Consider the following 121,585-nt stretch of genomic DNA (forward strand, 5'->3'; position numbering starts at 1 on the left):
AGAAACCAACTCCCGAGAGAGATTTAAATGACATGTTGTTACCATTTGGAAACCATCCTGCACCAAGATGCAATGCTATGAGTCTTACCTATTTAAGGTAATTTCGTTAACCGTCTTGAGACCAATGTTGTCAAGACCCTTTTGTGCGTAGATTGATGCTGAAGGCACCGCAAGTACTTTGCATTTCAATCATTTTACACACCTGTGTTAATACATTCGCCTGCGGGGTTTACAATTCCTGGAACCCGTCAATAGACCGCCCACAAGCAGCGCGTTGACGGTTGTGTTAAAGCGATCGAATGTAAAAAAAAAATTCAAACGAATAGAAAGGTCTGGATTCCCCTGTGTCTGTTTTAAAACAAATACAACTTTCTAGACTGCGTCACCTTGCCGCCTCATGGCTTCGTATATGGGCTTAAACTACTTTTAGGTACCATGTCTTTTTATCATTATCTTTAGTGACGACCAGATTGATTTGTTCCTTGGTGTTTCGTCAGAGAATATTCCGTGAAGTAACACAACTCAGACCCTTATCTTTAAGAAAATATAAGCAGGGTGTTGTTTACTATTATACACACTCAGTGTATTCCTTTTCCTATATAAGTGAATCATGTCAAATGCAATGGCCCTTTGGCCCTGGGTCCATTCCAAGTGACGCACGAGCATAATGACGTTTTATTGATCTCATCAATATTCATGAGGCACTTATTGCCTTTCTGGCAGCAGCTGCGCAGTAGTAGCAACCTCCTGAAGACGTATGATACAGTGAAGCACTTATGCATGGAGACTTTTGTTTGTGTAATTTTCAAATATGACCTCACTTGGTGTATCCCAGCATAACGCATAAAGTAACAAATCTGTGGAAATTTTGACTCAATTGGTCATCGAAGTTGCAAGAAAATAATGAAAGGAAAAACACCCTTGTTGTGTGTGCTTCAGATGCTTAAAAAGGGGCTTCAGACCCGACTATTAATTGAGTGAGAAAGTACCTCTTTCTCAAAAAAGTACGTTACTTCAGAGGGAGTCGTTTCTCATAGTATTTCATACGATTAACAGCTATTGATTGATAATTACTAAGTATAGTTTATGCTAACAATAATTTAAAGGAATATTACAGAATTGGTTTTGCTAGCAAAAAGTTGCTGGCAGTGTAACCACTATACGTAATCCACAATATACATAAACTGACAAACCTGTAGAAGTTTGAGATCGATCGGCCATTTGGGTCACGAGAGAATAGTGAAAAACCGATTACAAATTTTGCATTGCATCTATGCCAAACAAAAAATGAATAAAACGCTCACTGAGCGATAAACTCCAAACGCGAAATTAGATTATATTTTATTTGTCATCACATATGAAATTTCAGACAGAAATATTTCAAGGGATGTTTTCTACTCTCATCATCATTAGACCGTGTAAGTTTCATGTAAATCTATGATCTTCACGATTTTTTTTTCTTACCAATTCTGTAACGTTCCTTTAAAGTAATAAGTGTCCAGTGCCTTTAAGGTTGGACTTCGTCAGCGCTCGCAAGCGGGAAATACCGCTCGAGATAAGGGCGAGTTCAAGGTGATTTTCTCGGAATCGCAAATCGTCTTATTAAATTATCCAAGCTTCTTTTGGTGGCCAGTGGAATGTCATCAATCTTCACTTCAGCTCAAGGGAGAAATTGTTGGGACGTCATGAAGCTGGAGTGGGTTTGCATGAACAGCCAGGAATATAGGATTTTTATTTGAATTGAATTATCATCTGGAGTTTTTTTTCTCGGCGATAACGTTTTGGTTGTGAGATTATAAATCGGCCTGCATAAGCAATGCTTTCCTGGAGTTGTTGTCCAAAGGGTCAGATCAAATTCCTTCGTGTATAGCCTAGTTTATGAAGTTTTAAAAATGTTCAACATTCGCACGTAGGCATATACGACTTTTAAAGGTGTGTGTGTGTTTATTTTGGCACAAAGGTGTAGGTCTATATAGGACTAGTGGCAATGATGAAAAACATGTTGTTTAATTTGAGTCTGGAAAGTGATCTGATTATGGCAGTAATACTGAATCTTATTTGTTTGTAAAATACTTCCCTCTGAAAATGTATCTGACCCCCCCCCCCCCCCCGTGCAAGAAAAGGTGATTTCGGTTGTTCAACCAAAAGTAATGGGGTATTTTTGGAAGAACATAATATAATTTGCCTCTTCCAGGAAACGCCTACAAATAATATTTGGTTCATCCCAGTAGGAATGGGCTCCGAGCCTAATTTTAGAAAACCTGTAAGCACAGGAAAGTCTTGCTTAGCACAGGAAAGTCTTGCTTAGCAAAAACAAACATGTTAAAATTGTACAACAAGTTTGCATTGTTGTCATTGGTACGCCACGCAATTTTCGCCTTTAGTATCGCAAATAAGTTTTTCAAGCAGATTTTCTTTACTAAATACTGTTATGAAAGTGATTTGCCCCTGTTCTGATATGTATCCGGGAAGGGGGGGTGGTATCTTGAGTCATGTCTAAATTATAAAATAGCCATAATATTATGAGTAGGGTACATGGGCTTAGCTTTCGATCCAAACCGGACCTTCTATACTTGTTTTATGCCTCTGAGGCATAAAACAAGTATACAAACAAATACATATCCATTTATAGAGAAAGAGAGGGGAAAGGGATTAAGGGAAGGATCCAGAAAGAAGCGGGAAAACTATAGCCAATCAAAGTTTCCATTTCAAAAATATGAAATATTAATAGCCGTAATATTATATTGCAGAGACAATCCTTAAAACATACAACACAGTCACACAATAGTTTTGTTTCGTCTTCGGTTATATATCTATAACCATCAAAATTAATTGACCACTTTTATTTTTGTCTTTTGGAACATATTTTTATATTGCACTTGTGAATTAAACATTTCATAGAAATTCTGTTAAGCTTCGGTAACGCCTGCAAAATCTGTATATAATAATAACATCATACCCTTCTTACGTGTATAAATATAATAACTGTACAGACTATTTACACGTGTTGACATTTAAAAATTTAAAAGACAGCATTACAACTTGCAGACATTTTTGTTTTGTTTTGGGGTGTTGTTGGTTTTGTAGACAATTATAATTAAGAAAAAATACAAAGTTTTGGAATATCCCAAATTCCTTCAGTTTAAGATAAGCAACCGTAAGTTTGGATGAGTTGAAGTTTTTGGGTAAGGCAATAATTTTTTTCTTCTTCAGAGAACTACAAGTATTCGTATAATAATCAACAAGTCGGACTTTTACCAACCGCCAAGTTCACAAAAATAATAAAATATTAGTCCTATATTTTCATACCACACAATTGCTCTCATACGAAAGGCATCAATTGCAAAGATGTATACTGTATACGTTTTTTACAGAAATAGTTTGATTTTAACATTATAAAAGAAATTTGAACAGGCCTACTTGTTATACTTTTTTTAATATATCACTACAAAAGTAGTGACAGCAGCCTATCTTAAAAGAAGTTCCAGTGTTGATACAAAAACAACCATTAAATGAATTTAAAACTTTGCATACATATTAGGAGTGAAATTGAGTTACTCATGAAACACAAAAGTGAAGGAACCATATTTAGCAACGATCATACGTGTGCGCTGTTAAATTCCTCCATCTATAGACCCCAACACTGTATGCTGGTTTCGACTGAAATACACACAATAGCCATTATAGTCTGATAAATTATGACAATAATTTACCACACACCAATTTGAATAGAGATTCTGTTCAACCGTGTATTACGTGCACAAGGTTGCATTATAATGATAGGGCACCAACTTTCGATTGATAATCTTTTTTTGAAGGAAATGTTTGCACACGTTATTGGCAAACTATTGTGTAATTAAATGTTGGCCATCATCATTTCCTGGAAATCGTTTTCCATCGTAGCCCGTCGCCATGGCAATAACGCGCGTGCGTTGTATCGAATCCGGATTGGCGAAGTTATTGTCTGCCTGTCACAGTGCCAAAGGACTGCACACATTAACCAGAGCGGTTTTAGGACCAACCAAATATGAAGAACATACTTAAGGAATATTTATTTTTAAAAATACTGAGGTTTTGATTTTTCAATTCAAATAGGCAGGGCGAACACACTAGAGTCTGTCATACATGGTCAGACTACGCAATTACTGATACCAGTGTAATAGAATTTGACAATGGCCCTGTGCAATTATCTTCTTTTTTTCTTTTTTTAATGTCAAGCAATCTCTGAATCGTCACCTGGTTGTAACAGTAATTGTGGACCGACAGGTGAAGTAGACATTGAAAAGAAAAACAATATCTGTGCTGTGGTTGAGATGGCTTGACAAGTTGTAAACGATACTGCACTAGTGTAGTAATATTTAGGATAAAACTACCATTAGTTTTGAGGGTGTACTTGACGCATTGTATATTAATGAGAACATATTTTCCACTAATTTGAAGTGTACTGATCAAATATTCAATATGTGATCATGATTGGTGCAGTTAACAAAGTCAAGCACCATCCTGGATGGGACTAAAAAGCTTCAAATGTTGACCGAATACATAATCATGTTAAAACTATACCAACAGAGCAACTGGTATTTTGTATACCAAAAAATCTGTTCATAAAACATATGCTAATTGTGTAGGATATTAATGTAAGAAATGGATCATGACAATTGGTTTTGGATTCAATTTCCCATAAAACAATACAATGAGCTTCACAAAAAGTGTGGTAGTTAAAGCTGGAAATGGCGTAAGCCGGCTTGTCATAATAACCCTTTCCAAAAATGCGTGGGATCAACTCTTGTTGATTAAGGTAACACAACAAGGAAACAGGATTTTGGTTTTCTTTTGTATAGATAGACCTTCATTGAACTTGTCTCAACGAAAAATGCAAACCCATATGTTAACAATGGCTTTTATTTTGTAGTGTAAATCCCCGCGTAGTTGCAACTACAACCAGAAATGAGTTTCAGTTTGCCCCTCTGTTACTAATAATAACTTCAGGTTTTTTTTCCCACAAAGTTCGTTGTCTTCAAAGTAGTTTTCACAAATACATTTAGCTCAATGAAGCTTATTCCATTGTGTTTTTCAACAACCTTTTTTTAGCATCCGCGTCATCCTGCTGATGAAGACCGAAGTGTCCGTCGAAAATTTCAGGTATTAAATTATTTTCAGTGTTGTGATCAAGAGTTAAACCAAATTGTAACTGTTTAAGCATGTGCGATTAGATAGTTTTCATGTGAATCTTAAGACAATTAAAGCAGTGATCTGAAACTTTTTTTGTTCAGAACTACAATTCAAGTTTAGTACTTGGAAAGAGTTCTACTGTATGATCAACACTTCGGGCCATTTAACTATATCTTAAGCATACACCGTAGGCCCATTTGGTTGGTAAAATAGTTTGCAGTGGCTGTTGATAATTTCCCACTAAATGTTACCTGCCATAATTCAAATAGATATTTCATGAGTACAGTTACTGCACACTTAACCACCAGACTGCAATGTGAATAAAAACTCATACCAGTAAACCCTTTCAGAGTTAAAGAATATTGCTGAAATTAACATGTATACAATGTATCTTCTCACTGTGATCAGTGACACCTTAAATCAGTCTTCTTCCATGCTAAAATGGACTACACGAAATGCATTATAATTTGTTTTATCAAAATCAAACAGAACCATAGTTTGAAGGGTAATTCGTGTGATTTAAAAGGTCATACAATGTAAATGCATTTTGTGTGTAAAATAGCACCGGGCAGTGCAGACACATTTTGGGGATCATTTTCCTGTTGCGCAATACCAAGCCCACCGGTCAACAAAGAGCAATACAATATATAGACTGGCCCGCAAACCACACACACTTAAAACACAAAAAACACCTGGCCGGTATTTATCTTCGATAATTCGCAAAATTCCTTCAAAACTACGACAGGAAATAGAGACTCATTGTTCGTTCAAACCATTAAAACCACAGCCTTAATATTGAACCCTTGCTTTAAAGGAAAAAACAAAGTTGAAACCAACCAAGATGGCGGGGTTTTTTGTCTCCTTTTTTTCTACGGAGCAACAAGTCCCACACCCTGAATGGTACCACTATGGTATTGTTGGACTGAACAAATGATCCGCAAATTTCCACAGCAAGCCCGTGCCGAGTACTACTTGAATACCCCCGTCGTAAGAGGGTTACATAACACAACGATAAATCCCTACCGCCGGTTATTATGCGTTTCCCAGTAAGCGATTGTAAAATTCATCCTTGATTATTGTTGTTTGCACGAACAAAGAAGCGTGCATCTGCCCACAAGGTTTTCCAATTGTTATAGCTATTAGTCACCAGACAAATTTCACTGAAATTCACTTAGAGTTTTTCGCCATGTTTTGCAGCAACCAAAATGGCAACGTCTTATTCAAATAATGGCATCAGAAATTGGCAGCTGTTTTTTCTTTAAGATCGCTAGAAAATGTATTTTGTGTGAGTGGATAGAAATAGCCGACAGCGTATGCCACACATTACATTATACTAAGTACATTATTGCATTGCAAAATAGTAATCTTCAAATCCACAAGATTCGTGGAATTGAAAACTCAATCCTTATTCAAACTCCCGGGTTTTCTGATGGACTCGAGATTAAAGTTGACATAAATTTTGATAGAATGTTCCATTTTAATCAGGAGGTTTTTTTTGTTCAACTTCATCATGTGCGATTGAAAAGCACGGACACATGACTTGAGAAACATTCTCTTTATGAAAACTAATTGTAATTTTAGAAGTTCTAAAACATTTGTGACTGACATACATTTGTTTTCCAGTGAATCTTTAAAAGTGATTGTAACTTTAGAAGAAATAAACTATTTGTGATTGACATTTGTTTTCCAATTTCTAGTTTAAAACGGCGACTTGTTAGGATACCTTTGTTTCGAAAATACCAACCACTACCGTTACAATTCAAGTGGCTGAATCCTTATGGGTTTTTCTTATGTTTGATCAAGAAAAGGTACACACAGTTTTGTTTGTATCAAAAAATATCAACAGTAGGTTTCTTTTGAGTTATTTTTCCATTGTGATGTATTTAACCATAGCGAGTACGACTGCTCAGTTAAAACAGATTTGAGTGTTTTTCCAAAAGGATTTGGACCGATTCTTCTACTTTTAAATTTCAATGAATTTTTCTCTTATATCTTTTAAATTCCATCCAAAACAAAAAGCCATCTGGCTTCTTTGTTCAAGATATACATTTGGCTGCAAAATGGTATCAGTTTGTCGAGATCATAATATAAACAAAAACGAATCTGAGTTTTCTCGTTTTAACTTGAAAAAGGAGAGAAAACTTCTGGAATGTTGATTTCAATTCACGAAGAAACTCAACAACTCTTAAACACACATAAAAACAAGAAGGATCATTATTTTCTGTGATGCTTCAAAACTGTGCTTTGTCTTTTTTTGACCATGATTGAACCATTGGATTTGAAGTGGAAGTGTTAAAGACAGTGGACACTACATGTATTGGTCATTGTCAAAGACCAGTCTTCTCACTTGGTGTATCTCAACATAATTATACATAAAATAGCCTTACTTGTTACCAAGTGAGGTTTTATGCTAATAATTATCTTGAGTAATTACCAATAGTGTCCACTGCATTGATGACTGATATTTAAGTCATTTCCTCAAATGTGGTTCCATAAATACATTTTGGGGGTTAAACTGTGGTTTAGACAAAGATTGCAACCAAAGCTGGTAAAATTTTCCACTTAACATTCCGGGAAAAAGGGAACAGTCTGGCGGCCACAATCTTTGTCTATTACAATAAGTTTTTAACAATTTTTTTTTTTTAAATAAAATATAACTATAAGGCACTTGGCTATTTTAAACCCCTTTGTTAAATCATGTGGTTGGTGAACAGTGGACACAAACCCGTATAGCAAACAGGATGCGGTTAACTTTGGCATTAATAATAACACAAGAAAAGGTGACCCGTGAGTACACGATCCAGAAATAATATACCGCGGGTGTCCAGGGCGGCAACACTTGTCACGAAAGAGGGTTTAACCATGGAGGGCTACCTCCATGGTTTGACGGGGTTACATCAGGGTCAGGAAGGTGGTGGTCTCTATTTAGGGTCAGGCGACGGTCCTCTTGAAGTGGGTATCGGAATCCATGTTGCTTGCTGACCACCGGCCACCACCATGGGGGTTGTATACTGCAAATTAAAGTGGCAGTCCGGTCACACCACAAACAGGTCTGCCGCTGAAGGGAACGGGGTTGTGTACTGCAAGTTAAAGCGGCCGTCTAGTCACCCCCATCAGGTCTGCCACTGAAGGGAACTGTTCTGCTTGTTTTTCTCTCCTTGCGGTATCAATAAATATCACAAAATCGTATAATACAGTGTCGATGTCTTTGTATCATTGGTCGAACGGGTACTGTCTTAAATATGACTTGAGTTTACCGGGCAGGAATTCCGTCTGCTGCCTCGTTTCCACGGAACTGTTCAAGGCGACCCTACATAGATGCTGTAAACTCGGGGGTTCCGACCGGAGTGGTTTGATAATTTTCACCATGAGTTCTCTGCGTCCGGACGGCTCCAGCCACACTAACTGTCCGGGGTTTTTACTAGTAGTAGTCCGGCCATTCTCAATCCTCTTTGATTTGTCTCTCTTGTTCTTGTCGTCATTTTCGCTGTCATCGAGCCGCGACATTTGGATGTAATAGTACAAGAGTTTGACCACGCAGTCGAATTTGGGCGCGAGTCGTCGTAGCGCCTCCTCCGAGTCCAGTGTAAATTTCCCAAACTCGTATTCAATCCGCACACTGGTCGTTCCTTTAGGAGTTTTCACACTCAGTGTGAAGAGGTAGTTTGGGTCCGAGGAATCTCGCACCAGGAATGTTCCGATGTCCGAACTACGGAGTTTCCGCTTTGCCTCGGTGAACGTCATCGCTCCGTGGTACCACCCCGATATGTTTAACATTTCCAGGGCGCAGGTAAGACGCTCAAAGTCGTCGTCAGTGGTCCTTTGTTTTCTGGTCGTCTCGTCCGACACCAGAGCTCCATAGTGGGTCATCTTGCAGCCAGGCGGCATCGGGGCCCACACGGCGGACTCACGGTCGGTACACGGCACGTCCTTTCCTACGATCCCCGGTGCTGTCAGCAACTCCACACACATTCAACCCCAGTACGACGGTTACAAAAAAAAACAAAGAATAGACGGCAACAATTACTTATTCGGCATCAGCTGCTCTTCGCAAAACGTCCGTCTGCTTTGTCAGTAACAGTGAGTCTGCCTTCGTAGCGACCTTAGCTCATTCCCCTGTTCCAGAGCCCGTGTGCAGAAAACCTATTACTAGCAACGAGACCGCAGGCTGAGATTTCCCGGAATTGAAGGTCTAAGAATTCCTATCAGATAATGAGCTTGCGGTTGACGGGATCGGTCCACACACATACAAACCCTCAATGCAGTCACGGCTGTGTTTCGTACACCACACACACAGTATCGCCAATAATAATGCTTCGATTTTTCACCACACGAAAGCACTTGTCCGTGTAGATACTTTGACTAAAATCATTTTCATAATTTCGGGTGGTTATATACTCCATACCATGTTCCAGCTGATGTAGTCTTCCTCGAATTCAGGATGAGGCATAATTCACTTCCCTTTTTCGTTTACTCATGGAGGACTTCGCCATTCGACCTTGCAGTAAATAAACTCACCGGGTTTCAAAATGCTACGCTAAGCTATGTACGTATAATTATTGCGCACTCTTCACACACATCAATACGGCGCACACATGGTCCATTCACATTTTTCCATAGTCGCGGTCCTGACCCAAAAACTGATTATCATAATAAAGCAGCGCTTCACTACGCGCAGGTAATTAGCATAATAACGCCCACTCGGACTTATTCACTTTTTACTATAGGGATGTTGATCCAACTGCAAACACTATTAGTTGCTTATAAAGTAATAAATTTAAAGTGCTATTATTTTTGTTAAATATCAATATCATGCCTATTACCACTATATTCAATCTCTTTTCAAGTCACTAGTAGAACTTTATAAAAGTCCACGAATTCAAATAAAGTAACCCCCTATTTGTAAATAGAACGGTCCAGTTAGTCACCGCTGGAACCTCAAAAATGAAATTGCGGTTATAATGTCTAAAGTCTCAATCCTGCATTCACCGAAATGTGTGGGCTGGGTGAAGCAGTGAATCATGACTAGAAACAAACCATGGATCGGAAAAACCAAAATGTTGTTTCAGATTGTTAAATTGATTTCCAAATAAAATTTTTTAATAACTCAGAATGTGAGTTCAAGCTGACAGTTATGACTAAAGACTTGGCGGGTGGATTTTGAGAGCCCACGATTTTCAATCACAAAAACGTCAACCACGGGGCTATTCAGAATAATCGATGTTAAAAAATAAATATCATTGACTATCTAACCAAGCCAAATTATGATTTTTAAAATATAGAATAGCTTCATAATGTAATCAATACACAGTAAAGAACAAAGTCTATCTATCTAGCCTATGTCGCTCCACTGCAGAAGGAAGGCCTCTTCATCGTCATTCCACCTGAGATCTTTCCTGTTCTTGACGCATCCGTGTGACGGTTCCGAATTCTGTGAACAGAGAACAAAGTAATACCTCTAATTACCCAGATATCTTAGGCCAAAAATGTCTTCGACACCAGCTGTGTTCAATGGTTTTTTTCCCGACTTAAAGGCAGTGGACACTAATGGTCATTACTTAAAATAATTGTTAGCGTAAAACCTTTCTTGGTGACGAGTAATGGAGAGAGGTTGATGGTATAAAACATTGTGAGAAATGGCTCCCTCTGAAGTGCCATAGTTTTCGAGAAAGAAGTAATTTTTCACGAGTTTGATTTCGAGACCTCAAGTTTAGAACTTGAGGTCTCAAAATCGACTATCTAAACGCACACATCTTCGTGTGACAAGGGTGTTTTAAGTTCGATGACCGATTGAGTTCAAATTTTCACAGGTTTGTTATTTTATGCATATGTTGAGATACACCAACTGTGAAGGCTAGTCTTTGACAATTACCAATAGTGTCCACTGTCTTTAAAGCGGTGGACACAAGAATAAAAGCTTACTTGGTAACTAGAAATTGTCCAAGGGTACCCAGTTTTCTAATATTGTCGCCACCCATGTTAGAACCCACTTTCAAATTTTGATAGATATCGCGAAAATGCTGCCCCCAATACCTCACTCGCATTGTAAAAGCAGCCTATTAAACTTAGTTTTTCATTGTTCGTTATTTTGCCTGGTTCATCATGCACTTGCCTTCTTTTGTTGTTGCGATTTATTATTGTTTCTTTACATAAATAGTTTAGGTGCTTTACTTGGCCTTGTGCCCTTTTGTTCACCTTTGCTTTTAAATATTGTATAATTAGAAATTAATTCGGTCTCTGGCCGTAACTTTTTAATATATTGTTTTACAATCGACCAATCAGATGATGCCAAGCTAAGCTCCTGCCAAGCTTCGCTGCTTTGCGTTGGTATTTTTGTAGGCCCTGGATGTCTTACAAACCCTGAATCTTTGATCAGGAAGTATTATGTCTTAACATGTTATGATTGTTCAATACTAATGCAATGCAATGCAATGCAATGTATGTGTTTTTGTGTAGGCAATTAGCTGTTTTCAAAGCAGGTTTGAATTCGAGCTTATTGCAGGCCATTCGACAGTTATTGGAAATGTGACTTGCGACAGCGTTGTTAATTATTGAAAGGAAAAGTAACGTATTGTTTTACTCATTTATGAAAACTACATGTGTCCAGGGCCCACTGTGAGCTGCTAAACACAAACATTTGCTTAGCATGAAATGTTTTCCTTGATAAAAACAAGATTGCCAATCAAATGACCACGTGATTTCCAGAAGCAACATCTGAATGCCACTTTTATCAGTAACAAACAATATGGAATTAGGTTGGTTATCCTGTTTTTATCAAGAAAGAAATTACATACTAACCAAATTGTTGTGTATATAGCAGATCTCTGAAATTTTGCCCAGACTGTGTAGTGATAACTCGTCTGTATTGGCTCAACATACACCACTTGAGTTATAAAAATAAATAAACTTTGTGAAAGTTAAGAAAATTTAAGAACAAAATTGCAAGTCAGCTTTGAGCTATATTCGGCTGCATGCATCATTTTTAGAATCAGTTTGCCAAATTCATGAAACCTTGACAAAATTGTGTTTCCAAAAGCTATCGAGCGGAATGACATGACTTCGGGAAACATAATTTTGTAAGTCCAACTGATACCGTTTCCTATACTTGCGCCTGCTTGCCCGGTAGGGCTAGCTGTCGCCGTTGGATGACGTTACTTTCTCAGCAATCCAACCGAGGCGCTGCTTAAAGGCACAGGACACTTTTGGTTACTCAAATTAATTGTTAGCATAAAAAAAACCTTGGTAACAAGCAATGGAGAGCTATTGATAGTATGAAACATTGTGAGAAACGGCTCCCCTCTACGTAGAAGAAAGAAGTAACTTCTCAATATTTGAAGACCTTGATTTAGAGACCTCAAGCGTGCGGTCTCAAAAGCAAGCATCTGAGAGCACTATTGATTGGTAATTGTCAAAGACCAGTCTCCCCCCTTGGTGTATTTCAACATTTGTATGCATAAAATAACAAACCTGTGAACATTTGAGCTCAATTAGTCGTCGAAGTTGCGAGAAAATAATGATGAAGAAAAGACAACCTTGTCACACGAAGTTGTGTGCTTTCAGATGCTTGATTTCGAGACCTCAAAATTCTAAATCTTAGGTCTCGAAATCGAATTTGTGAAAAATAACTTCTTTCTCGAAAATTACGTTCTTTCAGAGGGAGCCGTTTCTCGCAATGTTTTATACTATCAACAGCTCTCCATTGCTCGTTACCAAGTACGGTTTTCTGCTGATATTTGGCGTAATTACCAACCACTGCCTTGAAGCAGTATCTTCAGTAATGAAGCCATTGCACTATAACTTCTTTACGAGGAAACAATGGGTGTTTTTTACAGTTCCGTTTCATCAAATTTTACTTTCAACTCATTACTATGATTACTCATTTGAAAAGTTGTGTAATTTACTAGCATTAGTAAAACACAATGCCCTTTACCGGGAAGCGGGTTTTTTTTTGGGTCGCACCCACCCTGGGCGATGCCCGCTTTTTGCGGTAGGTCTATTCCCGGAACGCGGTGGTTAGAAGTCCCTGATTAACAATGGTTCCATTATCAGTCATCATACGTGGCGTGTTTGCCGTTACAGAGTGAACTTTGACTTTACGTCCCGGATTCGAAACAAACATAGCCGATACATATTTCACAGGGGGATTGCCGCCATTATGCAAACCAAAAACTTATTTTTTGTGTTCGTACACAATAACTTATCATGTACGTACGATAAATACAAACCTATGGTGTACGTACACAATAAATAGAAAACTTTAAAGGCAGTGGACACTATTGGTCATTACTCAAAATAATTTTTAGCATAAAACCTTACTTGGTGAAGAGTAACTGGGAGAGGTTGACAGTATAAACAGTGTGAGAAACAGCTCCCTCTGAAGTGACATCTGTCGAGAAAGAAGTAATTTTCCACCAACATTTAATTTCGAGACCTCAGATTTAGAATTTGAGGTCTCGAAATCTACCATCTGACAACGGCACACAACTTCCTGTGACAAGGGTGTTTTTTTTCTATCATTATTATCTCGCAACTTCGACGACCAATTGAGCTTAGGTTTTCACAGGTTTGTTATTTTCTGCATATGTTGAGATGCAACAAAAGAGAAGACTGGTCTTTGACAATTACCAATAGTGTCCACTGTCTTTTATACTACTGAAGCGGAATTGCCGCCACATGAAAACAAAATTGTTTTATTTATTTTATCGTGTTCGTACAAGATAGCTTATCATGTTCGTACGATCAATACAAACCTATGGTGTACGTACACGATAAATAGAAAGCTTTAAAAATTATTCGTTTATTCATGTGTTTCTAAACCAGGGCCTGATTTAATTGAGCTGCTGAACTGAAGCACAACATGCTTACAAGAATAAATTTACCACTCAGCCGCGCCAAAAAATATCACACCACGTGTACTTTTTATGGCTTGTATCCTGCTTATTTTTGCTAAGCAGATATTGTTTTTTTAGCAGTAATTTCTGCTCATGCAGATCTACTTGGGCCATGGTTACCAGCCTGCCGTGCAGTTTGCTAATGAGATGCCTGAGGGAAATTCATGTTTTACAACGTTGTGCGCGGTTGGTACTTCTTGGCGGGATAGAGGGCTAAATTTTGCTCATTGGTGATTGTGTTTAGACCTTGCAGAATCGATGTAGGATCTCATGAACAACAATCACATTGGATTATATTATATCGTGAATGGGTTTAGTTTTATTGGGGGGGATTTGTAACGAGTATACTCATTTTTATTTTTTCTGACATCTTCAGGAAAAGGGTGCGCTGGCTTCCGTTTGCAACTATCAGCAACTCAGCTCTGCATTCACGTTCACCGCGAAGTCAGCTGATAGATTCTCACAATCAAGGATATTGGTCTTCAGCTTATTTTCTCCATGAAATCCAACCACAAATGAAGGTTAGTTTCAACAAGTAGTCCCACACGTTATAATGACCATGTTTTTCACTTCCATTTCCTAGAAGATAAGCTAAGTGGCCACGGTCTTATTCTCGCCCACACGGACCACAACGGACCAAAGAGCCTCGTAACCTCTAGTCTTGAATCAAGTCCCGTTCTCGTGCGGGATGCCCTTAAAGCCATTATACACTTTCTGTACAGAAAAAGAAAGTTCACAGATTTACAAATAATTTACAGGGAATACAGAAGGTGATGGTGAAAGACTTCTCTTGAAATATTGTTCCATGAAACGCTTTACTTTTTGAGAAAACATTAAAACAATATAAATTCTCGATAGCGAGAATTACGGATTTATTTTAAACACATGTCATAACACGGCGAAACGCGCGGAAACAAGAGTGGGTTTTCCCGTTATTTTCTATCCGATGACCGATTGAGCCTAAATTTTCACAGGTTTGTTATTTTATATATAAGTTGTGATACACGAAGTGTGTGACTTGGACACTACTGATTACCGAAAGTGTATAATAGCTTTAAGAACACCGGTGAACGTGACCGCGCGGTTACCGTAATGTTAGTGGTAAGCTCAACTCCAAGGTTTTTAATAATAATAATAATAGTAATAATAGTAATAATATCGAAGTCTTATATAGCGCACGTATCTACCAAACAAGGTACTCAAGGCGCTGAGTATATACAAACTTTCAGAAGGATAGGTTATTTCAGTGATAAATTCTGAGACCCAATTATTTAGCACCTTATAAGGGTTTACAAGGTGCTACGGCGCATTAAGCAGCCACAACCAGGGATACCGGGGCGAACCCCTTCTCTTTTCGATAAGTGCACTGGGTTCTTTTACATGCGTTACACAACACATGGGACCAACGGCTTTACGTCCCATCCGAAGGACGAAGCAATGGTTAAGTGTCTTGCTCAAGGACACAGTGTCACAGCTGGGGATTCGAACCCACACTCTGCTGATCAGAAACACCAGAGTTTGAATTCGGTGCTCTTAACCGCTCGGCCCTGACACTTCCAATCTCTTTGTGCAGAGATTGCTCCAAATTGGTTTTTATTTTTAGGAGTATGTTAAAACCACAACGATACCCCATGCTCTGTGGATACACACGGTGTGATCGGCAAAGAGCTGAGCCTAATTTCTAAGCACAAAAAGTGCTAAGCACAAGCAAATTATGCTCATCAGAATAAGGTTACTAACCAAAATCATATCTCACATGTGTAATTTGAGACTGGTATCCTGCTCATTTCTGTTAGATAAATGTTAATACATTAATTTTTGTTTCATTAAAAAATATATATAAATTCTATCCTCGGCCAGCTACTCAGATCGTTCTGACAATCCTTTTGTTTCATACTTTGTCGAGATGGTCTGGGGGTCGTCCGTGAGTGACGGGGTTATCTTGTTTCTTTGTTTACGTGTGAATATCCCTTATACTGTATATTTGATATTATTTTCATAATCTTTTTATCTTCTTCATTTTTTGAGGTTTTGAGGAAAACAAATTACAATTTTATTATAAGCAGCTCAATGAAGTTGAGCCCTGTGATGAGAAATTGTTGTCTGCCGAGTATATTTTTTTTGTGAACAGTCTGAGAAACTGACGTCAGACAGGCCACTTTCAAGTGCGCTCAATTTCATAGAGCTGCTAAGCGCAAACATTTGCTTAGCATGAATTATTATTCTCCTCGATAAAAACAGGATTACCAACCGAATGTCCATTTGTTGCATATTGCTTGTTACTGATATTCAGCTGTTTGCTTATCCTGACAATCACGTGGAAATTTGGTTGGTAATCCTGTTTTTATCATGGCAAAAATTTCATGGCTAGCTTGAAATGTTTTTGTGCTTGCTCTGTATTTCATTAAACGCATAGATATTGTTAAACTTTGTGCAACAACACACCTCAACCTTGGATTTAAAAAAAACCCAGTGAATCTCACTTTAAGGTATCAATGTCATCCCCATTAGTTTCGCAATCGGGCCTATACTACGTAATATCACAAGATGGCGCCCTTGCATAACAACGGCCGCGTTGCTTTGCCGCGGTATGAGATGCGGAAATCACTATCGATTGGCAAATGGAAAGTAAATAAATTAAGTGACTGATCGCATTGAGGCCATAATGCCACTTGGAGATTTCGAGGGCGAATCATACAGTGAGGTCAATAGGGGGAGCTAGAGCGTGCAAAGCTAAATAAATTGTTTTCGGGAAAATTTTAACAACAAAACAGTCATGAAACTCTGTAATCACTGAAACTTTAAAGAAAATGGTCAAGCACAAACATTTCTTGAAGTATATTATTAGAAAAGACCTCTGGCATTTCTAGCTTAAAATATTTAAAGGGAAATTTTCACAATAAAACAGTCATTGAACTCTGTAGGCCTAAGCACCAAAACTTAAAGGAAAGTAGCCAAGCACACAAACTCCAGTGTGAAGTTGGAAGAACTACATTTCAGACTAAACATATTTCAACAGAAATGTTTTACACCAAAACAGTCCTGAAACTCTGTAATCACTAAAACGTAAAGGAAAGTAACTATACACCAGACACACACAAAACTCTCGTGTACATACAACAAATATAGGTTTTATCGGTCTAATTCGCAAATCAGCAGTCAATTTCATTATCGTGCGTTCGAATTAAAGCTGTTTTGCCTCTCCAGTTGTTATAGTCTTGGTTCAGGACTCTCCTGGATTTGTAACAAGAAAGCGCGCTATCACCTCCAACGCGCTATCAACCACGAACCGCTATCACGGGAGAGTCTTGGAACATTCGTTAAATCTCCACCCCCCCCCAAAAAATTCGGGGGGGGGAAACATAATGCGCGTGCGTAGGTTTCCCGCAGAGCCCGCCCCTTTTTTTTTTTGGGGGGGGGAGAGATTTAACGAATGTGCCAAGACTCTCCTGTGATAGCGGTTCTCGGGTGATAGCGGTTCGTGGTTGATTGCGCGTTGGGGCTGATAGCGCGCCCTGTTGTGACAAATCCAGGAGAGTCTTGAACCAAGACTACAGTTGGTACTGCGTTTAAGATTCAGAATTCGGCAATTCAATTTCGTTTTGAGTTGAGTCAAATTCCTTTAGCACTCTGTTCAATTTAGCGTAGCGTCATTCTTTTTCGTGACACATACGCCTCAAGAAGCGTCTGCGAATTTGAATGAATTGAATTGTTAAATTGCATGACTATTTTGTTAAGTCGAATGACGCAACATTGCATTTGAACAACCATAAAACGAAATCGAATGACCCTTTTCAGTTGCATTCGATTTCGCGCGAAATAGACTAACTTGGAGGTTAAATTGGCTGCTCATTTTCCGAAATTGACTGAGAAAACCTATATAAAAATTATAATTTCAAATTATAATAAAAGCAAAATAATGTTTCATGGGAAATTTTCAAAGTAAAACAGTCACGAAACTCTGTTTTCACTAAAACTCAAAGGAAAGTGGTCAAGCACACAAAACTCTTAGTACAGACATATTGAGATGTGTTTGTTCTGTAGAGATCTGTTGGTTAACGAATCCTACTTCAACAAACTATAGCATTTCTATAGTACTTAAAGTGAAAATTTCACCTCAGTAAAGTTATGTGCAAATCATGAACTGGGCCCAATTTCATGGCTCGGCTTACCACCGAATTCTGCGCTTACGGTCACGATTCTCCGCTTATGTGCAAGCGCCGAATTACTGCGCTAGCCTTGTAAGCGTAGATTGACTATATAGTAACGTGGAGTACGCAAGCGCAGACGCCAAAATTCGCCGCTAACCCGTGAAATAGGCTTGCCGTAAGCACAGAATTCCCTGCCTAATAATAATAATAATAATAATAATAATAATAATAATAATAATAATAATAATAATAATAATAATAATAATAATAATAATAATAATAATAATAATAATAATAATAATAATAATAATAATAATAATAATAATAATAATAATAATAATAATAATAATAATAATAATAATAATAATAATAATAATAATAATAATAATAATAATAATAATAATAATAATGAAAACTTATAAAGCGCACAAATCCACAGAAGTGCTCATGGCGCTAAAATACAAACAATAGCATTAATTATTATACAATAACAACAACACAAATTAAAATGTAAACCTAAGTTGAGAGAATTCTAGAACATGTGGTATAGAATACAATAATACAAATGCAATATTTAAGAAAAAACATCCTAAAAGGTAACAAAAATAACAATAATTAAACCATTGAATCAAATGCCTGTTTGAAGAGATGTGTTTTCAGTTGTTTTTTAAATTGGGTCAAAGAAACGGATGATTTTACTAGTGCAAGCAGTTTGTTCCATAGACGAGGGGCAGCATGTGAAAAAGATCGGTCTCCCTATGAATGATTGGAAATGGGCTCAATAAGGAGGCTAGAATTATAAGACCGGAGTTTTCGAGGAGGATTGTATGAGCTGAGAAGATCATCAATATATGCAGGGGCATTACTGGTGAGCGATTTATACACGAAAAGCAAAAGTTTATACTTAATCCTACTGCTTACTGCTTCCGTAAGCGCCGATTCTGTGCTTACGGTAAGCGATTAAGAAGAAATCATCTGACTGTAAAAGTTACAAGTAGGATGGTGTAGGCCTATACCACTGTTGAAAGAAAACCATGTGGGAAGGAATTGTTAAAGACACTGGACATCTTTGGTAATTGTCAAAGTCCAGTATTCTCACTTGGTGTATCCCAACTATTATGCATACAATTACAAAAACTGTGAAACTTTTGGACTCATTTTGTCTTCCAAGTTTTACCCCTCAAAATAGCGGTTAGCACTTCATAATAGGTGAATAAGAAGACTTGGGTGCTCCATGCAAGGACATTTGTGTTCAAAGTATATGGGGAAAATGTTAAAGGAACACGTTGCCTTGGATCGGACGAGTTGGTCTATAAAAAGCGTTTGTTATAAACTGCATATGGTTAGAAAGGTGTGAAATAATGTAGAATACAATGATCTACACAAATATCCCTCGAAATTTCTTGTCTTCCCTTTTACATCGTCGACTAACACGGTCGGCCATGTAGCTCCCATATATGGCCGATCGTGTTTCTTCGCGACATAAAGAGGAAAACCGTGAAATTCTGAGGCATGTTTGTGTGGATCATTATATTCTACTTTTAAATGATCTATCTAACCATATGCATTTCATAACAAACGGTTTCAAACGCTTTTCAAAGACCAAATCGATCGATCCAAGGCAACGTGTTCCTTTAAGTGCGGGGACACTATTAAATAGGAAAGGAAAAGAATGCTAAACAAGTAGATGCATCTTTTTTTTAAAGAATGTGGGTGCATGTGATGTATAGGCACATACATACATAGAGTCTGGCGATGTTGCATTGTGTTAGCTGGTGGGGAATTTTAAATTATTAATAACAATAGTTGTATCAATGTTTAATGAACCCCTTTGAAGTACATCTAATGATACCGACACAACTATCCACGTTAGGGGATCTCTTTATAGGCGGAACGTCAAAAAGTGTTCCATAGAATGAGAGAGATCAAAAATAGAGTGCCCCTGAAATATATATATATGTCTATAAATGACAACCCCCACCCCCCTCCCCCCCAAAAAGGGGGTACTCAAAAACATCTAACGCAATAAAAGCGATGGACGCCTTTTGGTTATTTCATATCCTTATCTTGGTGTATCCCAACATATGCATAAAGTAACAAATCTGTGAAAATTTTGGCTCAGTTGGTCATCGAAAATGAAAGAAAAAACACCCTTGTTGCTCAAATATGTGTGCTTTCAGATGCCTAATTAAAGACTTCAGCTGAAACATTTTATTAGTTGATTGTGAAATTACCTCTTTCTGTAGGCCTGAAGTCTTTAAAAAAAACTGGGTGAGAAATTATCTCTTCCTAAAAAAAAAAACTAAGTTACTTTAGATGGAGCCGTTTACCACTTTGTTTTTATCAACAGCTCCCCATTGCTCGTTACCAAGTATGTTTTAATTCTAACAATTATTTTGAGTAATAACCAATTGAGTACAGACCTTTAATACACAATATACTAAGCATGTCGAAAGAGTGTCCCAATAGCACTCATTTACCGAGTGTCGGATCGCACATTACAGGTTAGTCAATTAAAGACACTGGACACCTTTGGTAATTGTCAAAGACCCGTCCTCTCACTTGGTGTATCTCAACATATGCACAAAATAACAAACCTGTGAACATTTGAACTCAATTGGTCGTCGAAGCGAAGTTGCGAGATAATAATTGAAGAAAAAACACCCTTGTCACACGAAGTTGTGTGCTTTCAGATGCTTGATTTTGGGACCTCAAATTCTAAATAGGAGGTCTCAAAATCAAATTAAAATACTTTAGTGGAAATTTACTTCGTTCTCGAAAACTACGTTACTTCAGAAGAAGCCGTTTCTCACAATATTTTATACTATCAACAACTCTCCATTACTCGTAAAGCAAGTAAGGTTTTGTGCTGACAATTACTTTGAGTAATTACCAATTGTGTTCAGTGCCTTTAAGTTAACGCTGTGCTGTATGTGAATCATGTTATGGGTTATGTGTCCTAACATTTGTTTGCAGCTAGAATTGGAGTGCTGTAGTATAGCAGCTATTCTATTTGGCATTTACAACTAGCCTACATTCATCATGAAGAGGCGTGAAGTTAATTAACCAAGTTGATTTGAAATGGCGGGTACGCCAGTTCTTATTGATCTCCAGTTGTCTGGAGGTTTGCAGACAATGTTGTGACGTCATGTACCAAGTGCCTTCTTGCTTGTTACTATAACTTTTATTAGTTTGTTTATTAAAACGACGTATTGTACAAAATATTGTGAGAACCAGCTCCCTCGGAAGTAACGTAGTTTTTTTTGTAGAAAGAGGTAATTTCCCACTCAAATAATAATATAACATACTTCAGTTGAAGCCTTTTATTATACATCTGAATGTTCACTTGCAAATCCAATGACCATTTTAGTCCAAATGATTACAGGTTTGTTAATGTATGCATATGTTGAGATACACCATGGATACACCAAGTGAGATTACTGGTCTTTGACAATAACCAAACGTTTCCAATGCCTTTACAAAATAGTTGCAGATTTTAACATGTTCGAGTTGGCCCTGAATTAAGCTTAACATGAATCACCAATTTTTTGGGGATGATTAGTTTGTATTGCAGAAGCAGCCCTTGTTAGCCAATCAAAATAACGTATGCAAATGCGTGCATGTAAACAAAACTCGCAGCGCGCGCACATAGATTTGGCTTAGTAATATTATGCAAAGCCTGACCGTTAAATCATGTTGTTGTAACAGCATCGTCTTACTTAGTGAAGGCACTGGACACTATTAGTAACTACTCAAAATAATTGTTAGCATAAAAAATACTCGGTTACGGGCAATGGAGAGCTGTTGATAGTATAAAACATTGTAACAAACGGCTACCTCTGAGGTAACGTAGATTTTGAGAAAGAGGTGATTTCTCACTCAAATAATAAATAACTTTATCCTGGAACCCTATGTCGGAATTTGAAAGCACATAAGTACAATGGTGTTTTTTCTTTCATTATTATCTTGCAACTTCAATTACCAATACGCCTCTCTTAATATTTATGCATGACGTCATCATTCTCACCCAAAATGAGGCTATGGGCGCACGTTCCCCATCACTTACAGTGCCTGCGCCCATCGCCTCGTTTTGAGTTCGCACTGTGACGTACCTCATGCAATATTAAGAGAGGCGTATTGAGTCCAATTCACAGATTTGTTATTTTATACAGTGTGTTGGTATAAACCAAGTGAGAATACTTGTCTTTGACAATAATTACCAAAGGTGGCCAGTGCCTTCAAAGAAAGACCAGGCAGTACCATGAGAAAGGATAAAATAACAATCTGTATGCATTGGATGTATATAAAACCGCACGGGAGCACAACAATTTGGACAAAAGCCGAGACAATGCCGGGTACCAATAAAAAACAGTTTCGCATTCTTCAATCAATATCTGTAAAACCACGTTGTTGATTTGAGCTTTCAACAACTGAGGCTAATATTGTTCCTTTTGATAGCTACGTAATGTATGAGCTCGATATTTTATGAATTATTATTAATACCAGGGTCTCATTCGAACAATATTGCTTAACCTTTTTTCTGCTAAGCAGACATGATCTGGTTATCCAGTCACATATTGTAGTATGTGACATGGTACAGTTTTAACGGTAACCTTATTCTGTGTAAGAGATTTGAGGAATTGCATGGTGAGGTATTAATTCGGTTTGCGGTAACACCATGTGGGTGTCTACTTTCCCGGTAAGCATGCTTTTTGTGCTTAGTTAGTTTTTGTACGTAAGCAGCACGACGGAATGAGGCCCTTATGGTATCCATGGCGACTAATTGTGCCACTTCATTACCACCGCGGCGTCAAGACTATAGTGGTCTAGCGAGAAGTCATTTGCTTCACTTTACTTTGATGGTTTGACCGACATACATGGATGCTCTGTCGACGAAGAGGCAATGCAGAGACCCACTATGAGAGCCTTAGTTTGTGTTTATTTCACGGGGATCTTGACGGCATTTTCACACTGCGTCTCGGCAGTTGTCGGCGGACCCCAAATCACGGACGCCGAATATGCCGCTTGGGCCCGCGGTAAAAATGGCGTTTTGACCGGGCACGTTTACCGCCAGATACCGACCGGCAGACGGATGCAGTGTGCGGTACTCTGCAGTCGAGACGCCCTGGCTTGCCGCTCGTTCAACTATTTCAGAGATGATAAGATATGTGAGTTGAACAATGCTACAGCCGCGAGCTACCCACACAAAATGACCACTGCAGATGGGTGTTTGTATTACGAGAAAATCAGTGGTAAGTTTGTTTTCAAGATAATTTTTCACATTTCAAACTGTAACCGTACATTGTGCCTTATTATTGAATCAGGCACGGTAGTCTTGCTATACTTCATTAGACCGTTTTCTGATTTGTTGCAGATTTGTATTAAAGGAACTAGGCCTATTTTATTAAAGGAATATTTTTTATATTTTTTTGGGGCTGACATAACAATTGCTTGATAAACTGGCAAACCTGTAGAAGTTTTGAGATCGATCGACCGTTAGAGCAGGAGCCCATGGGTCGATTTCACAAAGAGTTAGGACTAGTCCTAACTTAGGACTAGTCCTAGAGGACACAATGTTTGCGTAGTCCTAAGTTAGGATGAGTAGCTCGTCCTAACTCAAGATAAGACTAGTCCTAACTCTTTGTGAAATCGACCCCAGAACATTTATTCAAGTGAAAAGGGCCGAAGCTGTCGTCCCCATTGGATGAAAGGGTCTTACCAGGACATCACAAAAAATGCATTGCTGCCGAGTTTTGGGCGTGGCCTAAGGTCCCAAATGACGTAATTAGTGCCACCATTACCGAAAAAGGCGTTTTTACGATATCTCGTAAACTACACATGGTAATATATATATAAAAATGTCTCTACACACATGTTTTTATGGTCAATCTATACAATGAACACATTTGTAGTGCCAGAAAATGTATGTTTTGACAAAAATCATCTTACTTTGAGACAACATTACCGAAAAACCTATGAGAAAATACGTGAAAACGAATACACATTTTGCATAAAATCGATTGAACATAAAACGCTTACTGCATTTTGGTTTTGGCAAATCACTCGGGTAGGATCCGAACCCACGACCTTTTTGTTGATATAGCGGAGTAAACAGTAGGCGGAGTCTGGCCAGAGCCATGATCCCTACAAAGTAGACCCATTATGCTCTCTCTCTCTCTCTAACACAAAGCTAAAAAGGGCAGACCCAAGCTAAAAGCAATCGCACAACATCGGTAAACAGTATTGTCCAAAGGCCCACACACTTCGTGTATCACAACTTATATATAAAATAGCAAACCTGTGAAAATTTAGGCTCAATCGGTCATCGGAGTCGGGAGAAAATAACGGGACAACCCATCCTTGTTACCGCACGTTTCGCCGTGTCATGACATGTGTTTAAAATAAATCCGTTAACTATCGATATCGAGAATTGATAATTGTTTTAATGTTTTCTCAAAAAGTAAAGCATTTCGTGGAATAATATTTGACGACAAGTTTTCGGCTGTTGGCTAAACACCTAAACCCAAACAGGTTTTCGGCTGTTGGCCGAACACCTTAAAAACAACAGGTTTTCGGCTGTTGGCCGAACACCTAAAAACAACAGGTTTTCGGCTGTTGGCCGAAAAAACAAAAGGTTTTTGGCTGTTGGCCGAACAACTTTTAACAAAAGATTTTCGGCTGTTGGCCGAACAACTTAAAACAAAAGGTTTTTGGCTGTTGGCCGAACAACTTAAAACAAAAGATTTTCGGCTGTTAGCCGAACACCTAAAAACGATAGGTTTTTGGCTGATGGATGAACATCTGTAAGAATTTATAAAAATCGGCTGTTGGGTCGAACAACTAAAAAAACAGCAGTAATCAACAACGATATAGGTTGTTTTTGCACGAACACCTAAGAACATTTCGTTCATAGAGCAAGGACCTTTTAACACACGACCGCTAATTGAACGAAAAATCCACAGCATGCTGGTGATAAACCCTACGTTTTGCCCCAATGTATGTTTGTAATAAACACTTCTTAATTACTGACCGATGCAAGAAGATGTCACAATGCAAGTTTCTATAGCAATATAGGAAATCTTACGCAACTTTCTATTAAGATTAATTCTTGGACCTTTCATAAATCGATACATTCTAGACGTTTTTAAAAAGGTAGCGTCTTTGGTAAATACTCTCTTAATTAATGACCATAATCAAAAACCTCCTTCGTCAAGAGTCAATGCATCACGTTGATAATTTATATTGAAAAATTATTCCCTTCGAAATAACATAGCTTTACTAGGAAGAAACTTATAAATAGTAAACTTGTGGGTACAACTATGTGTAAGTCTCTTTGGTGTGAGTGTTGAAACTGAAAAGAGCCGATGTGGTCTCGACGTTTCGAGCAGTTTACTCTGCTCGTCTTCAGTAGAAGACAAAGTTTGTGTAAATTTTCCCCCAAATTTATTTGTATTTGAGGAACGATTCATGCAAGAGTGGTTTCTCAGTATTCTGAGAATTGGTGTCCGTCCCGAAGGCTACTGTGACTGTTGTTGTTGTTGCTGCTGCTGCTGCTGTTTTTTGTTTGTCTGTTTGTCTGTTTGTCTGTTTGTCTGTTTGTCTGTTTGTCTGGTTGTCTGTTTGTCTGTTTGTCTGTTTGTCTGTTTGTTTGTTTGCTTGCCGCTGCCGTTGTTGTTGCTGTTGCTGTTGCTGCTGTTGCTGCTGCTGTTTGTTGTTTGTTGGTTGTTGGTTGTTGTTTGTTGCTTGTTGTTTGTTGGTTGTTGGTTGTTGGTTGTTGGTTTTTTTGCTGTTCTTTGATACTTTTCTTATGGCACAATTACGAACAAACACTGCAATAATATTTCACAGTAAATTGCGATACGATGAAATGCAGTTTTATCTACACACACCTTCTTCATAGCAAGGAGAGAAAGGGGAGAAAACAATCTGACAAACCAGCTACGCAGTTATAGAGTTCATGTCCACAGAGCTGCTTCTAAAGTCCTCCGTACTTTGTTTATGTTGCGTGCTATCATAATAATATTGTTTGATCCAAGGTTGCCTTGGTGAAGCTATCCAAATTTTCTAAGGGGCAATTTATTCTTCCCTTGGAATATTGATATTGGAGACACCAATTAATTATTCCTGTCGTTGATCTGAGAATATTCAATTGCCCGATACATATTGAGCCCGTTTCACTGTATATTCGGGCAAAGAAAAATATAATATTAAAATATTATACTAACTCACTAAAAAATATGATCACGGAATATTTTTTTTTGCTAGGTAGGTTTTAAAGGCATTGGACACTATTGGTATTGGATGTTTTTTCTTTCACTGTTTTCTCACAACTTCGACGACCAACTGAGCTCAAACATTCACATTTTATTTTACATTTTGTTCATGTGTTGAGATACACCAAGTGGGAAGACTGGTCTTTGACAATTACCAATAGTGTCCAGTGTCGTTAAAGGCACTGGGCACTTTTGGTAACACTATCTGTCCTAGCATTTATTTTTAATACAAACATTTTTTTCCACCCCTGTTTTCTCTTGTTTTTCCGTTCTGATATTTCTTATGAACCTATTCTTATTTCCGACGACCAATTGAGCTCAAATTTTCACAGGTTTGTTATTTTATGCATATGTTGAGATACACCAGGTGAGAAGACTGGTCTTTGACAATTACCAATAGTGTCCAGTGTATTTAACAACTGCTATCTCTTTGTGTATAAACAGAACAAGTAAAATAGTGCAATAGAATCACACAGCAATAAGAAAATCAACGAATAAATAAGTGAAAAAGATGTGAGTCAAATATATCAATCACGTTAATTTTGATTTTTTTTCTCTTCAAGTTTATAACTTAAAATAATTATTGTCAGTTTTAAGTCAGAATTGTTTTTACAATTCACTTTCTTAACCAAAAGTTGAAAATTATCTAGATTTTACGAATCAAACATGTTTTTATGCTCACATATTTAAAATGGATAAATTCCACTTATTTGTTAGCAAAATTGCACCTTTTTTTTTTATTTGTGAGTTTTCCAAGAGATAAACAAATATAACACCTCCTCTTTTTCGCTTCACCTCCTCTTTCTCTTGATTTGAGCAGCAAATGAAAAAAAAACTTTTCCTCTCACTTTTCAGCCTTGTTTGAGCAACAAGGGATGCAAATTAATTATGTCCCCGCCTTATTTTGGGCTGGGTTTGTGCAGCTATATCTGACTTTGTTTTTCAAAAAAATATTTTATGTGCAAAGAAAAGTTCATATATTACAAGGTGAAAGTGAAACTTGTAGTTAAAATGCACATGCATACTTTAATCAAAGATAGAATAAACAGAAGCCAGTCTCTCTATGATTCAGGTTAACTAAGGCACACATTAAAATTGGCCTCTCAAATTTAAAAATCATCAAATTGCAGTAAACGACAAAGGACGAATAACTGGGGCGAGCTAAAACGATTGGACAAAGTTAGTAGTATGAACAATTGCAAAAAGAAAAGAAAAGAAAAAACGAACACATTGCTGTTCATCAAACCAATTAGAAATTTAATAAATTAGGTGGTCTATATTTTGTGAATAATGCTTAAAAGCACTATACACTATTGGTATTACTCAAAATAATTGTTAGCATAAAAACTAACTTGCTAACAAGCAACTGAGAGCTGTTGATAGTAAAAAACATTGTGAGAAACGGCTCCCTCTAAAGTGACGTAGTTTTGGAGATAGAGGTGCTTCCTCGTTCAAATAATTAACAGACTTCAGCTAAAGCCTACCTGTAAGGCCAACCTGTCAGCACAGTAATGCAACAAGGAAGTTCTTTTCTTTCATTATTCTCTTGCAAATAAGATGACCAATTGAGCTCAAACTTTCACAGGTTTGTTATTTTAAGCATATGTTGAGATACACCAAGTGAGAAGATTGGTCAATAATAAATGGTTGTGGTCTCTTTTCCCGTTCATTCCACACTTCTTTCCGAACTTAGCTTATTTCTCCTGACAATAGGGCTCCAGTCTGTAAAAAGAAAACCACAAAAACCAAACAGCTTTCATCATAAAATCACTTTAGGTATTTTCGATCATGACAATTATGCTTTATACTTTTAACCTTAAGTAACAGTTACTTGGCAAGGATACATTTATATGAGAAAGGACCACTGGTTGTTCATGCTATTATTGCGATACCTTGATAGTCTCATAGGGGGTCCTTGAAGTAGATTCATATATATTTTGTATGTCTAAAGATTTAATTAAATATATTACGGAACTTTTAAAGGCAGTGGACACTGTTGGTAATTACTTAAAATAACTATAATCATTAAATCTTACTTGGTATAGCGAGTAATGGGGAGAGGTTGATGGTATAAACATTGTGAGAAACGGCTACCTCTGAAGTGACATAGTTTTCGAGAAAGAAGTTATTTTCCATGAATGTGATTTCGGATTTAAATTCTCGAAATCAAGCATTTTGGAAGCACACAACTTCGTGTGACAAGGGTGTTTTTTCTTATTATTATCTCTCAACTTCGACGACCAGTTGAGCTCAAATTTTCACATGTTTGTTATTTTTACACCAAGTGCAAAGATTGGTCTGTGAAAATAATCAATAGTTTCCAGAGTCTTTAAAGGGACACAGGTGAACAAATAATCTTCGATCAAACGAAAGTAATCTCCGTTCGAAGGAAACAAACAAATGTATTTGTTCGACCCTGACCCAATTTTATAGAGCTGATTAGGATTTGAAACTTTGCATGGTGGATATGTGAGATGGAAAGGTTTGCGGTAACACCATGTAATGACTATCTCTAAATGAGTTGGTGTGGTTCTGAAAAGAACCGTTAGTTTCAACTCGATGTTTTGACCAGTACGCTCTGATTGTCTTCTGGAGAGAACATAGAGAGCTGCTTTAACGGCTGATTTTGTGCTTACTGTTAAAGATGCTATGTGTCAGATTTTTTGCCGATTTGACCCAAAAATTTTGATTTAAAATTCAATAGGTATTTTGGTGGGGGTCGAGAAAGTTACAAGCTTTCATTTGAGCCATTGCTCGAAAAAGTCCGCCAATTATTAGTTGCAGTGAAATAAAGTGTGCGAAATTAGTTTTTGTCGGGATCCCGACAATATATCACGTGACCAATTCTTATGTGAGAAACGTTTTAAATTTTTGTCATGGTTCCTGACCATTAAAGGCAGTGGACACTATTGGTAATTGTCAAATTTGAGCTCAATCGGTCATCAAAGTTGCGAGATAATAATGAAAGAAGAAAACACCCTTGTCACACGAAGTTGTGTGCGTTTAGATGGTTGATTTCGAGACCTTAAGTTCTAAACTTGAGGTCTCGAAATCAAATTCGTGGAAAATTACTTCTTTCTCCAAAACTATGGCACTTCAGAGGGAGCTGTTTCTCACAATGTTTTTTACCACCAACCTCTCCCAATTACTTGTCACCAAGAAAGGTTTTATGCTAATAGTTATTTTGAGTAATTACCAATAGTGTCCACTGCCTTTAAAAGTAAAAGTTAAAATTTGTCGTTAGAGCGGGTGATACTCTTTGAAATACCATTCACTAAAAACAATCTATTTTCTAATGTTTGGGGCCAAAAATCTGACATAGCATCTTTAATTGCCATTTTATAGCGCTCCTAAAACCCTAAGCATACGAAAAGGCATGCTATCCTTCCGGTGCGTACTGTTTGGAAAAATGAATGACGTCACTATGCACAGTCGTAGTGAAGGCTCAAGATGGCGTCAAAATTTGTTTGTTCACCTGTGAACCATGCTTACACATTTGTTTCTGCTACAAATATAACGGAAATGCTTGAGCCCACGTCGTCCAAACTGGCGTTTGTTCTTAGCACATGTTGGTACGCGTTGTTATAGTGTGTGTGTTTTGTCCACTTCTTTTTATAATATTCGCTCGAACGGAAAACAAATCTGAGTGTACAAAGGGTTTTCTCGATTGTTTTCCTCCACATTGATTAAGCTTTTAAAGCTTCCGTAGATATTGGCCTGATGCCTCCTTTAATGTGAAGTTACCACCACATCATTCTCGGCGTTCGTTAAATAGGCAATAATTCCCGTCACGGCCAGTGCTGTTAATATAATATAATATTATAATATATAATATAATATCGAAGTCTTATATAGCGCACGTATCTACCAAACAAGGTACTCAAGGCGCTGAGTATATACAGACTTTCAGAAAGATATGTTATTGCAGTGATTAATTCTGAGACCCAATTAGCACGATCCATTTATCAGTGCTCGCTCTTTGAACAAAAACCCTCATTACGGCCGGCACTGCCTCTCGCCAAGCAATATCGTAGAACCTCTATTAATAATACTTAGACCTGTATCTCAAGGCCTTTGAGACCTTTCCATGGTTGATAAACGAACAGCACTGGGTCACCCTTTTTTTAAGGGGGGGGGGGGTTATTTGGTGGTTGCGGGGTTGGAAGCTTTTAGGTTTTAACTATAATTATTTGTATTCATGGTTTATTAACAACATTCACGTTCGTTGCCACGGGCAAAATTACATTGAGATTACAAAGATTTACAGTTAAAACATGAACATTACAGACAGAGTAAAATTGGGTTTAACATAAATAAAGGAACATTAAACTCACACAAGCAGACAATGGAAAAATGTATAGAAAAGTATTACTAGAAAACATTTTTAAAATAGATTGCAGACCATCTACACACATTGATTGACCATAACAACAACAAGAAAACTGGAGTTAAAACAAAACAGTACAATAAGTTATTTAAAATTTACAGAATAGTCATAAAGAAACAGTTTCAAATTACTTGTCGAGTGTGCCACTTGGGGGCTGCCCTAGGTACATGACGTCACGGCGTAAAAATCCGCCATTTTGTTTGTAGTTCAGCGGGGATGTTTACATGGCTCATGTCAGGGGCTCAATTGGATGTGTTTATTAATTTATATGAGATTTCTATGTTGTCAACGTGGGCTGTGCTCAATGCTTGGGGTCGAACCGGGGAACATAATCAAACGCACCCAATATATTTTGTTTCTTTTCGTATTTTGAATTGAAACCAACGGTTCTTTTCTGAACCAATTCACATAGTCATTACATGGTGTTACCGCAAACCTTTCCATATCGTATTTCCACCATGCAAAGTTTCAAATTCTACTGTTCTTTTTTTCGTTCGAACGGGAAAAAAACCTTCGCTCGAACAAAGATTTTCCTGATTGACCATTCATGGTCGCTGCTCAAACTTGCTGCTCAAACTTGCCATTTCGGGCGTCGTACAATTGTTGGGCGAAGTTGGCCATTATTCTCAATTTGATGACTTTTGAAGTATATGGCTCTCATAAAAACCTCTGGTAATCAGTGAATTTAGACACCACAACTCGTTTGTAAGCACTCTCGAAACAAACCTCTCATGGTAATCAGTGAATTTAGACACCCTAACTGTAAGATGGCTCAACATGATGGCTTGCATAACGTTATACTATATTTTATCCCATTATTAGGGACGGACCATAAAGCATCCCAACATGAGGACCCTAAAACGATACTTCAGGCTTTATTCTCTTTTTGTTTAATTTCTTTTCAAGCAATTTGGGCCTATTGTTCTTGCAGCTCGTCACACATAATGACTCGATCTTTATGGCCTGTGATTAAAGGAATGGGTTTTCATTTGTTTAATTATTCAAGTTGACAATAATATTTTTAAGATGCAAGTCGAGGTCATCAAAACCAGTTCACCTGTCGTATTTCTAGAAAATATTGGTGGTGCTTGTTTGTGGAGTCTGGTTTACCGTGTGTTAACGGCGCTAGCGCGTTTGGTAATTGCATAAATTTTGACTAAATTGGTCACCAAAGTTGAAGGAGAATAATGAAAGAAAAAAGCACCCTTGTTGCACAATAAATTTTAGTGCCTTTAGGCATATCAAAAGGCTTGCCTCGTGCTTGAAGTCTGAAATTACCTCTTTCTCAAAAAAATTTCCTCAGAGGAAGCCGTTTCTTACAATGTTTTATACTACTAACAAATCCATTGCTCGTTACCAAGTAAGTTTTATGCTAACATTTGTTTTGAGTAATTACTCAAAAAGTGTACATACCTTTAAGCGCGTCGATTGATGACTTGTCAGTGGTCTGGTCGATGCGGTAGGATATTCTGTGCCCAAAGAGTATATGACCACACTAAAAATGCCAAACAAATTTATGTGCCCTTATTTATTTTTTAATTAATAACGTTTTGGAGTCAATGCAACTAATAGATTGTGTAATTATAAGAGTTGCTCACAACTCGGGGTTCTTTTTTGTCAATCTTTCAGGAGATTTGATTAAATTTAGGCTTTAAATTTGGTCATGTGTTTGCGTCGGAATTGGGGGGGTGCCTCAAGAAAACAGGGCGCAAGTCGATTTCGGAAAATGGGGTGTTTTTTCTAGGTAGTCTTATTAGCAAAAACTCCACACGTCTAACCCTGCCAAAAATTGAAAGGAAATCTGAAGTTAACATGTCTGAACTATTATTTTATAGATTTTCAAGAGGCTGAAAGACTTAGTATTTAGAATATTTAGAATTTACCATTTGTTGCAATGGGAGTTGTGGTGCGCCCCAACTTCTTATGATAGCGCCCTCTTTTGAATCCTCCTCCTCCAGCCTATGTTAATTTCACATAATATGGACGCCATGCCATGATTTGTATAGTAAGGTTTTGGGGTAGAGGTGTGTATGACCCGGAAAGTGCTTGCATAGGGTGCGTTCGTTTAGCTTCCCTGGGTCTACCCCGCGGTGCTCACTCGGGTGAGCCCCTGACAAGAGCTAAACGAACGACCACTCACCGCTCTCGTAGTGACGTCCTTTACCTGGGGCCAGCCCCCAAGTGACCCACTCCACAAGCAGGGCACTTGGTGCTGACCTATGTGAGCCCCTGGAATGAAGTCAAAAGCTATTCGAACGCACAGGGGCAGACCGGGGATGACCCATGGAAGCTATTAACGAACGCACCCATTATGGGATTAAAGTTTGGATTCTGAGTCCGTGTGACCCTCTCTGGGTCATTTTGACACGGGTTCCGGTGTGGCGGTTTCAACTTTCCGCTGTGTTCAGTTTTCCGGGTGACCAAATACGGTAGCATTACGCCATGCGATGCCTGCGCACAGCAAGCGAAATTAGTCCATTTTTAGTGCCCTATTGAGTCATCCGTTTCCCTCCGGTAGCTGTCATGGCGGCGTCCACAAGTCGAGTACAACTAGCGGCAAACGCGTGATCGTATGAGTTGTTTTTTTATGCGAGCAGAGTGTGACCTGCCTAAAGTTGTACCCATGAGTACATGTAAAGATGGGGCAAGAGATTATGTGACTACACAGAAAAGAATCGGTATATAAACAATTTGGGGTCACTGCTGAGAGAACTACAGTACTCGCCAGGGTACTCTCGCGGCGGTATCTGACAGGTCACCCGGAAAACTGAACACGCCGGAAAGCTAAAACCGTTCGAACAACGTGCTGATATGTCCGACTACGTCACCCGGAAAACTGAACACGGCGGAAGACTGAAACCGCCACACCGGGTCAGCCTGGTCTGGCCCACCAGAAATGGGTTAGGCCCCACAATGAACCGGGTCATTTCTGACCTGGGCCCAATAGAGCTGCTAAGCACAAAAATTTGCTTAGCATGAAATTTATTTCTTGATAAAAACAGGATTACCGACCGAATTTCCACGTGATTTTTAGGAAAAAGCAAACAACAGCTGAATACCAGTACCAAGCAATATGCAACGAATTGAAATTCAGTTGGTAATCCTGTTTTTATCAAGAAAGATATTCCATACTAAGCATTTTCATGCTAAGCAATTTGTCTGCTTAGCAGCTCTATGAAATTGGGCCTTGTGATTTTTAGAGTGCAGACCTTGTTTTGCCAGACAAGGCTTCTGTCTCTGCTGATTCCTGTAAACGCCACTATTCAACTAAACATTCATCAATGATTTATTTACAGAACATTCAACATTCAGCACCGTGCCTGAAACCAGCACTACTGTATTGACAACCACCGCTTCGGCAACCACCATACCCGAAACAAGTAGGCCTACGGAACCGTCAACTAGCGGAGCACTTATAACCAGCATCACATCCACAGCAAACACCGCTCCGGCAACCACTGCACACGAATCAAGTATGGTTACGTCAACCAGCGGAGCTCCACAAACTAGCACCACATCCGCAGCAAGCACAGCTCCGGCAACCACCGTACCCGGAACAAGTACGGTTTCGTCAGCTAGCCAAGCACTTATAACCAGCAAAGCATACACAACAGAGACAACTCCGGCAACAACCATACCCAAAACAAGTACAGTGCCATCAACTAGTGGAGCACCATCGACTAGCGGAGCACCATCAACTAGCGGAGCACCATCAACTAGTGGAGCACCATCGACTAGCGGAGCACCATCAACTAGCGAAGCACCGTCAACTAGCGGAGCACCGTCAACTAGCGGAGCACCGTCAACTAGCGGAGCACCATCAACTAGCGGAGCACAATCGACTAGCGGAGCACCTTCAACTAGCGGAGCACTGTCAACTAGCGGAGCACCGTCAACTAGCGGAGCACCGTCAACTAGCGGAGCACCATCAACTAGCGGAGCACCATCAACTAGCAAAGCACAATCGACTAACGGAGCACCGTCAACTAGCGGAGCACTGTCAACTAGCGGAGCACCGTCAACTAGCGGAGCACCGACTACTGAAACCCATTCAACTACGGAGGAACCCTCAACCATCGCAGCACCTACGGTCCAGGCAGTTACATCTATGAGCCAAACGGGCGAAGCATGCGATGCTGGCGTTTACTATTTTGATAACAATGAGTGTGACGTGTTCTACGAGTGTGCTTTTGGACTAAAAGTTAGAAAAAGCTGTGATGACCTATACTTCAACCCTAGTTTCAACGGCTGTGATTTTACATCCAATGTCCCCTGCCCCCGAGCGTCCGTTACCGAAGCACCATCGGCTAGCGGAGGGCCGTCAACCATCGCAGCACCTACGATCCAGGCAGTAACATCTATGAGCCAAACGGGCGAAGCATGCGATGCTGGCGTTTACTATTTTGATAACAATGAATGTGACGTGTTCTACGAGTGTGCTTTTGGACTAAAAGTTAGAAAAAGCTGTGATGACCTATACTTCAACCCTAGTTTCAACGGCTGTGATTTTACATCCAATGTCCCCTGCCCCCGAGCGTCCGTTACCGAAGCACCATCGGCTAGCGGAGGGCCGTCAACCATCGCAGCACCTACGATCCAGGCAGTAACATCTATGAGCCAAACGGGCGAAGCATGCGATGCTGGCGTTTACTATTTTGATAACAATGAATGTGACGTGTTCTACGAGTGTGCTTTTGGACTAAAAGTTAGAAAAAGCTGTGCTGACCTATACTTCAACCCGAATTTCAACGGCTGTGACCATACATACAATGTCCCCTGCCCTCGAGCGTGAATTGTTTCATGACCCTTATATCAAACATTATAATCAAGAGACATCTATCTTTATCTGGAAGGTGCAGAATCTCCTCCATAAAAGCAGTTCGGAAAATTATTTCCCTGTCATCAGAAAGATTTGAAGGCAGTGGATCGGACACTATTGGTAGTTACTCAAAATAATTATAAGCATAAAACCTTACTTTGTAATGAGTAATGGGGAGCTGATTATATTATAAAACATTGTGAGAAACAGCGCCCTCTGAAGTGACGTAATTTTCGAGAAAAAAAGAAATTTTCCACGAATATGATTTCGAGACTTCAGAATTAGATTTTGAAGTCTCGAAATCAAGCACATGAAAGCACACACATTTTGTGTGACAAATTGTGTTGTTTTCTTTCATAGTTATCTCGCAACTTCGACGACCAATTGAGCTCAAATTTTCACAGGTTTGTTATTTTATTCATATGTTGAGATACACCAAGTGAGAAGGCTGGTCTTTGACAATTACCAATAGTGTACACTGTCTTTAACTTTCGTTTTACATCTGTACCATAATGACCTTTGGGTTGGTATAGCAGTTTGCAACAACTAATTATATTTTCTCAAGTTAAATTTAAACCAAGTTTAGGGTTTACAGAGAGTTATCTTTTGAGCAGGATTAAAGGCAGTGGACACTATTGGTAATTACTAAAAATAATTATTAGCACAAAACCTTACTTGGTAACGAGTAATGGGGAGAGGTTGGTAGCATAAAGCCTTGTGAGAAACGGCTCCCTCTGAAGTGGAGTAGTTTTCGAGAAAAAAAGTCATTTTCCACGAATTTGATTTCGAGACCTCAGAGTTAGAACTTGAGGTCTCGAAATCAACCATCTAAACGCACACAACTTCGTGTGACAAGGGTGTATTTTTCTTTCATTATTATCTCGCAAGTTCGATGACCGATTGATCTCAACTTTTCACAGGTTTGTAATTTTGTGCATACGTTGAGATATACCAACTGTGAAGGCTATAGTCTCAGACACTTACCAATAGTGTCCACTGCCTTTAACGGTAGCATAACATGTTTTCATAAACCAAGAGTTATAGGCTTTGTGTTCTCTACCCGCTTTTCAGAATTGGCGAAAGTCACTCTTTACTTTTATGCTTCTGTACAGATATCGATGCTTTCTTAATAACGTAGTTTGTGCTTTCAATATATGCCTATATTATTAACAGTTTCAAATAACCTTTTTATGTAAGTGCTATGCATTTTCAATTGAATTGTTAAGTACATTCACAACCGTCCGGGGCCCAATTTCATAAAGCCTGTAAGCACTAAAATTTGCTTGGCATGAAATTTCTTCCTTGATAAAAACAGGATTACCAACCAATTTGCCACGTGATTTTGAGGATAAGCAAGCAACAGCTGAATACCAGTATCAAGCAATATGCAATATTGGTTGGTAATCCTGTTTTTATCAAGGAAGAAATTTCATGCTAAGCAATTTTTTGTGCTTACAGGCTTTATGAAATTGGGCCCTGCTACCATCAACCACCAGCTCAGATACAGAAAGACGTTTTGCCAACCATGCAAGGTACAATTTCATAGAACTGCTTCTAAGCACCAACATTTACTAAGCACCAAACAATTCTGCTGACGGGAAAAGAGTTTTCAGCCAATATACCATGATTGGTGCACAGTTTGTGACTGGTTCCCTGTATACTTCTGCTATAAGCAGACATTTTTAAAGCTATGTTTTCTGCCTAAGAAGGTTACATGTTGTTTCATACTTGCATGCGTTTTACATAGTGTATGTAAAAGGTTTAACCAGTTTTTCAAATTTGTAAAACCCACAAGTGTTTTTTAACACGGCTCCGTGTGACTTCATAACCCATTGAACGTTACGTTTGCTGTTTCTTTTGTTTATTTATTTATTTATTTTTATATAAAAAAAATTGGGGGGGGGGGGGGTGCGATGGATGACAATTCTAAAGCTGTCTTTGTTTTGTTCATTGACATTATTATGAGCACTGGGTATACTTTTTGTAATGATCACAAGAGGGCGCCCTTGCGATAAGCCGCTTGCATTGTTCTCCTTTTCATTCAAGAGAACTAAAAGTATACTTTTTGTAATTATTAAAATAAATAAAAAGTGGCACTAAACATTTTGGTTTGAAGCTTACAACAGCTTTCGACAGAATAAAGCATTTTAAGAAACATTTCACGGCAAAGTTATATTTGGTAAAATGTGTAATTAATAAGTTTTATGCCCCAACTCGTCTCAGTGTAGTCCTAAAACGGATTTATTATCCTGCGTTGACAAAATTCGCTCTGGAATTTCGGCGATATTTCAAAAACGCATACACCTTTTGAGTTTTATATAATTGTACATAATATAGGACTAAATCGAGCAGTTCGACAGATTAAATGTATTCTTTAAACCTAATTTGGCGTAACGTGAAACTTGGAAAGGAATTAAGTATTTCCAGCTAGGCAGGTGATTTTATTTATCTCTTAAGAATTGTAATGTGACATTCGTTGTATCTTTCTTCTGATAATTTTGCCAATAAATCAGCATTACTTTGCCAAAAATCAAACCTTCAAACTTTGCCAAACTTCAAGACTTGACCATCGTTAAGTTCCTTTTTTTTCAAATCTGTTTTTGCAGAATGGTTCTGATAAGGGTGTAACTTCTACCCATCTTAACTACTAACAAAATCTCCATGCCGTTGCGTGTGTCGGATCGCAACAATGGTTTGAGCGATTATTGTTTAACATGGGCTTGATGAGGGGCAGAATCTCGTACCAGACCGGTACAAGACCTACGTCTTAATTATTTGGTGCAGTGAAAGGTCACAAAGTGACCTGTGGTCGATTTCACAAAGAGTTAGGATTAATCTTAAGGTCTGCATGCTACAGTGCAGGGTTGGGACTCGTCCTAAGTACTAAGGCCGTGTCCGAAACGACGACTTCGGCTACAGCTACGTCTAGATCAGCGCGTCTACCAGTGTTGAAGAATAGGCAGACGCGGGCGATCTAGCTGTAGCCGAAGTCGCCGTTTCGGACACGGCCTAAGATTAGTCTTAAGTTAGGAAGAGTTTTGTGAATTCGACGGCTGTTATATATAAGTGCGACTTTCGTTTCCTTCACTAGCCTAGTACGCACGCACACATGAGAAGCCAGGGTTTTCCAAAATGTTTGCAATAGGAATACACTAAACCTACACGTGGTATATCAATGATAGACCGAGCTCACAAAGCGATTATCACTATCGTTATCACCTATATAAATGCGCAGGGACGCCGAGGTATCGCGCACGTTTCCACGCACAGAGAATGTATTTGTCTTATTTGACCAATCCCCAAGAGAGGGCGCTTTTTGGCCTACGTGATGGACTTTATCCACAGACAAAGGGCCTTTTCGAAACCACGGCTTCGGCTCCAGATTCGGCTCAGGCTAGCTTGGCCCCGCAGTTGTTTTTAACAACTGCGCGTTCTTTTGCGTAACATCCTCGGCCAGGGCTTCAGACGAGAGAACGAAGCCTGAAGCCGAATCCAAAGCCGAAGCCATGAAAGTTTCAGGAGGAAAATCTATCAAGAACCAAGTACCATTTTTGAGCGCGGCGTCAAAATGCAAGGGTATTAAGATTGACACATAATCTTTAGAATCAGTTAATAACTCTTTGTGAAATCAGCCCCACGTTTTTACCTCGCGTCATCATTTCATTAGGATATGTTTGTATAGCCTGCCAGATATTATAATATTTCGACAGGTCCGTACTGTGAGTGGCAGGGTGTGTTTTCTTCGTGATGCCCATTGCTAAAACCTACAGGGAATAATCAATACCAAACATAATGCGTGTATGACTGGTGCTTAAAGGCACTGGTCACTGTGGGTAATAAACAAAATTTGAAAAATTGTTAGCATACTAAACTTACGAGTAATGGAGAGCTGTTGATGATATAAAACATTGTGAGAAACGGCCCCTCTGAAAAAAACAGATAGTTCTTGAAAAATATGTAATTTCTCACTCGAAGCCTTTTATTGGGCATCTGAAAGTAATGGTGTTTTTCCATTAATTATTCTCTTGCAAATTTGTTGACCAATTATTGAGCCAAACTTTTCACCGGTTTGTTATTTTATGCATATTTATGTTTGGATACACCGAGCGGGAATACTGGTCTTTGACTATTACCAAAGGTGTCCAGTGTCTTTAACCGGCTTTTGAATTCTGAATAGCTTGGCCATGGACACCCAACGCCAACGCACACGAACCCCAGAGTTTTACATTGTGACACATACTGTCAAATCAAAAACAGAGTCAGTGTTTAAAGACACTGGACACTATTGGTAATTGTCAACGACTAGCCTTCACAGTTGGTGTATTTCAACATATGCATACAATAACAAACCTGTGAAAAATTGAGCTCAATCGGTCGTCGAAATCGCGAGATAAAAATGAAAGAAAAAAAACACCATTGCCACACGGAGTTGTGTGCTTTCATATGCTTGATTTCGAGACCTCAAATTTTAAACTGAGGTCTCGAAATCAAATTCGTGGAAAATTACTTCTTTCTCGAAAACTACGTCACTTCAGAGGGAGCCGTTTCTCACAATGTTTTATACTATCAACCTCTCCCCATTACTCGTTACCAAGTGAGGTTTTATGATGATAATTATTTTGAGTAATTACCAATAGTGTCCCCTGCCTTAAAATAAGACCGTTATCATGCTTCCTCCATCTTGGTCACGTTCCTCGTATCAAATAACAATAATGCATGTAATCATTTTGCAATTAGAAATCAGTCAGACTATTTTGTTCTTCCAGCCTCGGTTTGGTAACATTGATATCAATAGGAGAAATTTAAGGTGGCTGCACCAATAAAAAATATTATTACTTCTGTTGTCTTTTATTATTAAGTATAAGATTTGAAATTTTGCATGGTTTTAATAAAGAGGGGTTTAAGGTGTCACCTTGTGATTTGTATTTTTGTTTTTAGTAGTGTTGTTGGTTCTGAAGAGAATGTACGGGCACATGCGTGAAAATATATAGTCCTATATTTTGGAGGGGGGGGGGGGAACACGCGTCAAACTCGACCGTAACCGCTCAATGAAATTTGGCCAGGCACTGTTTATAGCACTGTTGACAATTTTAGTGTTCAATTTTATCTTTTAATTTCGAAGGGGCTTAGTTAAAACAAAACAAACAAAACATTGGTGGAAATAATACGTATGTTAAAGGGTGGCCGTAGTTTTTTTTTTTATTCATTTAAACGATTATACATGACTTTTTAAACCTGAAATATTGTTTTCTATTTTTTATTAAATGCGCAAGTATTTTAAAAATGGTTTTCAAGAGATTAGGGGAACCCACCCCGCCCCTAAAAGGGAGCCTTCATTTGCAAGTAAGATATGTCGGGAATAAACAAAACACATTTTATTGATGTTCAATACATATATCAGAAATAAATGACAGCAAAATTAACTGCAGCATCCCTTTATGAAAATTAGCTAATTTGTTTTGTTTTATTATTTGAAATAACGTGTTGCTGACGTTCTGAAGTTCTCAATGATAGCGTTCCAAGGCATGGCGTATTCGTTTCGTGAATAAACTGGTGATTAGCATTTCGCACGTCGCCTAACGACCTCCGCTGCGAGCACGAACAACTTCTTGTAGCACATTTTCTTGTCATCTTGACATAGCATGACCGCCTTTGCTGATTATTTTATTCCTCTGGAAAAAAACTTCAATTGTAAGTCTGTCAATGCACTGGAACATGTAAAGGTCTCTGACGTGTGTCCTCTATTGTGAATAATATTGGCGATTGACATTTTCGCAGGTCACCACTGCAAGGAGAACTTCTCGAGGCATTTTCTGGTCGACCTGATGACTTTATGCGCACTGTGGTGTTTGGTGGCCAAAGCATAGCATGGCCGTCTTCGCTTGTTTCTTAGTCCTCTGGATCCTGTCACCATTTTATCTAAATTGTAAGACTGTCAATGCACTGGAACAGGTAAAAGACTCTGACTTTTTCAACAGGGGCTACAAAAACGTGGTTTTCACCGGGCATGTCTACCGTCGAATACCGACCGGCAGACGGATGCAGTGTGCGGCACTCTGCAGCCGAGACACCCTGGCTTGCCGCTCGTTCAACTACTGCAGCGCTGAGAAGATGTGTGAGCTGAATGCTGCGGTCTTAAGTGATTTAAAGAACTTGAAAAGTGCAGAGGGATGCTCGTATTACGAGAAATGTTCAGGTAAGATCAAATGTTATTTCTAAGACGTGATAACTATGAAATAGGGACAGTATACTCTCTGAATGCAAGTGAACAAGCACTCTTTGAAGAGCCATGTGAGGGACAACTCTTGTTCGAGTGGTCTTCCACTCTTTTAGATTGAAGCTTACATCTTTTTTTGAGTGATTTTTCACTCTGTTCTGGAGTGAAGCCCTTCTAAAAGAGTAAAATAACCACCAGTCTTTTTAAAGAGCCATTTAAGGGACAACTCGAAATTTAAAGAGTGGTGTTTTTTTCATTTATTTTTTACATTTGGAGAGTAATAAATGTGGCATGGCAAACATGAGTCAGAATGCAATTGACATAATAATGTCAAAAGTAATTAATCAAACCACTGTTTGTAATTGCCATGAAATGGAACATTGTTAGCATTGCCAGGGATGCCAAAATACGCTCCGTGATGGGCAACTCGCTATATCACGTTATGATGTTTACAAAACAGCCACATCAGGGGTCGAGGGGTCGCTATATCACGTTATGATGTTTACAAAACAGCCACATCAGGGGTCGATTTCACAAAATAGTCCGGACTTTAGGACTAGTCCTAGGAGTTATTAAAAACTTAAGACAATAGTCCTAAGTGAGGACGAGAAACTTGTTCTTTAAACTAGTGATTAGATAAGCTTAACTCTTTCTGCAATCCACCCTCGGAATTTTACCTTTGAGGGCAGGGTCATTTCCATTTTGCGAAGGGCACTTCCTCGGGAAAATCACGGTCTATGGGAAACTTTTGAAGGGGGCAATAATGACAAGACTAAGGGCTATGATCTGTGTGGCCTTCATGTTATAACTCAAGGCCTGGGTTAGATTTATATTCCCCTCACCAATGCATTTTTGGCCCTTCTTCGAGTCCGTACTCACACTGTGGTATTGGTTTGGTAAGTGCCGGGTTACTCTCCTATCAAGTGGTGGTTTTAAATTTCCATTGTCTTTCTGAAGAACTCGATTTGAGTTTAATTGACAACTCGTGAATTACTCAAAACAATGTTAAGCATAAAACCTTACTTGGTAACGAATGATGGGGAGTTGTTGATAAAACATTGTGAGAAACGGCCCCATCTAAAGTAACGTATAGTTTTCGAGAAAGAAGTAATTTCCCCCGAATTTGATTTCGAGACCTCAGAATTAGATTTTGAGGTCTCGAAAGCACACAACTTCGTGTGCCAAGAGTGATTTTTCTTTCACTATTATCTCGCAACTTCGACGACCAATTTAAGCTCAAATTTTCACAGGTTTGTTATTTGATGCATAAGTTGATATACACCAAGTGAGAAGACTGGTCTTTGACAATTACCAATAGTGTCCACTGCCTTTAGCACACCTCTGTTTTGCCTTCACTCTGTGGACACTCCTTCATGTGAAGTATGTACGTATGCATGTCCACATAGTGTTTCAAGTCCGTATAGACTGTGTGGACCTCTTTTGTTCTCAGGTCCACTCGGCGTATGAAGCGTTCAAACACAGCTCTGTGTCACGTTCACTCTTTGAACACTATTTTGTATAGAGTGTCAACAGTCTCATCTTTTTATAAGAACTTGTAAATGTACACGTTTGGTAATAACTCACAACAAGTATTAACTTAAAAACTGACTTGGTAACGCGCATTGGAGAGCTGTTGATAGTACAACATATTGTGGGAAACGACTCCCTCTGAAGTATTGTAGTTTTTGAGAAAGGGATAATTTCTCACTGAAATAACAAAAGACTTCTAGCTAGAAGTATTTTATTCAAATTTTTCTTCATCATTTTCTCGCAACTTCGATAACCAATTGAGCCAAAATTTTCACAGGCTTGTTATTTTATGCTTATGATGGGCTACACCAAGTGAGAACACTGGTCTTTGACAATTACCAAACGTGTACGGTGCCTTTAACTTAGAACACAGCTTTGCATGTCTTTACAATAAATTGTCTCGTGTTACTCTGTGGGCATATTTAATGATGTAAAGCGCCTCGTAGTGGTTTTTTGGTGAGCTGCAGAGCAGTGCGAGCCTATGTAATACCAATTTCTGTCCGGCGTCCGTCTGTCCGTCCGTCCGTCCGGCCGTCCGTCCGTCCGTCTGACCGTCCGCGTTAAAGTTTTTGAAAATGTTAAATTTGGTTTATTAAGTTTTTGAGTTGAGTTGTTTTTGGTATATATACAAGCCAAAGTGAGATTGTTATATACAATTTCCAGTCATTTCAGTAATTCTCAGGGGGTTTTTTTTTCAAATAATGTTGAAGTTTTGGGAATAAAAAAATGTGAAATTTTTTTGGAATAACAAAAAATGTTAAAAGTTTTTGGAATAACAAAAATCTTAAAGGTTTTTTTTTCAGGCTCGAACATTGACATCTGGATTTAAAAGAAACAAACTCAAATTAAAATCTTAAGTTCGAAACAATTTGTTAAAACAAAAATCAAACTCTCTGTCACTGGTTCCAGTTGAATGAGCTGAAACAATGAAGAACATAGATGATCATAACTCCTGATTGCAATGATGTACTGACTTGAAACTTAAGTCAAACATTAAGTCAAACATGTAGATTCATATGAAAAGATAAAACTCAAAGAATTAATCACTGGTTTCAGTTGAATGATCTAAAACAATGAACAACATTAAATGGTCATAACTCCTTATTGCAATGATGTTCTGACTTGAAACTTAAGTCAAATGTTGCTTCTTACATGTAGATTAATATGAAGAGATACAACTTAAAGAATTGATCACTGGTTTCAATTGAATGAGCTAAAACAATGAACAAATTGAATAGGCATAACTCCTTACATAAAGATGCATATATGAAAGGATAAAACTCAACGAGTGCATCACTGAAGAGTGCAAAGTTTTAATCAAATAATTATTGCTGCTTAGATGCATATAATATGCAAAGATAAAACTCACTGGTTCCAGTTGAATGAGCTAAATCAATGAAAACCTTAAATGTAATACTTGTCAACATCCCCACCCCTTTGACCATCTGTTGATCAAATGATTGGTTTTTCTGTCAGTCTTGGTTCTATCTGGTGATCAGCAGCTCGCCATGGCAGCTTCGCTGATGTTCTAGTTAGTAACTATTTTTATTTTTTAATTATAGCCTTGACCGACCTGTCGTTAATTGCTTTCTTGACCGACCTTTCGTTAATTTAATTTCTTCATATCCGCGCTCTATAACTTGTAACCTACCGGAAATTTTAGAGGCACTGAACACCTTTGGTAATTGTCAAAAACCAGTATTCTCACTATGTGTAACCCAAAATATGCATAAAATAACAAACCTGTAAAAAACTATGTTCAACTGGTCATCGAAGATGCAAGAGAACAATGAAACATTTGTGTGCTTTCAGATGTCTAATAATTGAAAAGCTTCAGCTGAAGTACTTTATTATTTGAGTGAGAAATTACCTCTTTCTCAAAAAGTACGTTACTTCAGAGGGAGCCGTTTATTACACAGTGGTTCATACTATCAACGGCTCTCCATTGCTTGTGTCCCAGCTAAGTTTTTATGCTGACAAGTATTTTCTTCAGTAATTACCAATAGTGTGCAGTGCCTTTAAGCACCAGTCTTATGCTTACCATTACGGTGAGTAATTACCAGTAGTGTCCAGTGCCTTTGATAGATTGCCATATAAAACTACAACCGCGTGTCATATTAAAGTCTCATTAACCTTGACCGAGCTATCGTTTATTGTTGAAGCTTTGTTTCCATTTCTTTGCACCGCTCAAATTAATATACGGAGCTTTTAAAGGCAGTGGACACTGTTGGTAATTGTCAAAGACTAGCCTTCATAGTTGGTGTATCTCAACATACGCATAAAATAACCAGCCTGTGAAAATTTGAGCTCAATCGGTCATCAAAGTTGCGAGATAATAATTAAAGAAGAAAACACCCTTGTCACACGAAGTTGTGTGCGTTTAGATGGTTGATTTCGAGACTTCAAGTTCTAAATCTGAGGTCTCGAAATCAAATTCGTGGAAAATTACTTCTTTCTCGAAAACTATGGCACTTCAGAGGGAGCCGTTTATCGCAATTTTTTAGACCATCAACCTCTCCCCATTACTCGTCCCCAAGTAAGGTTTTATGCTAATAATTATTTTGAGTCATTACCAATGGTGTCCACTGTCTTTAAAGGGCATATGTACTTTTTCCTAACAAAAAACACAATGTCCACAGATTTACATTAAACTTACACAGTTTGAAGATTATGATAGTAGAAAGCTTCCCTTGAAATTTTACTGAGGTGCTGTAGTTTTTGAGAAATGATGAGTAAAAGTTATAATTTTTGTCTCAGTTTTAGCATGTAAAAACGTATTAACCAGTTATGCTAATGGTTTTGGTATAATATCATAACTGGTTAAGGGGATTTTACATGCTAAAATCATTTTGGTCTCATGAGACGAAAATGATTGTGTAACTTGTTTTACTCATTTCTCAAAAACTACAACCTTATAGTTAGTAATATTTGAAGGGAAGCTTTCCACTATTCTCTTCAAACCCTGTAAGTTTAATGTAAATCTGTGGACATTTTGAAAAAGTACCCAAATCCTTTAAAGGAACATAAAAGCATGCCATTGCTCCCGTGTGCCATTTGATTTCTGTACATTAACATTGCAACTGTCGTAGTGCTTTTCAAAGGGAATGTTTAATGTGTTTGTTTAAAATCGATTCAGAAAAGGGAATCCTTAAAAAAATTGTTAAGGTTGGCAATTCTAAATTGCAGATAAATAATTGCGGTCGGCACGCTTTTCGGTAAGGTAGCACGTTCAACGTCTGAAACAACATAATTTTCATCATCATGTCGAGCGCCATCTAGAAGCTCGAGCCTGCCCAGTGATTTTTCTCCAGATGTTTCGGTCCAGAGCGAAGTTCCTCAGCGCTGGTCAAGCCGGTGTCTCGTTTTAGTGTGTCTACAAAGGAGAGACATCTTCTCCCACGCGAGGCCTTGCCTTGGGTGGGCTCCCAGAGGATGGTTGGGCAAGCAGCAAGCTCCGAGTGGCGGACACAGTGCCCAGCGAGCTTAAGGCGGCGGTTACGGATCTTCTCTGTGGCCTTTGGCCAGCCAACATACAGGTTGGAGTTTCTTATGTGGTCTTGCCAGGGGATGTTGAGGGCCATACGCAGCATCCTGGTGTAGCAACCATCCAGAGACTTCTCCATCCTGGTGGTGAGGGTCCAGGTCTCAGCTCCGTATAGTAGCACTGACTCCACTGTTGCGACAAATAGTGATCTTTTCAGCCGGGCACTCAGCGTTGATGACCACACCTTTTTCATGCTGTGAAGCACGGACCACGCCTGTCCTTTTCGTATCTTCAGGTCTTTTTCACTGGAGTTGATCCAGGATCCAAGGTATTTGAAGTCAGATTCAAAACGAAGAGTTGTGCCGTCCCTCGTGTGGACAGGAGGGTCACTGATGTTGTAAGCTATCACCTTGGTCTTTTTTGTGTTCAGCTGTAGGCCAACTTTCAGGCACTCCTCGACTGACAGTAACAGGTCCTGGGCTTGCTCAATCGTGTTTGACACCAATGCGATATCATCCGCAAAATCCAGGTCAGCATCTGTCACGGGAGGCACACGTCGGCTCTTGCGGGGAACTAAGGTTTAACCCAGCTCTTCTTCTCTACCGCCGATTGCCTTTCTCAGGGCATGGTCAAGGACAATGATGAAGAGGAAGGGGCCAAGGTGTCACCCCGGAGTACTCCAACTCGGATGTCGAAGAAATCGGTGAACATAATTGTAACAGTGTCTTCAGTCTACATGACCATGCAAGCGCATTTATTTTGCATTAATGGCAATGAAAGTGACGCCGGGAACTGACGTAAAATGTAGTATGGGTTGTTGTGCGCTGGAACAGTTTCACTACAATGGGTGCGTTCGTTTAGCTGCCCTGGGTCTACCCCGGTGTGTGGCGGGGTTTTTTTCCAGGGCGAACGTGGGAAATTATCTGCACACGTTCGTCCTGGAAAGAAAAAAACGTCACACGACGGGGTCGACCCAGGGAAGCTAAACGAACGCACCCAATGAGCTACATTTCGGGCATGTTGTGTATAGACCTTTCCATTGTTGATTACAAACCGTTTGCTTGCATGGGCGACCGAATGTTGAAAACACGTATTAACAGATGTTTTAACCAAATCAAACATTTTCTGCAAACTCTCATTTCAACAAAATACCTATTACCAAAATTGGTTGCATTGCTTCGTGTCCAACAAATTTGTTTTTTGTTTTGAATTTAATAAGGCTTTCCATAGTTTGTCATACCTTAAAGGCAGTGGACACTATTGGTAACCACTCGAAATAATTATTAGCATAAAAACCTTACTTGGTAAGAGTAATGGAGAGGTTGATAGTAAAAAACATTGTGAGAAACGGCTCTGAAGTGGAGTACTTTTCGAGAAAGAAGTAATTTTCCACGAATGTGATTTCGAGACCTCAGATTTAGAATTTGAGGTCTCGAAATCAAGCATCTGAAAGCACACAACTGCATGTGACAAGTATTTTTTCTTTCATTATTACCCCGCAACTTCGATGACCAATTGAGCTCAAATTTTTGCAGGTTTGTTTTATTGTGCATATGCTGGTCTTTGACAAATATTATTACCAATAGTGTCCAGTGGCTTTAACTGGCAAGAATTCGGGCTGTGACGTATAGTAGCTTGTCTATAATAATGGCGGTTTTGCAAACAAAGGGTTTCCCATTGAACTGGTAAATTGTTGGTGGCTTATTAACGGAACTAAATAATTTCTTAATTATATTAAATTATTTTTTTGGCGCCAAACAAGAAGGTAAGAAAGGCAGGTTCGGAAGAGCAGGTTTGTGAGTAGACCTTTATTATACCGACCTAGGTCAGTTTGCATCTCCAAGGAATTAATTGGTGTCTTTGTAGACCCATACGGTAAGCTCCGCCCACTATTGTTAACCCTGTAACCTATATTAATATAAAAATACAGTGTTTACTTAACGCAAAAATTTATACAAGACAAGCTTCATATAGCACTTTACACAAATTGTAAAGAAAATAGTTACATATAAAAAAAAGTGCAATTGAAAAAAACATTGTAGGAAAAATTGAAATATCGACTAGCTAGAAAACTATGAGATGAAAGTCATGTAAACTGTATTCTAAATGGAAAAAATAAAACGCCAACATAAAACAAATGGAAAATGCACAGGAAACAACAGTAAAACGCGTTTTTGACAACCTGTATTGCATCTGTTCATTTTTTAAATTTTATTTATTTACCTAGGGTGAACCAAATCAGTAAAACACAACTGGTTTCCATTTGGGCCCTGCGTAACTACATTGTAAGAACGATAAAATTAAAGACACTGAACACTATTGGCATTTGTCGAAGACCAGTCTTCTCACTTGGTGTATCTCAACATATGCATACAATAACTAACCTGTGAAAATTTGAGCTTAATTGGTCGTCGAAGTTGCGAGATAATAATGGAAGGAAAAAACACCCTTATCACACAAAGTTGTGTGCTTTCAGATGCTTGATTTCGGGACCTCAAAATCTAATTCTGAGGTCTCGATATCAAATTCAAATATTATTTCAGAGGAAATTACTTCTTTCTCGAAAACTACGTTACTTCTTTGATAATTACCAATAGTGCCCAGTGTCTTTTTAAGAATTAAGTTTGTTCTTATGGAGTTCAAAAGGCCTACCATTTTGAACAAGTCTCTTTATTGTTTTAAACAGCGACAGAGGCAAATATCTCTGAACTGCGAACCACCGAAGCGACAATCGGGTCTGAACTACAAACCAGTTCTGCACCGTCGACAACCGAACAGGCGACAACCGAACAGGCGACAACTGAACAGGCGACAACTGAACAGGCCGCGACAACCGAACAGGCGACAACTGAACAGGCGACCACTGGACAGGCGACAACCGAACGGGCGACAACTGAGCAGGCGACCACTGGACAGGCGACAACCGAACGGGCGACAACTGAACAGGCGACCACTGAACAGGCGTCCAACTCTGCACTACCAACCACTACTGTTGCTTCAACCGCAAGAGCACCGGTTACCGTCAGCCTAATCTGTGGTAGTGAAGATAACGGAAAACTTTTCCCTGATCCCAACGACTGTGGAAAGTACTATCAGTGTTCAAATAACGTCATGTACTCAATGCCCTGCCCTGCTAGTCTTTACTTCAACACTGTCACAGATGCATGTGATTGGCCGTCTAATGTTGAGTGTTGAAGAGAATGTAGAGTCTGGACGTTTACATCAGGCAGGGTATACTTTTTGATATTGTCAAAGACCAGTATTCTCACTTGGTGTATCTCAACATTATGCCTAATAACAAACCATTGACAATGTGGGCTCAATTTGTCATCAAATTTGCAAGAGTGATGAATGAAAAAACGCCCTTTTTGCATTATTTTGTGTGCTTTCAGATGCATATTAAAAAGGCTTTAGCTGAAGTCTTTTATTATTTTAGTGAGAATTTATATCTTTCTCAAAAACTACGCTACTTCATAGGGAGCCGTTTCGCACAATTATCATCTTATCAACAGCTCTCCAACGCTCTTTACAAAGTAAGTTTTTATGCTAACAATTATTTTTAGTAATTACCAATAGTGTTCTTCTGCCTTCAAGTTAGGGACAAACAAAAAATTATTTGAGTGTTTTTTTTTTCTTGTCAGTATTATACAGGTCTTAGCTTAGTATTACTCATTTTGTAGAAACTAAGAGTTGGCTATAATTGCAAATTGTTAATCAACCAGGAAGTGCCACGTTGTTGATTGCAGCAATTATTTGTTTTTGTTAATTGACCAGATCAGAGTCTCGAACTCGAAGGCTAAAATGAGAAATAATCCGCTAAGGCTAGGGCGCAAGGTCGGTCCAAACGTTTGCGATTCAAAAATTGCTGGACGAAACCGTTCCCCGCATTTGTTTATTATGTATAGCTTCGTTAACATCTGATTTATTAGTACTACTTAGAAAGCTAAATGAGAAAGAGTCCGCTAAGGTCGCAAGGTCGGGCATTTTACAATGATTGCTTTTATTGCATTAATTACTTTCCAAACGTAGTTCTTCTGAAATGCCACTGGATATGCCTATGCTTATAAAGAAGTAAACGAAGATCCACTAAAAGCTAAAGTTGTAGTCCCATCCGATTCTCTAGTTACAAAACAGAGCAGTTCTTTTCAGAACTGAGAAGTCTCCCGAATTTCGAAAACGTACTCCGCGGTAACGGACTATAATAAAAGTAAGACAGTTTTCTATATAGCCTTGCTCAAGGCAGTCGCATTACTCGCTCCGAAAAGACGCCGTGCGATCACACCGCATGACCCACCCGTATACACACTGTCACATCGTACAACTACTGTGCACATAAGTCATCCGCACTCGTACCACTAACCGCATGCGGAGGCCGTCAGGCCGACAGCCTTGTCGGGTCTGTAACTTCCGGGTTTAAGTGTTGTATTGAAAAATTTCCACAAGTGGACAAAAATGGGGGGGCTCTCGGATACGCTAGTATGCAGTCCATGAATATGTATATCTTTCGTCAGACCTATCAGACAACACAGGATGTGAGGCAAATGAATTATTCATTTTGACGTCCAATCACGCACTTCCCTTATCACGACCTTATCATGCGTCCGTGGTGGTGGTGTGTGATGTAAACATGTCTCGTCTTTCGCGGGCATTATGGTAATGAGCTGACCGTGGGAACTCTTCGCTTATTATAGTAATGAGGTCATTGGCTTCAATCTATTTTCTTCCTCCATGCTTCAACACAGACCCTACAAGGCTGTCGGCCTGACGGCCTCCGCATGCGGATAGTGTACGGGAGGCATCGTGTCGTGCGATAATACGCACAGTGAATACGGGTGGGGTTTTATACAGCGGCGGTCTTTTTTTCGGAGTGGATAATTCGACTGCCTTGAGCAAGGCTATTTTCTAAAGAACAAAGTCTACCTGGCAAGTTGACAAACAGAAGTTGTTACCGCAAACCAAATATAATATATTGACTCCTCACCGAATGCCTGGAATCCTATATTTTGTAGATAATGGTTTTGAAAAGACGCCAAACTAAGATACAACACTGCAAATCTCGCGCGAAGCCGAGAGTCTTTTGTGAAACCATTGGTTCCCCGCATGACGCCTAACGGAAACACAATCGCGCACTTTCACGTGATGAATACGCGAGTTCAAGTACACGCGAGACCGTCTGCACGGCTCTAATTGATTGAGGTTTAGCTGCACGTTACGCAAGCGAAAACGTGAATCTGAAAATGGTTTCTGTAGGTGACGTCACCACTTTGGGTTTATCTCATGCTTACGTATGACGTCTGCACGTAACGTGACGTGAGACATGGTATACCTTCACGTATGCTTAAAACGTGAGATTTTTACAAAAACCTTTTCTACGTTCACGTTCACGTTTTTGCTCGCGTAACTTGAAAGAAAACAACACAACTTTTACACAAATTTGTGTGCTTTGAGATGTCTCATATAAAAGGCTTCAGGCCTGAAGTGTTTTGTTTGTTGAGTAAGAAATTACCTATTTCTCAAAAATTCAGATGGGGCCGTTTCTCACAAGGTGTTATACTACCAACAGCTCTCCCTTGCTCGTAACCATCTACTTGTTTATGGTAACAACTATTTTGAGTAATTATTAATAATTTTGTCCAGTGCCTTTAATTGCTAAGCAATCCATTGCTTACACATTGCAATATGTGACGCCACACAAATATCTATGACAATATTAATTACTACCAAGATGAATCTGAGCGATTTGTGTTATGGATCCGAGGAAGCTGCCACTCTAATCTGATGGACGTGCCTCCACATTTCCTCCTCCGACGTTGCTACCCCCCCCCCCGAATAGCCCTTTCGTATGTGTGTCAATATGTAGGCCAAACATCTCAAGGCTATAGCATACATCCTTGCATCGGATCTTGTTTTCGAGGAAATAATGAGCTCCTATGTGTTGAAACGTGCAGTTTCGACACAGGCCTTTCCGTTGCTTATTTATAGCTTAGACAACATAAAGCTTCACGCGCCTAAAATAGGTCATGTATTATTGGTTGATATCGCAGTGTGACCGAAAGGTAAAATTGCATAAAATTTGTTACAAGATAAAAAGGTCTACGAATCTGAAGTTTGTTCGATACAGATATAATTAATTAATTCTTGGTGCGATATCGGTGACTAACAAAATGAACGTTGCCAACCAAACGTAGCCAATAAAGTATTGTGTATCTAATTATTATGCTATAGGAAACAGAATGAAACGCTAGGCTAAGGTGTGCTCTAACACTAAATGAATGCAGAGACAATGTAAAAGGAATCAAAATTAATGCTATAATCGTTCAGCTTTTCCACCCCAAAAAATTAAATTAAATTATTTTATTTTCTGTTTTGTGGTATTATTATTATTTTGTTTATCTATTTATCAGTTATAATTATTTGTATTTATTTATTTATTTATTTATTTATTTAATAAAAAATATATTTATCAGATTGAAAAATAAAAAAATGAATATTCCGTTAGTTTGGGGTCGATGTCCTTTTTTGGTTTGCACCTCATAAACTGTTCCATATTACTTGCGTGACGGCATGCCACTTAGGGGTTGATTGTACGTCAAGGTCTCTGCACAATAATCGAACATCAATCAAATATTGGCTCTTGGCTCTTGGTTCCCTCTTTAAAGGAACACGTTGCCTTGGATCGGACGAGTTGGTCTATAAAAAGCGTTTGAAACCGTTTGTTATGAAATGCATATGGTTAGAAAGATGTTTTAAAAGTAGAATATAATGATCCACACAAGTATCACTCAAAACTGTACGGTTTACTTTTTACGTCGCGAACAATCACGGTCGGCCATAAATGGCCGACCGTGTTATTGGACGAGGTAAAAAGAAAACCACGGAATTTCGAGGCATATTTGTGTAGATCATTGTATTCTACTTTTACAACATCTTTCGAACCATTATGCATTTTATAACAAACGGTTACAAAACGCTTTTTAAAGACCAACTAGACCGATCCAAGGCAACGTGTTCCTTTAAAGGGAAGGTTCACGTTTGGCAATTACTCAAAACAAATAATTATTAACTTAAAAACTGACTTGGTAACGAGCACTGGAGAGCTGTTGATGTATAAAACATTGTGAGAAACAGCTCCCTCTAAAGTAACGTAGTTTTTGAGAAAGCGGTAATTTCTCACTTAAATAATAAAAGACTTCTAGCCAGAAGTCTTTTTCCTATCTGAAAGCACACCAATTCGTCCAACAAGGGTGTTTTTTAATTTTCTCGCAACTTCGATGACCAATTTAGCTCAAAGCAGGTTTGTTATTTTATGCTTAGGTTGGCATACACCAGAGAAGACTGATCTTTGATCATTATCAAACGTGTACCTTATTTAAAGGGAAAGTATCTTTCTTTTGGGGAACCGCTTGGTTGTTTTAGATTACACCATGTGGTCGTGTTGTTGAAGTGAGATATTGCCCCAAATCCGGATCGCGTTACTGTCAGGAACGCTTCTCAACAAATGGGCATAACAACAACCGATTATTTATCCATATTAACCGCATCACTTCATATTTTTACAAAGAAATTTTTCTCCAAAATGCTTGATAACTATCGATATTCTAACAAAGATATTGCCATTATTGTAAGCGTAATTAACAATCGTATACCTCCCTCAATTTTTGTTTACAATGAAATCATTATCATCCTTTTAGCTGAAGGGGGGGGGGGGGCTAGGCCCGAGTTCAACCTTTTGGAACACTCATGCCAACCTTGTCATACTTTAGTGATAAATTATTTGGCAATCATTATTTGCCAATCGGTTGTACACTGTTTTGACGGTGTTGCCTCAAAAGCCAGTTTTTCCCCCATGGATGCATGGATGAAATGCAGTAAGTTTCTTTCTAATTTGAAAAAGTAATAATACACAATGCATATTTTATGGATTTTTGTAAATTATGAATGTGGCACTCTTTCTATGCCAGCTGAATAAAAACTACATGGTTAGTACCTTGCCATTGAGATATAGAGTAAATGTTTCCCACAAGAGACCAAGGCCCCTAAGGGTGTCCCCCCCCCCCCCCCCCCCCCCGGTGCCCCCCCCCCCCCCCGTTTTTTGTTTGTTCAAAAGCCGATGTTTCGAAAAAGGCACATAGGCCCAGTCAGGCCTACAGAGGGCGCAAGCGGGTTTGCGTTTGTGTGGTCGAAACCTAGACGTCCTGTACGCAACTGCTATAGACGTTTTCAGCTTTATATTTGGAGCCAAACTACACCAATGTCGAAACACGTGTATTATGCAGTGTGCATGTGCATTGATGGGAGCAGAAAGTTACTAGAGACGATTTTGGAATTTTTCTCTGATCTTTATCAAAATGGAGCATAAGAAAAAGAAATATTCAGATAAGAAATATAATAAACGGAGTCATCTGGATGAGAAAAAGGTAAGTCTTTTGAATGATTGAGTTTTAATTGACAATTTATAGATGTATTAAACAATTGACACGTTCTTTTTTATTTTCCTCTCGAAGTCGAATTCGATCGATCTAAATTTAAGGGTCGTACTAAATACCGACAACTCACGACCCCTCACGACAACTCACGACAACAAGTTTTAAATGCACTTTAACAGAACATTTGAACATAAGTCAACCGTTGAATATATGCACGGAAAAATTTTACGTCGTCGCCACCAACTTCCGTGGTTTTGGAGTTAATTAACGGCGGATAAATTGGTGGCGACGTCCGGAAGATTATCCATATGCACAAGAGTCATATGCACCCAAATCATTTTTAAACTGTTGAAAAAATTGTATTTTAAGTTTTTTAATAACTGTAAAAAAAAGTGTGGAAAAGTTTCCGTACAGCGCCACCACTTTTTCATTCGATATGAAATAATATAGTATCTAATTTACCTCAATGAGATATCCCTTTTTGTAAAAATGAGTGAAAAAGTGGTGGCGCCATACGGAAAGTTATCCAAAAGTGTTTTTACCCGAATTTAGTAACGAACGGTAGAAAGACAACATGGCTACCGGTAGTATCGGCCATGTTGTCTTTCGACGCACTTGGACGATTATATTATACCGCAGGAGTGATACAATATGCAAGATGATTATTTACCTGATTTTATGTATTTCATGGAGTTTAAATAAATAGGTAAAATCATAAAATTTTAGATTACATGTGATGATGTGATGGACCTGTAACTAGTCTAGTTGGAAAGGTCTTTTTGAGTTGTTCATTTTGGCACCAAGTTTGTGGGGATGGGTCAATGGGTTGCCGAGCTACGTCAGGTCAAAGTTCACTTGTTTCGTGCCATATTTCCATACAAAGAAAGTGTGACCACTAGTGTTAATAAATGCCCTATACAATGTGTACAGACAGGTGTTTTTTATGTTTAAAGGACATCAAATTGGAACCTAAATAGACAATGAGCAAAGTTCAACCTACAATAAGAATCAGAGCAAATAAGAGCAAATACTTGACCTGTCTCAGGCTCAACAGGCCTAGAAGTTCGCGTGACTCCGCGAGAATCAAAATGGATTCTCGCTGAAGAATCTCGCGAGAATCCAAGATTCTCCCAAATTTCGGGGAATGGATTCTCGCATATTTTTGGGGAGAATTTCTGTTTTATTGCATATATTTTTACATGAATATTTGCTAAATGAAGTGTTTTGCAAATAAAGCAATTATGAGAAGACATAACAGGGGTTTCCCTTAACTTTTTGTTTCAATCACGTGTATTGAATACACCAAATTTTGAAACGTAAATTAAAAGTATCTCTTAATTCATGCCCTAAATTATCCGTTTTCCATCAAAAATAATTCTATGAATTCGAGGTTTGAGGATCAGTTGTTTTGAACATGTCTTGAACTCCGTTTGCAACGAAATCTTTGCGAATCAACGATCGGTCATTTAGAAATAATTCAATGAACTTTGCCCCGCAATAACGCCCTCTGTCAGCAAGAGTTGTTCATGTTATTAGAATTTCTCCAAGGCTGTGCATTGTGCACAATCTGCAGGCGTAATGCACAGTGTGCAGCATTTCTTTACTCCGTTCGTGAACGTGTACTGCACTGAATTCTAGTCAAAACTTGCTCTCATTGAGCAGTTTGGTAACACTTGTGCACCTTGGTATAAAATCATCAACCTTGTCAGGCTCCAACTCTTTGATAAATAAGGCGAAGAAGTGTCTGGAGATGTTACCGCCAACAAGAGATGCACTGAAACTTCACACAGCATAAACTAGGAATACATGGACGTCTCATCTCTCTTACTGACACAGATACACAGGAGCTTAAAAGAAAGAGTGAGGTTACCTGGAAGACTACCCCTATCTCAGCAGGGGTTGCCCTTATTTTTTTTTTTCAACTGGCCAGCAGGACCAGTTGGCTTGATTTTTCACTGGTCCGCCAGGTTTTTGACTGGTCCGTCAATTTTTAATTTTTTTTTAAAAACTAATAGTAGCCTATACTTTTGTATACCAACTGCTCGATTTCCGATCGTCGCTATTTCAAAATTCAACATGAATTGCAACGTCAACTTAACTGCACTAGAAGCCATACTATTATTTATGTGTACCACGTTATTGTGTTCGTAAGGGGGCTTATTAATTTGAGAGTATTTTTTCTTTAAAAATGTAATAACAATAATATTATTAAAATTAATTTAAAAACAGGTAAAATTATTTGTCAGAGCATATTGGAAAATTTAATAATAATATGATCTTTATTTTGGTAGTTTTTTTAAGTCCACGGTTCATCGAAGTATTCCTAAGTAAGATAATTTTTTTTATGAAAACAAATTAGTGTTTTACTAAACAAATCAAAAACACTTTAAAACCGACTGTTAAGATATCATTAACTTTTTATGTATTGCATTCACATCTACGGTGGGGAGGGTTACGTGCGATCGCTCAAGTTTGTATAAACATTGCCTATTATTGTAGTTTTAATTAGTATTCATAAACATAATACATCGTACCGAAGATCCCAAAATCTTCCCACTTTCGTCCAGAAAAACCCCCAACAAAAAGTAGACATCAAAATAGTTACAACATTCATGAAGAAGCATATGAGTTTTACGGTATTTTTTCAATTATGTGTATGGAATGATCGTCTGTTTTGTGAACAAAATTTTCATTTTAAAAACGTTTTTAAAAGCAGCAAAAACAACTGCGCCTTTGTTTAACACATCATTGCATTCTAGAACCCAAGTCTTTCTTGAAATCAACCTGCAAAAAACCCCAAACAACCGCGCATTATGTGACCAATAAAACCATGGAGCAATAAACTAGATCCCCAACCAATCGCCCGAGAGAAAAAACAAGCCCCAAATAGCATCAAAATTTAGCAAAATCAGGACGGAAGAACCTTACTAAACACAATTAAATACTCCTTTTTGCTCATCCAGAGTATCCTAACTTGGTAATTTTTGTTGAATGAAGCCTCACCGTCTCGCTCGTTTTTCGTAAACACTCTAGACTCTTATTTCCACACGGAAATCTGCTCCGTTGACGACCATGCTACTGACAGACTGTGTTTTGCTTTGTGGTCTTTTGTCAAGACGATTGAAGCTAGTTTTGTCAGCTATCGCGTACTTTCAACAATAGAGGGCGTCTATTCTCACGCTATCGAATATTCTGAAACGCCCTCTAGCGTTCAATATTTCTTACACTTTTTGCCACACGTGAATTAATCAAAGACTACCAGCCTTTGCGCTGCATGATGGGATTTTGCACTGTGTATGCGTGATCGTCGGAAGTTTGCCAGCAGCACTTCGAGTGATTTTTTTACATATTATCCAACTTGAGTGAATGTTTTTACGTTTTATTCGAGCCTAAAAATAGTTTAAAAATAGTCATAGTTCTGTAGTACCGCTGCCGATATTTTTGACTGGTCAGCCGGACTAGTTGGCAAGGTGTTTTAGCTGGTCCGCCGCAATTTCTACTGGCATTTGGCCAGCGGACCAGCGTTAAGGTCGAACGCTGCTCAGATGCTTGATTTGAGCTAGTTTTATAAGGATGCAAATCAAAGGGCACCATGTCAAACTGTAAAACTATGTCAAACTGTTATAATATAATAATAATAATAATAACACCATTTATATAGCGCCTTTTCCTAAGGATACAAAGCGCTCAGAGAATGACAGGAAAAAACAAAAAAGGGAATGCAAACAAAAACCAAGAGGAAAACCACGACTAGGCAAAGCTAGCAGCATTTAGTAAAGAAAGTCCCGTGAAGAGCCGGTCTCTCTTTGACTAAGTTGCCCTGTGAACGTAAGTTGCTCTTCGTAGCCCTGGTTTCTAATGAGTTGGAAATGTATGTGGGAAAAGTACCAGACATACACTTAAACATGTTTAAGGCCAATTTGAACATTATTCGTTTTTCTACTGGGAGCCAGTGCAGCTGTTTGATCAGTGGTGAAGTGGGGACATGGTTTGGGTAGGAGAAGATGACACGGGATGTTCTGCGTGAATAGCATACAAGTACCTTTTTGTTTCATTTTACCACAAGTTTGACATTATTATTTTTTAATGCCTTGGTATATTGACCTTTCAAAAATAAGTTTTCAAACAATTATATGCAATGCTGGTATAGGAAGGGCAAAACACCGTATAATGCTCAAGATACGCACTTTTTGAGAAAATTGCAATTTAACCCTGTAGTCCCTGCACCCCCCAAGTTTGCTGAAAACTAATATTTCAAGATTCTTGCAGTTAATTACTGGAATCGTAGTTCAAATTTTAAAAGATAGCCACAGCTTAACTTTTATGCACAATTTGAACCTTGATATTTGTATAAAAGTACAAGTTCGCATGAGAACAATAAATGTCTCTCGTTAAACGGCTATGGTAATTTTTATGGCGAATATTTGTTTGTAAGGATAAAATAGACACAATAGCTTTTGAAGGCTTTTATCTGACTCAATTATTATACTGATTAAATGCGAAGGTGTGAGTTTTCGACAATATTATCATGAATGATGAATAAATACAGTTTCCTTTGTGTTTACTAATGAGCGTTTTGTTGGGGTAAGAGCTAAATTATTTCATCATCATTAGCTTCATTAGCTTAATAATGACTATCGAGGATTCTTTTGACGTTCCTTTTTTTCTACAAACACAATCTAGCAAGGTTTCCTCCTACCACATACAGTATATCGATAGGCGGCTGGGCGGTCCAGTGGCTAAATGGTTTTGATTTAATTTTCCTATAAGTTTGTGTACAAAACAAATGATTAACTCATAATTTCACAGACTTGGCGTGTGAATTTGATGATGAAAATAAATTTTATGGATAGATCTGCCGCCTGAGGTAAAATTTGGCGTAAAGATAAAAAAAAATTAAATTTTGAAATTTTTGGCACTTTTTGACCTCAATATGACCTTACATGAAGGTGGTATTTGAATTTGTTTTTTTCTCAAAAACTGCCTGGGTATATTTGCCTTTCAAAAAAAGTTGTTTTAAACCAATATATGCACCAATGAGGATGGGGAGTGCAAAAACAATTGGTGTACTCAAAATTTACCCGTTTCAAGATAATCACACTTTTACACTTCGTTTTGCTATACATTAGTTTACAAGGTTAAAGTTTATACGTTAATTACATCTAAATAGGTTTGTAGTATCAACTTAAAGTTAAAAATACATTTTATGGATAGATCTATCAAATGTGATTAAATTTGACACAAGTTTTGAAAATATTGATTTTTGACCTTTTTTGACCTTTTGACCCCAAAATGACCTTCAAATTCGAAATCAAGCTGGGCATCCACCCTAATCGTCTTCCCGAGCCCATGATCCATACATCTAGCATGGATGCCAGCAATTAACAAACTATGTCGTGTTTTTTTTTTTCTAGAGCACTTTTTAAAGTTTGGCTGGTCTACTATATCAGAGCTTACCAAATGATGACTTTGTCTAGATGTAATGATTTGAAAATTGCTAATTGGTTCCCCCAAAAAACGTGTACAAAAATTACATTTAACGTGACTCGTTCAAGGGCGCAGCCATCTTTTAATGATTTTCGGCATGTTGATCTTGAGAAGTTAGGGCATCCGGCAGATCTTGCAAGTCATGAATATTCATGAGGTAACCTCACGTGACTCGGTATGGCTACGCTTATTTATCAATCTGCGTGTGTGTCCAAAGTAAATATGAATATGTATGAGGTGACGTTGTGCAGTAGTTTCTAGCTACAGCACTGCGCAACGTCACCTCATACATAATTATTTAATGTACACGTACATGTATGCAGGTATGATAGATATAAGCCAAGCCATCATGACGTCACCTCATGGATATTCATGAAATAAACTGAACTGAACTAAACCTAAGTAGAAGCGAAGTATATTTAGGATTCACTAATTTAGTTCTAGAGGATTTTTTTAAGAGGAAGCTTTAACGAATTGGCAGCACACCAATGCTTCCATGATGCAACTTTTGTCGTGTGATTGTGAAAAGTTCATTAAGACAAACGAATTGGTGTTGATGATAAAGTTAAATCAAAGTGGCATGGCCAAATAGTTCAGAGCATCGAATTCAAACTCTGGTGTTTCTGATCAGCAGAGTGTGGGTTCGAATCCCCAGCCGTGACTGTTGTGTTCTAAAAGCAAGACACTTGTAAATAACGATTGCTTCATCCTTCAGATGGGACGTAAAGCCTTTGGTCCCAGGTGTTGTGTAATGCATGAAAAAGAAATCAGTGCACATAACGAAAAGATGCCCTTGTTGCACAAACGTATCTGCTTTTAGATGACTGACATGTCATACATGTAGGCTTCAGGTCTGAATGTTTTCAAGTATTTTGCCCATTTTTGGTTGCCACAGCAATGACCAGTATTTTTGTATGGTTTCAGGTGACAGAAGCAGTAGCGGCTCTGTTGGCTTTCCACAAGAAGCGTGATGAGGGTAAGGAGGCATCCCAGGCCTTGCTTCTCAATGAGGCAAGTGAGATCAAGATCATCATCTCAGTCTGGAAGATTGTCGGCAAGAAGGCCAGGACATTTGAAGTGTAAGACATTGGCTTTTTATTTTAAGATTACTATTACGAATGACCTACATGTACATTACATACACATGTAGTACTGTTTTTGACTTTGATTTAGTGATTTCCTGCTTAATGAACTGAGAAAGGTTGAAAAGTTTACAGTAAGGAACGAAGCAACATTTATACTTGGGTACCAGAATGCAGCACCCGCACAACGCGTAGAGAGGCAGTTATTGCCGAGAGGTTTGCGTCGTTGAGCCACCACCGATTTAAAGGTTTGAGGTTCAGAATTGGACGCCAAGTGCCGGCCTCCTTCTCCTTCTCGGGGATCAAGAAGAAGGTCGACATAAATCCTGACCCTATTTGGCCACGTCGCATGCAGGCTTAAATAGCTTTTGTTGAGGGATAACAAAGGATGGTTTATTCTTAGCCTGAGGCCACTTGGCGGAGGGACCTGCCGGCTTCTTAAGATTAATCTCCTTAAGCCTCCGCCTGCATAAGTTCCTTGAACTTTCCTGCAAAGAGATCTCTGCTGACCAAAGGGAGGGCCTCAAATCTCTTTCGGGCGCCCGGAGACGGGAGGAAGAGTGCATCGAGTGCATTGCATTGACGAGCAGGCGTCGCCAACGTCGTTACCCATGAGAACTGGTCCAACGCCGTATTTGGACCATTGTCGAGGCAATGGAAAGCTGCCCTCAACATGTCTGCGGGAACATTGCTGTCCTCCTCACACTCCTAGGCCAAGTATTCGGTCAGGAGTAATAGAAATGACCTTGACCGTATATCAAACCTTGAGGCAACATCAACCTTTTTCAAGGTCTCCTCAAATTTATCCCGCTTCTTGTCCGAAAAGGCCCTCTTAGATGCAGTCGCCCCGGCATTGGCGACCAGCTTATCCTTTACTGAATCATGCAAGTCTTATTAATATTATTATTATTATTATTATGACTTTATAATAATAATAATAATAATAAAGGAACATTGATACAACCCCAAAGCGCTTTTCACTTTGAAGTGAAATATTTCTCAAAATGGTACCCGTAACCACAGTAACCAAAGTTGTTTATTGCAACAAATATTTAGAGTGATTAACATCAAATACCTTCCCTTTACTGGTAGTGGACACTCTTGGTAATTACTCAAAATAATTATAAGCATAAAAACTTACTTGGTAAGGAGTAATAAGGAGCTGTTAATGGTATAAAACATTGTGAGAAATGGCTCCCTCTAAAGTAACGTAGTTTTTGAGAAAGAAGTAATTTTCTACGAATTTGATTTAGAGACCTCAGAATTAGAATTTGAGGTCTCAAAATCAAGTATTTGAAAGCACACAACTTCGTGCAACAAGGTTGTTTGTTCTTTCATTATAATCTCGCAACTTTGACGAATTGAGCTTAAATTTTCCCAGGTTTTATGTATATTTTGAGATACACCAAGTGAGAAGACTAGTCTTTGGCAATTAGCAATAGTGTCCAGTGTCTTAAAAAGATAGTACAGGATCAGAAGGAAGGGCAGCGAAGGAATTATTCTTCAATCTGAATATAGATGGTGATGTTACCCCAGAAGTACTTCCTTTCCCTCTGGAAAAACTGCCAAAGTCGAAGATTAGCATTTGAAAAAAAAGAACCAGTAAATTGCTGATTTAAATTGCTGCAGTGAAAATAATCACTCATGAATAATACTTGTTGTTTCCACAGAACTGTCCCACATACATTGCGGACTCCAGAAACAGAGATTTGTCTTTTCGCCAAAGACGTTGACAGGTTGGATCAGGATGCCACTGTTAGACACTACAAGGAACTGCTTCAAAATAAAGGGGTCACAGAGGTCAATGAGGTAGGTCAATTGGGGGTCAGTGGTTAATTAGGTAGGTCACTGAGGCCTGTATGCTTCGTTTTTGAAATGGCAATGGCACAAATGCATTTTCCTCTTGGTAAAGGGCACCCTGTAATGCCACTCTCACACTGTGGGGAATATTCTTGCGAATATAAATATTTGAAATACGCGTTGAATTTGTCTCAAAATTGCGATTGGATATAGTGATCATTTTCTCGGTCGTCCCTCGACCTCTCCATACCATTTTCTCGGTCGTCCCTCAACCTCTCCATACCATTTTCTCGGTCGTCCCTCGACCTCTCCATACCATTTTCTCGATCGTCCCTCGACCTCTCCATACCATTTTCTCGGTCGTCCCTCAACCTCTCCATACCATTTTCTCGGTCGTCCCTCGACCTCTCCATACCATTTTCTCGGTCGTCCCTCGACCTCTCCATACCATTTTCTCGGTCGTCCCTCGACCTCTCCATACCATTTTCTCGGTCGTCCCTCGACCTCTCCATACCAATAATCTTACGAATTCTATGAACGCTTTACCAACGTTACCAATAGCTTACCAATGCTTGCGAAAATCGACAGCGAATTACCGTCTCCTAAGCTTGGGCGATATCTTGATATAATCGAAAATCGCGATACCATTTCTTAAACGATTACCATATCGCCTTGATTTTTTGTTAATCGAATTATCGGCATATCGTGGTTTTGATGAAGTATCACAATGTCTTCCCTAATTGAGAAGTCTTTCAACCATGGGCTGTTTAAAAAAAAATATAAAGTCCCAGGACCAACCCCAATATTCCCCTAATTAGCAAAAAATAACATCTTGATTTTGAGAGGTAGGCCCGAACGGAAATCATAAAAATATTTATTAAATAAACAAGGCTGTTCCAATTTATATTTGGTTTGCGGTAACACCATGTGTGTATCTACTTGCCAGGTAGAGTTGTTCTTAGGGAACTGTCTTGCTTTATTCTACTGCCGTGGAGTAGATAATCGGAGGTTCGGGAGACTTCTCAGTTCTGAAAAGAACTGTCCTGCTTTTTAACTATTACCAGGGCGGATGGTATAGAAATTAGACTGGACTGCTACTTTAGCTTATAGGATCGTAATTAACTGTACTGCCGCGGAGTCAGTTCTGAAATTGGTCTCAATGTTTCGACTAGCTTGCTCTAGTCATCGTCATGTTCCAATTGATAAGATGGTTAAGGGATCGCGGTGAACGATTTCCTACCGCGATCCGCTGTGAAAATTGGGGGAAATGGAAATTCCCCATTTTGTTTGTATTGACGAACTTTTGGTCACATTATCTAGACTATATAATCTTATGTTTTTCTTTTCAGAGCCACACACATCAAAAAAGAGATTTAACATGAAGCGTCTTTGTAATAAAAAGTGATTAAACAATTCATTTATAATTCACAGATTTGTAATATTTGTGTTTCAGATTTTCCCCAAATCACAAGACGGACTCCAAATTCATTTACACTTTTCCAGGAAACTTATTTATATTAAAGCACGAGATTGTCTGATCAACCTTAAACATAGAGGGGCTTTATCTTTACTCGATGTCAACTTAACGTTAAAACGGGACGGGTATAAACAAATGTTCTGATAATAAGATCAGTTCATTTATTCCAATTAAGCAGAAAACAAAACAATTGCACACACATACATTCGATATTTTTTATTGCAGTCTTTTTATTAATGCAATGCATTCTTCTTCAATGCTAACAGTATGTTTAAAATTAAAAGTATTCACAATTAAACCTTTAGACGAGGACATACTGATAACAATCCTATTTGCAGATCACACCCAAATTCAACAACCTGGTCATACGTTTATTAAAAACATACACATTAGTTGGGAAACATTCTTAGTTGGTCACAACCAACCACAAACTGAGTTCGTCTCGAACGCTCAAATGCATGTATACATGTACATGATGTACCCATGTGACATACATTGACGTTGCCAGCGCTAGGCAAAGCCAACCAGCAAATACATGACATAAAGAGGTAAAAGTAGAATGTCAGGTTATACTTCATCGTTTTTCACGATTAAAAAAAGTATGTGTGGTATCTTTTGACAAATATTTTAGAAATGGAAAAAACACAGCGCAAAAATAAAGCGTTAGAACAATTTAGTTTTTAAATTCATATTCATAGTCCACAACCCAACAGTCAATTCTATAATCCCAACACAATGGACAGTAATCCGATTATAGCCCCTTTGTTCGGACTCCGAACGACCAGACAAGCTCAGCGCACTGAAGCGTTTGAAGAACCTACATGTATCCCCCAATCGTCTCACAACCGCTGCTGACTCGTTTGCTACTGTAATCGTTTGACAATCGTGTGATGGTTGCCGAACCGGCCCTAAATGGACCGTGCGCCTTATCAACACCCATTACACCCATTATAAGTTTCTGTTAAACATGTAGGAGCAGGAGGTGCCCTTTACAAAAGGAAAACTGTGTTGTCCTTAAAGGCAGTGGACACTTTTGGTCATTACTCAAAATAATTATTAGCATAAAACCTTTCTTGGTGACTAGTAATGGGGAGAGGTTGATTGTATAAAACATTGTGAGAAACGGCTCCCTCTGAAGTGCCATACTTTTCAAGAAAAAGTAATTTTCTACGAATTTGATTTCGAGACCTTAGATGTAGAACTTGAGGTCTCGAAATCAACCGTCTAAACGCACACAACTTCGTTTGACAAGGGCGTTTTTTTCCTCATTATTATCTCGCAAGTTCGATGACCGATTAAGCTTAAATTTTCACAGGTTTGTTATTTTATGCATATGTTAAGATACACCAACTGTGAAGGCTAGTCTTTGACAATAACCAGTAGTGTCCACTGACTAGTCTTCACAGTTGGTGTATCTCAACATATGCATGAAATAACAAACCTGTGAAAATTTGAGCTCAATCGGTCATCGGACTTGCGAGATAATAATGAAAGAAAAAATACCCTTGTCACACGAAGGTGGGTGCATTTAGATAGTTGATTTCGAGACCTCAAGTTCTAAACTTGAGGTCTCTAAATCAAATTTGTGGAAAATTACTTCTTTCTCGAAAACTATGGCACTTCAGAGGGAGCCATTTCTCACAATGTTTTATACCATCAACCTCTCCCCATTACTGGTCACCAAGAAAGGTTTTACGCTAATAATTATTTTGAGTATTAAAAGGCTATAAAAGGACATTATGGATCAACAAATATACAAACATGTACTATTAAAAAATTTAAATTGCAAAATTAAACCCCAGAAATCAATGAGGCATTAACATTTTAATTGCTTGACTGAGCAATTTCACCAAGAGGGAACACAGCTGGCTTGTCCTGCATTTAGCCGAATAGAGTTTTGAAGACTGCACAAACAGACAGTGTAGAAACATGTTTCTATTTAACAGCCTTCAAATATGCATAAAGAGCTTTTATTAATTAATAATTAACGAGCTTGAGGAAAAATAGTTAAAAGGGGGGCTTAAGGAGAGAAAAGCAGAAACAGCAACTAATGATGCTCATAGAATATATTTTGTATGCGCTTGTTAACACTTTAATCTAAAACCTGGCGTCAACCTTGGGCTCCTGGGCCAGATGGAATCAACGCTAAATTCTTGCGTAACACAGTTTCTACAATCTCTCCGGTTCTCTGTAGAATCTTCAATGATTCCATTGCCTGTGGACGCCTTCCCCGTGGTTGGAAGCTTGCCAACATCACCCCTGTGTTTAAATCTGGTGACCGTTCCCTTCTTAGTAACTATAGGCCTATTGCTCTCACTTCTCTCGTTAGCAAGATCATGGAGAGACTGTTAGCTAATGCTGTGAAAGATCATTTAAATTCTAATTGTTTATTTTCTGATAAGCAGCATGATTTTGTTCCTTACAAATCTTGTGTCACCCAACTTACATGTATGAATGTGTATCATTCATGGGCTACAACTTAAAATAAGCGTAGTCCCCCAAGGAATGATGCAGTTTTCTTGGAAATGAGCAAAGCCTTTGATCGTATGCCCCACCATATACTTGTTCGTAAACTTGCCAGTAACTTTAACATCCGTGGATCTCTCTGGAGCTGGATAAAAGATTTTCTGGTTGATCGTCAACAAAGAGTCACAAGAGTTTGTTGGTATGAACTCCTCATGGTCCGTAGTTAGCTCTGGTGTTCCTCAAGGAAGTGTTCTTGGGCCTCTGTTATTCAATTTATTCATCAATGATATATCTTACAACCTCAGTTCTAACTGTGTTCTTTTCGCTGATGATGTATTAATTTATCGTCCAATCCGTTCCTGTTTAGATGTAAGTTCCCTCCAGCATGACCTCGATGAGCTAAGCACTTGGAGTGTTTCCAATGGTATGACGTTCAACCCTACAAAGTCCAAAATCATGCATATTTCCCGTAAACACTCTCTCGACCCCCCTGTTTACACTCTTTCAGGTTTTCCTGTGAAACCCACATCCTCTGTCAAATACCTTGGAGTCACTCTGAATGCTCAGGTCTCTTGGAATAACCATGTTAAAAATGTTGTTTCAAGTGCCAATAGAACATTGGGCCTCATTAAGACCATTGCTTTCAATTCTTCTGTTTCAGCTAAGTTCTGTCTTTATAAATCCCTAGTTCTCCCAATTTTAGAATATGGCATGCCAGCTTGGCTCCCTCATACATCTCTCCAGACTCAGGCCCTCGAACGGGTACAAAAACGTGCTACTCGGTTTATTCTTGGGCAGAGGATGGGTGAGATGTCCTACCCCGATAGACTTAAGTCCCTCAACTGGTCGTCTCTGTCAATTCGTCGTAATTTTTCTGTTTTGTATTTTATCATTAAGTGTAAGTTTAACCTTATTCACTGCGATGTGGCAGACATCATTTCTGTCAACCATAGATATCCTAATGTTCTCACCTTCAAACACCTGTATGCTAGAACCGATGCTCTGCACTTATCTGCTCCTCATCTCCAAGTCACATCTTACAAAGTTGCCTTCTAGCAAAGTCGCATCTTACAAAGTTGCCTTCTAGCAAAGTCGCATCTTACAAAGTTGCCTTCTAGCAAAGTCGCATCTTACAAAGTCGCCTCCTACATGTGTAGCAAGGTTGAGCGTTACAAAATTGCCTCCTAGCAAAGTTTAACATTACGAAGTTGCATTCTAGTTGAGTTGGCCGCGCTGCATGTGAAAGGAAAATGACAAACAAATACATATCCGAAAACTGTCTCAGTCATAAAAATGCAACACCTGTACAGAGCTCAAGGACATCTGAAAACATATAAGTTTTATTTTATATTAGTAAATACATGTACATGTACCTCAGACAGTTTCAATATTCCTATTGGTGGAGAGTTATTGGTGGAGAGCTATTGGTGGAGAGCGTGTCACGTGGGGGTATTTAAACAGTTGATAAAGACCAGCTGGAGCTGTTTATAACCGCCTGTTTTTGGATACGTTTAGATGCAAACTTCGCGTTAGTCTTGGTACAATTCGTTTCTCGTTCGGGCGATGCGTTGGTGAGTTGGCCCCGCTGTGTGTAAAAGGAAAACGAGAAAAATCTTGCACCAAGACTAACTACGCGCATGAATGCATACCCAAAAACTGTCTCAGTCATAAAAATGCAACACCTGTACCTAGCTCAAGGACGTTTGTTAAACAAATTTTACAGACTTTCTTTTTCTATTACGCCTTTCAACCAAAAAGGGTCCTGGCCGTGCAGTAAAGGCCTGAGCCCCGGCCGTGCAATAAAGGCCTGAGCCGGACTACGCGCATGAATGCATACCCAAAAACTGTCTCAGTCATAAAAATGCAACACCTGTACCTAGCTCAAGGACGTTTGTAACACACATTTTACAGACTTTCTTATTCTATTACGCCTTTTAACCAAAAAGGGTCCTGGCCGTGCAGTAAAGGCCTGAGCCCCGGCCGTGCAATAAAGGCCTGAGCCAAAGCAGAGGGCCTTAATCGCAAAGCTTACTACCCTGCCGGTTTTAAACGGCAGTTTAATAAACAGTCACTCCCCTTTTATTCCCTTATTTAAATGTCCAGTGATTCAGAATGAGAAATGTATTTAGTATTGGTCTATTGTTGTCTGCGTCATCAGCATGAGTACATAGTACATGTAATGAAGTGTTACAATTCATCCCCATCATCCCCATCATGCGATGTCATCGTTCCATTGTGCATGTGTTGCCTGTGAATGGGAAGGAGGCTGATTAGCTCGCGTGGCAGGTCTCATAGGAAACTTTTTCATATCATTCTGATACGCCTAATTCTGATAATTACAAACTTAGATCATAAAAGTGGCAGATTTTGTTGTCTTTTGAAGATGATTTAACTGTCATAATGAATGTACATGTAGACGAGGAGAGAAATTTGAAAACTTCAATAATAATGTCGAAGTCTTGAGTGTTATACAGTGCACGTATCTACCAAACAAGGTACTCAAGTATAGACAAACTTTCAGAAAGATAGGTTATTGCAGTGATGAATTTTGAGACCCAATTAGTTAACACCTTTTAAGGGTTTACAAGGTGCTACGGCACATACAGCAGCCACAGCCAGGAACACCGTGGCGAACCCCTTCTCTTTCGAAAAGTGCACAGGGTTCTTTTACATGCATTACACAACACATGGGACCAACGGCTTTACGTCCCATCCGAAGGACGAAGCAATGGTTAAGTGTCTTGCTTAAGGACACAAGTGTCATGGCTGGGGATTCAAACCCACACTCTGCTGATCAGAAATACCAGAGTTTGAATTCTGTGATCTTAACCGCTCAGCCACGACACTTCCACAATCTTTTTTGTCAGCAATGACTCTCACTCATGATAAAAAAATAAAATACTTGTGATTCTCTTCTCTGCAGGTGATGCCTCTACAGCAACTCAAGAAGGAGTTCCAGATGTTCACCTCCAGACGCCAGCTCGCCAAGAGATACGACATCTTCCTTGCCGATGAAAGAATCTTCCGGTTACTCCACACTCATCTTGGGAAGGAGTTCTACAAAAGGAAAAAGTAAGTCGCGGTCTATTTACCATGCATGGAGTTAGTCCTATTTGAGTCTGCTTTCCAATTATACTCGGACAAAAAAGACAAAGGGGGCAAAGTAAACTAATTGACTTTTCCGCCACAGCTTTACACTGCATTTATTAAAACCATAATACCGTAACATTGTAAAGCCTGGTTCATACTTCCTGCGAATGCAAATGCGAAGCGAATTTGACGTGAATTTGACGTCACAACTATCCTTTCGCAGCGATATTCGCAGGTGAGTTAAGCGGAGCTGAACTGCTGCGAAAAACATTACGAATTTTGTGACGCAACATTCGCTTCGCATTAGCAGGAAGTATGAACCGGGCTTAACAATGCAACTCCATAAAATTACCCCTGGCAAGGAGCGGGATACCAAACACGGCAAACAGACTAACAGACAAACAAGGCATTGCTGTACAGACATGTACTTCATGGACTACCTCGCCCATTTAACATATTACATTAACTATGGACCTCCTAGCCCATAAAACCATTAGTGGCCAACCAAGATGACGTGTTGTCCTACTAAAATAAACACAAATGGACACCTTGCCATCGCCATGACAAACTTGGTCACATGAAAGGTCTCTACCCTTGTACTCTGTAAGATATTCCTACTTTTTGTCCATGAACCCCAAAACATGCCTGATTTACTGTCAGCCGTGAACCCCCTTGTATCTGTGGTTGAGACCCTACTGAATCCTACAAAATCTCAGTTAGACGACCCAAAATGTTGAGCCTGATTGGGCAAACCATCCCTGCAATATTGGTAAACTATTCATGGACGATAAGCGGATTGCACAAACCATTCCTATAAAACAATCGCCAATTGCACAAACTATTCCTGCAAGATCAACTGTTTGTGCAAAAGATTTTGGGCAAAATATGTCTGCACGAACAACACCACTGAGCCCGAACTAAGATCTCACTTTGTGCACGATTTTTTGATAGATTCGTCTAGGAATGAAAATTTCAGATTTGCAAACAGGTATTTTGTATTATCCTGCTCTCCGATTTGGCAGTCTTGCCGTTTACTGCGCGTGTTCGTAAATACATGTCAGGTTGCCTTCCGACACCAAGAATCATGCAGGCCAAATGCTTTTACAAAAAGCTGACTTCTGGGTACCAGCCGCTGTACACATTTTTATATAGAAGAGCCATCTTTGATTATTACTGGCAGGAGATTTAAAGGCGCGATTTTGTCCGTTTGTAGAGACACTTTAACTGCTCAAATTCAGTTTTAGCACAAAAAACTTACATGGTAATGAGCAATGGAGAGCTGTTGATAGTATAAACCATCTGAAGTAACATACATGTAGATTTTGAAGAAGAGATAATTTCTTACTCAACTACATGTAATTAGACTTTAGGCCTGAAGCCTTTTATTAGGTATCTGGAACACAAATGTGTGCAACAATTGTTTTTTTTAATCCAAATTTTCACAGATTTAATATTTAATGCATGTTTGGATACTTGAAGTGAGAGTTGCCTAGGGGGACCTGCAGAGGATTTCACAAAACGTTAGGATTAATCCAATCTCTAGTAAGAACGAGTAACCCCTCCTAACTTAGGATGGGTTAAATGCGTTCTACGTCTTTGGATACAGAACTCAAAGGAACACGTTGCCTTGGATCGGTTGAGTTGGTCTCTGAAAAGCGTTTGTTATAAAAGGCATCGGGTAGAAATATGTTTTAAAAGTAGAATACAATGATGCACACAAACATGTCTCGAAATTGCAGTTTTCCTTTTACCTTGTCAACATACACGGTTGACCGTGTTAGTTCGCAAAGTAAAAGGAAAACCACGCAATTTCGAGGCAAACTTGTGTGGGTCATTGTATTCTACTTTTACAACATCTTTCCAACCATATGCATTTCATAACAAACGGTTTCAAGCATTTTTTTATAGACGAACTCGTCCGATACAAGGCAACGTGTTCCTTTAACTCGTCCTAAGTCCTAAGATTAATCCTAATTTAGGAAGCGTTTTGTTGTAATCGACGGCAGTGCCGTTAAGGGCAGGTCCCACTAAGGCTACGTAGAAATAATTTGTTGGGTTGTTTTTGTTTTATAATGAATGGAAATGTGTATTTTTTTTTCTTCTCCAGGTATCCAGTGCAGGTTGATATGACCAAGAGGAACTTGAAGAAGGAGGTTCTGAAAGCAATTGATACTACAAGATTTATTCTTACAAATCGGGGAAACACAAAGTAAGTTTAATCATTTGTCATAGACATAATGTTTAAGGTGTAGAACTAAGCTTGGGCGATACCACGATATTATCGAATATCGCGATACTAATTTGGAAACAATCGCGATACAATATCGATTAAGTATCGCAATGTATTTCCTAGCTGAGACATCTTGCACCTCATACATGTAGGTTTGGAGTACACCAGAAGAATAGGTCATGTGGTCGACCATTTGGAACCAGCCTCGAGCCCATAGTTTCTTCATTGGTCCCAACAGCACGCTCCATTCTAGCATGTGTAAAGTGCAGATTGGAACCAGTGACACTACAGTGAAAAGGCAGAAGGTTGACTAGACTTCCAAACGAGTCGTGCGAGTGAGTGGGTCACTGCGCATGTACGCTGCTGGTTAGTAGTCAACCACGGGTCGACTATTTGTGCCCACTCGACATTGCTCTATGTTGGTTCCATCGACTTCCGCAGTACACTTGTACATCATGGCTGCATTACAGTTTCAGATATTAAGGGAAACAGTATGTGGTGAATAGGTTTTCAACTAGTGGTTTAAACCCAACGAGGCCTGGTTCTTGACAACTGAACACGGCGGAAGACTGAAACCGCCACACCGTTAAGCAGCAGCACTATGAAATTGGGCCTGTGTAAATAAGGTTAAAAGGGTTAAAGATCCTTTGATGACAGTCTACACCTGACTTACATGCACTACAGCTGCAACTACCATGCAGACAGCTTACATCTACGTACATCTTCCCATCAGTTTATCGTGCCCAGAACCCATGGTGTGTCATTTGCAGATCGCTCACTCTCCTGCTATGGACCAAAAGAATGGAACACTCTTCCAAATCACAAGGATTCTCAGAGTACTTTTCAAGAAAACTGCTCAAATGTTATCTTTTTCAACAAATGCATTTTAGTTAACTTCATGTTACTGTCTTGAGCACCTTTCTGTTGTAATATGGGTCTACTTTATGTTGTTTAACCTCCACTCTTGCTTGTGGCTGATGTGAGAATAATAAAAGCAGCCAGAATCAGAAGAATCGAGAATATTCGTTGTCTGCATCTCTTTTTGAGTCCATACTTACTCATACTTCATGGTGGCAGCGGTGGGATCAACAATTCAAACAATTCTAACAGTTCTAACAATCCGAACACTTTTGGTCAATTTTGGCGTTATATAAATGTCTTCTGATTGATTGATTGAGTCTCTGTTCCTTTTTACTTTTTGGGTAGTACTGTAGGCCTATGGTTCTTGTATTTACCTTTGTGTGTTCTTGTTTTTACATTTTTATGGATTGCTGTATTTCGTCAGTTTTTCCTGATGTAAATATTAAATATTTGTATAACTGTTTTGTTATGCACACTTGTGTACATTTTATGGAACGGGCACATTATAAATGAATGAATTATTGTTATTATTTATCCATCAGCCACATGACCGTCGCTAACACCCACATGTCGCTGGAGCAGATCGTTGAGAACACGATGGCTGCTGTTCAAAGTGTCACCGCCAAGATCCCGATGGGCTGGAACAACCTCAAGGCCCTGTACATCCGCACTGATGAGTCTGTTTCCCTACCTGTGCACACTTCATTGGTGTTCAAAGAATGGGAGAGAAAAACCGGCCTTGAAAGCAATGACATTTGGCGATGTAAGTTATACATAGATGTTAAATGGAAGGTACACGTTTGGTAATTACTCAAAACAAATATTAACTTAAAAACTGACATCGTAACGAGCATTGGAGAGCTGTTGATAGTATAAAACATTGTGAGAAACGACTTCCTCTGAAGTAGAGTAGATTTTGAGAAAGAGGTAATTTCTCACTAAAATAATAAACGACTTCAAGCTAGAAGTCTTTTATTCCTATCTGAAAGCACACAAATTCATCCAACAAGGGTGTTGTTTCTCTCATCATTTTCCCGTAACTTCGATGACCAATTGAGCTCAAATTTTCACAGGCTTGTTATTTTGTGCATATGTTTGGATACACCAAGTGAGAAGACTGGTCTTTGACAGTTACCAAAGGTGTACCTTCCCTTTAAAAACAAATTTGCGTAATTGCATTGGGATAAAGAATATTAGTTTTGGGTTTTTACCTTGTACTCTGTACTTTCTCGTTTTGCTGTGAACCAAAAACAAAGGCATACAATTACTTGGGTGGGATTTTAACCCACAATCTTTTAAATTCTTGAGCAGTGACTTACCAACTAGTTATAATACATGTTGTTAAACATAATTTGTCAGAACAAAAATACATTGCAACACAAAAATTAGCCGTTACACAAGACACAGTATCAACCATCCAGGATGAACGCACAGACACAATGGTGAAGAATAACGTAGAGTTCAGACGTTTACAGGCAAGGTATACTTTCGGTAATTGTTACAGACCAGTATCCTCACTTGGTGTGTCCCAACACATGCATCAAATAACAAACCTGTGAAAAGTTTTGTTTAATATAAAAGCCGGTTTATAGTCGGTCGCGCTACGGTCGTGCGATGGAAATCATGCGCGCAATCCTTAGACTGAGGCCTAAAAACCGTGTCTTTTTATGATCGCACGTCAAGATTTCCATCGCCCGACCATCGCGCGACCGACTATAACTCGGCCTTAACGCATGAAGAGACTGAGATACATTGATTGGTCTATGGTGCTAAACAAAGTGTCATGAGGGTTAAATTTAATCAAGTTTTTGTTTTTACAAACAGTAAAGAAACAGTTGCAGGTCACCAAGAGATCAACCCGTAAGGGAGAGAAGGTCCTTCCATCGGCCGAGCAAGTAGCAGAGTCAATGAAGCTGCTCTCTCGCAGAGAGAAGAAAGCTGCTGCCAAGAAAGTCAAAGAAGTGTCCGACATCAAATCTGACGACGTCACCGGGGAGAAGATGGCGACAAAACGCAAGGCTGCACCCGAGGAGGAGGAAGAAGAAGACCTAGAGGATGTTGTCACGCCAGCGAAGAGCACTCTCAAAGAGAAGCCCAGAAAGGCAGCAACATCTTTGAGAAAGACCAGAGCAAAGATGAGCTCGCCAGGTAAACTACCGGCTAAGAGCTTCTCTGCTAAGAAGGCAAAGAGGAAGTAAATATTAAAAGAGTCCTGCCGTCGATTTCATAAAGAGTTAGGACTCATCTTATCTCGAGTTAGGGTGAGTAACTCGTCCTAACTTAGGATTAATCTTAAGGTCTTCACGCTTCAGTGCAGGTTTGGGACCTCTAAGTCATAAGATTAGTCCTAAGTTAGGAAGAGTTTTGTGAAATCGTCGGCTGGGGTCGATTTCATAAAGAGTTATGAATACTCCTAATACATTAGGGTTAATTTAGGACTTGTCCACGAAGATATTAAAAACTTAATGCTAGTCTTAGGACGAGTTTCTTGTCCTTTGTGAAATTCACCCCGGAAGATGCATACTTTTCTAAAACTTGATAGACTTTGAAGACACTGGACACATTTGGTAATTGTCAGAGACCAGTATTCTCACTTGGTTCATCCCAACATAATATGCACCAAATAAAAAATTGGTGAAAAGTTTTACTCAATTGCAAGAGAGTTATTCAACAAGTTGTGTGCTTTGAGCTGCCTGAAGTCCTTTAATATTTGAGTGAGAAATGACCGCTTTCTCAAAAACTACGCTAATTCAGAGGGAGCCGTTTCTCTCAATGATTTATTTTATCAACAGCTCTCCATTGCTTGTTACCAAGTAAATTTTTATGCTAGCTACTATTATGAGTGATTACCAATAGTGTCCAGTGCCCTCAAACCAAATTGATTATCCTTTTTTTCTGAACTGTTTTAATTTGAGGGTCCAGATAAGAGGCCATTAATGATACTATTTTTTTGCATTTATACCCCCCGGGGGGGGGGGGGGGGGGGGGGGGGGGGTTGTCAAATTTTCAGAAGTCCACCAACCAAAAAGCTAATGTTAATGTTCACAACCAAGTTTAAGCGTGGAATACCCTGTCACCCTGGTATTAGGAAGTGTCGTTCCACTTTGACATGAAACATACAACAATCCGTGAAAGTGTGCATGCACCTAGAGTGATCCTGTTAAAAAGATGAAACAGGATCTGGACATCGATATTTCAATGGACAGAACAACATTGAAGTTCCATAATTTCGTATTAAAATTGCATTTTTGACAGACATGGTCAACGAGAATGTTTTCCAGTCACAATTATTTTTTGTTTTAATAATATTTAAATATATGATAAATTTCAGTAGTATTTTAGATTTGATTTTTTTAACCAAAACCAATGAAAGATTATTGGCGACCAATTCACCAACTGTCACCCGTACATGTATTGGCCACCACAAAAAGTAAATTAGCTGTTACCATGGTAGCGTGAGATCCTGGGTATTAAAGACTTGTATACATTTCATAAGTAGGACTTGAAATGGTGGAAGTTCAGGCCTGTATGCTTCGTTTTTGAAAGGGCAAGGGCACCAAGGCATTTTCTCCTTGGTAAAGGGCACCCTATGAGGAAATTGTAAATTTCTACGGGAGCATTTCAAGGGCACCAAGGCAATGACCAAGGGGCACAGAGGCAATGGCCTCCATTGCCTCCGTGAAGTATCAGGTGGAAGTTATAGCTGATGGCGTTGAGTTGTCAACTACCAGTTAAATTCAGAACCAACACTCCTCAAAAGTAATTTTCACATGGTGATACTGCAAACCGCTCTTTGCTCATCAGTAACATTTATTTCAATGCTGGTATTCAAAACAATAATGCACATTATTATTCATTACACTAATGCACATAATATTTAGAAACTATCCAAGTAATACAGTAGCATGTGCACAGCCACAACCATGGATAAAGTTTTTATTACAAAGACACCAAATGAACAACATATAAATATTGAGTAATTCTTTGCAGATGTTGTATTCGACAATTTCAAGCTACTTTTTGGTCCTCAATGACACAGCGGTTGTTAACTGATATAAAAAGTCCATTGATATAACTGCTACATCAATGGTTTTCAAACTTTCGTTCAAAAAGTGGACATGAAAAAAAAACTGTGTTCTCACGACTGTGGTTGTGCCCACAAACATTCATTTGATTTCTTGTGTCTTTGGTGAAAAGTAATTCAGAAAACTCATATTATGTATTGCTATGCTTTTATTAAAAAATGAATAAGTAACTGATCTAAGAACTGTTTTCTGTTTGCCTATTGAATCATCATGGTCTTAGTGTTCTCCCTCAACAGCTGGCAAGACGCTAGTCTAGGTGTAAGACAATCTTGTGAGATGGTCAACCTATATAGTAATACCATAGGCCCTATACACTCCAAGCTAGGCAATGATCTACACAAATATGCCTCGAAATTGCGTGGTTTTCTTTTTATCTTGTCGACTAACACGGTCGGCCATTTTTGGGAGTCAAATTTTTGGCTCCCATAAATGGCCGACCGTGTTAGTTCCCAACCTAAAATGAAAACCGTGCAATTTTGAGTGTTTCTTATGTGGCTCAATATATTCTACTTTTAAAACATCTTTATAACCATATGCAATTCATATAACAACGGTTTCAAACGCTTTTTATAGACCAACTTGACCGATCCAAGACAACGTGTTCCTTTAAGTTTAGAATTTGAGGTCTCAAAATCAAGCATCTGAAAGCACACAACTTCGTGTGACCAGGGTGTTTTCTTTTCATTGTTATCTCGCAACTTAGATGACCGATTGAGCTAAAATTTTCAGAGGTTTGTTATTTTATGCATATGTTGGTATACACCAAGTGAGAAGACTGGTCTTTGACAATTACCAATAGTGTCCAGTACCTTGCTTAGCAGAAACAGGTTATCAACCATTATTCCATGAAGTTTCGCTGTTGGGACCTGGGCCCAATTTCATAAAGCTGTTTACCCGTAACTTCCGTAAGCACATTTTTGTGCTTACTGTAGCAGAAAAATGCGCAGAAGCATAAACGTATTTCACCATGATTTCTCAAGGAAGCAGAACACCTGACACCCATCCATGTTCACCATGGATTTGCATTGTTACACCACTCGTGTGCTTACCGCAGGTTAGCCAGCATTTACCCTTGCTTAGTACGGTAAACAGCTTTATGAAATAGAAATTCTGCAAAGGGACTACCCGTAAGCACAAAACGGCTGCTTACATGTTTTATGAAATTTGGCCCAGGCCTCAATGTCATCAAGCCTGTAAGCGCAAAAACTTGCTAAGCTCAGGATAATAACTCTTAGCAAAAACAGGCTACCAGACAACATTCCATTAAGTTAATATTGTTGTGACTGGTGTCCCCCTTTTTTTCTTTTTGCTTTTTAAATAAGAAATCTAAGCAGTATTTCATTGTAAACTGCTGTATAACTGTCCCATGTTGTATTGGGTAGTTTACTTTCTCATTGTTCAATTTTGTTGTGTTTTTTTGTCTTTCAAATGTTGGAAAAAAGTGTCCTGTGTCTCGTTTGTAAGCCATTGCATTATCACTGTTGCAAGCCCAAAGGCGGCATTATTTGTAATTTTACCCCAAAGCACCCATTTTCAAATAATCGGAGAAAAAGGAGCTCAAACTTTGCCAGTGGTGAGAGCTTAAAATAAAATTACATCAAACTTACAAACGGGATACTGTTTGATATCACTTGCTTTTCCTGTGATAACTAGTGAAATGAGCAACCAACTGCAACAGTTATATAATTTTACCATGTGTCAGCCATCTTGTTTTTCTCCTATTTATATCACAGTAACCAAAGTGAGGCTTGAAGGGGAAATAGTCTGGTACCTTTCTGATGTAGGTTTGGATCAGTATCTTGGTATCCCATGTTGTGTGTCTATGTTGAACCTCATGTTATCCGTCATTGATATTAATGGTCAAACTAAAGGGCATGAAAAACAAATAAATTTACTTGGATCAAATTATGTTTCTAAACTCTGATGACTCTCTTTCTTTGCTGTGTTGTATTCATCATTATTTTCCTTAAAGGCACTGTACACTATTGGTAATTGTCAAAGACCAGTCTTCTCACACTACCTTGGTGTATCTCAACATTTTGAATAACATAACAAACCTCTGAAAATTTGAGTTCAATTTGTTGTCGAGGTTGCGAGATAACTATGAAAGAAAAAAACACCCTTGTCACACGAAGTTGTGTACTTTCAGAAGCTTGGTTTCGTAACCCCAAAATCTAAATCTGGGGTCTCTAAATCAAATTCATTGAAATTTACTTATTTCTCGAAAGCTACGTTACTTCAGAGGGAGTCTTTTCTCACAATGATGGTTACTATCAACAGCTCTCCATTACTTGTTACCAAGTACGTTTTTGGTAAACATTATTTTGAGTAATAACCAAGTGTCCACTGCCTTAAAAAAAAAAACACCTTATTTCCCCAAAAATGTAGACAGTATTCTGAATCAAATGGAATCAAAAGGCATCAGTTATACCTCTGTATCGTTGTAGATCACAAAACCACATTTTTGTTCGGCAAAAATATGATAAAATGCTGCACTTACTCCTTTAGATTTAATATCCTTTTTTCATAGAATCAGTTTCCCCCCAAATAGGTCAAGTTACATAAAAAGGCACAAGTTATACAGATTACTATGCTGCATAATTGCATATCCTAAAATCAAAACCTACAAATGTACCCAAACTTGATACAAATTATGAAGGCCTTCTTGCCCCTAATTTCTCAGTTTGCCTTTTTTTTCTAGTACAACAGCTTCATACTGGGTCAAGTTACATACAGATGCACTGCAGTATTTTAAACCACTGCTTCACTTTAGAGCAAAAAATAGCAAATGAATGTTGGACTTGCCCCCTACAATTTTTCAATATTCTTGCCTCTTTTTCTAGTATAAATATTTCCCAAAGTATAGCTCATATCCTGGGTCAAGTTACATACAAGAGCACAGTACAGTAAATCCTACTGCATTATTATAGAGCCTAGGAACAGCAAATTAAAGACCTAAATTTGATCAAAATGCCGGAGATAGCCCTTGTGATTTTTAAAATTGTTCGACCTAAGTATATATTAAAGGCAACGGGACACCTTTGGTAAATGTCAAAGACGCTGCGGTTTTCTCACTTTGTGTATATATTTTGGGCTCAATTGGTCATCGAAATTGAAAAAAAAAGAACACACCCCTATTGCACAAATTAATTCGTGTGCTTTCAGAATGATGCCTAATAAAAGGCTTCAGCTGATGAAGTCTTCAATTATTTGAGGGAGAAACGACCTCTTTCTCAAAAACTACATTACTTCAGAAGGAGCCGTTTCTCTGATCAACAGCTCTCCAGTGCTCGCTACCACGTAAGTTTTCATGCTAACAATTATTTTGAGTAATTACTCTCTAAGTGTTAAGAGTGAAAAACACCACTCTTTACATTTTGAGCTGTCCTCCATAGGGCCTATGACTCTTTAAAAAGAGTGGTAATAATTTCACTCTTTTAGAGGGGTTTCACTCTAGGACAGAGTGAAAATTCAAACAAAAAGATACAAAATTCAATCTAAAAGAGTGGAAGACCACTCTAAAAAGAGTTGTCCTTCATATGGCTCTTCAGTCAAAGAGTGCATTTTCACTCTTTTACATTAAGATGGTACCAAAATAGCGCCCGGTGCTTTTAATGCTAAGCCTATAGCTTCCGTTCTCGATCATCAGTTCAGCCCTCTGCTAAGTTTTAGAGCCTAAAATTGCGACTTCTTGGACATTTATCTTGTAAAATTGTGTTGGCTTATTAAGTATAAATAATTCCAAAGTATAACTTGTATCCTTGGCCGGGCTAAGTAACATAAAAATGCATCAGTAGGCCTACACGCAAATGCAAGGTTGTATAGGCTAAAATCGCAACGTAAAAAAATAAATATTGCAAAACATTTATATACTCCTGACTTTTGACCAGAAGTCCTGACCAGAACTACATGGGGCCTGGCGTTTACACAAGTTTCATGATCTAATCGGAGGTGGGCACACCTAAGTTAGTTACCAGAGGTTGAAATACATACCACATATATGCATGGTCGAAAAAGAATGAAGGACTGGCCAATTTATTAAGCTGTTTAGCAGAAAAGACCGCTAGAAATCCTTTGCACCAATCACAACAATGTAAACTTTATGGATCTGGTAACCAGTTTCTGCTTAGCGATATTTGTATTTGCTTAGCAAGTTTGTGTGCAAAGGCTTTATGAAATAGCTTGATAACCCCTTTTGCGCATTTCATACTTGATTTGAGCGTGCGCTTTGAGTGGATCGGCTAGATTCTAGCAGATAATCATTCTTTTAGTAATACTGTGCGCGCGCAGGTATTTCTTTGGAAAACTTTCCGTATCCTGCCGACACTTTTTAACTATTTGTTACAAAAAAATTCTCATTTTTGATTAAAGACAGTAAACACTATTGGTAATTGTCAAAGACTAGTTTTCACAGTTTGTGTATCTCAACATATGCATAAAATAACAAACCTGTGAGAATTTGAGCTCAATCGGTCGTCGAAGTTGCGAGATAATAATGAAAGAAAAAACACCCTTGTCACACGAAGTTGTGTGCTTTATTCTGATGCTTGAATTCGAGACCTCAAATTCTAAACTTGAGGTCTCGAAATCAAATTCGTGGAAAATTACTTCTTTCTCGAATGAAAACTACGTCACTTCAGAGGGAGCTGTTTCTCACAATGTTTTATACTATAAACCTCTCCCCATTACTCGTAATCAAGAAAGGTTTTATGATGATAATTATTTTGAGTAATTACCAATAGCATCCACTGCCTTTAAATTAAATACTATTTTATTTCATAATGAATGAAAAAGTGGTGGCAGGATATCATGATATACGGAAACTTTTTCATTTCTTTTGTCACTTCATTTAAAGTTTTTGTGACGTTTTGTGACGTACTTTGGTCGGGTGTACGCGCGCTTCGTTTGATCTGCAAAATCATGAACAAAATGGCCGCCATCAACAAATCCATCGCTAGTGACATTTGCCGTTTTGGTTTTGATTTTCCGGGTTTCAGCAGGCGAAGTTACGTCCAGTTTCTGCCCCAGGAAAAAAGGTAAGTTGTAGAATATATTTGATGTGAACTTTGCGTAATTTGAACTTTGGTCATCTTGAAATAATGAGAAAACTGTCCCCGTTTTGGGCCTATTGTATTCTTGTATCGTATTGTCAACATTGAGCGCCATTGGATTGCTATTGTATTAGTGTACCTAACTGTCAGATCGTAGTGTACGGTAGCCCCCCACTGGCATAGACTGTTGGTAGCCATGATTTGCTCACTACCTACCTAGCGGGAACGGCATGAACGGCACGGGGTGCCTGCATTGTTTTCCAGGTGGGAGTGGGGGGGGGGGGCAGGGGGAGGGGGGCACTACCTCTAAAACTGGGAAATCGTGGGGGATGGGTCATATCAATTTGTAATGACAATTTAGTCGGTGCAGGGCGAAACACGCTGCATACGTGCATTTCTAAGCAAAAGCCAACATGTTTTCACACCTTTTTTTTGTCATAACTCCTTATTCTGTTACTGTATGAACTTGTTGTTAGCAGAAAAACAAATATGCATACATCCCCTTTTAGGTAGTCTCTCTTTTTTGGAGAATACAATTATTCCCCCCCCCCCCCCAAATTAGTCGATGTAAAATTTGTAGTTTCGTACCGTTTCGCGTGAGAAACCGAAAAATAACTTCCTTTTTACAACCTAGCAGACTTTTAAAAGGCTGTATCTAGAGCCTCCTAAGTTTCGATAAAAATGATGTTAATATTGATTGAAACTTTATTTTTTAAACTTAACTCTGATGAGACAATCATTCTGATTGGAGTAATATTTCCTCCGTCAATCTGGGCATCAACAAGTTGAACCAATAAACGATCTCGTAACAAATCCCCTATTACACTGCACAAAATCGATCAGCGCGTCCCAGGTTCTAGTCACACAGAGCCACACACAAATCCAGGAGCGCGCGCGCTATAGCAGTGTGCGTGTCGATGTTTGATGTTTTCTTAGTTGACTTTTCAGTGTTATATACAAATTCATATGGGGGGGGGGGGGGGCTTACTTGATTTGAATGCTTCATCAGCCCAGGACTTTTGGGGCAGAGGGCTTTGAGGGTTGGGCTTATTTTCAAATTTGTAAATAACATGGAAACTAATTTTTTTTTAAACCTTAGTTAACTGTTTATTCATATTCCACTCATCAAAATACATAGGCCTATTTTAGTGACAAAAGCTTTATTTTGACAAAATACAACTTCCATGTGTCTTTAACATCATTATAACATTTAATACTATGAGGTTTTGTTTTGGTTGTTAATTCCCGACTAAAATATCAAGCACAACTAACTTGTCACATTGCAAAAAGGTTGTTAATATAATACAACATAACAGCGTTTTATTTTAACCTGTCATTTAAAAAACATCTTGTGTTGTGGTTGTGATTGCAGCGTTGTCTTTTAGGGTTGTTGCTTTGTCGCATTTTACTCAGTGACTGGTCACTCAATACATTGTCAAAACCTGAGGGTTGTTTTTATGTTACTTAACCACAGAACTTGATGGCTTTTTATCTTCCCAATGACTTAACCAATGTGGTGCAAAAAAAGGTTCACCGAATATAGCCCCACCCCCCCATGTTATTTGAGTGCGCGTTTAATTATTGAGTGCAAAAGTTACTACTTATCCATATAAATGCTCCAGACATGCATCCAATAGAAATATTCAGTAGTTCCTCTTTGTGTTATTTTGCCAATCTGCATCATCCTTTACTGATCATCAGCTAGCCTTGCTAACTTCCAAGTCCTCACTGTTTTCACTAAGTTTTAAAATCTGAACTCGATAATTTGAAAGGGGGGGGGGCGGGGCGGGGGTAAGTGGAGGGACACTCAGGGTCACGACGAACCTTTCAGTGCTTCGTGAAATCGTACACTTGTCTGTCTTTTTTTTCCATTTCTTTTTATTTGTAGGTCCCATCTATGTTTTTTAGTTTCGCGCGGGTCCCGCTAGTGGTTCATTCCCCGTCCGAATTATACCCTGTTTCGTTTATTTTTTCTCCATTCATCAGTTTCTAATTTTCCTCTCCTGTATCAATTTGAAGTACCTTTTTTTTCCTCCTTTCTTTCCTTATTATTTCCCCAGCCCGGTTAATTTTTCTCTTCATTAATTTTGCCGTTGCCACTGTGTGCCCAATCCCTATCCCGTCCCATATCTAACCCTCCATGCCTCCCCGTCCCAGCGATCCCGTGCGTTGGCATTGTTCTTTGCTTGCCACTGTTTGCTCATAACTCATGTTTACTAGTTTTGTGCAGGTCCCTTTACTGGTTCTTTCCAAGTCTCGTCTATAACCGTTTAACTCGTTCCCTTCATTTATTGACGTTCCCCATCCCCCTTCCCACAGACGTACCAGACTGTGTGCCCCTTCCATTTCCCTGTCCAATGTGCTCTAAAACCCCCACCTCCGTCGTGCCTCCATTAATTCCCGTGGTGATCTCATGCATTTTTCTTTGCTTCCACTGTACGCGCAAAGTTACTTGACACTCGCGCGATGACTGTGACATCAAAAAGGGCGCCTGACAGGTGTTTTAAACAGCGCAGACCCCCTGACAACCCAAGGGTAGCCCTCAACCAACCCCGAAGTTACTACACGCTCGCGCTTTGACTGTGGCGTCACAAACAACACAAACCCCCAAAACCCACAGGTACCCCAAAATTGACCCCAGGACGCATCAATTCAGTAGGGTGCGAGCACCACTAACACTTGCATTAAAACAACATGGCGGCACCCATACGAATTAGGCATCATTATAGTATAGATACTTATCTCTGTTAACATTCTGTGCTTAACACATTTTCAGTGCTTAATAATGTCATAATAGTGCTTAATACCGTCATAATAGTTTCGTAAATTGAACTAATTAGGTAAAACAACTTATATCACAAGACTTGCCTTTTTGTCTTTCCAAAAAGTGACCTACATGTATCTATAGATATGCCACTCTATCAACGGTATACTATGCGCTACCTATTTTGTACGATGTCACAATGATGTCATCAAGTTGGTTTTGACAATTTATTACATATATCTTGAGAACAAAGCAATGCAATATTTTTTAAAATACTTTTTCCACAAAAAATTGTACTCCCGGAAGCCTGAGTTTGAAAACCTGAGTTTGTCTCGATTCACCCAAAGCAGCCAAAAGTGGACTTATGACCTTGTGTGCAATTAGTAGATTGGTTTTTAAGCTGTAAAATATTAAAATATTATTAAGATCTTACAACAAATTTTAAGAAACTTGCTTTATTTATTTAGGCCCTACTGCATGAACGTGTACTCATTTCTAGGTATGGGCATGTAGTGTTGAATTTGCAACTATTTATTGCTTAGTTAGTCGAGTCATGACTACCAGATGTCAAATAATTGGTTAATCGTGCCGACATGACTATTTCAAAAGTAGTATTTAGGAGCAAGAACTAATGAGGACTGGGAAATAAAGTGCATTCTTGATAAGCTTTTTCATGAACTTCTGTTTTTATTTTCTGCACTTTATGAACACAAAAACTTACTGAATTTGTTACGATTCATTCAAACACAAGGAAGGATACAGATGGATCTACATTGTAGTTCACTCCATTATTGTTCACAGTATTAATGTCTCAGCTGTTATAAATGTTAACTTGGCAGTTGTGAAAGTGAAAACTAGATGGTGTTTGGACAATATTAACCTGCTGACAAAATTCAAATATTCAAGGCTTGTCCAAAGTTTGATGAATTTGTCAAGTCATTCAGAATTGCTTCCTTTGATGTTGTGGAGAATGTGGAAACTGTACATGTTTAACTAGCCTTTTGTCAAAGCCTTCGTGGCTTGGACAGCTTCATAGAGCCGCGGTCCCAAGCGACTGGAACGGGAGACCACACAGGCGAGTGGAGAAGCCACGGGCCTTTACCAACTTGTTTGCGGTTTCTTATGTGTTTCTTTGAATCTCGACTTTTGCTCTCCAAGGTTAGCAAAAGCCCAAACCAATCAGAAGCGACGGAGGGTCAGCGGGTCAGCATACATTGATGCACGTTTAAGACTCCATGAATAATTCATCAACAAAACCGCAAAACAAGTTGGAAAAGGCCCTCCTGGCTTCGCCACTCACGTGTGTAGTCTCCTGTTCCAGTCGCTTTGGACCGCGGCTAGTGTACAACTGAGTTTGATGCCTAAAGATCTTGGTATGTAGATGTAGCACTGCGTTGCAATGATGTTGAAGTCATACTAAAGTTTTGGGAAGTTTTTTCATAAATTTCGCTACAATTTACCAATTTACCAATCAAAAGGACCGAGGGTGTAAATGGAAAAAATAGTTAATGGCCTGACGTTTTCGACCCTAGCAGAGTCTTTCTCCAATTTGGCTCGTTTTGCATTTTTAATCTTCATCAGTTCTACTGTAACTCCTGATACTTGTTTCTGACAGATGTCCTGACACAGACATGATGTGGTGGGCTTCACATCCAGCAGCATGTAGAACAGTGACCGCTGTTGCTCGTAGACAGTGATTGGTGTACTGTTTTGAACAGTTTGGCTGCAGTTACATGTAGATGTCATTTATTTTGTTGAAAAGCTTGTATTTCTCCCAGAGGCATAATGTCATATTGTAGCAAAAATTATGAAAAAACTTCCCAAAACTTTAGTATGACTTCAACTTCATTGCTACAGCTACAGATTAAGATCTTCAGGCATCAAACTCAGTTGTACACTAGCCTTTTACCAAATATTGCTGTCTATGAGGAATATTTGCCTAGGGCATCACCAAAAAGCCTCACAGTCTTGGTTGAGAACAGATACATGGTTACTTCTCAAATTGAGCACAGGACACCTTTGCGGATTGTCTAATGTTTCATACATTTTACCTCCATGAGTTTGACTGTCATCGTCAATTACGGTCTCTGGTTCTACAATGAGGTTTAGTACTGTAGTACTGTAGTATCAGTTAAAATCTCATAGTCATCTTTTGCCATTTTACAGAGATTTTTGCTACCTCGGTTACTCATACATGCAACATTATGTCCTTGAAAACTTTATTATGAAGGCACAGTGGTGTTTGTTGATCAAGCGCGTACGAAGATGATAAATAGTCTGGAGGGGTGTTATAAAACAAACATTGACTGCTTTAACTCGTGCTATGGTTAAAACTACGACTCCCTCGGTGATCCCCGGAGAGTTCTTTTTTCCTTCGGCTGCGCCTCGGGAAAATAGAACTCTCCGGGGATCACCTGGGGAGTCGTACAATGTAGTTTTAACCATAGCACTTGAAGCAGTCAGTATTTGTACACTACTGTGCCTGCAGGAAACAATATCATCTTGAGACCTTAAAATCAGTCGCACCTATAGTGTCGAAGTTGCGAGTAATTGTGCCGCAACTAGTCAAGTAGTTAATTTTATTACTATACCTCATACATATTCATGATGGTGAGTCATCACATCCTCACTGGTCCATTCAACATCTTGTGCCAGACGCTATCTTTGCCATTCACCAAACACACGTCCGAGAATTCAAGCACTGGGTAATACGCATGAAAACTAGATTGTCACCCAGAACGCCAAGGCAACAGTCGTCTTGTCATGCGCTTTACAGTCGTGAAACTCTGGGTTTCGTGCGCATGCACCCATTGTGTTTTAGTGGACTGTCTTTGTTATTGTGTCATGCGCAGTGCACATGGACTGTGTGCATTTGTGAAACTTTTTGTTGTTGTTATAAGCGTCCCTAATTGTTACATACCGATCTTGCCTTGTTGCTGTATTTTGGTAAACTCCCCATCTATTTCTCCTCCATGGTTGTTGTTTTGTCCAAAATGTTTAGGGGATTAAATTTGGTTTTCGAGAACGAGCATGAGAACTTGCTCGATTAGAAGTCGTACACACTTTCTCATAATTCTTTTCAAAAAGTTCTGTTGCTTTCAAACGCTACCATCTGACAGGATCGAGCAGCATTATTATGTTTGGGTTCAAAAACTAGAGTTTGTCAGGTTCCCCCATGTACTTTCCAGCATCGGTATGATTGATTGCTACAATTGAATTGATACCAGACTAAATCAGATTTACTCGGCGCTCTGAGTAAACCAGTGTCGACACTACCTTTCTTCTTTGCCAATTATCAGAATTATTAGACATCTGAAAGCACACAAATTTGTGCAACAAGGATGTTTTTTTTCTTTAACAATGACCCACAGATTGTTCCTTTGTTAATGTTTGATGATATACCTCGAGGAAAACATGGCGGGGTGTTGTCGTGACCTCTGATCTTTGCTCTGTAACCCTTGAGCTCTTTTCAAAGAGCAGTGACGTCATGACCACTATACATCCGGTTCAAAAGTGGGATTGGAGCGGGATCAAGCGCTGGTGGAAACGCAACACCGGATCTTGATCTGCAGACGTAAAAAGAAATGCTGGATCTCAATCCTTTCTGGATCTAGTATAAACACAGTGACTCTGGGTCGCCTAATCCTGGTGCAAGTCGTTGTTCGTTATCACTCAACCATCAGATTAAATTGTACCAAAACATTTTTTTTCTCCAATTCAGGAAAATTTACCAATAATTCAGCATACAATTTATGTATGTGTTGTCTCAACTCTGGGAATCTGATGTTGTGCAGTTTCTAAAATGTTGTGCTTTCTTTGTTTTTTGCGAGGCTCATACGTTATCTAGTGGTGCTTTAATGATGTTTGACCTATGTAATTGTTTATGACATGATAATAACCCATTTTTATATAGCGCTTTTCACGCTCGGCGGGCGTCCGAAAGTGCTTCACATTATTACCCCTGGTCACTGGGCCTTAAATCACTCCTTAAACCATCTCAGCTCCCTGGTGGGGAGTATACAGCCTTGTGCAACATTAATATGCGCTACTCGGCTAAATCAATCACAAGAACCGTCTCTGCCCTCACAGGTACCCATTTACCCCTGGGTGGAGAGAAGCAATTATAGTTAAGTGTCTTGCTCAGGGACACAAGTGTCATGACCAGGATTCGAACCCACACTCTGCCGAACAGAAGCACCAGAGCTTGAGTTCGGTGCTCTTATCTGCTTGGACACGACACCCTGATTTTGTACTGTTTCTTAAATTTTCCCAAAGCACATGATGTTAAACCCTGCACAATGGTTTTCAACTCTTTTAAGAATATTTAATTATTTAGTATCTTAAAATTCGCCTGAAGCAAATGTAGTACAGTCCTTGAAAACATGCCAACGCTGTGCCGGCTGCTAAAGGTTTTCTACAGCGTATGTTAGTCCCTTAAAAACTTGCAATGTAATGTTTTCTCTACTCTCAAACAGAAACCCAGTAGATTCTGTGCCGTTTCAATTCTAAAAAGCTGATGTTGTGTAATACTTAAATTTTCTCAAAAATTGTTCTCAAGTCCTGCAAAATTTACTAGCCAAATAATATTTCATACAATTTATTGCTGAGCCAAGGTTGTAACATCTGCTCTATTTCCCAAGCCTATGCTTTTATAGTATACCTTAAAAACTTTACCTTATTAAATTCTGTGCCGACTCAGCTCTCTAAAGCTGATGTTGATATTTTCCCCAAACACATTTCCTAGTACCGCATACACGTCCCAACTTATTACCAACATACAAATCATTCCTACATGGTTGTGTATATGTTGATGCTACAATTTGTGTTGCTTCATCCATTATGGCTGTGATTATTTTCTTGCAACTTGTTTCCAGATCTGCATCTTTGACTTTTTAACCTTCAAATCTGTTGTGAGGTCTCACTTGGAACTCCTTTCTATGTCCATGAAGTTTAAAAATGTTTACTTTGTGTTTTTTTCTTATTGTTGATAAATTTCAGCCTGGCTAATTCTTTCTATTGATTTTGATCAGTCTCTTACCATCCGATGATCACTGGCAATCTCTACTCTGCTGATAACTTCACTGTTTTCCTCTATTCTTCTTTGACTGCTCCATAAGCAGTCAATTTTAAAAGGCAGTGGACACTATTAGTAATTACTCAAAATAATTGTTAGCATAAAAAGTTACTTGGTAATGAGCATTGGAGAGCTGTTTAGAGAAACAGCTCCCTCTGAAGTAGCGTAGTTTTCAAGAAAGAAGTAATTTTCCACAAATTTTTAAGACCTCAGAATTAGATTTTGAGGGTCCTGAAATCAAGCATCAAAAGCACACAACTACGTGTTCCAAGGGTGTTATTTCTTCCATTATTATCTCGCAACTTTGACAACCAATTGAGTTCAAATTTTCAAAGGTTTGTTATTTGTACATATAATGAGATACACCAACTGTGAAAACTAGTCTTTGACAATTACTAATATTGTCCAGTGTCTTTAACTGCACCATTTGGGCTCTCCCAGGTTTATGTTTCTGGATTACATGTAAGTGTTTGTAATAACTAGGTCATGTTGAGCTGCAAAAGCAGCAAGTATTTCTCCTCTCTCTCGAGTTTCTCGGTCCAATACCATACTTCACATTGTTGGTTTCTTCTCCTGGTTTTGCTTTCTCCTACATTGGCATTAAAGACACTGGACACCTTTGATAGTTGTCAAAGACCAGTCTTCTCACTTGGTGTATCTCAACATGATGCACAAAATCAAGATAATAAAGTTGCATCAAGTTGCAAGATAATAATGGAAGAAAAAACACCCCTTGTCACACAAAGTTGTGTGCTTTCAGATGCTTGATTTCGGGACCTCAAAAAGTAATTCTGAGGTCTCAAAATCAAATTCGTGGAAAACTACTTCTTTCTCAAAAACTACGTTACTTCAGAGGGAGCCGTTTCTCACAATGTTTTATACTATCAACATTACTTGTAACCAAGTAATGTTTTATGCTAATAATTATTTTGAGCAATTACCAATAGTGTCCACTGCCTTTAAGTGTACGAAAGAGACAATTACTAGATTGAACAGCCATGCACCACCTTTTTTTTCTTTGAGATACTCCCAATTTCATAGAGCTGTTAAGCACAAACAATTGCTTAGCATGAAATTTCTTTCTTGATAAAAACAGGATACAAACCAAAATGTCCATTTGTTGCATTATATTGCTTGTTACTGGTATTCAGCTGTTGTTTGCTTATCCTGAATATCACCTGGAAATTTGGTTGGTAATCCTCTATTTATAAAGGAGAAAATTTCATACTAAGCAATTTTTTGTGGTTAGCAGCTCTATGAAATTGCGTCATTGTCTCTGCTAGACCAATGTACTCCACTTTAAGTACTCCACCAAGCTATTGATGTTTCAGCGTACATTTTAGTCCGGAGTAGGCCTAGGCGACTCATGAAAATTACTAGTTAGCCAGTCTCGATTTCTGATGTTGGGCTGTTCTTAAATTTTCCCAAAACTTGTTCTCCTTGTTCTGACCGTTTGATCCTGAGCCAATATATTGTGAAATCGGGCAAAAAGTGCCCTAAAAATTTGCAGGTCTAATGTTTTGTTCTACTCCCAAACTGAAACCCAGTGGATTATGTGCCATCTTAACTCTCGAAAGCTGATGTTGTGCAGTGTTTAAATATCTCCAAAACATGTTATTAAGTCCGGCAAAAATTTCCAACCTATTGATATTTCAGTGTACATTCTAGTCCTGAGTAGGCCTGGGTGACTTACTAATTACTTACTTACTTGCAAATTACTAGTCAGTTAGTCCCGAATTCTTTGCTTATGTTGGGCTGTTCTTAACTTCTCCAAAAACTTGTTCTCCAGTCCCACAACTTGCCAACATTATGAAACTCCAACTGACCGTTAGATCCTGAGCCAATGTTGTGAATTCTTCTAAGGTTTCCCAAAGCATATGTTTATGAGTGTCCTAAAAACTAGCAGGTCTGATGTTTTTTTCTACTCCCAAACTGAAACCAAGTGGGTTATGTGCCGTCTTAACTCTCGAATGCTGATGTTGTCCTAGTCCTTAAACTGTTGTGGGCTTTTTGGTTTTCCTCATGTTGTCTTGTCCCTGAATGTTTTGGGCCCTAATGATATTTGAGCTCTCAAATTGTTAATGAGCTGATGTTGTACTGTTGCTGAAACTTTCTCTAAGCATGATGACATTTGATGAAATGTTTACGACTGTGCATGTTATTTTGTTTGCAGGTTATTCACTGGTTGAAGAGCAGTATCTATCATGGACAAAAGCTTCCTTCATGAGAAGATGTTTTTATCAAGCTCAACTTGGATTGTCATATTTGCATCACTTCTTCCTTTTCTAAGGTATTTTGAAACCGTGAACACTTCTTAGTGCAATGATTTTAAATTCTTAAATTGCTCCAGATGGTGAGGTCTCTTAAATTTGCCCTAGCATTGGCCTAAGTAGTCCCGTCCTTGAAACTTGGCAACAAGGTGTCGGCTGCTAAAGTTTCCCAAAGCAAAATAAAAACGTTTTGAGTCCCTTAAAAACCCACATGGATTCTGTGCCATCTCAACTCTCTTATGTTGTGCAGTGCATACATTTTCAAAACTTGTTCTCCAGTCCTACAAAAGTTGCCAACCTAATGATATTTCAACATACAATTTGTTCCTGAGCCAATGCTGTGACAGCAGCTAAAGTTTCCCAAGCACATTTTTTGGTTAATAGTCACTGAAAAACCTGCAGGTCCAATGTTTTTTGAACTCTCAAACTAAATCCCATTGGAGTTTGTGCAGTCTAAACACTTGAAATCATTGCTGTGCAGTGATCATGTTTTCCCATAACTTCAGTCCCGCAAAAATTGCCAACCAAATAATATTGAGTCCTGAGCCAATGTTGTGATGTCTGCTACAGTTCCCCAAAGCACATGTTTTTGAGTCCGTTAGAGACTTGCAAGTCTAATGTCTTTTGAAGTCTCAAACTAAACCCCAGTGGATTCTGTGCTGTCTCAACTCGGTATAAGTTGACGTTTGGCAGTTCATAGATTTCCCCATGACATGTCTCCAGTCCGGGAAGAATTTAAAAGTGATTTCAACCTTCAGTTTAGCCCTGATCCAATGTTGTATTTGACTTTGTTGTATTTGGCAGAGTTCACGGTCCCACATATTCACAGAGTAACCACTACACTTATGTGCATACTGTTACATTTAGCAGGGTAAACACCCTTGATCAATCCAACAGGCCTACACAATGCAACAAAACCCCTTGTTGCATTCTGCGCCGTCTCAACGCTCAAAAGCATTGCTGTACAATGAGTAGAATTTCCCAAAACTTGTTTCAAGTCCAACAAATCTTGCCAACCTACCACCAAGGTACAATTTATTCTTGAGACAATGTTGTGATCTCTGCTAAAGTTCCCAAAGCACAGGTTTTTAAAGTCCCTTAAAAACCTGAAAATGTAATGTGGATTTTGTGCCGTCTCAACTCTCTAAAGCTGATGTTGTGCAGTGAGTAAATTTCCCAAAGCATGTTTTCTAGCCCTTCAAAAACTCACCAACCTATTTTCAAAATACAACTTATTCCTGAGCCAATAGTTTTCCAATTGAGTCCTTTGAAAACCTGCAGGTCTAATGTTATTTGAACTCTGAAACTAAACCCAAGAGGATTATGTGCCGTCTCATCGCTGTGCAGTGCTTAAATTTTCCCTAAACATGTCTTCAGTCCAGAAAAACTTCAAACTTCATGATAATTCAATGTATAATTCAGTCCAGCACAAATGTTGCGATGTCTGCTAAAGTTTCCCAAACTTGTTATCCTGTCCCTTAAAGGGAAGGTATACGTTTAGAAATTACTCAAAACAAATATTAACTTAAAAACTGACTTGGTAATGAGCATTGGAGAGCTGTTGATAGTATAACACATGTGAGAAACGGTTCACGTTGAAGAAGCATAGGTTTTGATAAAGAGGTAATTTCTCACTAAAATAATAAAAGACTTCTAGGTAGAAGTCTTTTATTCCTATCTGAAAGCACACAAGTTCGTCCAACAAGGGTGTTTTTTTCTATCATCATTTTCTTGCAACTTCGACGACCAATTGAGCTCAAATTTTCACAGGCTTGTTATGTAATGCTTTTGTTGGGATACACCAAGTGAGAAGACTGGTCTTTGACAATTACCAAACGTGTTCAGTGTCTTTAAAAACTTGCAAGTCTAATGTTTTTGAACTCTCAAACTAAACCCCAGTGGATTCTAAGCTGACTCAACGCTCGAAAGCATTGCTGTGCAGTGATAAAAAAATTCAACACCTGTTCACCAATCCCACAAACTTTTCCAACCTAAAACAAATTGTTTTCCTTGAGGCTCATGTAGTCTAGTCCCTGAATGTTTTGGGCCCTAATGATATTTGAACTCTTAAATTGTTACAACAATTTTCCCCAAGCACAATGACAATTTATGAAATGTTTACGACAGTGTATTTTATTTTGTTTGCAGGTTAGTCACTGGTTGAAGTGCAGTATCTATCATGGACAAAGCTTCCCTCGTGAGAAGATGTTTTGATCAAGCTCAACTTGGATTGTCATATTTGGGACAGCTTTGCATCACTCCTTCCTTTTCTAAGGTATGTTTAAACATGTGAATTCTGTTAAGTGTGGAAACCCTGTTTCAAAAAACCCTGTTTCAAAACTCTTAAATCGCTCAAGATGGTGATGTCTCTTAAATTTGTCTCATGCAGATGTAGTGCAGTCCCTGACAACTTGCCAGCGTTGTGTCGACTACTGAAACTTCCCAAAGCACTTTTTTCTAAAAACTTCTAAAAAGTTCATAAAAACTTGCAAATGTAGTGGTTTTTAACCCTAAAACTAAACTCTATTAAATTATGTGCTGTCTCAACTCTCTAAAGATGATGTTGTGCAGTGAATAAATTTCCAAAAGCATGCATTCTAGCCCTTCAAAAACTCACCAACCTATTTCAAAAATACAGTTTATTCCTGAGCCAGTGATGTTATGTCTGCTTAAGTTTTCCAAAGAAGCTTTTAGTCCTTTAAAAACCTGCAGGTCTAATGTTATTTGAACTCTGAAACTAAACCCCAGCGGAATCTGTGCCGTCTCAATGCTTGAAAGCATTGCTTTGCAGTGTTTAAAACTCCCCAAACATGTCTTCAGTCCCGTAAAAATTTCAAGCTTCATGATATTTCAATGTACAAGTTAGTGTTGCGCCAATGTTGCGATGTCTGCTAAAGTTTCCCAAAGCACATGTTTCTGAGTCCCTGAAAAGAATTTGTAGGTCAAATGTTTCTTCTACTCTCAAACTTGTGCCTTCATTGTATTTTGTTCAGTCCCTTAAAACTTCGCAGGTCCAATGTTTTTTGAACTCTCAAACTAAACCCCATTGGATTATGTGCCGTCTCATCTCTCGAAAGCTAATGTTGTTCAGTGCTTAATTTTTCCCCCCAAACATGTCTTCAGTCCCTGAAAAAATTCAAACTTTATGATATTGCAATGACCAATTTGTTTCGAGCAAATGGTATGACATCTGCTACAGTTTCCCTAAGAAATGTTTTTTTCAGTCCCTGAAAAAAGGACTGAAAAAATTGCAGGTCATGCTTTTTGAACAATCAAACTAAACCCCATTGGATTCTATGCTATCTCGACTCTTTAAAGCAATTGTTGTGCGGAGCTTACATTTTTTCAAAATTTGTTGTCCAGTCAAACAAAACTTGTCTAACTACATCCTGAGTTGTCATGTCTGAAGTATTACAAAGCACATGTTTTGAGGTCACTTTAATATTCTTTTTTAAACTAAGCCCTTTTAGATTCTGTGCTGTCTCAACTTTTTGAACTCTAAAACTGAACTCTAGATGGTTCGTGCTGTCTCAACTCTCCAAAGCTGATGTTGTGCAGTGCTCAAGGTTTTTAAAATATGTTTCCAGTCCTTCAAAACTTGCCAACTTAATAACATTTCAATGTACGTCTTAGCTGTGAGATGAGACATTTTTGCGACATCTGGTAAAGTTTCCCAAAAGCACATGTTTTATCAGTCCTAAAAAACTTGCCAGGTCCAGTGTTTTTTTTTAACCCTGAATTTAAACACAAATGGAATCTGTGCCATCTCCATGCTTGAAAGCGTTGCAGTGCAGTGAATAAGTTTTCTGAAAACATGCCTTCAGTCCCAGAACAATTTTTAACTTCCAATATTCCAATGTACAGTCCTGAGCCAGTGCTGTGACATTTGTTTAAGTTTCCCAGAGCACAGGTTTTTCCTAATGTTTTTGAACTCTCAAACTAAACCCCCAGTGAATTCTAAGCCGTTTCAAGTTCGAAAGCGTTGCTGTGCAGTGATAAAATTTCTCCAACACTTGTTCACCAGTCCCACAAAACTTGCCAACCTAATGATAGCCTTACTCAAGGCAGTCGCAATATTCACTCCGGCGTAGTGTGCGTAGTCACACTGCATGACCCACCTGTATACACTGTTTATTGTTCAATGTTTGCTAAAGTTGTGACGTTTGCTAAAGTTTCCCAAAGCACATGTTTTTTCAGTCCTTTTTAAACTTGCAGGTCCAGTGTTTTTTTAACCCTGAAACTAAACACAAATGGAATCTGTGCCATCTCCATGCTTGAAAGCTTTGCAGTGCAGTGAATAAGTTTTCTCAAAACATGTCTTCAGTTCCAGAACAATTTCTAACGTTTTAATATTCCGTACAATTTAGTCCTGAGCCACTGTTGTGACGTTTGTTTAAGTTTCCCAGAGCACAATTTTTTTTTTCAGTACCTCTCAAAATGAATTCTAAGCCGTTTCAAGTTCGAAAGCGTTGCTGTGCAGTGATAAAATTGTTCCAACACTTGTTCACCAGTCCCACAAAACTTGCCAACCTAATGATAGACTTGCTAGGCAGTCACATTATTCACTCTGGCGTAGTGTGTGACCCACCCGTATACACTGTCACATCGGTCAACGCCCGCCATACGACCAATGTGCACAAGTCATTCGCATTCGTACCACTATCCGCATTTGCATGCCTTGTCAGGTCTGTAACTTCCTGGTTTAATGTGTTTCATGAACAAAAACAATTCAATAATGAAAAAAAAATGGGGGGGGGGGGCTCTCGTATATGCTAATATGCAGCTCAAGAATATTTAAATCTTTTGTCAGACCTTTCAGACAACACAGGATGTGAAGAATGAATTATTAATTTTGACGTCCAATCCAAACTTCTCCTATCACAACCTTTGTACCCTATCATGCTTGCTGAGCGTCTGTCGTGATGCAACATAATTATGACATTCGCCAATGACCAGTGTGGTTTCGACTTTCGCGTGCGTTATGGTAATGAGTTGACCGAGGGAACTCTTTTTTAGCGTATTACAATAATGAGTCAGTGGCTTCAACACAGACCCAACCAGGCTGTCAGCCTGACGGCCTCCGCATGCGGATAGTGTACGGGGGCGTTGTGTTGTCCGATGTGATTACACACATAACGTACAGTGTATACGGGAGGGTTTTTACAGCGGCAGTCTTTTTCGGAGTGAATAATTCTACTGCCTTGAGCAAGGCTAACCTAATGATACATCAGCATACAATTTACTCCTCCTGAGCCAATGTTGTGATGGCTGCCAAAGTTTCTCAAAGCATCAAGTTTTTTCAAATTTTTCAAAACTATTGTTTTTTAAATTCTAATTTTAACCTCAGTGGATTCTAATTGCCGAACTCTGGAAAGCTGACTTGTGCTGTGCTTGAATTGTCCCAAAGCAAGTCAGTCCTGCTCAACTTACCAACCATCAACGTAAAATGCAACCATCAATGTACAATGTTTTCCTCTGCCAATTCGAAACGCTCGAATGTTGTTTCCCAAAGCACACGTTTTTGAGTCCCCTAACAACTTGCAAGTCTAATGTTTTTGGAGTCTCAAACCCCAGGGGTTTCTGTGCTATCTCAACGCTTGAAAGCGATGTTGTGCAGTGAATACATTTTTCCAAAACTTTTTTTCCAGTCCCGCAAAAACTTGCCAACATAATGATACTTAAACGTACAATTTAGTCCTGAGGCAATGTTGTAACATCAAAGCACATGTTTTTTCAGTCCCTTAAAAACTTGCTGGTCTAATGCTTTTTGTACTCTCAAACTAAAGCCCATTGGATTCTGTGCCGTCTCATCGCTTGATAGCGCGGTGTGCAGTACTTAATTCTTTTCCAAATTTATTTTCAAGTCATGCAAAACTTGCCAATTTATGCCAGCATTAGCCTGTGTTATCTGAAGTTTAACAAAGCACATGTTTTTGATTCCCTTAAAAAAATTCAAGTGTAATGTTTTTTCCTACTCTCAAACCGAAACCAAATGGATTCTGTGCCGTCTGAACTCTTAAAAGTTTTGTTGTGCAGTGCTTAAATTTTCCCAGTCCCGCCAACCTTATGATATTTCCACATACACAATAGCTATTGACCAATGTTGTTATGTCTAAACCACAGTTGCACATGTTTTTCAGTTTTGAGTCCTTAAACAAATTGCAAGTCTGGTGTTTTTTGAGCTCTCAAACTAAACCCAAGTGGATTCTGTGTTGTCTCAACTCTCAAAAGTTGATGTTGTCCAGTCTCTAAAATGCTGTGCTGTTTTGGTTTTCCTTGAGGCTCATGTTGTCTTGTCCCTGAATGTTTTGGGCCCGGACAATATTTGAACTCTCGAATAGTTAACGAGCCAATGTTGTATTGTTTCTTACACTTTCCCTATAACACTGTATAAGCATGATTACAATTGATGAAATGTTTATGATAATGTTTATTGTTCTTTCTTTGCAGGTTATCCACCGATTGAAGAGCAGTATCTATCATGGACAAAAGCTTCCTTCATGAGAAGATGTGTTTTATCAATCTCAACTTGGACTGTCATATTTGGGACAGCTTCGCATCACTCCTTCTTTTTCTAAGGTATGTTAAAATATGTGATTTCTTCTTAGTGTTGAAACCCTGTACAATGATTTCAACTCTTAAATTGCTCCAGATGGGGGGACATCTCTTAAAATTGCCAGAAGTGAATGTATTACAGTCCTTGCTTGCCAACACTGGTCGGTTGCCAAAGTTTCCCAAAGTGTGTGTTTTTGAGTCCCTTTAACCAAACCCGAGTGGATTTTGTGCCATTTCAACTCTCTAATGTTGTGCAGTGCATACATTTTCCATAAAATTGTTCTCCAGTCCCGCAAAATTTGCCAACCTGAGCCAATGTTGTGACGTCTGCTAAGGTTTCCCAAAGCACATGTTTTTTTAGTCAATTAAAAACTTGCAAGTTTAATGTTTTTGAACTCAGTGGATTCGGTGCCGTTTCAATTTCCTAAAGCTGTTGTGCAGTGCATAAATTTTCCCAAAACAGGTTTTCTAGTACCGCAAGACTTGCCATCCTAATGATGCTTCATCCATAATTTATTCCTGAGCAAATGCTGTGACGTCTTCTAAAGTTTCCTAAAGCACTCTTTTTTAAGTCCTCTAAAAACTTTCAAATGTAGTGTTTTTTTAACTCTAAAACTAAACCCTATTAAATGATGTGCCGTCTCAACTCTCTAAAGCTGATATTGTTGCAGTGAATAAATTTCCTAAAGCATGTTTTCTAGCCCTTCAAAAACTCACCAACCTATTTCCAAAATACATTTCAAACCTGAGCCAATGTTGTGACATCTGCTTAAAGGAATACATTGCCTTGGATCGGACGAGTTGGTATTTGAAAAGCGTTTGAAATTGTTTGTTATGAAAAACTTTTAAAAGGTTAGGAAGATATTATAAAAGTAGAGCATAATGATCCACACAACTAACATGGTCGGCCATTTTATTGAGTCATAATTTTGACTCCACAAAATGGCAGACCGTGTTTCCTCGCGGCGTATAAGAAAAACCGTTCAGTTTCGAGGCATGTTTGTGTGGATCATTATATTTTACTTTTAAAATATCTATCTTACCATTTGTATTTCATGACTAATGGTTTCAAACGCTTTTCAAAGACCAACTCGATCGATCCAAGGCAATGTGTTCCTTTAAGTTTCCAAAGAACATGTTTATGAGTCCTTTAAAAACCTGCAGGTCTAATGTTATTTGAACTCTGAAACTAAATCCAAGAGGATTCTGTGCCGTCTCAATGCTTGAAAGCGGTGCTGTGTAGTTCTTAAATTTTCCCCAAACATGTCTTTAGTCCGGGAAAAAAAAATCAAACTTGATAATTCAATGTACAATTTTCTGCACCAATGTTGTGATGTCTGCTAAAGTTTTCCAAAACCTCTTTTCCTGTCCCTTTAAAAATTTGCAAGTCTCATGTTTTTGAACTCTCAAACTAAAACCCAATGGATTCAAAGTCGTCTCAACGCTCAAAAGCGTTGCTGTGCAGTGATTACATTTTCTAGTCCGACAAATTTTGCCAACCTAACTCTTTTTTAAACTCTAGTCCTTGAGGTTCATAGTCTAGTCCCTGAATGTTTTGGGCTCTGATGATATTTGAACTCTTAGGTTGTTAACAAGCCAATGTTGTACTGTTTCTTAAATTTTCCCAAAGCATTATGACATTTGATGAAATTTTTCTGACAATGTTTATTATTTTGTTTGCAGGTTATTCACTGGTTGAAGAGCAGTATCTTTCACGGACAAAAGCTTCCTTCATGAGAAGATGTTTTTTATCAAGCTCAACTTGGATTGTCATATTTGGGACAGCTTTGCATCACTTCTTCCTTTTCCAAGGTATGTTGAAACTGTGATTTCTTCTTAGTGTTGAAACCCTGCTTAATGATTTTAAACTCTTAAATTGCCCCAGATGGTGACGCCTCTTCAATTTGCCTGAAGCCATTTAGTGCAGTCCTTGAAAACTTGCCACCTCTGTGTGTTGGCTGGTAAAGTTTCCCAAATCTTTAACTTCTATAAAACTTCCAAATGTAATGGTTGATCTCTCAAACTATATTCTATTTAGTTCTGTGCCGTCTCAACTCTCTAAAGTTGTTCTTGTGCAGTGCATAAATTTTCCCCAAACTAGTCCTTCAAAAACTTACTAGCATACAATTTATTCCTGAGCCATTGTTGTGACATCTGCTTAAGTTTTTCAAAGCACATGATTTGGTTCTAACTCTCAACCTGAAACCCAGTGGCATCTGTGCCGTCTCAACTCTCTAAAGCTGATGTTGTGCAGTGCATTCATTTTCCCAACACATGTTCTCCAGTCCTGCAAAACTTGACAACCTAATGATCCATCACAATTTTTTACTCAGAAAATGTTGTGAAATCTGATACAGTTTCCCAAAGCACATGTTTTTGAGTTCCTTTAAAACTTGCAAGTCTTTTTGAAGTCTCAAACTAAACCGCAGAGGATTCTGTGCCATCGCAACACCTAAGAGCAACGTTTAAATTTACCAAAACTTGTTTTCCAGTCCCTCAAAACTTGCCAGCATAATGGTCCTTCAATGTAGAATTTAGTCCTGAGCCTTTTGATGTCTGCTAAAGTTTCCCAGAGCACTTGTTTTTACATGTATGTCCATTGAAACCTAACAAATCTAATGATTGTTCTACTCTCAAACTGAAACCTCATTGGATCCTGTGCCATCTTAACTCTCGAAAGCTGATGTTGTGCCGTGCTTAAAGGAACACGTTGCTTTGGATCGGTCGAGTTGGTGTTTGAAAAGCGTTTGTAACCGTTTGTTATAAAATACATATGATTAGAAAGATATTTTAAAAGTAGAGTATAATGATCCACACAAGTATCACTTGAAATTGCGTGGTTTTCTTTTTACCTTGTCGACAAACACGGTCGGCCATTTATGGGCGACCGTGTTAGTTCGCAAAGAAAGAGGAAAACCACGCAGTTTCGAGGCAAAAATGTGTGGATCATTGTATTCTAGATTTAAAACATATTTCTAACCATATGTATTTTATAACAAACGGTCACAGACGCTTTTCAAAGACCAACTCAAGACCACCGATCCAAGGCAACGTGTTCCTTTAATTTGTTTAAAAATATGTTGTCCAGCCACTCAAAATTTGCCTACCTCTTACCAACGTACAATTTATTCACTAGCCAATGTTTCCAAAAGCTAACCTTTTTTTTTCAGTCTGCAAAAAAAAAACAGGTCTTAAGTTTTTTAACTCTCTAACAAAACCCACATGTTTTTTCAGTCCTTAAAAACTTGCCAGGTCAAGTGTTTTTTTTTTTAACCTTGAAACTAAACACAAATTGAATCTGTGCCATCTCTATGCTTGAAAGCGTTGCAGTGCAGTGAATAAGTTTTCTCAAAACATGTCTTTAGTCCCGCAAGTCCTGAGCAAGTGTGGTGAAGTTTGCTAAAGTTTCCCAAAGCACAGGTTTTTTCCAGTCACTTAAAGACTTGAAAGTGTAATGTTTTTGAACTCTCAAACTAAACCCCAGTGGATTCTAAGCTGTCTCAATGCTTGAAAGCGTTGCTGTGCAGTAATTAAATTATTCCAACACTTGTTCGCCAACCTAATGATACATCTGCGGACAATTTATTCCCCATGAGCTAATCCTGTGATGGCTGCCAAAGTTTCGATAAGCATCGAGTCTCTTAAATTTGTTCAAAACTATTTTTTTTTAAACTCTAAATTTAACCTCAGTGGATTATTGCCGCCAAACTCCTGAAAGCTGACTTGTGCAGTGCTTGAATTGTCACAAAACATGTCAGTCTTGCAAAACTTGCTAACCATAAACTCACAATTCAACCATCAAAGTACAATTTTGTGTTAGGCCAATGTTGTGGTTCTAAACATTCTTATGTTGTTTCCTTAAGCACAAGTTTTTTAGTCTAATGTCTTTGAAGTCTCAAACCCCAGAGGATTCTGTGCCATCTCAAGGCTTGAAAGCAATGTTGTGCAGTAAATACATTTTCCCAAGACTTATTTCCAGTCCCCCAAAACTTGCCAAAATAATGACACTTTAACGTACATGTACAATTTAGTCCTGAGCCATTGTTGTGACGTCAAAGAACATGTTTTGCTCAGTCCCTTAAAAACTTGCTGATCTAATGTTGTTTGAGCTCTCAAACTAAACCCCACTGGATTCTGTGCCGTCTCATCGCTTGATAGCGACATTGTGCAGTACTTAATTTTTTTCACAATTTATTTTCCAGTCATGCAAAACTTGCCAATTTATTGCCAGCATTGGCCTATATTTTGTCGTCTGAAGTTTGACAAGCACATGTTTTTTGATTCCCTTAAAAACTTTCAAATGTAAAGTTTTTTTCTACTCTCAAACTGAAACCCAGTGGATTCTGTGTCATCTCAACTCCTGAAAATGTTGTTGTGCACTGCTTCTTTTCCCAGTCCCGCCAACCTTATGATATTTCCATACACAATTTAGTCATGGGCCATTATTGCGATGTCATATAACCACATTTGCACATGTTTTTCAGTTCTCAGTCCTTAAAAAATTGCAAGACTGGTGTTTTTTGAGCTCTCAAACTAAACTCAAGTGGATTCTGTGCCGTCTCAACTCTCGACAGTTGATGATGTCCAGTCTCTAAAATGCTGTGCTGTTTTGGTTTTCCTTGAGGCTCATGTTGTCTATAGTCCCTGAATGTTTTGTACCCTAATTATGTTTGAACTCTCAAATAGTTAATGAGCCAATGTTGTATTGTTTCTTACACTTTCCCTATAAGCATGATGACAATTGATGAAATGTATTATGGCAATGTTTCTTTCTTTGCAGGTTATTCACTGGTTGAAGAGCAGTATCTATCACGGTCAAAAGCTTCCTTCATGAGAAGATGTTTTATATTAAGCTCAACTTGGATTGTCATATTTGGGACAGCTTTGCATCACTCCTTCCTTTTCTAAGGTATGTTGAAACATGTGATTTCTTCACAGTGTTGAAACCCTGTGCAATGATTTCAACTCTTAAATTGCTCCATATGGGGGACATCTCTTAAAGTACATGATGTTTGAGCCCTTAAAAACTTGCAAGTTAAATTGTTTTGAACCAAGTGGATTTTGTGCCGTTTCAACTCTCTAAAGCTGTTGTGCAGTGCATAAATGTTCCCAAAACAGGTTTTCTAGTCCTGCAAATCTTGCCAACCTAATGATACTTCATCCGCAATTTACATGTATTCCTGAGCCAATGCTGTGATGTCTTCTTAAAGACAGTGGACACTATTGGTAAATGTCATACACCAGTCTTCTCACTTGGTGTATCTCAACATATGCATGAAATAACAAACCTTTGAAAATTTGAGGTCAATCGGTCGTAGAAGTTGCGAGATAATAATGAAAGAAAAAACACCCTTGTCACAAGAAGTTGTGTGCGTGTAGATGGTTGATTTCTAAACTTGAGGTCTCGAAATCAAAGTTGTGGAAAAAAATTACTTCTTTCTCGAAAACTACGTCACTTCAGAGGGAGCTGTTTCTCACAATGTTTTATACTATCAACCCCATTACTCGTAATCAAGAAAGGTTTTATGATGATAATTATTTTGATTAATTACCAATAGTGTCCACTGCCTTTAAGTTTCCTATTATTATTATTATTATTTAAAGCACCTTTTTAAAACTTGCAAATATAGTAGTGGTTTTTAACCCTTAAACTAAACCCTATTATATTCTGTGCTGTCTCAACTCTCTAAATCTGATGTTCTTCAATGAATATATTTCCCAAAGCATGTTCTCTAGCCCTTCAAAAACTAACCAACCTATTTCCAAAATACAGTTCATTCCTGAGCCAATATTGTGTCATCTGCTCAAGTTTTCCAAAGAACACATCTTTGAGTCCTTTAAAAACCGGCATGTCTAATGTTATTCAAACTCTAAAACTGAACACAAATGGAATCTGACATCTCAATGCCTTAAAGCTTTACTATTCAGTGAATAAGTTTTGTGTGCCAGCGTTGCTGTGTGGTTCTTAAATTTTCCCCAAACATGTCTTCAGTCCTGGACAAAATTTCACACTTCATGATAATTCAATAAACAATTTAGTCCTGCGCCAATGTTGCAATGACTGCTAAAGTTTCCATAAGTGCATGTTTCTGAGTCCCTAAAAAAACCTGCGGTTCAAATGGTTTTTGTTACTCTTCATTATGTGCTGTCTCAACTCTCGAAGGCTGATGTTGTCCAGTCTCTAAAATGCTGTGGACTTTTCGGTTTTCCTTGAGGCTTATGTTGTCTAGTTCCTGAATGATTAGGGCTCTAATGATATTTGAACTCTCAAATTGTTAATGAGCTGTTGTACTGTTTCTTAAATTTTCCCCAAGCATGTTGACATTTGATGAAATGTTAATGACAGTGTATGTTATTTTGTTTGCAGGTTATTCACTGGTTGAAGAGCAGTATCTATCATGGACGAAAGCTTCCTTCATGGGAAGATGGTTTTATCAAGTTCAACTGGGATTGTCATTTATAGGACAGCTTTGCATCAATCCTTCCTTTTCTAAAGGTATGTTGAAACATGTGAATTCTTCTTAATCGTCAAAACTTGTGCAATGATTTTCAACTCTTAAATTGCTTCAGATGGTGACATCTCTTAAATTTGGCAGAAGCGAATGTACATGTACATTGTGTCGCCGGTCTGTTTAAGTTTCCCAAAGCAAATGATTTTGAGTCCCTTAAAAACCTCTTTTTTTTTGTTTAACTCTCAAACTGAACCCAAGTGGATTGTGTGCCATATGAACTCTTGAATGTTGTACAGTTACACAATTTTTCCATAAACTTGTTCTCCAAACCTTAAAAACTCACCAACCTAGTAATACTTTAACATACAAAAATTCCCTGAGCCTCTGTTCTGAATACCTCTCAAACTTTTAAGTCTAATGGTGTTTTTAAACATTTGCAAGTCTATAGTTTTTTAACTCTGACATTAAACCCCAGAAAAGTTTGTGCCGTCTTAACGCTTGAAACTGATTCTGTGCAGTGCTTAAATTTTCCTAAAACATGATATTATTTATGAAGAAACAAAGAAACAACTAAACTTAAACAACGACTTCATTAGAAACTCAAGAACCATTTATTGTATTTATAGACGTTGACTTGCCTAGTTTTCTGGCAACTTTGTTCGCAGAATGACTAGCAAAGCGTATACGCATGAAAGGAGCGTCAAGTTTCTTAGAAGTGCTTAGGTACGCCATTTTGCTAATCAAGTAGTTGGCCATAATGAATTTAAGTGATTTTTTTTATGACAAGTGCCACACATGCAATGGTAAAATTAAACATTTCGGAACAGTATTTCACGACGAGCAGCATGCACGCGCAAAGTTTAGAAAGTTATTTTTGCACTGTATGTATGCGGAGCATGAAGCATTGACACTCACAATACACAGAGTGCAATATAAAAACTGGGAGTAAGTTATTATAAGTTATCACACAAGCGCAAGTGGAATTCAAAAAAAAATATTTCTGCGTCAAGTTTCCAACGGTGACGAAGTCTGAGTTGAATATAGGACGCAGACATTCTATATTTGCCACGAGCGCGCGTGTGATAACGTATTTATCTTCAGGCAAACTTGGCACGTGACATAGAACACACAAGACGCAGGTACATGTAGTGATATTAGCCGTGCAATATAGGTTTTTATCACCACTCCATTCTGCAATTCTGATTGGTGGATTAGTGCGTACTTGAAGATAAAGCTTTTTATTCACACTCTGGTTGGTGGATTAGCGGATACTGCAAGATAAAAAGCTTATCAACAGCTGTGCACTGCACAGTGGACTATTTTTTAAATCTGTGCTGGGCGACACAATGTATTTTGCTCAGAGTGCTGGGCAAAAATTGTGAGTCTTGGGCAGGCCCGCTCAGCACTGCCAACCATGGCTACAACATAGGCTTTAATGATACTTCTCGAATAGTTAACGAGCCGATGCTGTATTGTTTCATGAATTTCCCAAAGCATACAGACATTTTGATGACAAGTTTAAATGGCTGTATGTTATTTTGTTTGCAGGTTATTCACTGGTTGAAGTGCAGAATCTATCATGGACAAAAGCTTCCTTCATGAGAAGATGTTTTATCAAGCTCAACTTGGATTGTCATATTTGGGACAGCTTTGCATCACTCCTTACTTTTCTAAGGTATGTTGAAACTGTGCATTCTTTTTAGTGTTGAAACCCTGTGCAATGATTTTCAACTCTTAAATCACTCCAGATTGTGACGTCTCTTAATTTTGGTCCAAGCATTTGAGTTTGATTCTTTGAAAACTTGCATTGTTTTGTTGGCTGCTAAATTTTCCCAAAGCTTATGTTTTTGAGTCCGTTATATTAAACCCCAGTGGATTCTGTGGTATCTCAACTCTAGAATGTTGTGCAGTTCATAAGTTTTCCATAAATTTGTTCTCCAGTCCCGCAAAATCAGCCAACCTTAGCTTCTAAAGTTTCCCAAAGCACATTTTGTTTGAGTCCCTTAAAAACTTATAGTTTTTTTTTTTTTTAACCAAGTGGATTCTGTGCCGTTTCAACTCCCTGCGAAGCTTGCAAACCTATTGATACTTCATCCACAATTTATTCCTGAGCCAATGCTGTGACGTCTTTTAAAGTTTCCCAAAGCACCCTTTTCAATTCCCTTAAAACTTGCAAATGTAGTGGTTTTTTAACCCTTAAACTAAACCCTATTAATGTTAGTGTCGTCTCAACTCTCTAAAGCTGATGTTGTTCAGTGAATATATTTCCCAAAGCATGTTCTTTAGCCCTTCAAAAACTAACCAACCTACCTCCAAAATTCAGTGCCTTCCTGAGCCAATATTGTGACATCTGCTTAAGTTTTCCAAAGAACACTGTTGTTAGTTGTCTAAAAACCTGCCGGTCTAATATTTTGTGAACTCTGAAACTGAACACAAATGGAATATGTGCCCTGTGTATGCTCTACAGCTTTTTTGCTGTTCAGTGAATTAGTTTTCTGTGCCATTTCAACACTTGAAAGTCTTGCTGTGAAGTTCTTAAATTTTCCCCAAACATTCAGTTCTGGAAAAATTTCAAACTTCATGATAATTCAATAAACAATTTAGTCCTGCGCCAATGTTGCGATGTCTGCTAAAGTTTTCCAAATCACATGTTTCTGAGTCCCTTAAAAAAACGGCAGGTCAGGTGTTTTTTTATTCTCGAACTGAAACTCAGTGGATTATGTGCCGTCTCCACTCTCAAAAGCTGATGTTGACCAGTCTTAAAATGTTGTGGTTGTTTTGGTTTTCCTTGAGGCTCATGGTGTCTAGTCGCTGAATATTTTGTTGCCCTAATGATATTTGAGTTCTCATATTGGGTGCGTTCGATTAGCTTCCCTAGGTCTACCCCGCGGTGCTCACTCGGGTGAGCCCCTGATCACTCACCGCTCTCGTATTGAAGTCATGCACCTGGGGCCAGCCCCAAGTGACCTGCACTCCACAAGCAGGTCACTGGGGGCTGACCCGGGTGAGCCCCTGGAATGACGTCAAAGCTATTCGAACGCACCAGGGGAAGGCCGGGGTCGACCCAGGGAAGCTAAACGAACGCACCCATTGTAAATATGCTGTTGTATTGTTTCTGAAAATTTTCCCCAAGCATGTTGACATTTGATGAAATGTTTACGACAGTGTATGTTATTTGATTTGCAGGTTATTCACTGGTTGAAGTGCAGTATCTATCATGGACAAAGCTTCCTTCGTGAGAAGATGTTTTTATCAAGCTCAACTTGGATTGTCATATTTGGGACAGCTTTGCATCACTCTTTCCTTTTCTAAGGTATGTTGAAACCCTGTGCAATAAATATCAACCGTTCAATTGCTCCAGGTGGTGACGCCTCTTAAATTTGCCTGAAGCACATGTAGTACAATTCTTGAAAACTTGCCAACATGGTGTCGACTGAAATTATAATTTTATTTGATCTCTCAAGGGGATTCGGTGCCTTCTCAACTTTATAATGTTGTGCTGTGCACAATTTTCTCAAAACTTGTTCTCAAGTCCCACAAAAATTGTCAACCTTATGATACTTCCAGGAAAAATTTATTACTGAGCCGATGCTGTGACATCTGCTAAAGTTTCCCAAATTGGTATGTTTTCTTCAGTCGATTAAAAACTTGCTGGTCTAACTTAACCCCCATTGGAATCTGTACCGTCTCAATTCTTTAAAGCTGATGTTGTGCAGTGCTTACACTTTTTGAAAGGATATTGTCCAGTCACACGAAACTTGCCAACCTTTTACCAACATACAATGTATTCCTGAGCCTACAATTTATGTTGTGATGTCTGCTAAAGTTTTCAAAAGCCAATGTTTTTGATTTCTTTACACACTCGCAAATATAAAAAAAAAAATCTACTCTAAAACTGAAACCCAGTGGATTCTGTGTCGGTCTAATCTCCTAAAGTGTTGCTGTGCATGCAGTGCTTAAAGGAACACGTTGCCTTGGATCGGACGAGTTGGTCTATAAAAAGTGCTAGTAACCGTTTGATATAAAACGTACATGGTTAGAAAGATGTTTTAAAAGTAGGAAACAATGATCTCAACAAGTATGCCTCGAATTTGCGTGGTTTTCCTTTTACCTCAGCTACTAACATGGTCGGCCATTTATGCGAGTCAAATTTTTGACTCCCATAAATGGCCGACCGTGTTAGTTCGCAAAGTTAGAAGGAAAAACCACGCAATTTCGAGGCAAATTTGTGTGGATCATTATATTCTACTATTGAATTATCTATCTAACCATATGCATTTCATAACAAAGGGTTTCAAACGCTTTTCAACGACCAACTCGTCCGATCCAAGGCAACGTGTTCCTTTAACGTTTCCCAGTCCCGCCAACCTCTGATATTTCCATATACAATTTAGTAATGGGCCAATGTTGTCATGTCCAAGTCACAATTGCATATTTTTTTGAGTCCTTAAACAAAATTGTAAGTCTGTTAATTTTTTAACTCTCAAACTAGACCCGAGTGGATTCTGTGCCGTCTCAACTCTCGCAAGTTGATGTTGTGAAGTCTCTGAAATGCTTTGCTGTTTTGGTTTTCTTTGAGGCTCAAGTTGTCTAGTCCCTGAATGTTTTGGGCTCTTATGATATTTGAACTCTCAAATTGTTAACAAGCTGATTTTGTTGTGTTTCTTAAATATTCCTCAAGCATGATGACTTTTGTTAACATGTTTATGACAATGTTTATTATTTTGTTTGCAGGTCATTCACTGGTTGAAGAGCAGTATCTATCATGGACAAAAGCATTCCTTCATGAAAAGATGTTTTAATCGAGCTCAACTTTGATTGCCATATTTCGGACAGCTTTGCATCACTCCTTCACTTTCTAAGGTATGTTGAAGCACCGTAAAATGATTTTAAATTCTTAAAGTGCTCCAGATGGTGACTTCTCTTAAATTTGCACCAAGCACATGTAGTGCAGTCCTTGAAAACTTGCCATAACTGTGTCGGCGGCTTAAGTTTCCCAACGCGTACATGTACATGTGATGTGGTTTAGTCCTCTTAACTAAACCCCAGTGGAGCCTGTGCCATCTCAACTCTCTAGTGTTGTGCAGTGCATAAGTTTTCCATTAATTTGTTCTCTATTCCCGCAAGACTTGGAGCCTAAGCTTCTAAAATTGCCCAAAGCACTCTGAGTCCCTTGAAAACTAGCAGGTTAATGTTTTTGAACCCAGTGGAGTCTGTGCCGTTTCAACTCATAAAAGCTGTCGTGTGGTGCATAAACTTACCCAAAACAGGTTTTCTAGGCCTGCAAAGCTCGCAAACCTATTGAAACTTCATCCAAAATTTATTTCTGAGCCAATGGTGTGACGTGTTCTTAAGTTTCCCAAAGCATCTTATTGAGTCCCCTCAAATCTTTCAAATGAAGTGTTTTTTAACCCTAAAACTAAACCCCCATTATCTTATGTGCTGTCTAAACTCTCTAAAGCTGATGTTGTGCAGGGAATAACATTTCCCAAAACATGACCTCATTAATATAGGAACAAAGAAACAACTAAACTTAAACAACAGTTTCATTAGTAAATCTTGAACCATTTTATTGTATTTATAGCCGTTGACTTGCCTAGTTTTTTCGTCAATTTCGTCCCCAGATTGCCTAGCAAAGCGTTTATGGATGAAAGGAGCGTTATGTTTCTTAGAAATGCTAAGGTCCCCATTTTGCTAGTCAAGGAGGTGGCTGTAATAAATTTAAGTAATATTTTATGACAACATCACAAATGCAATGGTAAAGTTTAACATTTCGGAACATTATTTCACGACAAGCAGCATACACGCGCAAAGTTTAGTCTGTAGTTTTTGCACTGTCTGTACGCATTGACACTCACAGTACGCAGAGGGCAATATAAAAACTAGGAGTAGGTTATGGCTTTTTATTCACACTCCCATTCGAGCATCTGATTGGTGGATAGCGGACACTGGAAGATAAAAAGCTTATCAACAGCTGTGCACTGCACAGTGGACAATTTTGTTTAAATCTGTGCTGGGCGACACAATGTATTTTGCTCAGAGTACTGGGCAAAAACTGTGATTCATGGGCAGGCCCGCCCAGCACTGCCCACCATGGCTTCAACATAGGCTTTAATGATACTTCTCGAATAGTTAACGAGCCGATGCTGTATTGTTTCATGAATTTCCCAAAGCATAAAGACATTTTGATATCAAGTTTAAATGACTATATGTTATTTTGTTTGCAGGTCATTTACTGGTTGAAGAGCAGTATCTATCATGGACAAAAGCTTCCTTCATGAGAAGATGTTTTTATCAAGCTCAACTTGGATTGTCATACTTGGGACAGCTTTGCATCACTCCTTCACTTTCTAAGGTATGTTGAAACTGTGAATTCTTCTCAGTGTTGAAATGCTGCTTAATGATTTTAAATTCTTAAATCGCTCCAAACGGTTACGACTCTTAAATTTGCCCCAAGCACATGTAGTGCAGTCCTTGAAAATTTGCAAACATTGTGTCAGTTGCTAAAGTTTTTGAAGAACAGGTTTTTGAGTACCTTCAAAACCTGACATTTAAAATTTGTGGAATCCCATTTGAACTAAACCCCAGTGGATTCTGCGACATTTCAATTCTCTAATGTTGTGCAGTGCATAACTTTTCTCAAAATAAGCTTTAGTCCCACACAACTTACCAATCTATTACCCATTGCCAACATATAAGCTATCAAACACACTTTTTTGTTCAGTCCCTCATAAAATTGCAGGTCTAATTTTTTTTTTTAACTCTCATACAAACCCCCTTTGTTGGAATCTGTACTGTAACTCTTGAAAGCTATTGTGCTTAAATTTTCGAAAGATCTTTTCTCCACTCCCACAAAACTTTTCAACCTAATAATATGTCAACGTAAAAGTTTAGTCATGAGCCTCTGTTGGGATGTCTGCAAAAGTTTCCAAAAGCATATTTTCAGTCTCTGCATGTATTTTTGAGTTGCAAGTTAGATGATTTTTTAACTCTATAAATAATCCCAGTTTATTCTGTGCCATTTTGAAAGCATAGCTGTGTAGTGATTAAATGTACCCAAAACTTGTTCACCAGTCCCCGCAAATTTTGCCAACCTAAAGATACTTGAACATGCAATTTAGTTGTCAGCCAATGTTGGGATTTCTGCTAAAGATTCTGCACAGTCCGTTAAAAACTTGCAGGTCTAATGTTTTTTTGTACTTTGATACTGAACCCCGTTGGAATCTGTAAGGTCCCAACTCTCTTTCAAAATTTGTTTTCTATTTCCACAAAAACTTGCTAAACTATTACCAACATTTAAATTTTTCTTGAGCCTGTTGTGATGTCCACTTAAAGTTTATCAAAGCACCTGTTTTTTCAGTCCCTTGAAAATTTGCAGGTCTAAATATCCAGTTTCACAAAACTTGACTAACCTATAGTTTCACAAAACTTGACTAACTTGTTACCAACATACAATTTGGTTCTGTTGTGACGTCTGCTAATGTTTTTCAAAGTTTTCCTTAAAACTTGCAAGTCTTATGTTGTTTTCAACTCTCAAACAAAACCCAAGATGATTCTTTGCCGTCTCAAAGCTTGAAAGCTCATGCTGTGCAGTGCTTAAGTTAATGTTCTCCAGCCATGCAAAATTTGCCAATGTAACGATACGTCAACATATAGTTTTTTCCTGAGCATATATCAAAGGACACTTAAACTTAAAGCATACAACTGTTACTACCCCATCCTGTCTTTGGACTCGACTTGATTCTTTGTTATCTATTATCCATTGTCTTTACAGCCACTGCTGGACGGAATCATCAGCCATCATGAAACCTTGATCCAATCCAGCTAAGGCAGATCCCAGGCTTCCATGGATACTATCTATCGAGGTAAATTTTCAGCAGTTCTCATGTTTTTTCTTATTGTAAAAATATCCAGTACACAGCAACTTTTAATTGCAACTCCACTACCTAGAAGCTTTGTACAACTGTCTACTGATATACAAAGCGTTTTGTATCACGGTGACCTTAATCAATAGAACACACAGCCATTGTAATAAAATTAAAATGTCCTTTTTTGAAACCTGTTCCATTGTTCAACATAAAACCAACATCTGAACATTCTAATTGAGACGTTGGTCGAGGTTTTTTGTAGGTACTATCCAAAATTCAGAGCGAATATGTTCACATAGGAAGAATTGTACCTAAAAGGACAATCTGAGAAACACTGCAGTAAGGCTTCTAACATTTAATATTTAGGGGCATAAAAGGTGATGTCTTTTTAAAAACCCACATATCCTCAAATTGAAATGTTTCTAAAATGCTGTAGGTTGGCTGCTGCCAAAGCTTTTTATTGCCATTCATTTGAAGAGCACTAAACCCGGTGTAAGTCTTCTCTTTAAATGATAATATCATAAAGCAGAGAAAGTTCACAAAGCTTGTAGGAGGAAGACACAATTGTTATGAAAACCGGGAGTTGTTTTTGAAACCTAAAGTGTACAAAAAACACTTTACCGAAACTTATCAAACTTGTTTTTTAGACCAGCTTTTATAGACGCTTGATCAAAATGCTTGAGTTCTACATGAACATGTCAAGCTATTCACTTGAGCAAACATTCTATCCAATCTTCGATTCGAAGTAGACTTTTTTGTAACCGTACATATATCTTTAACTTTTGTCTTTTCAGGACCATGGGTACAATCTTTTTGAGCCATCATGGAGCTGACTATTGAGAACTGAGAAGATGTCGGCCAGTTTTTCAGTCTGAATGGCCATCTCTGCAGTAAGGACAACAAAGTTGGACTGTTATACAAGAACCATTGGTGCAAGGTACGTTTTTATAAAAAAAACTATTGGAGAACACAACAAAACAATTTTTGTTCCCAAAAGTCATTTTTTTCCACATTTACACAAAAAGAAAAAGTTTTAAAAGCATTTAGTTTTTTTGTTGGACTCGTGGGCAGGCAGAGGCTAGGCTCTTGAGCAGGCAGAGGCTGGGCTTTCGGGCAGGCAGAGGCTGGGTTCTTGAGCAGGCAGAGGCTGGGCTTTCGGGGCAGGCAGAGGCTGGGCTCTCGGGCAGGCAGAGGCTGGGCTCTCGGGCAGGCAGAGGCTGGGCTCTCGGGCAGGCAGAGGCTGGGCTCTCGAGCAAGCAGAGGCTTGGCTCGAGGGTAGGCAGAGGCTTGGTCGAGGGCAGGCAGAGGCTGGGCTCGTTGGCAGGCAGAGGCTGGGCTCAGTGGCAGGCAAAGGCTTGGCTCGTTGGCAGGCAGAGGCTGGGCTCTTGGGCAGGCAGAGGCTGGGCTCGTTGGCAGGCAGAGGCTGGGCTCGTGAGTAGGCAGAGGCTGGGCACTCGAAACAAGCAGAGGCTGGGCTCTCCGGCAGGCAGAGGCTGGTCTCTTTTTTTTGTTGGACTCGTGGGCAGGCAGAGGCTAGGCTCTCGAGCAGGCAGAGGCTGGGCTTTCGGGCAGGCAGAGGCTGGGTTCTTGAGCAGGCAGAGGCTGGGCTTTCGGGGCAGGCAGAGGCTGGGCTCTCGGGCAGGCAGAGGCTGGGCTCTCGGGCAGGCAGAGGCTGGGCTCTCGGGCAGGCAGAGGCTGGGCTCTCGAGCAAGCAGAGGCTTGGCTCGAGGGTAGGCAGAGGCTTGGTCGAGGGCAGGCAGAGGCTGGGCTCGTTGGCAGGCAGAGGCTGGGCTCGGTGGCAGGCAAAGGCTTGGCTCGTTGGCAGGCAGAGGCTGGGCTCTTGGGCAGGCAGAGGCTGGGCTCGTTGGCAGGCAGAGGCTGGGCTCGTGAGTAGGCAGAGGCTGGGCACTCGAACAAGCAGAGGCTGGGCTCTCTGGCAGGCAGAGGCTGGTCTCTTTTTTTTTTTGGGACTCGTGGGCAGGCAGAGGCTAGGCTCTCGAGCAGGCAGAGGCTGGGCTTTCGGGCAGGCAGAGGCTGGGTTCTTGAGCAGGCAGAGGCTGGGCTTTCGGGGCAGGCAGAGGCTGGGCTCTCGGGCAGGCAGAGGCTGGGCTCTCGGGCAGGCAGAGGCTGGGCTCTCGGGCAGGCAGAGGCTGGGCTCTCGAGCAAGCAGAGGCTTGGTTCGAGGGTAGGCAGAGGCTTGGTCAAGGGCAGGCAGAGGCTAGGCTCGTTGGCAGGCAGAGGCTGGGCTCGGTGGCAGGCAAAGGCTTGGCTCGTTGGCAGGCAGAGGCTGGGCTCTTGGGCAGGCAGAGGCTGGGCTCGTTGGCAGGCAGAGGCTGGGCTCGTGAGTAGGCAGAGGCTGGGCACTCGAGCAAGCAGAGGCTGGGCTCTCCGGCAGGCAGAGGCTGGTCTCTCGGGGCAGGCAGAGGCTGAGCTTTCGAGCAGGCAGAGGCTGGGCTCTCGGGCAGGCAGAGGCTGGGCTCTCGGGCAGGCAGAGGCTGGGCTCTCGGGCAGGCAGAGGCTGGGCTTTCGCGGCAGGCAGAGGCTGGGCTCTCGGGCAGGCAGAGGCTGGGCTCTCGGGGCAGGCAGAGGCTGGGCTCTTGAGCAAGCAGAGGCTTGGCTCGAGGGCAGGCAGAGGCTTGGCTTGAGGGCAGGCAGAGGCTGGGTCCGTGGGTAGGCAGAGGCTTGGCTCGTTGGCAGGCAGAGGCTGGGCTCGTTGGCAGGCAGAGGCTGGGCTCGTTGGCAGGCAGAGGTTGGGCTCGTTGGCAGGCAGAGGCTGGGCTCGTTAGCAGCTTAACAAAAAGCTCATTACATTTGTTTTCACCTTTACACTAAGATGACAGTCATCTCACAAAGCTTGTAGGAGGAAGACACAATTGTTATGAAAACTGGAAGTTGTTTTTGAAACCTAAAGTGTACAAAAAACACTTTACTGAAACTTATTAAACCTTTTTTTTTTTGACCAGCTATTATCAACATTTAACTTTGATCAAAATACTTGAGTTCTACATCAACATGTCAAGCAAGTAATACACTCGAGTAGACATACTATCAAATCTTGGATTCGAAGTAGACTTTTTTGTAACCGTACATATATCTTTATCTTTTGTCTTTACAGGACCATGGGTACAATCTTCTTGCACCATCATGGAGCTAACATTAAAGAACTGAGAAGACCAAGGATCAATGGAGTCATCTTGTACAGATTCTTGTAATGAAAAGACTGCTTTAGCGTCAAACTACAACTTTCCCTTCACATGGTAATCTTCAACTTCCCTTCAAATTCATGTCTAACAACCACTTCTCTCCATACGTCTAAATAACTCCTCTCCATGCATCTAACTACCACTTCTCTTCTTACATCTAACATTCACTTTTCTTCATACGTCTGACAACTCTATCCATACATCTATCGACTTCTCTCCTTACGTCTAATTCACTTCTCTTCCTTGTGTCTGACAACTTCTGTCCATACTTCTAACAACTTCCCCTCTTACGTCTAATTCACCTCTCTTCATACGTCTAACAACATGTCTCCTTACGTCTGACAACTTCTCTCCGTACGTCTAACAACTTCTCTTCTTACGTCTAATTCACTTCTCTTCATACATCTTAGGGACCATGGATAAATTAAGAACGCGGCCGCCCGCGGTCAGACTCGTTCTAGAACGAGTCCGTCCCAAAATTGTCACGCGCCCGTCCCAAGATGGATTAAGCGCTTCACTGATTTTTAAGGTCCCTCATTATCGAACTCTATTGTTGGTGCCTTTTGTTGTTGGTGCCTTTTGTTGTTCAGATTACATGGACAAGGCAGCTCGCGAGTAAGCCACGAAGGGGTGAAGGATTAGTGTTTGCGGTCTAGCTCAGGTATACACCAGACAATGGGTTGGAGATGTCCATGTACAGCCAACCCTCGAGTTTGCCAAAGCCAATACAATAATATGGTACTGCCATAACAAGTTGAAGTGGTGACTATTATTTTTAAATTTGAAATCATCGCCAACTTATTTTGTATCTACATCTAATTATTACATTAGGACCTGTGTTTACAGAGATGCTTACACTTACACGATTTGTTCATAAAGGTACCGCAAAATCATGCTGACCGGCTCGCAATCACACAAAACACAACGCAAAATTAAATCGTAGTACACAAACACACTATATCCAGCGACACACTCACACACAGTGTTTTCAATATTCAGGCCTAGTAGTCTTGTTACTTTGCGTGCAGCGAACTATAATGCAAGAAACATTGAACGCTAGAGGGCTTTCCTAAACAATGTGATATAGCGGGAGAGCCGCCCTTCGTTGGAAAATTTGCGCAACAGTTTACGAAATTAGTTACAACCGCCTTGAGATTAAGACTTTCGGGAGAATCTGGTGTCCGAAAATTGCAATACTAACCAGCGTACAACATTGGCGCCGTTGCTGGTACCTTGGGCATGTCAACAACGTGGTGAATTTTCAGCAGTTCCTTGGGAATATTTAGCGTGTTTAAGAAAAACTACATAACGTGTTGGCTTCATTGTTCAAACATGAAACATTTTGGATACCTTGGATGTACAAAAAAAAGTATAGTTTTACTGTTTAATGTAAGATGTTTTTCCTTTTGATTTTGTTTTATTCTGTTGTATTTTGGGGGATTATTTTGCATGGCGGTCGTGCAAAAACGCAATATTTTATATTTTTTAATATGCGGTTGTGTTTTGACTTATTGCGTGAAAAGGGCTAGGATCTTTTTGTAACTTAAAAAAAAACTAGTCAAAATATAAACTAGACCGGAGACACAGTTATTATAATTTACATGGATCTTTGGTTGTTGTTTATTTATTGAAACGACAGTTTATGTAAATTGGAGTGGAAACAACTTGGGTTTATATCTACCCAGATAAGCCGATTATAACTACACAGTGGTTTTCGGCCTCACCATTGTTCCTTTGTTATACAGTGGGTCTTCCTCAAGACCCGGTGGTTGAGAAGAACGCGTTCCACTCCGTAGATTTTCTTTTGTTCAATTTGTCACGCGAAGGAACGCGTCGCGACGTGGTCGTTCCTGTGACATAGTTTATCCATGGTCCCTTACAACTTCTCTCCTTACGTCTGACAACTTCTGTCCATACGTCTAATACTTCCCTTCTTACGTCTAATTCACCTCTCTTCATACATCTAACAACATGTCTCCTTATGTCTGACAACTTCTCTCCATACCTCTAACAACTTCTCTTCTTATGTCTAATTCACTTCTCTTCTGACAACTTCTTTCCATTCGTCTAACAACTTCTCTCCATACGCCGAACAACTTCTCTCCTTTTGTCTGACAACTTCTCTCCTTACGTCTAACAACTTCCCTTTTACATCTAATTTACTTCTCTTTATTCGTCTAACAACTTCTCTCCCTACGTCTAACAACTTCTCTCCATACGTCTAGCAACTTCTCTTGTTACGTCTAATTTACTTCTCTTCTTACGTCTTACAACTTCTCTCCTTACGTCTGACAACTTCTCTCCTTACATCTAATTCACTTCTCTTCATCTGTCTGACAACTTCTCTCCATATGTCTAATTCGCTTCTCTAAACAAGTCTAACAACTGCTCTCCATACGTCTAAGTACCACTTTTCTCCATACGTCTTATTCACTTTTCTTTACACAATTAACTACCACTTCTCTCGTGTCAAGTAATACACTTGAGTAAAACATACTATCCGATCTCTGATTCGAATTTGATTTTTTTGTAACTGTATATATATATCTTTGTCTTTTGTCTTTACAGGACCATGGGTACAATCTTTATGCGCCATCATGGAGCTTACTTCAAAGAACTGAGAAGACCAAGGATCAATGGAGTCATCTTGTACAGATTCTTGTAATGAAAAGACTGCTTTCACTTTATCGTGGACAAATGCTTAACATCAAACCTCAACTTCCCTTCTCATGGTAATTCACTTCTGTTCATACGTCTAACAACTTCTCTCCTTACATCTGATATCTTCTCTCCATACGTCTAGCAACTTCCCTTCTTACGTCTAATTTACTTCTCTTCATACTTCTAACAACTTCTCTCCATACGTCTAACAACTTCTGTTCATACGTCTAACAACTTCTCTTCATACGTCTAACAACTTCTCTCAATACGTCTAACAACTTCTCTTCATACGTCTAATGTACTTCTCTTCATACTTCTAACAACTTCTCTCCATACGTCTAACAACTTCTCTTCATACGTCTAACAACTTCTCTCAATACGTCTAACAACTTCCCTTCTTACGTCTAATTTACTTCTCTTCATACTTCTAACAACTTCTCTCCATACGTCTAACAACTTCTGTTCATACGTCTAACAACTTCTCTTCATACGTCTAACAACTTCTCTCCATACGTCTAACAACTTCTGTTCATACGTCTAACAACTTCTCTCCATACGTCTAACAACTTCTCTCCATACGTCTAACAACTTCTCTTCATACGTCTAACAACTTCTCTCAATACGTCTAACAACTTCTCTTCATACGTCTAATTTACTTCTCTTCATACGTCTGACAACTTCTCTCGTTATGTCTAACAACTCCTCTTCATACGTCTAACAACTTCTCTTCATACGTCTGACAACTTCTCTCAATACGTCTAACAACTTCTCGTCATACGTCTAATTTACTTCACTTCATACTTCTAACAACTTCTCTGCATGTCTAACAACTTCTCTTCATACGTCTGACAATTTCTCTCAATACGTCTAACAACTTCTCTCCATACGTCTAACAACTTCTCTTCATACGTCTGACAATTTCTCTCCATACGTCTAACAACTTCTCTACATACGTCTAATTTACTTCTCTTCATACGTCTAACAACTTCTCTCCATACGTCTAACAACTTCTCTCCATACGTCTAACAACTTCTGTTCATACGTCTAATTTACTTCTCTTCATACGTCTAACAACTTCTATTCATACGTCTAATTTACTTCTCTTCATACGTCTGACAACTTCTCTCAATACGTCTAACAACTTCTCTTCTTACGTCTGATGTACTTCTCTTCATACGTCTAATTTACTTCTCTTCATACGTCTGACAACTTCTCTCAATACGTCTAACAACTTCTCTCCATACGTCTAACAACTTCTCTTCATACGTCTAATTTACTTCTCTTCATACTTCTAACAACTTCTCTCCATACGTCTAACAACTTCTCTTCATACGTCTAATTTACTTCTCTTCATACGTCTAACAACTTTTCTTCATACGTCTAACAACTTCTCTTCATACGTCTAATTTACTTCTCTTCATACTTCTAACAACTTCTCTCCTTACGTCTAACAACTTCTCTTCATACGTTTAACAACTTCTCTTCTTACGTCTATTTTTACTTTAATGTTCCAGTTAATTTTTAATGTTAACTTATCTAAACAGTTGTAATAAAGTACGTTTTATTGTATTTGCTTAATGAGAGTAAGAAATAAAGAAATATAACAGAAACAACTTGTGTTAAAGAGTCCTTTATTTGAGTCTATAATTTATATAGAATAAACCATATAGAGACTGTACAAACGTGAGATAAACGTTTTTTAGAGGGGTCAAAGGTCAAAGTTCAGGGGTGAGGGGTCAGGGGTCAAAGTTCAAAAGTC

At 38.9% G+C, this 121,585-nt stretch overlaps 4 protein-coding genes and 1 long non-coding RNA gene across 8 annotated transcripts; 4 read left to right on the forward strand and 1 right to left on the reverse strand.

Annotated features, from left to right (window-relative positions):
- Window positions 1–7,548: 7,548 nt before the first annotated feature.
- LOC117292276 (suppressor of cytokine signaling 2-like) lies at window positions 7,549–9,699 on the reverse strand. Its single transcript, XM_033774275.1, has one exon. It carries the CDS (start codon window positions 9,142–9,144, stop codon window positions 8,386–8,388), a length of 759 nt encoding a protein of 252 aa, XP_033630166.1. The 5' UTR covers window positions 9,145–9,699; the 3' UTR covers window positions 7,549–8,385.
- Window positions 9,700–14,443: 4,744 nt separating this feature from the next.
- Window positions 14,444–35,822, forward strand: LOC117292275 (mucin-5AC-like). 2 transcript variants are annotated; one of them, XR_004519284.1, is made up of 2 exons: window positions 14,444–14,584; window positions 34,171–34,255. XR_004519284.1 is itself a non-coding variant. In XM_033774273.1 (2 exons), exons 1-2 carry the CDS (start codon window positions 23,424–23,426, stop codon window positions 35,664–35,666), a joined length of 1,539 nt encoding a protein of 512 aa, XP_033630164.1. In that variant the 5' UTR covers window positions 23,343–23,423; the 3' UTR covers window positions 35,667–35,822. The 2 variants fall into 2 exon arrangements, 1 of the variants encoding a protein (XP_033630164.1); XM_033774273.1 differs by lacking the exon at window positions 14,444–14,584 and adding an exon at window positions 23,343–23,466 and having other exon boundaries at window positions 34,171–35,822.
- A 5,510-nt stretch (window positions 35,823–41,332) lies between these two features.
- Window positions 41,333–50,309, forward strand: LOC117293007 (probable endochitinase). Its single transcript, XM_033775208.1, has 2 exons — window positions 41,333–41,889; window positions 49,611–50,309. Exons 1-2 carry the CDS (start codon window positions 41,562–41,564, stop codon window positions 50,117–50,119), a joined length of 837 nt encoding a protein of 278 aa, XP_033631099.1. The 5' UTR covers window positions 41,333–41,561; the 3' UTR covers window positions 50,120–50,309.
- Window positions 50,310–55,176: 4,867 nt separating this feature from the next.
- Window positions 55,177–76,583, forward strand: LOC117293096 (ribosomal L1 domain-containing protein 1-like). Its single transcript, XM_033775315.1, has 7 exons — window positions 55,177–55,341; window positions 61,762–61,916; window positions 63,590–63,728; window positions 70,586–70,734; window positions 72,860–72,961; window positions 74,386–74,606; window positions 75,668–76,583. Exons 1-7 carry the CDS (start codon window positions 55,273–55,275, stop codon window positions 76,039–76,041), a joined length of 1,209 nt encoding a protein of 402 aa, XP_033631206.1. The 5' UTR covers window positions 55,177–55,272; the 3' UTR covers window positions 76,042–76,583.
- A 6,344-nt stretch (window positions 76,584–82,927) lies between these two features.
- LOC117292823 lies at window positions 82,928–120,328 on the forward strand. Of its 3 annotated transcripts, XR_004519325.1 has the most exons (15): window positions 82,928–82,964; window positions 92,991–93,107; window positions 95,236–95,362; window positions 99,538–99,666; window positions 101,326–101,454; window positions 104,423–104,551; window positions 106,010–106,138; window positions 107,643–107,769; window positions 109,281–109,407; window positions 110,829–110,957; window positions 112,322–112,449; window positions 113,869–113,959; window positions 114,757–114,899; window positions 117,078–117,219; window positions 119,734–120,328. It is a non-coding gene; the product is annotated as an uncharacterized LOC117292823 (long non-coding RNA). The 3 variants fall into 3 exon arrangements; XR_004519326.1 differs by lacking the exon at window positions 99,538–99,666; XR_004519327.1 differs by lacking the exons at window positions 99,538–99,666; window positions 101,326–101,454.
- Window positions 120,329–121,585: the final 1,257 nt, after the last annotated feature.

The sequence above is a fragment of the Asterias rubens genome, chromosome 7, assembly GCF_902459465.1.
Source record: "Asterias rubens chromosome 7, eAstRub1.3, whole genome shotgun sequence".
Lineage (NCBI taxonomy): Eukaryota > Metazoa > Echinodermata > Asteroidea > Forcipulatida > Asteriidae > Asterias > Asterias rubens.

Bases quoted from the DNA above. Each gene is read 5' to 3' on its own strand.
- LOC117293007 (XM_033775208.1), top strand. From the start codon at position 41,562: ATGGCCGTCTTCGCTTGTTTCTTAGTCCTCTGGATCCTGTCACCATTT. The intron at 41,890-49,610 runs GTAAGATCAAAT...TGTTTTAAACAG, and splicing joins GTATTACGAGAAATGTTCAG to CGACAGAGGCAAATATCTCT.
- LOC117293096 (XM_033775315.1), top strand. From the start codon at position 55,273: ATGGAGCATAAGAAAAAGAAATATTCAGATAAGAAATATAATAAACGG. The intron at 63,729-70,585 runs GTAGGTCAATTG...TCTTCTCTGCAG, and splicing joins GGGTCACAGAGGTCAATGAG to GTGATGCCTCTACAGCAACT. The intron at 70,735-72,859 runs GTAAGTCGCGGT...TTTCTTCTCCAG, and splicing joins GAGTTCTACAAAAGGAAAAA to GTATCCAGTGCAGGTTGATA.
- LOC117292275 (XM_033774273.1), top strand. From the start codon at position 23,424: ATGACCACTGCAGATGGGTGTTTGTATTACGAGAAAATCAGTG. The intron at 23,467-34,170 runs GTAAGTTTGTTT...ATTTATTTACAG, and splicing joins GTATTACGAGAAAATCAGTG to AACATTCAACATTCAGCACC.
- LOC117292276 (XM_033774275.1), bottom strand. From the start codon at position 9,144: ATGTGTGTGGAGTTGCTGACAGCACCGGGGATCGTAGGAAAGGACGTG.